Source organism: Rana temporaria, chromosome 9 (assembly GCF_905171775.1).
Source record: "Rana temporaria chromosome 9, aRanTem1.1, whole genome shotgun sequence".
In the NCBI taxonomy this organism is placed as follows: Eukaryota; Metazoa; Chordata; class Amphibia; order Anura; family Ranidae; genus Rana; species Rana temporaria.
This window is the reverse complement of record NC_053497.1, coordinates 70,498,500-70,642,678: the sequence shown is the minus strand read 5'-3', so window position 1 is coordinate 70,642,678 and position 144,179 is coordinate 70,498,500. Positions and strand designations below refer to the sequence as shown.

At 42.8% G+C, this 144,179-nt stretch overlaps 1 protein-coding gene across 1 annotated transcript; it reads right to left on the bottom strand.

Moving 5' to 3' along the window:
* Positions 1–84,339: 84,339 nt before the first annotated feature.
* On the bottom strand, positions 84,340–128,774 carry VGLL1 (vestigial like family member 1). The gene is made up of 4 exons (XM_040323755.1): positions 128,551–128,774; positions 108,804–109,037; positions 89,194–89,595; positions 84,340–84,706 (listed from the first exon to the last, which is right to left on the bottom strand). The coding sequence occupies exons 2-4, from the start codon at positions 109,015–109,017 to the stop codon at positions 84,633–84,635; spliced, it is 690 nt and encodes a 229-aa protein (XP_040179689.1). The 5' UTR covers positions 109,018–109,037; positions 128,551–128,774; the 3' UTR covers positions 84,340–84,632.
* Between the last annotated feature and the right edge of the window lie 15,405 nt (positions 128,775–144,179).

The following is a 144,179-nucleotide window of genomic DNA, read 5'->3' as shown; positions in this document are numbered from 1 at the left end:
TAAATGATATATTTCTCACACATGCCACGGTTATATGTGGAATTGCACCCCAAAATACATTCTGCTGCTTCTCCTGAGTACGGGGATACCACATGTGTGGGACTTTTTGGGAGCCTAGCCGCGTACGGGGCCCCGAAAACCAAGCACTGCCTTCAAGATTTGTGTGAGTGAAATCAAAAATTTATGTCCTTAGAAATCTTGAAGGCGGTGCTTGGTTTTCGGGGTCTCATACGCGGCTAGGCTCCCAAAAAGTCCCACACATGTGGTATCCCCGTACTCAGGAGAAGTAGCAGAATGTATTTTGGGGTGCAATTCCACATATAACCATGGCATGTGTGAGAAATATATCATTTAGTGACAATGTTTTGTACATTTTTTTATTTTAATTTTTTTTGGTCATGATTCAATCACTTGGGGCAAAAAAATTAAATATTCCATGGACTCAACATGCCTCTCAGCAAATAGCTTGGGGTGTCTACTTTCCAAAATGGGGTCATTTGGGGGTTTTTTGTGCTATTTTGGCTCTTTATGGCCTTCGAAACTGTGATAGGTAGTGAGGAGTGAAATCAAAAATTTGCGCCCTTAGAAATGCTGAAGGCGGTGCTTGGTTTTCGGGGTCCCGTACGCGGCTAGGCTCCCAAAAAGTCCCAAACATGTGGTATCCCCGTACTCAGGAGAAGCAGCAGAATGTATTTTAGGGTGCAACTCCACATATAACCATGGCATGTGTGAGCAATATATCATTTAGTGACACATTTTTCTTTTTTTTTTTTTTTTTCTCATTATTCAATCACTTTGGACAAAAAAAAAAAAAATCAATGGACTCAACATGCCTCTCAGCAGTTTCCTTGGGGTGTCTTCTTTCCAAAATGGGGTCATTTGGGTTTTTTTTGTGCTATTTTGGCATTTTATGGCCTTCGAAACTGTGATAGGTAGTGAGGAGTGAAATCAAAAATTTACACCCTTAGAAAGCCTGAAGGCGGTGATTGGTTTTTGGGGTCCCGTACGCGGCTAGGCTCCCAAAAAGTCTCACACATGTGGTATCCCCGTACTCAGGAGAAGCAGCAGAATGCATTTTGGGGTGTAATTCCACATATGCCCATGGCATGTTTGAGCAATATATCATTTAGTGACAACTTTGCGCAAAAAAAAATATATATATATATATATATTTATATTTCCCGCAACTTGGGTCAAAATCTAAAATATTCCATGGACTTAAGATGCCTCTCAGCAAATAGCTTGGGGTGTCTACTTTCCAAAATGGGGTCATTTGGGGGGGTTTTCAATTGTCCTGGCATTTTATGCACAACAATTAGAAGCTTATGTCACACATCACCCACTCTTCTAACCACTTGAAGAAAAAGCCCTTTCTGACACTGTTTGTTTACATAAAAACATATTATTTTTTTGCAAGAAAGTAAAGTTGAACCCCCAAACATTATATATTTTTTTAAAGCAAAGGCCCTACAGATTAAAATGGTAGGTGTTGCAAAAAAAATTTCCACACAGTATTTGCGCAGCGTTTTTTCAAACGCATTTTTTGGGGAAAAAATACACTTTTTTTTATTTTAAAGCACTAAAACACACTATATTGCCCAAATTATTGATGAAATAAAAATTATGATCTTAGGCCGAGTACATGGATACCAAACACGACATACTTTAAAATTGCGCACAAACGCGCAGTGGCGACAAACTACATACATTTTTAAAAGCCTTTAAAAGCCTTTACAGGTTACCACATTAGATTTACAGAGTAGGTCTACTGCTAAAATGACTGCCCTCGATCTGCCCTTCGCGGTGATACCTCACATGCATGGTGCAATTGCTGTTTACATATGACTCCAGACCGACGCTTGCGTTCGTCTTTGCGCAAGAGCAGGGGGGGACAGGGATGCTTTTTTTTATTTTTTTATTTTTTTATATATTTATTTCGCTTTTTTTATTTTATTTGTTAACTGTTCCTTCCATTTATTTATTTTTTTACCATTTTTATTGTTATCTCAGGGAATGTAAATATCCCTTATGATAGCAATAGTTAGTGACAGGTACTCTTTTTTTTTTTTAAATGGGGTCTATTAGACCCTAGATCTTTCCTCTGCCCTCAAAGCATCTGACCACACCAAGATCGGTGTGATAAAATGCTTTCCCATATTCTCAATGGCGCCGTTTATATCTGGGGGGGGGGACATTCCCTCCCACTGAATGTAAAAGCAGTCTAGAGGCTAATTAGCCGCTAGGACTGCTTTTACATGAAAGCCGACCGCTGGCTGAAAAGAATGATACCAAGATGATGCCTAAACCCGCAGGCATCATTCTGGTATAACCATTCAAAGTCCTGCAACATACCAGTACGTTGATGGTTCTTGTTGGACATGTATTGTAATCTTTTTTTTTTTCATGCAGTCTGTTGGCTGAACAAAAAAAAGATTGATCGGTGGGTATGCCCACCATTAGAATACCTCCCTTCATCCACCCACTTCTAATGATGGGCATACATGCACCATTTATATATGCCGAAGCATGGGGGCATCCTCCCGCAAAAAAGTTATGCCGCGTACGGTCGGACTTTTCTATGCCGCGTACACACGGTCGGACTTTTCTATACCGTGTACACATGGTCAGACTTTTCCACAGGAAAGCCTCCGTAGGAATGTCAACCGTATGTACGCGGCATTAGGAGCAAAATCGCTCCTCCGCCCCTAATGCCCCCATGCTCCGGCATATATGCTCTTTTTTTAACTGTAGTGGTGAAATCACCTCCTACAGCATTGGAGTCGCGGCTTTATATATCGTGGGAGCAAACGCTGTTGCTGTCACGCTAAATAAATCCGCACTGCAACTGAATGGCGTACCTGCTAAGCAAATGATGGTTAACATTAAAACAAAGTAACATTCCAGTATAACAGTAAGATCATACCATACCTGCAAAGCAAATACCTATAAAAAAACATAGTAAAAAATAAAACATTTTTTAACGCAACCTGTGCCTAAAATATATATATATGCCAAAGCATGGGGGCATCCTCCCGCAAAAAAGTTATGCCGCGTACGGTCGGACTTTTCTATGCCGCGTACACACGGTCGGACTTTTCTATGCCGTGTACACATGGTCAGACTTTTCCACGGGAAAGCCTCCGTAGGAATGTCAACCGTATGTACGCGGCATTAGGAGCAAAATCGCTCCTCCGCCCCTGCTGCCCGCATGCTTCGGCATATATGCTCTTTTTTTTAACTGTGGTGGTGAAATCACCTCCTACAGCACTGGAGTCGCGGCTTTATATATCGTGGGAGCAAACGCTGTTGCTGTCAAGATAAATAAGTCCGCGCAACAGCTGAATGGCGTACCTGAAAACAGTAAAATAAATTACATACCTGAAAAGCAAGCATGAAAAAACATAACAACAATAAAACTTTGCAGAATAGAATACAGTAAAAAAGAGCAGAACAATAGAGAGAGAATAGAGAGGGAGAGAACAATAAAACGACAACTATTTTTGGTTTTTTTATTTTATATTTTTTTGTGTGTTTTTATTTTTTACTTTTTTTTTTTTTTTTTTTAACACTTTTTTTTGTAACTGTGAACTGTAACTTCAACTTTTCGGTTCCAGGTTTGGGTCTCTCAAAATGCGATGGCATCTTGGGAGACCCTGTGTGAGTGTGCCTAGCCTGTGAAATGTTTCACCCTACACTAATAATTAACGTGTGTGTGGAAGCGTTCAAAACATTCACCAATACAAAGACCAGGATTGCCAGGACATTTGGGACAAAAATAACGGGTGTCACGCCTAAATCCGCGCTTGGTACAGACACGACATTTTCTTTGGGGGGCTCGTTGGGTAGGGGTACTCGGGAGGACATAAGAAAAATGCCTCTCATGCAGTCGGCTTACTGCATTTGGTAGGAGATGGTGAGGTACAATACCGCCTGGATACAGGAGTTCTGTGATGATATCCCTCTGGAATTGAAGGAAGGATTCATTCCGTCCTGAAGCTCTGTATACGACATGAGCATTCAGTAGAGCCAATTGAAATAAATGTAGAGACACTTTTTTGTACCAGCGTCTCGTCTTACGGGCAATATGATACGGCGCCATCAACTGGTCGTTGAGGTCCACCCCTCCCATATTAAGGTTATATTCGTGGACACAGAGGGGTTTCTCCACAACACCAGTCGCCGTACGAATTTGGACTGTCGTGTCTGCGTGAAGGGTGGTAAGAACGAAAACATTCCTATTGTCCCGCCACTTCACAGCGAGCAAATTTTTACATCTGCAGCAGGCTCTCGCCCCCGGCCTAACACGGGCATCTACAAGCCGCTGGGGGAAGCCCCGGCGATTAGGTCGCACGGTGCCACATGCTCCAATCTGTTGATCAAATAAGTGGCTAAAAAGTGGCACGCTGCTGTAAAAATTGTCCACATACAAATGGTACCCCTTTCCGAATAAGGGTGACACCAAGTCCCAAACAATCTTGCCAGCGCTCCCCATGTAATCTGGGCATCCTTCCGGCTCTACCTGACTATCTTTTCCCTCGTAAACCCTAAAGCTCCATGTGTAGCCTGTGGCCCTGTCACAGAGCTTATAGAGCTTGACCCCGTATCTGGCACGCTTGCTGGGAAGGTACTGTTTGAAAGACAAGCGGCCAGCAAATTTAATCAGGGACTCATCAACGCATACAACCTGCTGGGGATTAAACAAGGCTGCAAAACGTTCGTTGAAATGGTTTACGAGGGGCCGAATTTTGTAGAGCCGGTCAAATTCAGGGTCTCCACGTGGACGACAAAGTGCATTGTCACTGAAATGCAGGAACCGCAGGATCGCCTCGTATCGTCTCCTGGCCATGTGAGCAGAGAAAATGTACATATGGTCAATGGGATGTGTGGACCAATACATCCGCAATGACGGAAATTTGTGTATGCCCATGTTGAGGGTAAGGCCCAGAAAGGTCTTAAATTCGGAAACCTCGAGAGGTTTCCATTCTTTGGCAAGGCGAGACTGGGGGTTAGCGGCGATGTAAGTACCAGCATATAAATTGGTCTGGTCCACAATAGATCTATAGAGATCTTCCGTGAAATACAGCGAATAAAAATCAAGTGACATAAAGTTCGCTGTATCCACCTGAATACCGGGTTGGCCAGTGAATGGGGGAAGTACAGGTGCTGTAGAAGTGGTGGGGACCCAATCAGGATAGGCAAATTCTACAGGAAGGGCACTATGGGCACGACGGGCCTGTCTCTGTCTTTTTCTTGGTGGCAGCGGGACACTACTTGTGCTTGCCACATCGCCAGCTTCAACTGCACTTATGGGACTCGCCACGTCACCAAGTGTTACTGCAGTGCTGGATAAACGACCAGGGTGTACTAGGCCGCTGGTGCTTGCCAATTCACCAGAAGGAATAGCGGCGCTAGTACTGGATCTCTGCTCCATACGAGGGTCCTGCGGTTCTTGCTGCTCAACAACATCAGAATGGGATCGGGTACGCCTGGCCTTAGCAGGGACCTCAACTTCGTCGTGCGAGCTATCTGACATGGAGCCGCTGTCGTAAATGGGTTCATATTCTGAGCCAGAATCTGTCAGATGCGTGACCTCCTCCTCTTCACTATCTGACATGCACATGAACTCAAAGGCCTGCTTATCATTGTACCTTCGGTTTGCCATTTTGGACTCTAAATTTAGTGGTACAATGGTAAGGATTCACAGGTAAAAAAAGCACCTGACTATAGAAAAGCAAATGTAGAAAACGCTTCAAAAAAAACTGTAAGCGATCGCAGGGATCAGGCCTGTCTCTGCGAACGCTGCAGTTATGTGTCTTGTGTTTTGTAAGTGACAGTGATCGATCGATACTGCACTTGGGTGGGTTGGGCTGGGCAGAGGGGGAAAACGCAGGTGCTAGCGGGTATCTGGGCTGATTCCGCTAACAATGCGTTTTTGGGTACCCTAAACTGCTGGGTACGCTAGTATAGATCTGATCAGATCAGGTATCGATCCGTTCAGATCCTATACCACTAAGGGGGGTGTATGCTTAGCGAGTGGGTGTAAGCGGTACTGGCTCTAACCTAACGCTGCCTGGGGTGACGCAGACCCTGACTGGCGCTAAAATTAAATTTATATCACCCGCCGGGTGATCAGGGGGTTAAACCTATTGGGTTATATACGGCGGGTGCTCTGATGCTATAAACAGCAAACTAACCAACCAGCGTCAACCGTAACACTTATACGGTGATCACTGGTGAAAGGGTTAACTAGGGGGCAATCAGGGGGTTAAAACCTTTATTCGGTAATATATGGGGGTACCTAACGCTTTCTAAAAACCTGGTGGCGAACCTAAAATAACTAAATAACTAACTGGCTAACCACGTCACCAGTGACACTTATACAGTGATCAGTGGTGAAAGGGTTAACTCTAGGGGCAATCAGGGGTTAAAACCTTTATTTATGGGGGTACCTAACGCTATATAAACCTGGCGGCGAACCTCAAAAAAAACTAACTGCCTAGCGGCAACAGTGACACTAATACAGCGATCAGAAACCGATCGCTTAGTGACACTGGCAATAGGGGTGAAAGGGTTAACTCTAGGGGCAATCAGGGGTTAAAACCTTTATTTATGGGGGTACCTAACGCTATATAAACCTGGCGGCGAACCTCAAAAAAAACTAACTGCCTAGCGGCAACAGTGACACTAATACAGCGATCAGAAACCGATCGCTTAGTGACACTGGCAATAGGGGTGAAAGGGTTAACTCTAGGGGCAATCAGGGGTTAAAACCTTTATTTATGGGGGTACCTAACGCTATATAAACCTGGCGGCGAACCTCAAAAAAAACTAACTGCCTAGCGGCAACAGTGACACTAATGCAGCGATCAGAAACCGATCGCTTAGTGACACTGGCAATAGGGGTGAAAGGGTTAACTTTAGGGGCAATCAGGGGTTAAACCTTTATTGGGGGGGGGGGGTAGGGGGCTACCCTGGACCTAAAGGGGCCTAAACCTAACTGCCCTGACACTTTTTTCTGTCACACTGACACTAAAAGCAGTGATCAGAAAATAAATGATCACTGCAATCAGTGACACTGTGACAGGGGGTGATCTGGGGGTGCTGGGGGGGTGATCGGGGGGGGTTATGTGCCTATGTGTGCTGTGTCAGTGTGCTGTTGGTGCAACTCACAGTACTGACGTCTTCTCTCCTCTGGAATCAAACGAAAAGACCGCCAGAGGGGAGAAAACGTCACTTCCTCCCTGCCTGTGTTTACAGTTACACAGGCAGGGAGGGCTCTGCTGCATTCTCATTCGCTGAGGGAGATCGAGAGGGGACGGCTGGAAACCAATAGCCGCCCCCTCCTCCCGGACCTCCCGTACACCGTTCCCGGCCGCCGCATGTACCGGAGGGGGTCCCGATCGGACCCCCGAACCGAGGTAAGGCGGGGACGTACCTATACGCCCATGTGCCTGTACGTGCCATATTGTGGACGTATATGTACATGCGGTGGTCGGGAACTGGTTAATGTCCAGCTCTGGGGCTACACCCACAGAGCAAGGGATAACGGCTTGTTTCTGTCTGGGGGAAGGGAAGAACTTTTACTTACCTTATCCTCCACTTTTCTGGCAAAGGGCAGTTATTTGAGCTCCAACAGTGGACTGTCCCTCGACATTCTCACATACAATGCAGGGCTATGGGTCTTGCATTAGACAACCTTAAACCACCATAGTGTGGGGGAGATGAGACTGCTGGGACTGGTCTAGCAATCCGATTGTGTGTACAGAAGTCCTTTGGAAAAAAATCCAAAGTACAAACACGCATGCTCAGAAGCAATGCTAACCATAACACGACATTAGCAGAAGTTGCCGAAAGGGTGGCGCTAAATAGTTGAAAAACCACGTAGTTTTGTGTTTATTGGCCAACAATTCTTTGCCGTTTGTATGCAACACAAGTTCACGGCCAACGCCCTTCGGACAAAAGTCCTAAGCTTTGGCCGCAGAAAATCCGATCGTGTGTACCAGGCTTAAGACGGTCATGGGAGACATCTAGGGCTGTCATTGCTTACTTGCATCTGAAAGCATTTGTAATCTGTTTTTTTGTGCTGACCCACTGGCTTCAATACATTGCGGTGAACAGATGTCTCTGGTTTCTCGGGGACCGTTCTAAATTTGAGGAGGCAGTCCCTGGATGAGAAGTGTCCACAGTTTTGTTCCCATTTGGAAAAAGTAGTACCCAGCCCAGGGTCTGCTTGTTAGCCTACTTAGCTGTGAAGTTACCAGTATATACCCTTATAATACAGGATGTTTCTATGGGTACCGAGTCGCTGCCTGTAACTGCTACCTGGAGAAAAATAGAGGAGGGAGGGTGGGTGCACACAAATGGACAGTTGTGTCCAGTATAAAGTAATGGCGCGTACACACGACCATTTTTAATGGTCTAGAAAAAACAACGTTTTTTTCTAAATCGTTCACCATTTGACTCAGCTATTGTTTGGGCCAGGCATAACTGGGCATAATCGTTCTTCTCAAGACCTCCTGCTCTCTAGCTCTCTCATCACCTCTTCCCATGCTCGTCTACAGGACTTTTCCAGAGCCTCTCCAAGCCTATGGAACTCCTTACCCCAAACTATCCGTCTATCTCCTTCTCTTTCAGCTTTTCGAGGATCCCTGAAAACCCTCCTCTTCAGAGAAGCCTATCCTACCCACATCTAACAACTGTATTTTAACTTTGCCCACCTGATCACCCCCCACATCTACTACCCTCTGTTCCACTTCACCCTCCCTTCTAGATTGTAAGCTCTAACGAGCAGGGCCCTCTGATCATTCCTGTATTAAATTGTACTGTAACTAAATGTCTTCCCTGATGTTGTAAAGCGCTGCGTAAACTGTTGGCGCTATATAAATCCTGTATAATAATAATAATAATAATATTGTCGTACCTGTGATACTTGTCAGCATGTGGGAAAGAAGGACGACCGATCTAAAGCTCTTCTGTACCCCCCTACTAATCATAGCTGAGCCCTGGTAGGACCATTACCCTGACCCAGTCCCTCTGGGAAGAGCTATATCTTGACGGTGGTAGATTATGCTACTCGTTACCCAGAGGCAGTTCCTCTGACAAACATCCATGCAGAGACAGTAGTGGAGGCCCTGTTTTGGATCTTTACCAGGGTGTGTTTCCCTCAGGAGACCAAGGGACACAGTTTACTGCGGACCTGACCGGGCAGTTGTGGAAACTCTGTGGAATTAAGCCTATACACAGCTCTCCCTCCCACCCCCAGACTAACAAACTATGTGAGCGGTTTAATGAAACGCTGAAGCAATTACTGCATAAGTTCGCAACTTCTCACCAGGATTGGGAGAAATTTCTGCCACACCTCCTGTTCACTTATATGGAAGTGCCGAAGGAATCTATGGGGTTCTCCCCCTTTGAGTTATTGTATGGGAGACGGGTAAAGGGGCCATTAGATCTACTTAGAGCCAATTGGGAAGGAGGTGTAGGGGCTGAGGAGACCTCGGTGGTAGGATACATACTAGCATTCAGGAACCAGCTGAAGGAACTCACGGACACCATACGGGAGAACCTTCAGACCGCACAGAAGCAATGGTATAATCGTACCGCCCGGAATCGCTCCTTGGCTGTAGGGCAGAAAGTTCTTTCCCTCAAGTCTACCAAGTCTGACAAATTACAGGCCTCTTGGCAGGGACCCTACAAGGTAGTGCAGCAAATATGTGATGCTACCTACCTTGTAGCGAAGTGCTCAGATGAAAGAGTCCAGCGGACCTTCCATGTGAACATGCTCAAAGTGTACCAGGAGAGGCCCGAGCAGATAGCTGCCATATGTGCTCCAGCCGGGGGAAGATTCTGAGAATCTTTCCTTGCCGGAGCTACCAGTAAAGACAGTGGGGTTAGACGGGCAGCTAGGGCCGGAGCAGCAGGATCAGACCAGGCTGGTCCTTAGGCGGCGTCAAGTAATGTTTTCCACTAAGCCTGGGTACACTACTATGGCAGTAAACTGAGTAAAGACCCAAAGACAGCCACCTATCCTGCAGGTGACTTACTGTGTACCCGTGTCAGTGAGAGAGGGTATGAGGCAGGAGATAAAGGATATGCTCAATTTAGGAGTCATCGAGCCCTCCAAAAGTTTGTGGGCATCCCCAGTAGTGTTAGTGCCAAGGAAGGATGGTACTACCTGCTTCTGTGCAGATTACCACCAACTAAATGACTGCACAATGACTGACGCATACCCCATGCCCCGGGTCGATGAACTGTTAGACCGCAACACCCGAGGTAATTTCCAAACTACCCTTGACCTATGCAAAGGGTACTGGCAGATTCCTATGGATCCATAATCTGTTCCGAATGCTCCAGCGATGTTCCAGAGGATAATAGATCAACTCCTTGACGGCCTTAAGGATTATGCCTGTGCATACCTGGATGAGATTGCTATCTACAGAAATACCTAGGAGGAACATCTACTCCACCTGGGTACTGTGTTAGACCACATCAGGGCTGCAGGACTGACATTAAAGCCATAGAAATGTAGCATAGGGATGTCTGAGGTTCAGTACCTCGGGCATCGGGTGGGCTGTGGGCAAAAGCGTTCTGAACCAGCTAGAGTAGAGCCGTTGCCAACTGGCCCAACCCCCAATGAAAACCCAGGTCTCGGCATTCCTAGGCACTGCAGGGCACTATAAGAGGTTTGTTCCCGACTATAGTATGATAGCTAAACCCCTGACTGACTTGACCAGAAAGAATCTTCCCTGCCAGGTCCTGTGGTCCCCAGAGTGTAAAAATGCTTTTCTGCCCCAGTTTTGGCTGCTTTTGACCCAAATAAACATTTTTGTGTACATACAGATGCTTCTACCTAGGGGTCAGGAGCAGTGCTAAGCCAAGTGGGAGCCAACAGGAGGTGGGGTATGCAGCCATAGAAAAATAATGTTTGAGCGCTTGTGTGGGCCTTGAAAAAACTTCAGCCGTATCTCTATAGACGATCCTTCACAGTGCTCACTGACCACAACCCTTTGATCTGATTAAAACGAGTATCCGGGGACAACAGATGCTTATTGAGGTGAAGTCTTGCCCTGCAGCCCTACAACTTTACTGTGCAGAACAGGCCGGGCCGACAAAACGGCAACGCAGATGGACTTTCACGGCAAACTGAACTTTGATTGTACTATAGCTCCCGGACATCACCAAGCTGACCCGTATTGGATCTAGCCGGGTCTGCCGGACTATGGAACAGAGGGGGAATTTTCACAAACTTTGAGCTGCAGGATAACCATTGCCTGGAGAACTCTGTGTTTTAATGTGTTATTAAGTTATCCAGACAGAACTGTCAACTAATTGCTTTTCGCTTCTTATGCATAAGTTAGACTTATGGGGGAACCGGACTGTCTGGGGTTTTCATTGTTATGATAATAAGATTAGCTCTACTGTCTAAAGCAGTGATCTCCAAACTGCGGCCCTTTGCTTGCTTTTATCCGGCCCTTGGGGCAGTTTTTTATTTACCAACACCAATGAAGGGGCACCGTTTCTCCCAATGACGCCAACAATGGGGACCAATAATACCAATGATGGGGGACCATTCCTTCCAATGACACCAACAATGAGGCCCAATGCACTATTCCTCCCAATGACACCAATGATGGGGCACAGCCCCCCCCCAATGACCTCAACAATGGGGCACTATTGCTCTCACTGACTCCAAAAATGGGGCATTGTTTACTCCAACTGATGCTGGGACAATTTCTACTTATGATGGCCACAGTCCAGCCTCCCTAAAGTCTGAAGGACTGTAAACTGGCCCTTTTGTTTAGAAAGTTTGGAGACCCCTGGTCTAAAGTGACCATTGAGATAATGGGAGTAGCCTTTATCTGATGGTCTTCTGTATAAATGCAGTGTGTGTTTCTCAAATAAAGCAGTTCTTATTCTAGTTCACTCCAAGACTGGTGTTGTCTGGTCCTTGGGGTTTCTATAGCCAGATCCATTGGTCTCGTGCTCGAGGACTTGTGAAGAAGCTTCTTTGATGAAATACTTAACAGGGTATCCAGATTCCGTACACTGTAATCAACCAAATCCATTCTCTCCTGTCTCCTCAAGCCGGCCAATCACTAGTAGATTTTAGGAATGACCGTTTGTACGAACATTCTGAGTATGTGACCTGACAAATGTTGTTCAAAAAGTACTTAAATTTTTTATTTTTTTTAACATTAGATTTTGGAATAAATGAACTTTCCTGAATGGAAACTACATTAACTGTCAACACGTTCGCTCGAGAATTTTTTTTTATCCTGCTCCTTCAATACTTCTTGTCACTGCATCTGAAAACAAACTTCAGATTTGACCCTACCAATGATTATAAAATTGAACGTTCGTAAAACAAAATTTTTCTAAATTCTACTAGTGTATGGCCAGCTTTATGCCGCGTACACAAGGTCGTTTTTTGGCATGAAAAAAAATGACATTTTTTAAAAACGTCATTTAAAGTCATCGTGTGTGGGCTTCACATTGTTTTTCGGCTTCTGAAAAAAAATTCGAACATTTTTAAAATGTCGTTTTTCGGGTTGTAAAAAATTATCGTGTGTGGGCTAAAACGACAATTTAAACCCGCGCATTCCCAGAAGCGAGTTATGAGACGGGAGCGCTCGTTCTGGTAAAACTACCATTCATAATGGAGTAAGCACATTCATCACGCTGTAACAGACAAAAAAGCGTGAATCGTCTTTTACTAAGGAATCAGCTAAAAGCAGCCCAAAGGAGAATAGAACTTCCCATTCAGAGTGCCGTCGTATGTGTTGTACGTCACCGCGCTTTGTTCATCATTTTTCAAAAACAATGGTGTGTGGGCAACATCGTTTTTAATGATGAAGTTGGAAAAACTTCTTTTTGTGGACATGCTGAAAAATTTCATTTTTTTTCATGACGAAAAACAACCGTGTGTATACGGGGCATTAGTTATGGGACCAACATCTCAACACTTGCCATTCATACAGTCCCTGATAAAAGGAGTAAGCAGCATTCACTCGGATGCCTTGGTTGACCAGATTTGACTGAACATCAGTTCTTAAGCCTCGTACACACGCTCGGTTTACTCGGCAAGAACCAGCAAGAAAACTGCTGGCAGAGCTTTCTTGCCGAGTTTACTGTGCGTATGTACGAGGCTTTCAGGTTTCTGGTCAAGAAAACTGCCTAAAATCTCGACGAGAAAAATAGGGAACCTGCCGAGAAACCCGAGAGTGTGTATACTTACCTGTCGCCGTGGAAACCCATGCATGCTCAAAATGACTTTGACGCATGCGCAGTAGCTTCCTAGGCATAGGTAGGGTGCAGAAAAATTGCGGTGACGGCATCCCAGTGACCATTCTCACAGTAATTGGCTGCTGGTGAGATTCAGAGCTTATCCTTAAGGATGTTCATTTGAGGTTACTTCTGGAGATAACTAAAAAAGTATTGCTGATTGTTCTGAAGTTTCTAAGTGCTACCCAAATGTTTCACAGCACTACTGGAAAATTTGTCTGTGTACAGGTGGACAAAAGTAAAATTATTTAGTATCCTGAGCATGGGCATCCGCTGAAATTTTTTCAGAGGGTGGCGCTTCGGCAGCGGCGATACATAGTCGCATTTTACCCTTTCTTCGACCGCTAGCGGGGGTTAAAAGCGCCCCCCACGTTAACATGTGAAAACACCCCACTGTGTCCCCTGCATCTTTCAATATCTCTTTGTCACTACTGTGTACCCCCTCTCCACAACTGCACCTCTGGACCCCTTTACATTACACAGCACCCCACAGCTCTGGCCCCCTTTACATTACACAGTACCCTGCATCACTGGACCCCTTTACATTACACAGCACCCTGCATCACTGGACCCCTTTACATTACACAGCACCCTGCATCACTAGACCCCTTTACATTACACAGCACCCTGCATCACTGGACCCCTTTACATTACACAACACCCTGCATCACTGGACCCCTTTACATTACACAGCACCTTGCATCACTGGACCCCTTTACATTACACAGCACCCTGCATCACTGGACCCCTTACATTACACAGCACCCTGCATCACTGGACCCCTTCACATTACACAGCACCTCTTTCCCTTGACTGAAACACTACACTATATTGACAGTATATGTATTTCAGGTCTAAAAGAGGAACCTTTCAAAATGAGGGACAAATGGATTTGATTCCAGAAGAGGGACAGGCACTCTTAATAAGGGACAACTAGAGGGGAGGGGAGCGCTGCAGTCATCGCTTAAATCGTCCCCAGGGCCAGTTCGGCCCTGCTCCTGGCTCTCCCTGGCAATTTCAGGGGGGGGCAAACGACCCCCCTTGCCCTATGGAGTGGACACCCATGATCCTGAGGAGAACAAACACTGCATACCAACATTAAAACCTTATCCTAGCTGTGAATCTTGGTAGAAGAAAATGAGTGTTGGGGAAGTGTTTTGCTGCTTCAGGTACTTGATAGTTTGCAGTCAGAAGAGAAAAAAACAAAAAAAGAAAAATGACTGCTGCAAACCCTTAAGAGTTATTACTACGTTTTATTAAATATCAGAAAATAGAGCATAAAAGGCATTAAAAACACACAGGTAACCAATAATGGTATAGTACCCTAGAAGTGACCTGAGAATACACTCACAAAAGCGAGACGGCAAAAATCAGTGACAAATTGAAAACTGGAGCTTGATCATCCAATAAGGAGATCTAAGTCCATAACTCACCCATTCACCCTCCACACAACACAAAGAGACCCCCCACCCCAAGCACATATAAAACCCCCACTGCTATCAATAATCCTAAAGATTTCCACACCATGCGGTGGTTCCCAAATTTTGGGTAAACATTGGCATTTGCTAATGTTAGACAACAAACTGAAACAAATATTGGGTCCTCGTCCCAATATGATAGCAAAATGTGCACCTACTATAGGTGATACACTAGTTCACAGTGAATACACTCGAGGAAGCATAAAGGGCCAAACAACACTATCTTTTGCTAAACACATTGGAGGGATGCACCCATGTGGACATTGCTCAATATGTAAATACGTTATGAAAACTAACTCTTTTAAAAATTCTTCAGGCAAAAATATATATAAAGTTAAACCCTTTGTCAATTGCTCTACAACTTTTGTGGTCTACCAAATAATTTGCCCTTGTGGCAAGATCTATGTAGGAAAAACTATCAGGGAATTTAGGAAGAGAATAGGCCAACACATATCAAGCATAATAGGCAAAGATGATACATCACCGGTAGCAATGCATTTTATGGACCACCATGAATCAGTGGCCACTGGAATGCAATGCATGGTGATCTACAAACTGGAACTATCAAATAGAAGGGGAGATTGGGACAAAATCCTACAACAAAAGGAAGCTAAATGGATATTTCTTTTGGATTGTATGATGCCTAAGGGGTTAAACAGCGACTCATCTTTGCAATGTTTTTTGTAATTCATGCATAACTGATAGAGACACGTCTTTTACTACACTTTGAACACAGATCCTGAAGGTGAGGTGCTGTCTGTGACCATTGCGATCAAATGCTCTATGTACTTGGGGACAGACCATGCGATATGGACAAGCATGGAACATAGAAAAGCCGGAAAGCCGGATGTAAAATGTGATTATTCGATCGGTATTATATGGACGCTTGAGTGTATGTATTATGCGCACACATGTAGTGAGTATGTTGAATGTCTCATGTTTGTGCGACCACGATCCACTTTTTCAATAAATACTATATGTGAAGAGTATATTGCATGCATATGCATTGTGTAGAATTGATAGTGATACGCCCTATACTTTTGTAGGGAATATTGATCTACTATGGGATATGATATGTATAGCTATAGAAACTGACCGGGTGTTCCAGTCGCACTGGGTATGTATATACCCCTCACCTCTCTATCCGTGCTCCATCCATATCCCTTTTCTGGTTCCATAGAGATTCCAAGCAGTGTATTGCCTGGTGGTTAAATGCACTTGCCAGAGAATATGGAAAAGAATTTCCTCTGCGATTTGGACATATTTGTGAAATAGGAATCGGATGGTATGTGGATGGATCTTTTTGGATACGATATGTTTCAAATTTTTAAAAAATATTATTTGGACATGTACTATATGGATGCATGGATGCAGTGTGTATGAATGCGTTTTTCCTATTGGGAATAGATTGTATGTGACAGCGCACACCAACATAGGTTTTTTGGCTATGGGTTTCTTTTTAATTGTATATCTAAAATTGATATGTAGAGCACCAGGTAAACCTAATGGTTAAATGAGATAATGGGTTGATTACACCTGATTGACATCTAGGTTAATTATGGATAGCTCTGAATTCCCTTTTTATAGGAGGTAAAGATCAATAGCCCCCCAGTTCTGACGAAGTTCCTAGTTCTAAAGGAACGAAACATGTAAACTCTTGGGGTACAGGGACCCCCCGATGCACATTTTGAACCTCAGTGCTTTTTTTTCTTTTGGAGCTCGGGTGAATGGGTGAGTTATGGACTTAGATCTCCTTATTGGATGATCAAGCTCCAGTTTTCAATTTGTCACTGATTTTTGCCGTCTCGCTTTTGTGAGTGTATTCTCAGGTCACTTCTAGGGTACTATACCATTATTGGTTACCTGTGTGTTTTTAATGCCTTTTATGCTCTATTTTCTGATATTTAATAAAACGTAGTAATAACTCTTAAGGGTGTGCAGCAGTAATTTTTCTTTTTTTCTTTTTTTCTCTCTTGGTACATTATATTTTTGATTGCACCCCCCGACAATATCGGTGAGTACTACATATTTGATAAATAGGTGGGATTCCCATATCCTTCTCTCCTTTGTTTATAGTTTGCAGTCAGAGACAGAACGAGGAACATATTCACATTGCATACCATACCAGATCAGATTATGCAGTTTCAGTGTCTTATAGAAATTGGTATCGATGTAGAATATGGAGAAAATATGTTGCCAGTAGAGTTGAGCGGACACCTGGATGTTCGGGTTCGACGGGTTCGGCCGAACTTCGGAAAAAAGTCCAGGGTTCGGGACCCGAACTTGACCCCGAACCCGAACCCCATTGAAGTCAATGGGGATCCGAACTTTTCAGTACTAAAATGTCTCTAAAACACTAATTGAAAGGACTAGAGGGCTGCAAATGGCAACAAAATGTTGGTAAGAGCATGGCAAGTACTCTGCAAATAAATGTGGATAGGGAAATAACTTAAAATAACATAAAACAAAATAAAAATAAAAAAAATATAAAGGAAAAACTGCAAACACTGCAAAATATATTTTTTGGCCCTAAATGGGTGTTATTTGAATAGAACAATAGAAGAACACTAGCTAAAGTGTTTATCTCACACGTACAGATATGGAGGAAAAACTGCAAACACTGGAGGAAACACTGCAAAATATTTTTTTTTGCCCTAAATGGGTGTTTGTTGAATAGCACAATAGAAGAAAAGTATCTAAAGGGTGTATCTCACAGTATCATATGCAGTGCTGGTGTAATTTGATTTCTGAAGCAGGACTGACTGACATCTCTGAAAATGTTGCATTCTTACATAATCTCCCAATAAAAGCTTCTAGGTGTGCTGCACTCAGGGAGAAACATTAGGCATACCAGGGAATGCTAAAACATTATGGCCGCAATTCAGATACATTGTCGTATCTTTGAGCGGGCGTAACGCATCTCCTATGCGCTACGCCGACGTAACATTGAGAGGCAAGTACTGTATTCAGAAAGCACTTGCTCCCAAAGTTACATTGGCGTATCGTAAATGGACCGGCGTAAGCCCACGTAATTCAAAGTAGCAAGACAGTGGGCGTGTTGTATTGTAATGAAGCGTGACCCCATGTAAATGCATGTCCGATCGAACGGCGCATGCGCGCGCATGCTCAGAATCACGTCACAAATACTCCCTAAGATACGTCGGCTCAATGCTTTGTCGACGTGAACGTAACCTACGCCCAGCCCCATTCACGTACGACTTACGCAAACAACGTAAAATACGACGCTGTTCCGATGTTTCCGACATCCATACCTTAACATGACTTACCCCTGCTTTATGAGGGGTAAACTTACGCCGGACATACGCCTTACGTAAACGGCGTAGCTAAATCCGACGGGCTCAAGTACGTTTGTGAATCGGCGTATCTAGGTCATTTGCATATTCGACACGTAAATCTACGGAAGCGCCCCTAGCGGCCAGCGTAAATATGCACCCAAGATACGACGGCTTAAGAGACTTACGTCGGTCGTATCTTGGCCAAATTCAGGCGTAACTGCCTTTCTAAATAAGCGCATAGATACGACGGCGCTCATTTGGTCCTTTCTGAATCCCGGCCAATGTTTGGGAATCTGCAATGTAATGATGTAAAACAAGAGAAAACTAACAAGTTGACCAGAGTCTTTGCTGTGTGCTTTGTTTATTAAAAACGATCACAAGGGAAATGAAAAATCTTCCCTTGCAATGGTACTGTCCCTGCACTGCAAGCGATAAATGCTTGTTTAGGTGTAAAATACTGGAAAAAGCAGTTAATTACCTAACCCCCTGGTACTCTGGTAGCTGGGGCTCTCCTTTACTCCACTATGTTCCAGTGCAGTGGCATCATTATGGGGGTTCGGACCGCGCCCTGTGACACCCTCCATAGCGGTGAAACCATGGGTGTAGCATCAGAGGTCATGATGGTGACCCCACCCTTTCTCCAGGGGGCCCAAGCGACTTCCCTTTCACTTGGGTATTATCTACTCATCAAGGGTTGCCAACCTTCGGCAAGCATACCAGACATCAACAAAGCTGGCTGTGGTTATGGCTGGCTACAGAGGAGTGTACCGCCTACCTCACTGCGCTGGAGTGTTGAGAACAGCTGGATCTAGCTGCACCCCCCTCTCCCCATGGATGCTGTGCCCAGGTTGGTAAGCTTCTCCTCTATCCCCAGACTGCACTTAGCCTCACTCAGCTGCTCCTACCACTGCACACAGCTGAGATTGGATTCTTGTACAGACAATATGTGTGTAGCTGGCTGTTGCAGTTCTGACCTTTAAAACCCTTAAATCGGAAAGGCAGCAGAGCTGCAACAGCCAGCTACACACTGCACAGATCAATGCTGTGTCTGTAAAATATTCCAACCTCAGCTGTGTGCAGTGTGGGGAACAAGCAGCTCTGCTGAGAACCCTACCAGCAATGACCCCATCCTTTGCCCTACTGACCCCTGTCCCATGCCCTGCTGCCCCATCATATACCCTGCTGACCCCTTCTTCTGCCCTGCTGACTTCTTCCGATGCCTCACTGACCACTGTCCTATGCCCCCCTGACCCCATCCTATGACCTGCTGATGCCACCCTATGCACCACTGACCCCTGTTCTCTTCCCTCCTGACCTCATCCTATGCCCCACTGATCCCCTTGTACTCTTCCCTACTGAGTGAGTGAGTGTGAGTGAGAGACTTGTAAAGCGCAACACATGCGAACTGAATCGCCTCTGGGCGCTGTATCCATTTCATGGGTAAGGAACCCCTTGACCTCAGAAGAGATGGGTTTTAATCTTTCTCCTGAAGGCCAAGTAGTCCGACTCCAGTCGGATGGTGGTTGGTAGTGCATTCCACAGGCGGGGTCCTTGGACTGCAAATCTTCGATCTCCTTTGGACTTGTATCTGGCTTTGGGTATCTGGAGGAGGTTTTGATTGGTGGATCGCAGAATGCGATTGGGGTTATGGGCTTTTATTTTTTCGCATAGATATTGGGGGGCGTTGCCTTGAATACACTTATGTATTAGACAGAGTGCCTTGAAAGTGATTCTGTCTTTTACTGGCAACCAATGAAGGCATCTCAGTGAAGGTGAGATTGATTCCCATGGTTTTTTCCCAGTCACTAGTCGAGCGGCCGTATTTTGAACGACTTGCAGACGAGTGATTTGGTATTTGGAGAGTCCTAGATAGAGGGCATTTGCGTAGTCGAGTCTGGAATTGATGATTGTTCCCACCACGACTGCAATGTCCTCTTTCGGGATAAAGGGGGTGAGTCTGCGTAGTAGGCGCAGCAGATGGTGGGATCCGCTGACTACTGACCCTATTTGTGCATTCATTGTCATGTAGGTATCGAAAATGACTCTGAGAGTTTTGACTTTGGTGCTAGGGGTGATAGTTTTACCCAGAATGGGTGGGGAGTCCATGTTGACGCAGGGTGATTTTTCCGGTTAGTGTGAAACAGGAGAAGTTCTGTTTTCGACCCGTTGAGTTTAAGATAACTGTTTGTCATCCAGTTATCTATTAGAGTCAGGCCTCGTACACACGGCCGAGGAACTCGACGTGCCAAACACGTCGAGTTCCTCGGCGAGTATAGCCCTGAAGCCGCCGAGGAGCTCGGCGGGCCGAGTTCTCCCATAGAACAACGAGAAAATAGAGAACATGTTCTCTATTTTCTCGACGAGTTCCTCGGCGGCTCCATCGGGCCGAAAGTGTACACACGACAGAGTTTCTCGGCAGAATCAGGCTCTGACCGAGTTTCTCGCCGAATTCTGCCGAGAAACTCTGTCGTGTGTACGAGGCCTCAGGCATTTCTCTAGTCCAAGAGAATGATCCTTTTTGTTGCAGATGCGGAAATACAGTTGTGTGTCGTCTGCATAGGAGTGGTAAAGTAACTTCTGGTTACTGATGATTTCAAAGAGGGGGCGGAGATAGATATTAAACAATACGGACGATAAGGGAGATCCCTGAGGGACTCCTCATGACACCCCAGTTTCACTATTTGTGATCGGTTTTCCAAGAAGGAGGAGAACCAGGGTAAAACACCTTCAGCGACTCCGGCTACTTCAGCTAGCCTAGCCATAGGATGCATTAAGGTGAAAAAACACAGACCTTTACAACCACTTTAATGTTCTGCCTGCTGGCTACAAATGGTAAATTAAGGCTGTTCTCTAGCCTTTCCTACCAAACCTTTTAAGCCAAGACATAGTAGCAGGGTCACTTTAATCATTTTTATTGAATGGGGTCCCAGAGTGTTCTATGACATTTAAATCTTCTGCTTTATTATGTAAGTTTGCAGCTCAGTACTTAGAATGATATTTTTTTTGGATAAAAAAATATAATATGCAGCTATAACATTAACCAAGAAAGTGTCTTAGTATTATTATTATAATTAGGCATGTGCTTTCCTTAGTAGATCTAATGTGCCCCCTTGCTGTTCTTCTATTCAGTTTGTCCCTTGGTTGTACATTAGGCTGACATGCTTGCTTTATGAAAACAGTGTAATGGAAGTTTGGGCTTTCAGCTAATGGATACCTTTACATATGCTGAAATACCTCTTTATCCTATTATACATGCTATACATAAGCAGATCATTTTACCCACAGGCAATTTTCGAAAATTTTTGAAAACCTAGAAATACAACTCTATAATAAATCAACTGAACTGGCATTTTTATTAATACATTTTTTTTTACTACTAATGGCGGCGATTAGCGATTTTTTTTGTGACTGCGACATTATGGCGGAAACATCGGACAATTTTGACACTGCATTGATTATTGTGAAAATGACAATTGCAGTTTAGGAGTTAACCACTAGGGGCGCTGTTGGGGTTAAGTGTGACCTCATGTGTGTTTCTAACTGTAGGGGGGCGGGGCTGGACTTGTGATGTCACTGATCGTCTTTCCCTATATCAGGGAACAGACGATCACTGACACTGCCACTGTGAAGAACGGGGAAGGTGTGTTTACACACACCTCTCCCCATTTTTCAGCTCCTGTGACCGATCGTGGGACGCGCGCCCGACCCACGGCTGGGCACTTAAAGAGGACGTACAGGTACATGGTTGTGCCCAGCCATGCCATTCTGCCGACATATATCAGCGTTAGGCGGTCCTTAAGTGGTTAAGGGCGCACGGGCGCCGATCCCTCTGTCACACCACCCCCCCATATCACTAATAGAAAGAATCATGCATTGCATGAATCTATCCATGGCCGTTGCTGCCACCCCCTATTCAGCCTGTTCGGATGCCTGGCACCTGAATTGCAGCAGCGGGGGTGTTTTTTTGAAGCACCTGATTAGGGCCATAGGCTCTAATAGGCTTTAAAAGAGGGTACACGGAACCCAGATCATTGCACTCGGAAGCCCACCCAGGTGTGTTAGAAAAGCAAATGAATATTTGCTTTTCTAACACTGAACAGCTTCTCTGCCAATCAGGAAGTGCAAGTCTAATACCTGTCACCTGATTGGCTGAAGGCGTCAGCGGAAAGGAAGCATGGAGGACAATAGACCCCCACGAGGTAGACTCAGAGGAGAATATAGGGGGATCAGACCACCACAGCCCAACAGACCACCCCAGCAATAGGGGGAATGTAGGGAACCCTTCAGACACTACCAGGACCAGCAGGGGGGAGAATGGAGACACTGGGGAGAAGGCTACACAACCAATCAGAACCCCAGGAATGTCCAAAAAGAACAATAACCATATGCCAGAAACCAATGAGGAGAAGATGCAGAAGGGGACAGAAAAAATGTAAAAAGAGTCATAGGGGAAGGCATTTTTTAATAAAAGCAATTTGGAGCTAACCAAGGAAGAACCACAAGTCCTAGACCTAGGTTAAAAATACGCCCCATATAAGATGATAGACAACTTTGAAACATATTTTGATTTGCATAAATTTGCCCGCAAGGTCAATATTAAAAAATATTTTGCCATTGAGAAAAAGAGCAACCGGAAAGACAATCCAGATGATGAATCAGAAGGTTATCAGCTGAGTGGCTTAAAAAACAAGTCTACATTTAATCTCAAACCCAAGGGGCATCACTATGTGGAAGTAGTTAAAAGTATGGTTGAAAATGACATTAAACACATGCAAGGTAATAAACCAAATAAAAATAAAAATATAGAAAATGGCATGCATTCACTGGAGAAAAAAAGGACATTGTCATATGGAGTGGTTATCATGAATAAAGGCTTTATCGATGCTTGTTTTATGCCTGTACATGCTGGATATTTTTGATGTCTGTATTATGTCTACATACTTCTGTTTATATGTATGTACATTTTATTTGTTTATTGTATATGTGTATACATTGGCCCTGCTACTTTCAAGTTTTACTGTTGCTCATTGATGTATAACATTTGTAATAAATCTTTATATATTTACTTTCACTTGTGCTGTGTACATTGGCTATTATGCCGGGTAACTCACAATCATTGTTGTTGCCACTTCTTTACATAACACTTTGAAAATAATAAATTGATTTTGTCTCATTGTTGGTTGTGAACATTGGCTAAACCTCTCTCACCTCCTTCAAAGTCCCAGGGCTGCCCTCTTTTGTCTTTTTGTCACTGTACTAATAACACTGTCTGGGAAGGGGTTAAACATCTAGGCCAATCAAAGGGTTAAGAGTCGGTTCACACTAGGGCGACACGACTTCCAGCGCGACTTTCAGAGGCGACTCCGACACGACTTGAGCATGAACCACAGGGGCGATCTGGGGCGATTTACAACACGACTTGAAGTCATCTCCAGGACAGGAGACTTTCCAGTGGCCAATCAAACAACAATCAGCTCTAGGGGAGGGAGGGGGAGGGAGAGGTTTGCCTGAAAAATGTATGTTATCTTCCTGGAAAGTCGCTTCAGTTAAGACAGTGATCACACTTGGATCAGACTTGGAGGCGACTTCCATTGAAATCAATGGGTACAAATCGCCTACAAGTCGGATTGAAGTAGTACAGGAACTTCTTTTGAAGTTGGAGCAACTTGAGTCGTGTGTATTAACACCGCTCCCATTCACTTGCATTGTTTTTCTCGACAGCGCAACTTGGGACGACTTGAGGCGACTTCAAGTCGGATCCCAAGTCGCCCCAGTGTGAACCGGCTCTAACTGTGTGTCCATCCAGTGTTTTTTTGACATGTGTGTGCTGTTTTTACTAGGGGAAGAGATAGATTTTATTCCCTGCTTTGCAGGGACACAAAATCCATCCCTTCCCCTCTGTCAGAATGAAGATCTGCCTTGTTTACATTGGAAAATTTCTGTTCTGTGTGCTTTATCGAGGATCGGCAGGTGCCGGCAGATATCCAGTGCCTGGCACCTGCAGATCAACCTCTGCTGTGAAAAAATACAGGAGAAGTGGCCCGCCTGCGGCGCATGTGCACCCCGTCTAGTGCAAAATCACATATACAGTATATATTGAGAGCCACCCTGTGGCAGTATATCTGCTATAAGGCAGTCCAGAACTGGTTAAGTAATTGCATTTTCCATTTTGTCTAGCATGTTGTAATTATTGTTACGCCGTAAAGCAATTGCATTTCCCAAAAGCATTCCTATAAAACTGTCTGCTTAATCAAGATTTAATTGATCTATAGCAGTTCAGTGTCTCCACATCAATACATAATCATTGGTAAAAGTAAAAATAGGATATTTTTTGTATTGTTCATTACTGAATACAACTAAATGTATTGTCATAGCAGGTGATGTTAGTGCCTTTTGTATCTAGTGGTTGTAAATCGAAATCAGCTGCTTATTGATTATTCTTCAATACATTTCTCTTCACACTGAAGCTATTTAAATTGGTGGTGAAGAATGCTAAATCAGCAGGTCTTGCATATTTTTCTTAACACTAGACATTCCACAACCTGGACATCTGAATAAGTTTTATACAGTCATGTGAAAAAGTATGTACACCACAAGGCCTTTGTTGACTTTTTCAAAATTGTGCCTACAGTGACTGAGATATGCTTGAAAAAGAACATAAGAAAAACTTACGTTTTCGTTCAATTATTCTATTGTTGAACTGTGGAAAAAGTACACCTTTATGCCGCGTACACACGATCGGTCCATCCGATGAGAACGGTCTGATGGACCGTTTTCATCGGTTAACCGATGAAGCTGACTGAAGGTCAGTCGTACCTACACATCATCGGTTAAAAAAACAATCGTGTCAGAACGCGGTGACGTAAAACACAACGACGTGCTGAAAAAGTTCAATGCTTCCAAGCATGCGTCGACTTGATTCTGAGCATGCATGGATTTTTTGCGATGGTCATGCCTACTAACGATCGTTTTTTCCTATCGGTTAGGTATCCATCGGTAAAATTTAAAACAAGATTGCTTTTTTTAACCTATGGATAAATAACCGATGGGGCCCACACATGATCGGTTTGGTCCGATGAAAGCGGTCCATCAGACCGTTCTCATCGGTTTGACCGATCGTGTGTACGCGGCATTACAGTCAGAAGCTTGTGCCCTTCTGGCAGAAATTACTTCTTGCAGCCTTTTTTAGCATAACTGTTCACCAGGCTTTGGCAAGATGCTCAGGCCCTGAAGCAAAAAATCAACTCCAAACCATATAATTTCCAACCCCAAGCTAGAAGCTACACAGTTGGCAAGACATTCTTCTCCAAAATACCATCTTCTGTTTGCTCCAAACATGTCTACTTTTGCTGTGCCCGAACAGCTCTCTCTTCAGATTCAACAGTCCACTTTGCTCTGGAAGACCTGGTCTTTGCCTATATTTTCAATGGTAAACTGTAGTCTTACTCCAGTGTAGCGCTCACCCCCGAAGGAGCCGCTGGATAATTTGGGGATTGGCGTATTAGGTTACCAAGTTCTCTTGTCTAGGGGTACAACTTGTGAGTGTGGATAGGGAGCAAATGTTCAGACAACAGTGTGAGTTTCCAATGCTTTCTTCCAAGGCCAACATAGCCAACATCAACATGGCACACAATAGGAAAAGGGTTGATGAGCAGAGAGAAAAACTGCAGTATCAGGCCTTGGATATCAAGAACATGGAGAGCAAGCCTGCTCTCAGCATAGACAGTTCAAACGTCGCCACTCCCGCCTGAGTAGGTAAAGTGCCCCTGGACAGGTGATTAACTTGAGCCTGGCAGCCAGAAGGTCACTTGCAAATAAAGTCACTGGGAGGAAAACAGGGCACCTGCACAGGCCTGGTATATATTCAAATATGGTTAAATGGTAGAACTAGCGAATCCTCCAAGTAAGTCCAATTCAGGGTCACCAATAGACAGCTGAAATGTACCTGTCATGTGGCGTGGTGACCGGACCCCCGATGGCACATCCAGACCTCGCAGACAACCTCTGTATCTAGGTTCTCCCAAGCAGACCCCCCATCGTACAGCTCCCAGCTTAGGATCTGGGACCCAGCGAGCCGCTGGGGTCCCTCTCAGCATCAAGATGAGATTTTGCTTGGTGTGTAGCTTCGGCCAGACAGGCCTCGATGGCGGGGCCCATGGATGCGCGCACCCTGAAGGTAGATGCCGCACCTGGGACTCGGGCCCCGCATAGAACAGAACTACTCATGGCGGTCGCCACAGATATATCCCCCGCCAGCATGCCCGAAGAGGGAAAACCCCTCTGATTGGATGCTGAGGAAAGATAGGTCCGTCAGAACCCCTCTAGCGCCAACTGTCGCCCAGGGGTGATAACACACCCCTGGCACGCAGACTGACCCATGAGGCAGTACTAAACTGGCAACAGCATAAACTAAACAATTTGTGAGTGGGAGCAACCTAAATCTCCCACTCCCTACTAACTGTAGCGTAATGCCCCACTAACTAAAAGGGGGGGGGGGCGCTACACCAGTATTTTTTTTTTTTGGTGGCAAAGGTTTTTCCTGACACACCTCCCATGCAGGTTACAATGGTACAATCGCCTCCTGTTTGAAGATACCTGAACCTTGAAACCAACTGTTGCAAGAGTTACCTGCAGATCATGCAAAAGAAGTTGGGGTTGTTGGAGACTTTATTTAGCATCACATGGTTAGCTCGTGGGCTAAATTTGCTAGGCCAGTTAGTCCTGGGCAAACTTGAGGTTATTTGAGATATAAGCCATTTGGAGGTTATTTTACTTTTAATAATTTGGAAACATTTACAGCTCACAAACATTTACAGCTTTGTTTCCAAGGAACTTGAAGCGCTCTTTTGATCGTGGCATGATGACATCACAGACATGAACAGAGATAGCAAAAAGAACACCAGACCCTAGATATCCAAGGTTTTCATAACAAAGGTTCCACCTTCATTCTCGGTAAGGCCTCGTACACACGACCGAACATGTCCGCTGAAACTGGTCCGCGGACCAGTTTCCGCGGACATGTCCGACCGTATGTAGGGCCTAGCGGACAGTTTTCCGGCCGAGTGGACAGGTTTCCAGCGGGCAAAAGTTTCTTAGCATACTAAGAAACTTGTCCGCTGGAAAGCTGTCCGTCGGACATGTCCGATGGTTAGTATGACTCATCGGACATGTCCGCTGGTCATGACGTATAACCAGCGGCTCGAAATCCCGCGCATGCGTAGAATCAATTTGTGGAAGCATTGAACTTCCGTGTCAGAGAACGTCGGTGTCTTCTACGTCACCGCGTTCTCTGTCCGCGGGGATTTTTTTCTGACGGATGTTGGCTCAAACTTGTCTTGCATACACACGGTCACACAAATATTGTCAGAAATTCCGAACGCCAAAAACGCGGTGACTTACAACCCTACGACGAGCCGAGAAAAATGAGGTTCAATGATTCCGAGCATGCGCCGAAATTGATTCCGAGCATGCGTAGAATTTTTGTGCGTTGAATTGTGTACACATGGTTCGGGATTTCCAACCACAACTTTTGTTGATGGCAAATTTGAGAACCAGCTTTCAATTTTTTGTTTTCGGAAATTCCGACCGTGTGTACGCGGCATTACTTTTGTTGCTGATGCTGATATGTTTGAAATGAAAGAAAATCTGTCTTCCTTGTAAAACAAATTTCTGAAATAGAAAACAATCATTACATCTTGCTTGGCAAATAGCTTTAAAATGAATGGCTTGTAAAAAAGCGGATGCAAAATCTATAGGCAATTTGATTCTTGCTGTCATTAGCCTATATATATATATATATGCAGATCTCTAAGCAGAACAGGAATTGATTTCATATAGCCAGGGCAGGGTTATACAGCTTGGATTAATTTTCCTTTTTATCTATACATTCAAAAATTCTCAGAATTCAGATTTTAATATATTCCTTGTTAATGCTATTTCCTGAAGCTGGAGACCTGAACGTTTGCTGATAATGAGAGAGTCAGAACATATGTGTAATTAAATGTGGACAACGCCGACCACCAGGGGAAACTAATATTTTTTTTCTTTGTAGTCATTTGCACAAGTAATGAAAAATTGTGCTTTAAATGCAATCCGATATCTTTAAAAGACTACTTTGTACCAGCTTCCATTTTGACTACAAAGAACATCACTTCTTTCTATGTGTCTTTTCATACATGTTTAGCTAACTGTATTAAGTGTTTTTTTTTTTTTTTACTTTGGAGCTGATTCATCAAATCTGGACAAAAATAATTATCACAAAAAATTGAGTTGTACTAATTACGCTAAGGAAACAGGCAGGCAGAAATGAATGATTTTGGACATTTTCTAAAGGTGTTTCCCCCCTGTAATAAATGAACATAGACACTTGGGAGGTATCGGTATGCGTTTTATAGGATAGTCGTTTGAAAAAAACAGGTACAAATACGTTACGCTGCGGCGGCGTAACGTATCCCATTTACGTTACACCACCGCAGGTTTACAGCGTAAGTGCCTGATTCACAAAGCTCTTACCTATAAACTTGTGGCGGTGTAACGTAAATCCGCTTGGCGCAAGCCCGCCTAATTCAAATGGGGCGGGCACCATATAAATTAGGCGCGTTCCCGCGCCGAACGTACTGCGCATGCTCCGTCCATCAAATTACCCGACGTGCATTGCGCTAAATGACGTCGCAAGGATGTCATTGGTTTCGACGTTTACGTAAATGGCGTCCAGCGCCATTCACTGACAACTTACGCAAACAACTTGAATTTTCAAATTTCGACGCGGGAACGACGGCCATACTTAACATGGGTTACACCACCTAGAGGGCAGCCTTAGTTTTACGCGGCGTATCTCGACGGAAACAACGGAAATTTAGAGCGACGGGTAAAGCGTACGTTCGTGAATCGCCGTAACTAGTCATTTGCATATTCTACGCCGACCGCAATGGAATCGCCACCTAGCGGCCGGCCTAGAATTGCATCCTAAGATCCGACGGTGTAAGTCAATTACACCTGTCGGATCTTAGGGCTATCTATGCGTAACTGATTCTATGAATCAGCCGCATAGTTACGACGGGCGGATCACAGAGATACGACGGCGTATCAGGATATACGCCGTCGTATCTCTTTTGTGAATCTGGCCCAATGTTCTGAGGATGACAGAGTTTTTACCCTTATTAAAGTTTTTTGGTTAGCTTTCATATTAAATAATATTTATTTCACTTAACATTTTGTAAATAAAATAATACACTAAGCTCATGTATAACATTGAAAGATATTACCAAGAAATTCGGTAATTTGGTCATTCGAACTAGAAGATTGATATGGCCACACATCTTTGTTCATTTTATTTAGTGCCATTAGAAGATCATTTGCTCAAAGAATATATAATGTGCAAAGAACTGATGGTCTCTTTTATTCCAGGATAAGTGCCTTGTCACAATGCATTTTTCAGGTGCATTAGAAAACACGGTTGTGGTCCGTAGATTCCCTGCATATGATGGATGGTTACTGAACTCCTCTGACTATTATATAGAACAGCTTTGCTTTGTCCACGGCCCCATAAACTAAGTTTGATAATGGTTTTCATGTGACTGCACTGTGCTTTCAGCCTATTCATTTATAGCAAGCCAGGAACAGGAGCAATGGAAGGTCATCTTAAAGCAATTGCATGCCAAATTAATCTGAAATAACCATGGAAGTGAAAGAAGATAACAGCCCCATAATTATACTTCTTGTATGCCTAGATTACATGCCTTTGTTGTGCTCATTAATGATAGATTATGCATAGGTAACCTCAGTGCACTTATGTAAAATGAGGCTGGAATAAACAAATATTGTTACTTGCACAGCTGCTGTACCCCAAATAGCAAGGATAACTTGCCACAAATTTGTGACAATGTTTAATTGTTATTCTGTAAACTTGCTGCACATTTTTTATTGGCAAATTGTACACTTGCAGACAGGGTTGGACTGGCCATCGGGACTACCGGGAGTTTCCCGTTGGGCCGATGGCTCAGTGGGCCAGTTGTCACTCAGGGGCGTCGGGAGGGGGTGGCTAAAGCCCCGAATGGGTCCCCAAAAAGCCCGGAGTCCGCCCTGAGTGTAAACATTCAGTGATGATTGGTGGGCAAGCGGGGGCGTGCGGCCGCAGTGAGAGTGGAGCTGTCAAAACGAAGCACTGATGTCGGGGATGGGCGGGGCCAATATGCAGGGGCACCCCCATCCCCGACATCAGTGCTTAGATTTGACAGCTCCACTCTCACTGCAGCAGCAAGCCCGATACCAATGTGCGGGGCCCCTTCGTCCAGTACATTTGCAAACACTGCCTGTATACACTCTGACAGTCAGAATGTATACAGGCAGTGTTTGCTATGTACTGGACGAAAAGGGCCCACACATCGGTATCGGGTCGTGCGGCTGCAGAGTCTGACTGCTGGCTGTGGAGGAAGGTGGTGACCGCACTAATTGCAACTACTGCACGTGCACGGTTCCGGTGCAGGCTGCAGAGTATTGCTGCTGGAGGGGGTGCATGGTGGGTGGAGTGCATGTGCAGGGTGACAACAGTGAACCTGTTGAACATCCTGCCTGTGTGTCCTCTCAGACCTCTTCTCTCCCGTGTAACTCCTCCTTCCCCCCCACAGCCGCTTTTATCCATACAATACAATAGAAGACAGACTGTCCGAGCAGAAGGCGGAGCTGTCCAACTTTTCAAGTTAAAAAGCCTGTGATTTGTTGCTAGGGGCAGTCCTAGCAACCAATCGTCTGTCTGTTACATGGAAAGTTGAACAGCTCCCGCCTTGTGCTTGGACGCGTCGCATCCTCTTCTCCCTGCTGTGTAAGGTAAGGGAGGGGGCACTGACATAAAGGGAACTGTGTTTGTTGCAAAGAAAGAAGATGGCTGTAAAGGATACCAGAAAGGAGGGGACTGTGAAAGGAAGTGGGTGTCAGTGTATGTGTAAGGAGGGGGTGTCAGTGTATGTGTAAGGAGGGGGGGTCAGTGTATGTGTAAGGAGGGAGGGTCAGTGTATGTGTAAGGAGGGAGGGTCAGTGTATGTGTAAGCAGGGGGGGGCAGTGTATGTGTAAGGAGGGGGGTCAGTATATATGTAAGGAGGGAGGGTCAGTGTATGTGTAAGGAGGGAGGGTCAGTGTATGTGGAAGGAGGGAGGGTCAGTGTATGTGTAAGGAGGGAGGGTCAGTGTATGTGTAAGGAGGGGGGTCCGTGTATGTGTAAGGAAGGGGGGTCAGTGTATGTGTAAGGAAGGGGGGTCAGTGTATGTGTAAGGAGGGGGGGTCAGTGTATGTGTAAGGAGGGGGGGTCAGTGTATGTGTAAGGAGGGAGGGTCAGTGTATGTGTAAGGAGGGAGGGTCAGTGTATGTGTAAGGAGGGGGGTCAGTGTATGTGTAAGGAGGGAGGGTCAGTGTATGTGTAAGGAGGGGGGGTCAGTGTATGTGTAAGGAGGGAGGGTGAGTGTATGTGTAAGGAGGGAGGGTCAGTGTATGTGTAAGGAGGGAGGGTCAGTGTATGTGTAAGGAGGGGGGGTCAGTGTATGTGTAAGGAGGGAGGGTCAGTGTATGTGTCAGGAGGGGGGGATAGTGTTTGTGTCAGGAGGGGGGTCAGTGTATGTGTCTGTGATTTTTTTTAATATGCAGCAAGGCAGGGGGGGGGGTAAATGCACTGCCGCTGGTCATAGTAACTGATATATTAATGTACTGCCACTGGTCATAGTAACTGATGTATTAGACCCCTTTCACACTGAGCCGCCCATAGCGTCGGCGGTAAAACGCTGCTATTTTTACCGCCGACAATTGCGTATAGTTTACTTTTTTTGTGTGTGTGTTTGCAAAAATTAAGTGGGCCGGTCTGGATGAAGTCCAGGGCCAAATTTTTGTCCCAGTCCACCCCTGCTTGCAGAGCACTCGAAGCACAAGTTTTAGTGGACACTTTTCCAATATGTAGCAAATTTACATGGCAAATCTCAAGCAAGAGCAAAGTTGCAGTGGTGAGTCTGCAGCAAGAGCTCTGCAAGTCTACAGCATGAAAATTCAATCACAGTGACTCCCTGTGGTGGGATGACCATTTCACAACATAACGGAACCAAAACTTGCAGCGGACTAGCAGAATGTTTGCAAAGTTGATCTGGAATCATGCAATGTGGACTTGCTGCAATTGTGCAACAAACTTGTGAAGCCTGGCACGTCTAGCAATAGCTTAGCAAGTAATTTTCAAACTTGCAGCACAATTGCTTGCTATCTGGGACATAAATCGGCTTATTGAGTAGGACAAACTGCAGTTCAAAATGCGTTTGAACACACATAAAAAAATGAGTGGAAAACAAATTCAAAAGATTCATGCATATTGAAACAGGTGAGTGGGAACCAGTCCTTAGTGCCACTGATTATAAGTCCTTGTTCACACTTTGATGCTCAATTGCAGGTTTGATGGTTGCTGTTTGCTAAAGTGAATGCAAAAGCATGATCTAAACATTGTCATTGGGACAGATTCCTTAAACCTAAAGTAGAAAATAGCACACAATGGGCATTGTTGCCAAAATGAACCAGTAAGCAGGTGCTTCCAAGAGGATTCTGAAGGGTTAATGTTTTTTCGTTCTGTGTTCATGCCCTCAAGTTAATTGGGTCAACCAGGTTTAAACTGTTACAATGTCTTACCTGTCCTAGGCGTCCACTATGTCGGCTCTCCAAGGGCGATCCTGGCAGCTCCCGGCGCCTTGCGGCTTCACTGCCCATTTCCTACTGCGCATGCGCGAGTCTCGTGGTGCTTTGTGAATGGGCGGCTGCTTTCTGGGATACACACAGTTCCCAGAAGGCAGCGCGCCCCATTCCCCAGAAGACAACTCAAGAAGGATGAGGAAGAAGACCTGCCGCGGTATGGGAAGAGGCAGATTAGGAAGATCCGCATAGCAACCACCATTTCTGGTAAGTAATACTTTTATTTATTTTTTTATTTTTATTTATTTTTTTGCAGGTATTTGGTGTATTTTTTTTTTTTTTTTTAGGGTGGACCTCCGCTTTAACCACTTCAGCCCCGGACCATATTGCTGGTCAATGACGGGCCCCTTTTTGCGATTCGGCGCTGCTTTGCTTTAACTGACAATCGCGCGGTCGTGCGACGTGGCTCCCAAACAAAATTGGCGTCTTTTTTTTCTCACAAATAGAGCTTTCTTTTGGTGGTATTTGATCACCTCTGCGGTTTTTATTTTTTGCGCTATAAACAAAATAGAGCGACAATTTTTAAAAAAAATTATATTTTTTACTTTTTGCTGTAAGAAATATCCCCAAAAGTATATATAAAAAAAAATTCCTCAGTTTAGCCTGATATGTATTCTTCTACATATTTTTTGTAAAAAAAAATCCATTACACTTTTAATTTTTCCACACAATGGGTGTTGGTTTCTAATCCATGAATATATGTGGGAGGAGCCCAGGGAGTGTCTGGTGTTACTTACACCTCTACTGGGAGTCTTGGATTTTCTCCTCACACCTGCACATCATGTCAGGTAAGTTTCCCTGTGATTTCCTCTTTATCACTAAAAACGCACACCTTTTTGTTTTTCCTCACCCTTTTCCCCTTTGGGTAATTGCATGATTTTTATGCAATTGTTACCCTTTTTATTTTATTTTCTATTTATGTGATATATGATTCCCTTCACTTTTGTATCCACTAGGCTTTTCACTTTGTCAGGCAATAATGGGTGTTGTTTCATAGTTCATGAATATGTATATACCGCTACTATTCATACATATTGATCCAATATCATTTACTCTACTGACATATTTGAATTTTTTCACCTTTGGAGGGTGCTCCTGGGGTGTGTCGGTGCGCTTGCTTCTTCCTTGGGTTCATTCCCTCAGCTCCCGGGATAGACTTGCTTTGCAGATCCTGACTTGCAACACTGCTTATTTAGAACGATTTATATGTAAGTATTCCAGGGAGATATACATATTTTTTCCACTTGCCCCTACACTCTCTCTCACCATCTGGGCAACACATTAGATACTATTAGGTACTGTTTTTCATTTTTTTCATATATGCTATGCATTTGCTCCTGATGAGCGGCAACTGGCCACGAAACGCGTCAAGCCTGTAAATGTCATCATGTTCTCAACACATAGCTTGACCTCCACTGTGATTCAGCTGTATCTTCTAACCCATGTTTATCTTTTACCCAATAAGCATTTGGCTTTTTATACTAGTTACTTTCATGGGATACTATGCGATTTCAGCTCTGTGCATGTATACATATATGAATTCTACTTTTTTTGTATGTCATCGTCTTGTAAATAGATAAAAATACTCATGTTCAACCATGTATCACATGGTATGAGGTATGCTTTGTTTTTATGTCAATTAAACAATTCACATAATTTCTCCTATCACGTGTCTTGTGCCTCACTCAAAGTCCCAAAAAACCCTTTCTTATCTCTGATTTAGGGTTGGAGGTGCATGTAATCATGTACTTCATTTAAAGTCCCATTACCCTCTTGCTTTCTGTTTAGGTAAAGTCACTTTATGAGGCACACGAGAGCTTTGTGTAGGGAACTGTGTAGAAGATGTCTTTGTTCACTTAATCTGCCTGGTCTGGAGTCTCTCAAGTGGTGCATGCATGGTGCATCTAAAGAGCAGGGCTTATAAAAGGGGACTGAAGTTAGAGAAGATACAGTACAGAGTCTAAATGCAGAATGCTGTCCAGAAGACGCTATGTTGCCGTTGCTAAGGACTATCGGATTTCTGTCACTTGCCATGCAGACAACCGGCCAGGAAATGAGTGACATGACTAAGGTGACAGTTACTCTGGTAGTAACAGTTTTACTAGCAGCCAGTTCCCCACATGTTGGGAATGACCCAACAGCACAGAGTACCTAGGGACCCAGCCTGGAGTCACGGGAGAGAGAGAGAGAGATGTAGAGGGGCCCGGGAAAGAGAAAACAAGCACATAATGTGGAAGAAGTGCCTTTTATGTATCCAGTAGCAACAGTGGGACTAGTCACTAGGAGCGAAGTGATGGAATTGTTTAGTTGGGTGGAGACTGTTACAGGCTCTGAGGTACCAGCTCAGAAATGCTGCACACCTAGGGAAGTGGTGTTCTCTATTAGGAGTGTGTCAACAGTGCCCAGTGCTAACAGTGAAAAGAAAATCCGCCCGAAATTACAGGGAGTTAACGGTGCAAAAGGTTACTCACTTCTGCAGTCAGGAGACCTGCTTTAATATTGATTTTCACATGACCACAGCTTCCTGCCCAGTTTAGAGCAAGTGCAGTTCTGCATTGTTCCCACTAGGGCACCTTAAGCCCCGCCCTCAAACAAAACAGGTTTCATGATTCTTTTTATGGAAATCTGATTTGTTGCTATGACCAAATGTGCCAGATTCACAACCGGGCGCAACGTAACTTTTCTGATTTAAGTTACACCGCCGCAAATTACACAAGTTAGTGCCCGATCCACAAAGCACTTACCTGGAAATTTGCGGCGGTGTATGCTAAATCAGTCCGGCGCAAGGCGGGCCAATTCAAATGGGGCGAGTCCCATTTAAATTAGGCTAGCTCCCGATGCCGGACGTACTGCGCATGCTCCCGATGCTATTTTCCCGACGTGCTTTGCGCGAAGTTACATTGCGCCGAGTTTTGTGAATCGCGACGGGTAAAAAAGAGATGCGGCGGAAAATTTTTTTTTTTTTAAAAAAAGTTGACAGGGACGCGGGAAAGATGGGTACACTTTTACATGGTGTACTAACTTTACACTTTGTAAAAGGTACCCTATCTTTGCGACAGCAAACTAACACTTACGGCGTCTTAACGAAGGGAAAAAGCTTTGTGGATCTCCGTAAGTGCTAATTTGCATACCCGACGCTGGATTACGACGAGAAATGCCCCCAGCGGCAGCCGCGGTACTGCATCCTAAGATCCGACAGTGTAAGTCCATTACACCTGTCGGATCTTAGGACTAGCTATGCGTAACTGATTCTATGAATCAGCCGTATAGTTAGAAACAGAGATACGACGGCGTATCAGTAGATACGCCGTCGTATCTCTTTTGTGAATCTGGCCCTTTGCTCCAGTTTTAAGTCATCAGCTTAATTGATTAAAATATAACATAACCTAAAATGTCATGATTTCTAATTTATTCTGTTTTCAAACTATAGATGGAAAATGCAGTAGAGACATTTTTCCATAAACTCTGGGTGTCTTAATTTGACCTCTATTTGAATAAAATTATTAGAATCCAAAGTAATTTTGTTTTTGAACATTGATTGTGTACAAGAGCCTACCTGGGTGCTATACAATACCCATTTCATTCGGATTTGTAGAAATAAGAGGTCTGTTTGTGCAGACTCTGGTAGTTGTATATGCTCTGAATATGGTATGGCAAGAACGCAGTAAAGCCCTGTACACACTGTCGGACCTTTGTCCGACCAAAATTCAGACGGAATTCCATCAGAGTAAAAGAGAACAAGTTCTCAACTAAACCCCCCCCCCCCCCCCGACGTAATTCCTCGAAATTTCCGAAGGAAATAATCTGATGGGGCATACACACAGTCGGAATTTCCGATGGCAAAAGTCCCTCTGACTTTTTCCATCGGAAATTTCGATCGTGTGTACAGGGCATAACACTCAGCAGCTGGTTTGGATGACCCACAGCAGGTCACCCAAGCCAGCTGCTGAACGTTACTGAGCTCTTATAAATAACATACCGAAGTGAGTGTATAAACCACTGGCCATAGAGACCTCCTTTGTCCATAAACCCTGATGAAGTGGCCCCTGAAACACATTGGCTCTTGTTCCCAAATAATGATCAGACTAAAACCTAACTTTGGGCTTTAAATTTCAGTGTGGCTCTTTGTTTGCGATTCAAATATTGTCTCTACATCCCAAGGTTAGTGTGGTAGTTCATCAGTGCTTAGAAGCTGTCCATATATCACTTAGATGCCCCACAGGGGCACAATAAGCGCAACTTGGATAAATTAAATTTTGAGTACTAAATTGTCACCAACAATCTACGATCTACTACTCTTAATTTCACTTCTGTCACACTTCCACGTCACTAAGTTAATCAAATGCTTCACAGACACCTCATTTAGCAACATATATCATCCAGCTAGGGTAGAGAAGGTGAGAACATAAGTCAACTTCTTAGACAATTTGGAAGAAAATATCTCATTAAGTAATTTGTCTGTCAAGTTTGGTATGAAAAAAAAATGATTCTCATACGAAGCACGATTATATATATTTCTGACTGTTTTAATTTGCTGCATCATTAGGTATCATATGTGTTATATGTATGAAGGAACTGGTTTGTTTTTGTGAAAGATAGCACTAATTTTCTCCTGCCTCTAACCTCTGCAGCCCTTGAATGAACATCATCATTTTTTTCGTCCAGTATCATATGCTATATATCTTGTTAGATAACCATTTTCATGCAGGTCTATCCGTGTGCTTAGGTTTATATAGTGTATTCTTTTTTTTCCAACAATAACACCTGTCTTTTGTGAAATTTAATTTGAGTTACTTATGCGCTGCTATGCAGATAGTGATATATCCTGCAAATAAGAAGAACTGCTGCAACCACTATCAATAGTAAACTCAAACCACTTAAAATGAAATTCTATAAGAACAAATGGTGCTCTGTTCAAAAAAGCGATAAACCCTTACCACTTGCAAAAGACTAGTGGATACATACTGTGCAATATATACAATCTAAATCTCATACAGTAAAACCTTGGATTGCGAGCATAATTCCTTCCAGAAACATGCTTGTAATCCAAAGCACTTGTATATCAAAGCAAATTTCTCAATAAGAAACAATTGAAACTCAAATGATTTGTTCCACAACCATTTATTCATAGGTCCTTCAGTTTATAGTCCATATAAAAAGATCATAGCTATGTGATAAGTTGTGTAACCATAAAATGTCCATCCACAAATGGAAGCCTCCACAAGGGGATTAGAGGCTAAATCCAGCAGGAGCTACAGAGAGAAGAGAGGCGCCTCTAAGTTGCTAAATGTTGTACCTTCATTAAATGTAACCATATTGCTACACTTAGTGGCGCCTGTCTTCTCTTTTATACTCAGTTGTGACATGACGCTACTTGTATATCAAGACATCGCTTGTATATCAAGTCACAATTTATTAAAAAATGTTGCTTGTCTTGCAAAACGCTCTCAAACCAAGTTACTCTCAAACCAAGGTTTTACTGTACTGTATATGGTTTCTTAGAATAATGTTTATAATGACGCAATACATATAGAATAGAAAAACGTTTTTTTAACTTTCAACTGAGAAATTTCAATTAAAGTAAAGTCCACTTCAATGACAACATTCAAAAGATAAAGGGGCAGATCCACAAAAGAATTACGCCGCGTCGTATCTTTGTTTTGTATCTACAAAACAAGATACGACTGCATCTGGGATCGATCCGACAGGCGTACGTCTTAGTACGCCGTCGGATCTTAGGTGCATTTTTTCGGCGGCCGCTAGGTGGCGTTTCCGTCGAATTCCGCGTTGAGTATGCAAATTAGCTAGTTACGACAATCCACAAACGTACGTCCGGCCGGCGCATTTTTTTACGCCGTTTGCGTTCGGCTTTTTCCGGCATATAGTTACCCCTGCTATTATGAGGTGTACTCAATGTTAAGTATGGCCGTCGTTTCCGCGTAAATTTGGGATTTTCTACGTCGTTTGCGTAAGTTGTTCGTGAATAGGGATTTGCGTAAAATGACGCCACCGTCGTAAACATTGGCTTGTTCCGGTTTAATTTCGAGCATGCGCACTGGGAAACCCCCACGCCATTAAAAAAAAACGTTGTTTATGTCAAGTCACGACGTATTTACATAAAACACGCCCTCATCACATCCATTTGAATTGCGCGCCCTTACGCGCCAAAGATACACTACGCCGCCGTAACTTACGGCGCAAATTCTTTGAGGATTCCAAATAAAAAAAAGTAAGTTACGGCGGCGTAGTGTATCTTAGATACGCTACACCCGACGCAAATATGCGCCGATGTACGTGAATCTGCCCCAAAAATGTGAAACGTGGTGTTCATTCATAGGACAACTGTGTATCAAAAACGCCATCACCAAACACCTCTGGGTACAATACCTGCTCACCTTGCTTCATGACCCATTACAGTCATCCTGTGTCTTTAAGATGCTATGCTGTGGGTCTGGTGTACTTTCAGTCTAGATTGACTCCTCTTGTAATATGTTTAATACACTGGATAAGCTTGCTTAAACTGAGTGCTGCTGAAGCTATCAGTTTCCACCTGAAACTGATAGCTGTAGCAGCACTCGTTTTAACATGGATGTAAACCCCCTCCTATACCCAGTGAAGTGAACAGCCTCAGATGCTACACAGAAATGAAACAAATCTCCCTACATAAGTTTTACTCGTATATCTTCTGTCTTCAGCTTTCTATACCCTTTAGAAACTGCAGATCGTGTTAGAAAATGTTCTTCCTGTTTCAGCAGTGGGAGGGGAGTCTGGGTATACACTGTGTGTGAGCTGATTGGAGGAAAGGAACACACCCCCCTCCACATAGGCAGAGGAAGGAAGGAACTTGCAAAGCTGTGCTGTGAATAGACCAGCTCTCTGCTTATCTGTCTCCCTTCCCGACTCCAAAAAAATTCAATATTTTTTACTTTTTGCTATAATAAATATCCCCCAAAAAATAAAAAAATATAAAAAAAAACACTTTTTTTCCTCAGTTTAGGCTGATATGTATTCTTCTACATATTCTTCATAAAAAAATTGCAATAAGTGTTTATTGATCGGTTTGCGCAAAAGTTATAGCGTCTACAAAATAGGGGATAGATGGCATTTTTATTAATAATTATTTTTTTACTAGTAATGGTGGTGATCAGCGATTTTAATTGTAACTGCGACATTATGGCGGACACATCGGACACTTTTGACACATTTTTGGGACCATTGTCATTTTTACAGCTATAAAAATGCACTGATTACTGTGAAAATGAAACTGGCAGTGAAAGGGGTTAACCACTAGGTGGCGCTGTAGAGGTTAAGTGTGCCCTATGAAGTGCTTCTTACTGTAGGGGGGATAGGCTCTGTGTAACAAGACAGTGATCACCACTTCCGATTACAGGAAACTGTGATTACTGTCATTGTCACTAGGCAGAGCGGGGAGATGCTCGTTTACATCAGCATCTCCCCGTTCTTCCTTACCGTGAGACGACCGCGGTCGGGTTCACAGAGCACGCGGTGGGCGCGCATCCACAATGCCGCTTCCTTAAAGGGGACGTACAGGTATGTTCTTTTGCCCAGGAGTGCCATACTGTCGACGTATAAGTGCGTGCGGCAGTCGGCAAGCAGTTAATAGTCCCTGTGTTAGGTAAGACTGACATGGGTATTTTTGTTTTCAGTCTTGTCCAAATGCATTTGCAATTATGTGTATCGATTTTCTAAGAACTGGATACTCTGCCCAATTCTTTTTTATATAATGCTTTCTGTCGTCTGTGGATTAATTTATGTGCATAGCTGAAGGTTGAAGGCTTTACTTCTTTTTCTGACATGGTTTAGTAACAGCTGCACTGCTATTTGGGGAAAGTACTTAATAAAACGTAACATCTGTATTTTATGCGAGTTTATCTATTGATCATGATAGTATTAAAACAGTCATGATGTCCTCTCGTTCTTGGAACTGATTAAATACATTTATTTGATTTGCCACGGGTAAAAAGGGAGATAAGTGTAAGTTTAATTACATCAAGTGGAACTCTCTGACCCCATCAGTTTCAAGCTTCGTTCTGACTTCCTCACCATTGGCCCTCAGGCTTTTTTGGATTAGCAGTCCTAAGGTTTGAAATAACTTTACTGGGTCACAGCAAGTGCCAAATGTATCCCTTAGTAAGCAGTAACACCATAAGAGCCTGGGCTGACACTAAGGAGCTTACCTTCAGCTGTAATGGCTAACCTATTCTGTTTGGTTTTGCTTAATGCCCCGTACACACAATGGACTTTTTTCATCTGATTTTCCGATCATGTGTAGCCCCATCTGAGTTTTTTTATCAGAAATTCCGATGAATTCCATCGGAGTTTAGATATAGAACATGTTCTATATTTTTTCCGATGGAATTCCGTCAGAATTCCGATGTGATTTGGCCGGGCAAAAGCCCGATCGTGTGTACGCGGCATAAGAGTGTAAGCCGAAAATGTTTTGCTTACAAATTTAAATTCTTTGTACAGAAAGTTGATTCTACCATGGGACATCTAAGTCGTTCACATTGTTTACAAGCAACGTTTCATCTGTCTCTGCCCTTCTGTGGCTGTTAATGTATTACTGTAAAACTCCATATTGCCAATGCTGATAAAAGCAATTGGTAAAGCTGGTAAACTCAGTTTCATTACACTGTAAGTGCAGGGTGTCTTGGTGACCCCCCCTCAGAGGGCATAGCCATAACACCTATACCATAATACCTATACATGACACTATGGCCCGGATTCACGTAGCTCTTACGCCGACGTATGTGTAGATACGCCGCGTAAGTGCACAGATGTGCCGTCGTATCTATGCGCCGGATTCTTAATACAATATACGCCTGAATTTTGGCTTCATCCGTCCGACGTAAGTTTCCTATGCCGTCCGAGCCTTGGCGCATATTTACGCTGGCCGCAAGGGGCGCTTCCATTGATTTAAGCGTTGAATATGCAAATGCCCGAGATACGCCCCGTCGCAGTAGTATACGCCGTTTACGTAAGGCGTACGTCCGGCGTAAAGTTATTCCACCTATAGGAGGCGCATCCCATGCAAAGGTATGGACGACGGAACAGCCGTCGGATTTTACGTCGTTTACGTAAGTCGTACGTGAATGGGGCTGGGCGTAGGTTACGTTCACGTCGTAAGCATTGAGCCGTCATATCTTAGGGAGTAAATTCTACGTGATTCTGAGCATGCGCGCGCATGCGCCGTTTGTTCGGCCCATCATTTGCATGGGGTCAAGTTTCATTTAAATGGATCACGCCCACTTCCTTCCTACTTTGAATTAGGCGGGCTTACGCTGGAAAATGTACGTTACACCGGCACAACGCTGGGAGCGAGTGCTTTGTGAATACTGTTCTTGCCTCTCAATGTTACGTCGGCGTAGCGCATATGAGATGCGCTACGCCCGCACAAATATACGCTGCTCTACGTGAATCCGGGCCAATATGTTCAGATTGACGATATCTAGTAGCAGGAAATGACTGCGGGGGCAGAGCCAGAGAGAAAGTATTGCAACATGTGCAACACCTTTACAACTGCAGATCAATCAGAGACTAATATGGCAGCTTCCTTGGCTTCCTTAACTTTACATGAAATTACTCCCTAAACCCTAACTTCTTTTTAAGGTAGAACTAAATGCATATAGTAAGGGAGGGTTATAACCCCTATCAATTTTTTCTTTTTTTTTGCCATCTGTTCCATTGGAGAGATTTTTCTTCACTTCCTCCCCATAGCCAAAACACTAAATGAGGAGATCCCTCCAAAGTGAGGAAAAAGGACCCAAAACACAGAATGCAAATCCCTTGCCACAGATGTAATTTTCGTTTTTTGCATGGGCAGTGAGTGTAGTTAGTAAAGCAGCTTCTCTTTTGTGCTGAGTAGTACAGTAAAGCCAAATAAACTTTTCTGTGGATTTTCATCTGAAGGGAGATCAGTTGGCCAGACTTTTGAACCCAAAAATGGTTTTCCGATGGAGTTTAAAAACAAAAAATTTTCTGAGAACGAACGGAAAACGATCGTTTTTATGCTTGTTGTTAAAAAAAGTCTGACCAAGTGTATGGTGCTTAACAATCGTTAATATGGATGAGCCGCGTGTTGAAAGTGCCGCGAATCCCACGATATATTTATGAAAGTACAAAATGACAAAAATCCTTTTTCTGTTCGTATCTTCAGTGGCATGCCCACATGACATCCACAACAAATTGTCATAGATGTCACACAAACACACGACCGAAAACACGAACAGAAAAAGGAATCCAAAACACAGAATGCAAATCATCGACGAAAATTCACGAAAATTATTGTCTAACAAGTAACGAACATGAATTAAACAGAATAACGAACCATCCCGCATGTACGAAAATAAAACGATAACGAAAATACGAAACGATCGGAATACGAAAAAATCTCGTCGTACAAAAAAACGAACGGGAACGAACAGGAAAACGGGCGTCTTACGAAAAACGAACGGAAACGAACCTACGGAACGATACGAAACAGAACAAAAAAAACAAAAAAAAATTCTGTGCACATGTCTACTTATTTCTACCTTATTTCAGAGCGCCTCCCAGTTCTCACATGACTGCTCACTGCTCTTATCTCCCAGTCTGACAACTACAGTGGGAGGGGCTGAGAACTCCCACTGATTTCAGCCAGGGGGAGGGGAGGACAGGTGAGTGCCGAGAGGCGCTCTGAAATAAGGTAGAAATTGGCATATTTTTTATGAAGCACATACAGTGGGGCATATAATGTTATCTAACTATAACAGAGGGGATTTATGTTTATAACAGTTATTATAGCAGCAGGAAGGGAATGGGCAGGGAGCAGAGCGGCACGGACATGAGCTGACAGGCAGGGAGGGGCAAAGGAGAGACAGCTGATGAAGAAGGCACGTAAACTGACCATGGTTTCAGGGGCTCAGCAGCCATGATAAATGTGGCAAGTTTACAGGGGGAGGGCAGAACCAGGTAGGATCAGCCAGGTATTTTAGATTATACAAGGAGCCAAGGAGCTTTAAGCTTTTTTTTTTGAGAGTTAGAAACACTTGAACTTGGAATTTTAATGCTATACTTACTCTATGACATCCTGCTCTGAAATAGCACAGAGCTGAGATCTCCACACTAGTTAGCTAGTGATTCAGCATTCGAGGGATGTCAGATGTTTGCAACCCTCAGGGACTAGGATCCACCATATTTGTTGTAAACTATTTGAATGTGAATAGAATAATTAAGGAGGAAGAGGGAAATGGTTCTGGTAGGTTCAGCTGGTTTCACTTATCATGGGATAGAATAGTGATTAGGATAAGTTTCCTAACCGGTTCTGTTAATCCCTGAAAACATTAAGTCCATAGATTTATTATTGGAAACTCCTGGACTGGGCAGCTGCCACCTTACACATATTTACAGTGCCATGAAAAAGTATTCATACCCATTGAAATTTTCCACATTTTGTTGTGTTATTGGGATTTTTTTATAGACCAACACAAAGTGGCACATAAATGTGAAGTGGAAGGAAAATGATAAATGGTTTTCATTTATTTTTACAAATAAATATCTGAAAAGTGTGGTGTGCGTTTGTATTCAGCCCCCTTTACTCTGATACCCCTAACTAAAATCTAGTGGAACCAACTGCTGTCAGAAGTCATCTAATTAGTAAATAGAGTCCATCTGTGCGTAACTTAATCTCAGTATAAATGCAGCTGTTCTGTGAAGCCCTCATAGGTTTGTTAGAGAACCTTAGTGAACAAACAGCATATTAAAGGCCAAGGAACACGCCAAACAGGTCAGGGACAAAGTTGTGGAGAAGTTTAAAGCAAGGTTAGGTTATAAAAAAATATCCCAAACTTTGAATATCTCATGGAGTACTGTTCAATCCATCATCCGAAAATGGAAAGAGCATGGGACAACTGCAAACCTACCGAGACATGGCCATCCACCTAAACTGACAGGCCAGGCAAGGACAGCATTAATCAGAGAAGCACCCATGGTAACTCTGGAGGAGCTGCAGAGATCCACAGTTCACATGGGAGAACCTGTCCACAGGACAACTATTAGTCGTGCACTCCACAAATCTGGACTTTATGGAAGAGTGGCAAGAAGAAAGCTATTGTTACATTTTGAAATACTGATATCCTCTGCTATGTGCCTGCTTGAATTTTTTTTTTTTTTTTTTGTTATTTTATTTATTATTATTTTTTTTTTTGTAATGTTGTGTATCGTATAGCAACTTTGCTTTTAAGTTCTACATTTACCCCGGTGTGTTAGCCGGTATGTTACCTAAGCCAGCATTAGGTCAATTTCGCAGGCCACTTGAGTTGAGGACATTCTATTGCCGGCCTTCTGGATTCGCTTTTGGATCCCTAGGAGTTGGATTGATCTCAGGTCTACGGACTATCTTTTCTGATATATGATAGCTTGTAGTGTGTCCACCACTGCTTTTTTCTTTTGTATTCTTTTTTGTTTGTTAATGTACTTTTTCAAAAAAAACTCTTTGTACAAGAAAGCTATTGTTGAAAGAAAGCCATAAGAAGTCCCATTTGCAGTTTGTGAGAAGCCATGTGGGGGACACAGCAAACATGTGGAAGAAGGTGCTCTGGTCAGATGAGACCAAAATTTAACTTTTTGGCCTAAAAGCAAAACGCTATGTGTGGTCGAACACTGCACATCACCCTGAACACACCATCCCCACTTTAAAACATGGTGGTAGCAGCATCATGTTGTGGGGATGCTTTTCTTCAGCAGGGACAGAGAAGCTGGTCAGAGTTGATGGGAAGATGGATAGAGCCAAATACAGGACAACCTGTTAGAGTCTGCAAAAGACTTGAGACTGGGGTGAAGGTTCACCATCCAGCAGGACAACGACCCTAAACATATGGCCAGAGCTACAATGGAATGGTTTAGACCAAAGCATATTCATGTGTTAGAATGGCTCAGTCAAAGTCCAGACCTAAATACAATTGAGAATCTGTGGCAAGACTTGAAAATTGCTGTTCACCGACACTCTCCATCCAATCTGAAAGAGCTTGAGCTATTTTGCAAAGAAGAATGGGCAAAAAAATTCACTCTAGATGTGCAAAGCTGGTAGAGACATCCCCAAAAAGACTTGCAGCTGTAATTGCATCGAAAGGGGGTTCTACAAAGTATTGTGTGGGGTTGAATACAAATGCACGCCACACTTTTCACATATTTATGTGTAAAAAAAAAAAAAAATTGAAAACCATTTATCATTTTCCTTCCACTTCACAATTAGGTAGCACTTTGTGTTGGTCTAAAAAATCCCAATAAAATACATTTATATTTTTACAAAATGTGGAAAATTGCAAGGGGTATGAATACTTTTTCAAGGCACTGTACATCCTGAAAATCTTTGGACTTGGCACCCAGGATGTGTTGGTAATATATTTTTACTTACTGCATTACAAGACTGAACTCTCCCACCAAACAAAGCTTCATCTCCTAAAACTGCCCGACTTTTCTGCCTAAAACCATTATATGAGAATACTGTGAAATTCATTATTCAGCTTCATAACACATAAACTATTGGATTATTTCAATTGGATTTAAAAAACGTGCCATGTGCTTAGTTTTTTAAGTTATCTTTATTTGTTGTTGTTACCCGAGAGAATAAGCTTTTACACGTGCATCTTCTTATGTATTCATGAATAATTATCTTAATGGTTCAGCTAACCTTCTTGGTATCCTAAACCACTTTCATAATGAAAAGTTTGATATATATTTTTAAGAATCCGACTAATTTAGATGTTTTCTAATTAATTTATTGCCTAACACAATAATGGTAATTACATTTTATTAAGACCTGTCTCCAGTATGGAAGAAAAGGTTACTTAGCCCATTTATAGTAAGAGAAGATATAGGTGCAGTTCATGTATGCAGTAAACATGATATTTGAAGCTTTTCACAGCATTGGATTATCTGCAGTGCATGTAAAGCACACGTTTGGGGAATTAATTGGAGTAAAATCTATTTCCTGGATTAGAGCTTTTTGAATAATTACTCATTGTTTGTTCCTTTCAGCACATAAATAACAGTGGAGAATGATTCACAGTCATCTCCACATATGTAGCTCCAGTACAGGGGCGTTAAACTCTTGTGGGCCATGTAAGCAGTATAATTGCTTTCAAAGGGCACGTTGTATCTGGGGGGAGCTACGTACAGAGTGCAGTGTTCAGGAGCGCACTACATACAGAGTGCAAAGTTCAGGGGTGCATTATGTACAGAGTGCAGGGTTCAGGAGTGCGCTATGTACAGAGTGCAAATTTCAGGAATGCATTATGCACAGAGTGCAGGGTTTAGGGGTTTGCTATGTACAGAGTTCTGGGTTCAGGAGTGCTTCCTCGCATCTCACTCTCTCCTACCTGGCCTGGCCCTAGTACCTCCCTGTTCAGACAGCTCAGCCTCTGCCTTCAAAACTGAGTGTGAGGGCCACATGACAAGGCCTGGTGGGCCATTTTCGACCTATGGGCCTTGTGTTTGACATATGTGTTTTAGTAGGATACAAGCGTACATGTTGTCATAGCAGGCCAATAGAAATGTCTAGTTGTATCCAGGATGGGAGGTATGTATGTCCTAGATTCTGGCAATTCGCTAAATATTTTTCTTTTGTTTTAATTAAAGGGGTTGTAAACCCTATTTTTTGGATCTAGTTTTTTATTTCCATATACTGAGGAATTTTGAATAGGTTATATGTAGAGATGCACATGTTGATATATGCACAATTGTTTTATGTGCACAACACAATTGTTCCATAGCACGACTTCCTGAACAATAGTTTCTATAGTGCGGAACACATGACTGCAGGTAACACAAATTCATTAGGTCCAGCCATCTCGCCCCTTGCACTTCCGTAAATATCCCAGCAAAGTGTCTTTACATCAAGCGACTCTCCAAACGTAACCATTGAAGGCCTCTTCCAATCTAGGTTTGAGACATGCTAATGAAGGTCATGGGTAACTAAAGTCTTTTTGCCTTTTTCCTCCTGAGTTCCTCACACGTGTATCCTCCACTCCAGCCTCCTGGCAATACAGCTTTGCAGAGGGCTCTCTTTCTCTCACTCTCTACAAAGGACAAAGACCTACATGAGGTTGGTCAGGGGTGTCTTGTTCCGATATCTGAACTGCCAAGCCCCACCCACAGTAGATAAGACAAAGTATACAAACTCCACCCAACAACATCATCAGGGGAGTGGTCTCACTAAAAGGGCACTATCCCCTACACTATACCCTGCGCCTGCCAACAAATTGAATGTGTTGTTTATGGAGAGTAATTGCTTGCCAGGCTGGTTTAAAGTGTTTTGTACTCATCCAGGGAATCCCAAACACCTTGCTGCCTAGATAATCCCTTACACATAGAGCTTCCCTGTATAAGCAGGTGTTGGTAAGGCCACCATGGAAGAGTTGCTGCGACAGCTGATTTTGACAAAGAACAATCAACAGCAGGCAAATTAACAATTCCAACAAGTTTTACAGTAACTATAGATATATATATAAATCTGATATTCATCAGAAAGAGGCACATAGGCAGTTGCAACCAAACAGCAAGACCATGAAGGGCTGCCACAGGGAATTTGTAGATGAAAGAAAGCCAAAAGCTTGATCTTCCACAATTAATACAATTATTAATCCAGGTGTGGTACAAAATAGTACAGGGCTTACGCGTTTCGGTGTGTAGCCTTAATCATAGCCATAAAACTCTCAGAAGAACAACATGTTTATACACATACAGATACAGATAAAAACCCTGCCACTACCAACACAGGCTGTGGTAACTGAATCAGACAATTAAGCCCTGTACACACGATCGGTCCATCCGATGAAAACAGTCTGATGGACCGTTTTCATCGGTTAACCGATGAAGCTGACTGATGGACCGTCGCGCCTACACACCATCGGTTAAAAAAACGATCGTGTCAGAACGCGGTGACGTAAAACACAACGACATGCTGAAAAAAATGAAGTTCAATGCTTCCAAGCATGCGTCGACTTGATTCTGAGCATGCGTGGAATTTTAACCGATGGTCGTGCCTACTAACGATAATTTTTTTCTATCGGTTAGGAATCCATCGGTTAAATTTAAAACAAGTTGTCTTTTTTTTAACCGATGGATAAATAACCGATGGCGCCCACACACGATCGGTTTGGACCGATGAAAACGGTCCATCAGACCGTTCTCATCGGTTTAACCGATCGTGTGTACGCGGCTATAGGTTCAGCCCAACAAAGCAGCCTGACTGGTGGGGGGAGGAAAGAAAAGACAAAAAAGAGGGGAAAAAAAGCAAAAAAAAAAAAGTAAAAACTGTATTTGTACAATATATGAAGAAAAAATCTAAACTGGCAAATATTATGCAGCAAAACACTGCAGGCAAAAAGATAAAAGTGAGGTTTTACAATTTTTTTTAATTTTTCAAAGGAATTTCGACAAAAAACATAAATACAATCAATGCACTACAAGGGTTATGTGGGTTCATGTCAGCAGGAGGCAGCTCTTCTGCCTGGAAGAGTTTAATGTACGATAACGCAGGTTCATAACATATTTATGACAATGGCAAGCCGAAAGCAAAACCATTGCAAAACAACTGGCAAAAATCAGAGATAAGAAACAAACAAACGAAAAAATATATAATAATAATAATAATCAATAATAATAACACCCAAAAAATTATATCTTTAGCTAACCTCTATATGGGCTGGTGTTTCTGTTCTTCCTTCTGAGCAAACTATCAAGTGCCTAGTGGTGCCTAGTGGTGCCTAAACCTTACCAAATGTTGTTATTAGAGTTGTTATGCCTCATACACAGGACCCTCTTTTTTTCCCCGCAGTTTTCTCGTCGGCAAAACTGCGATGGAGCATACACACAACTGGTTTTCCCAGCCAAAAGGTGTCATGCCAGTTTTCCCGACGGGAAAACCGGTCGTGTGTACGAGGCATACAGTTCCCCACACACGGCTAATGTCTACAGGCTTGGAAATATCAGTTTGTAAATGGATAGAAAATTGGCTAAAAGACAGAATTCAGAGAGTAGTGGTTAATGACTCTTATTTTGAATGGTCTAAGGTTATCAGTGGTGTACCCCAAGGTTCAGTGTTCGGACCCTTATTTTTTAATATCTTTAAAAATTAAATTGGGTCTGGGATCAAAAGTAAAATTTCTGTCTTTGCAGATGACACCAAGCTATCCAGTGGAATAACGTCCTTACACCATATTGCCCCCCTTTCTTTATTGAACTGTGATTACTTTAATCCTGTATGTCGGTTTTTATTAATTGACTTGCACCATCTGAGCCCCTATTTTTTCTTTCCTTTTATGTTTTGTGAATGAAAGCTTTTTGAGTCTCTCCAGTTGGTCCCTATCACCCTTGAAAGGGGTCTTACTTACCAGAACTGAGATGTCTTGTGGATTCCTATCGATGTCCTAGCCACTCATATGGTTGGAATATTAACTATTAAAAACAACAGTAATGTAACCACCATATCTAAATGCTGCTGAAATATATTCTATTTGAGTGCTTGAGTTTAGCTTTAACTTCTCACTAGATGCTGTGGTGAAATGGCTCCTTCAGGGAAAGGGGGGAATAGGATTTTTGGGACTTTAACATGAAACACACCACCGGAATATAATGAATCAATTAATAAATTAAAATAACATTTATTGGATACAATAGAACATACCAAGCAGTGAAAATTCATCACAATAGATACTTTACAAATAATAATAAGCATGATTGGTAAATCACATAATAAACTACATAATAAGACATAATGGTACCTAAGGTATAACATAACATTCATCACGGTTTCCAAATTGATGTATATAATACAAAGTTGAGAACAGTTGTCTAAAAACATGATTAACATGATAATGGTTGGCAAAGTATCAATTAATTGATTTATGTTTTTCAGGGATAAAAATCACATGGTATTATATAGTTGCTGTGACATTGCATCAGTAAAAGGCTCGACACGTTTCGTGGATGTACTTCCACTCATCAGGAGCAAGTATAGCCTGGGTATATCTGTAAATATAAAAACTATATATATATAATATAGTATATATAATTACTGATGCTATGTCACAGCATTTTCATCATACCATGTAATTTTTATCCCTGAGAATCACGAATCAATTAATGAAATATTTCAGTGTGCACATGTCTAATATATATAGACTTTGGTTCACAACTGTTTCAATTTGATTGGACAAATGCCATCCTGTCGTTGTTGCTGTGTAAGCACTTTTAATTCCAAGTAATCTCCAACCCTTACCTTTTATCCATCCAGAACTTTCCTGGGGACAATGGAAACCTTGTTTCTTTTTTAAGTTTTCATGTCTTACAATGCAGGGCCACCAGCCCCTATTGCACAGCTACATATCACACAGAGTAGGATAGGTGTAAAGACAGCAGCCTTAAATTGCAATCTATGTGTGATGATAAATAGCACTGTATATTATATGTTGGTTTCTGGACTTTAGGATTGTCTTGTAAAATCCTAGAATGTGCAGACACACTGCAATGTCTTACATTTACACAAAAATGGCATGCAAACAAATTCAAATGAAAAAACATAAAAAGTCAAACATCAAGAATACAAAGGAAAATCGACCTGCTTTAATTATTGTTAAATGCATATAATGTGTTCTGTCAGTATTTTTATGTTGTAGCTTCTCAGAACATAAAAGTCATCTGTCTTTATCACTGTGGAACAATTGAAAATTATGGATAGTGACACACATACAAACACAAATGCCTATGGGCACAAATGTTAAAGAGAGGCATTCTAATTATACCATTGTCTTTTGTTGTAATGATGCAGTTTTCATTCTAATGGTGCAGATGTGCTTTTGTATCATTAGATATACAATATAAAAGAAAGCTTGGTAATTATTTTTTATTGCACATACACCAGTGTTTGGACAGTCCTGAGCGCACAAGGGCAACATTGTGGTAAGCCAGAGATACACTGTTACCAAAAGTATTGGGACACCTGCCTTTACACTCACATGGTCTTTAATGGCATCCCAGTCTTAGTCTGTAGGGTTTAATATTGAGTTGGCCCACCCTTTGCAGCTATAATAGCTTTAACTCTTCTTGGAACGCTTTCCACAAGGTTTAGGAGTGTGTCTATGGGAATGTTTGACCATTCTTTAAAAAGGACATTTGTGAGGTCAGGCACTGATGTGGACGAGAAGGTCTGGCTTACAAGTCTCTGCTCAAATTAATCCCAAAGGTGTTCTATCGGGTTGATGGCAGACCAGTCAAGTTCCACCACCCCAAACTCATCCATGTCTTTATGGACCTTGATTTGTGCACTGGTCCAAATCATTTGGTGGAGGGGGGATTATGGTGTGTGGTTGTTTTTCAGGAGTTGGGCTTAGCCCCTTAGTTCCAGTGAAGGGAACTTTTAAGGTGTCGGCATACCAAGATATTTTGGACAATTTCATGCTCCCAACTTTGTGGGAACAGTTTGGGGACGGCCCCTTCCTGTTCCAACATGACTGTGCACCAGTGCACAAAGCAAGGTCCATAAAGACATTGATGAGTGAGTTTGGGTTGAAGAAACTTGACTTGAGTCCTGAACTTAAACCCATAGAATACCTTTGGGATGAATTAGAGCAGAGACTGCGATCAAGACCTTCACGTCCACATCAGTGCCTGACCTCACAAATGGGCTTCTGGAAGAATGGTCAAACGTTCCCATAGACACGCCCCTAAACCTTGTGGACAGCCTTCCCAGAAGAGTTGAAGCTGTTATAGCTGCAAAGGGTTGGCCAACTCAATATTGATCAATATCTTTTAATGATAATATATACAGTATTCCCTTATATTAGATTCCCTTCAATGGCTCGTTTAGAAGTCATTTTTAGGATGCAGTCCAAGCCCTGCCTATATTTTGTTCTACTCAGGCTGTTTTGTAAAACATTTTACTAGGACAGGTTCATTTAAGTAGAGTATGCATGTTACATAGCCAAGAGCACATAAAATGGCTGATTCTTATAAAGACTATGGGGTTAATTTACTAAAGGCAAATCCACTCTGCACTACAAGTGCACTTCAAGTGCAGTCGCTGTAAATCTGAAGGGAAGATCTGAAATGAGGGGAAGCACTGCTGATTTTATCATCCAATCATGTACAAGCTAAAATGCTGTTTTTTATTTTCCTTGCAAGTCCCCCTCAGATCTACACCGACTGCACTGAACTTGTAGTGCAAAGTGGATGTGCCTTTAGTAAATAAACCTCATAGCACAATAAACACATCACATAGACCTAAAACACAAAATATATATATATATATATATATATATATATATATATATATATATATATATATATATATATATATATATATATATATATATATATATATATATATATATATAATCCCAGCCATAGAACAGCTTATACAGAAAGAGATGTTTATATATATATATTTTTACAGGTATCAGAGATGTTTATAATTTATTTTACTAATTTACCTACTGCGCTAGCTGGGACATACTCTATCAGTGGCGTCTGGTGGCTTTTTCTTTTGGGGGGGGCTGCACTACCACAACCCCCGGGAGGCCGGCGGCGAGGCACTACCACCCATCAAGCCTAGGCGGTCCAGCACTTACCTGATCTAGGTGGCGGGCTGCGGTGTCCTCTAGCCCGGTCTACCCACCGTGCAATCGATGGTGTGTGGGCAACGGCTCCAGTGTCCGCTCCTCCAGCAGCTTCTTCCGCTGTGTTTCTCCTCTCTCGTCCGCGTTAGCACTAGGCATCCAATAGGAATGCCTGACGCTTTGGCTAATCGGGAAACAGATCACTTCTGGTCAACCCTGAAGGAAGACAGCTTCCTCACAAACAGAAGAGAATATTAACAGAAGAATGTGATGTGGCAGGCCATGTGTTATGACAGGACTTCATCCTACTAAGGTTTTTCAATATTTCAGTAGGTGTAGGGACAAAAAAATCTATTGATTAGTATTGAAAGTGCACTTAACCTTTATTATAACAGGTTACCAGGCCACATGCCCTCAACATGGGGACAAGGGCCTCATCCCCACAACCCTTGCCCGGTGATTGTGGGGGTCTGCAGGCGGGGGCTTATTGGAATCTGGAAGCCCCCTTTAACAAAGGGGACCTCCAGATCCCGACCACCCTTATGTGAATTATTAACGGGGTACATTGAAAAAAAAGTGAGAGAAAAGGAAAAAAAACACACACACAAAGTTGGGACAAGTCCTTTAATAAAAAAAGAAATAAAAATTTCAGCGCCGTAATCCTTCTACGAGTCCGACCCACCACTACGAACAATACCGCCTCCACGGTGTTCGCGTGTTCGAACTAATTTTTTGCCTGTTCTGCTGCGAACCGAACCGGGGGGTGTTCGGCTTATCCCTATTCAAGATATCCACTCTCACTTATTATAAAGTACCGATATAAAAACAGCTCAGATGTCTGTCTAATTTTTTTGGTATATTTATATATCTTTTTTATTTATTTTTTACTCCATTGTTAGTTTCTTGCATCTAGTGTGCTTATTGACAGGAAATAAAACTCCAGTTGGAGAACTGCTGGTATTTAATGTTAAAGCAGGACTACACTGCATCTGAGCACTACAAACCAAAAACACTATTTAATTATTTTTTGACATTCAAAGCAAACTCATTCATCCATCCATGTTTCAATACTTTATTTTGCTGAGAATCACTTTGAAAAACACCCCCCAGCATTTCTGACCATGGCCATATTGGGTAAGGACAGATGATTAATGTAGCATTTACTTCTGGGAATCCATCTGCCCAGGCATACAGGCAGAATGCCAGGGTGTGGTTAGCTAAGAAAGCCCTTCCTTGTCTTCCAGAAGACTCCTGGGATGTATGACATAATTTGCCTAAGCCAGGAAGTAATTGAAGAAATGTAAAAAAAAATTAAAACAAGTAAATATAATATGATAAATATGATATAATTTCCTATTTATTTACGGATGCTAGCACCATAAAGCCCTGTACACACGATCGGTTTGTCTGATGAAAACGGACCGATGGACCGTTGTCATCAGACGAACCGATTGAGTGTGGGCCCCATCGTTTTTTTTTTCCATCAGTGAAAAAAAATAGAACCTGTTTTAAATTTTTGCTATGGTTAAAAAAACGATAGAAAAAATGATCGTCTGTGGGGAAGTTCATCTGTCAAAAATCCACGCATGCTCAGAATCAAGTCGACGCATGCTCGGAAGCATTGAACTTCATTTTTCTCAGCACGTTGTAGTGTTTTACGTCACCACGTTGGACCCGATCGGATTTTTAACCGATGGTGTGTAGGCAAGACTGATGAAAGTCAGCTTCATCGGATATCCGATGAAAAAATCCATCGGATTAGATTCCATCAGATATTCGATCGTGTGTACAGGGCATAAGGATTACAAATAGTCAACATTAATTGAGAGAGTGTTCTGCTTTTAATACATTTGGCCAGCACCCTAACCCTCCTGCTTCTCACTGCCAGCACCCAACACTCCTCATCAATGCCAGCATCACAACCTTCCTCCACACCACCAGCACTGCACTGCAACCCTCCTCCTCAATGTCAGTACCACAACCCTTCTCCTCAATTCTAGCACTCCAACACACCTCCTTTTAATCCTCCTCTACCTACTGCTTCTCCATGGCATTCCAAATGCTGGTTGGGAGCCAGTAATTGTTTTCTGTGCAAAATAACCGTGGTCTTCTAAATAAAAAAAAAGTGCCATTGAGGAGGAAAGGGAGAAAAAGGGCACATAAATAGTCCTTAAAGAAATGGCTGCTACGTGCCCTTGAAGAGGCTAAGGAAAAAGGCACATTAGCAGCATAGGGGGTCAGTGATCTACCACCCTACTCTCCATCTATGGACACACCGGGGGGACAGTGATCAGGACTTATGCTTTAAGTCTCTCCCACTTTTTTGCCATAGAACACCCATTGTACTCTATGCCCACCGAAATTAGCCCCGCCTCCCACTCTGCCCTTACTCCACCTCTATTCTCAGAAATTTAGATTTTCAAACATTCCCAGGTATGCATATTCAAAATATGGGAAGCAAGAATACCGTGTTGTTGACACTGTTTATAAAAACTTTACTGTTTCATAGCAACACATACAGCCTTAAAGGCATCTCCCAAGCATGTAATTGAGAGGATTGGTGTGTTTCCCATGCTGCCCTTGAAGTTGCATTAAAAGGTCCCTCTCACAGTTGTACAGTAATTTTTAAAACATTTTTTTACATGGTACATGTTCCCCATTGCAGTTGGTTTCAAAAAGTGTCAGTTAGGTATCCAATCTGTCCACTGCAATATCGCAGACCTGTTATAAGTTGCTGATCGCTACCATTACTAGTAAAACATCAAAAATAAATAAATAAAAATATCCCATAGTTTGTAGGCGCTATAACTTTTGCGCAAACCAATGCGCAGGATTACGGTATTAACCCCTATAATGCCATTAAGAAAAACGGCACGCTCAGTGCGCCTGCGCCGTTGTCTATGGTGCGCATGCACGAATTTCAGGAGTTGGACATTCTGCGATTGATGTTCTAGCCAATGGAATCATAATGTAAAAAAAAAAAGGTGTTAACTTCCTGTGTATTTCCTGTTTTTTTTGTGGTGGAATTCGAACATATGTGAACCATCAATGCGATTCCAGAACGATTTACATTGATGTCTATGGAGACTAAATTTGCAACGCTGTAAATTCGCACAAGACCCTTTTTTTATCGCATTGCATTCGTAGAGGAATCACAACGCATGTATGTGAACGACTGTCATTAAAAACAATGACTTTATGGATGACATGCGAATTTAGAATGTTTTTGACGCATCACGTTCGTTATGAACTCGCACCAGTGTGAACCAAGCCTTACTGGATGTGTTTTAAAGCGAAAAAGAAAGAAATATTGTTATTTTGTTTTGTTTTTTTCAAAATTGTCAGTCATTCTTTGTTTATAACAGAAAAAAAATGCAGAGATGATTAAATATTACCAAAAGAAACCTTTATTTGCGGGGGGGGGGGAACAAGGACATACATTTTATTTGGGTAGAATGACGCACAAGCACGTAATTGTCAGTTAAATAAAGCAGTGCCATATCACAACAAATGGTCTGGTCAGGAAGGGTGGTAAACCTTTTGGAGGTGAAGTGGTTAATTTAATATGAAGAAGATAAAAGATAAATAACCTCTATAAATCTCCTCCAGCAATATTATTCAGAAACAGTGGTGGGCTGCACCATTTTCTATACATTGAATTTCATTATACACAGTATAGGTTAATATACCATGAAACTCTAATTGAAGTGTCACAAGAGATTGCTTATAGAATGTGCTATCATTAAACTACAAAATAAATACAATGACTGCTGCCCTGCCTGCCACACATCCTTACAAAGTTACATGAATTCATTAGCCGCTAGCAAGAGTATTCGGTTTAATGTTTTATAAATGTATCACAGTTTACTGCCTATAGAAATATACCACAGCTTCCAAAAACAGCACATCAAATGGATAAATCTCAGCCTTGTTGACATGATGGCTCCTAGCACCTCTGTAATGGACTTGCTCTTAAGTTATGACCATTTTCAAGGTTATTTGTCATCATATGTCACAGAGCGGATGTGCAGTTTTAATCTGTGACTATGAACACAGTATACTAAAAAGTATGGAAGTGTATTGGCTACATGTAACCCTTTTGTTTTTTTGCTAAGAACTGTTATTTCATTTTTGCCTCAAGCACTCATAGCAGGTATGGTGCTTTTGTTGAGAATAACTTTTAAGATGCAATTGTAAAAGTCTAAATATTAAAGGAGAAGTGTACTTTCATTAAAAACTAGACTTGTGCACAACCGAAAAATTTGTTTAGTTTAGTTTAGTTTCTTTTCCGTCCTGTTGATTCGTAATCATTCTTAATTTTGCTAAACAGGATTTTTCGTGTTTGGAATAATTAGTATTTTGGCAAGCGTAATTTTTCGCTGAATCGGAATGATTCGTAGTAATGTAAGCCTTATTTTTAGTTGATTTATAATTCATACTTTTGGTAGAGTTCATTGTTTTGTGTTGATTTGTAACTTTTTTTTTGGTTTAGTTTCGTTTCTTTTCCGTCCTGTTGATTTGTAATCATTGGTAATTTTGCTAAACGGGATTTTTCGTGTTTGGAATAATTTGTATTTTCGCAAGCGTCATTTTTTGTTGAATCGGAATGATTCGTATTAATGTAAGCCTTATTTTTAGTTCATTTATAATTTGTACTTTCGGTAGAGTACATTGTTTTTCGTTGATTCGTAACTTTTTTTTTGGTTCGTTGATTCGTAATTTTCTGTGTCTCGCTCACAGTGGTCCTGCCTAATGTGCTTCGAATGGATTTGTACTTTTCTAAATACATTGCAGTTATTTGTAACGATTCCAAATCTCATATTTTACTTTTGTTTTTGACATGTGGCTATAGCCTCCACCCCTGAGCAAAGAGCAGAGAGGAGACCAGAGCAGAGAGTGTTATTGTTGGATGTGTGGTTGGCATCACAACAAGTTGACTTGCTGTTGAATTAGGCCGCATTAACGCAACAACTAATTATGCCGAAGGCTTTCGGGCATTTGCTATTTGCTATATCATTTATTTTGGATTCGGTTTTATTTGTAATTGCTTTGTTCGTATGAAAATTCGTAGGAAATTCATAGGAAATTGTTTCGTAGGAAATTCGAATGCTTCCGAACCTCCGAAAGTTGCTAAATTAGTCCGAATTTCAATTTGTTACGAAACGAATTGCCTTAATTTAATTTATTCCTATTAAAAACCCACAATCCCAGCCTATGTAATGCTAGAACTCTTTAGGTCCTTTTCATACCAGGTGTGTTGAGACTGCGGCTATTCCAGTGCAGTTTTATCGTGAGACAAAGCAAAATGTCGTGTCTCCTATGTGGGAAGTCAAATCACCATAGTGTGATATTGTGTGGGCAGTGTTGCTGAAAAAAGTACATGCCGTACTTTTTTCCAGTGGAGTGAAGGGCAATCCACCACCTTGCACCGCATGGTGGCCAATAGAACTTAAAAGGATAGTTCACCTTTACAAAAAAACTGCCTATGCAGGTAAGAGGTGTTTGTATATTAAAATAAACTGTGCAGCTCTGACTAAAGATAAATAATACTCTTTCTATAGGTGTGGGCCATTTTACATACCTTATGAAGCCTGACTGGAATACTCCCAGGACGTTGCTACATGAAGCCTAGTCATCACTGCTCACCTCCACCATCACAGGAGTGAGCTCTTTCTCTAATTCAAACCCCCTCACATTCTTTCTGTCCCCTAATGTAGTAGCTCTAAGCTCAGTATTTAAATGCTCACTCCTGTGATGGTGGAGGCAGAGGCGGCTCTAGGCGTTGTGAGGCCTTAGGCAAAACCTAGACATGAGGCCCCACTCATGCCCATAATGGTAAAAAAAATTCAAGAGATAAAAGCTGAGGACAGTAATGGGGCTCTGTGAGGCGGGCTAAGGACAGTAATAGGGCACTGTGAGGGGAGCCAAGAACAGAAATGGGGAGCTGGAGGGAGCTGAGGACAGTAATGGGGCGCTGTGAGGAGGGCTGGGGACAGTAATGTGGTGCTATGGGGGGAGCTGAGGACAGTAATGGGGTCACTGAGGACATTATTGGGGGGGGCTGAGGACATTATTGATGGGGACTGAGGACTGTAATAGGGGCCTGAGGACAGTAATGGGGTCTTTGAGGATATTAATGGGGGGCTGTGGACATTATTGGGGCCTGATTATAGTAATGGGGGCCAGGGGACAGTAATTGGGTCACTAAGGATATTAATTGGGGGGACTGAGAACAGTAATTGGATCGCTGAGGACATTATTGGGTGGCCTGATGACATTATTGGGGGGGACTAAGGACAGTAACGGGGACTGAGGACAGTAATTGAGTCACTGAAGACAATAATGTCGGGAGAGCCTAGCTGATGCGCTAGCCTGCTCAGTGCCCCCTATTGGGGGGTGGGGGTGGTGACCATGTTTTTACGCACCGGATGACACCAACCCTAATGACACCACTGGAGTTTTGGCAGCTTGTAGACAGGTGTTTACAAAGAGGTTAATGGGTTTTTTTCTTTTTCTTTATTCATCTTTTTTCCTGTCAGTGCTTGTGCTTTCTAGTTAATTGGGCCAGTCAGGTGAAAAATGTTACAATGTCTTGATGTTGCACTGGGGGGGGGGGATATTTTCCAAAACTGAAACGTGTGAAATCTGGTGCAGCTCTGCTTCCAGGTTTTATTGCCAGAGCTTAATTGGGCAAGCTGAAGTTAGAAGCTGACTGGCTACCATGCACAGCTGCATCCGATACTGAGTGTCCCAGTTTTAGTAAATCTCCCCCACTGTGTCTATAGGTTGACCTGTGAGCTGGAGGTAACTAAGCTGGAAAGGTTCATGTTTTTCCTGACATTTTTTGCAAGGTTGCCGCCCCTACAGATCATACCATAAAAAGGGCTCACTTTATACCCTAAAGGACATCTCGGGAATATTGCCAAGATGTAGCCTGTTATGCCGTGTACACACAATCAGAAATTCCGCTAAGAAAACTGTGGATTTTTTTCCAACAGAATGTTGGCTCAAACTTGTGTTGCATACACACGAACACACAAAATTCCGACCGTCAAGAATGCTGTGATGTACAACACTACGACGAGCTGAGAAAAAGTTCAATGCTTCTGAGCATGCGTTGACTTGATTCCGAGCATGCATGTTTTTGTTGTGCGTCGGAATTGCGTACAGATGATCGGAATTTCCGACAAGAACTTTTCCCATCGGAAAAATTGAGAACCAGCGCGGAAATTCCGACAGTAAAAGTCAGATGAAGCCTACACACGGTTGTAATTTCACATCAAACTTTTCTTGTCGGAAATTCCGACCATGTGTACATGGCATAACTTTTCTAGAGTGATCCTAGCCTTTGAGAAGGAGTGATCGGAGTCTATTCCGGTTTCCCAGTGGGGGTCTTAAACCTGGAGACCCTCAGGGACTTAAAAATACAAGTGATGTACTTTTGCCTTTGTGGATTACTGCCAAATCGTGGAATCCATGGGACTTGTGTTGCCTCTTGAGGATTTATTGCCTAAATTGACTTTTGCCTTGAAGGGATTGCTTTATGGACTTTGTTAGTTGTCTAAGGTAAGTCACTTTATGGAGCACTGGAGAGCTTTGTATTAGAATCTTTTGAGAACTGTTACTGATTGTTGCTTACTACCTCCTATATTTGTTCACTTGCTTTGCCTGGTCTCTTAAAGGGGTGTATGCACAGTGTATCAAGAGAACAGGGTTTTCAACAAAAGGGATTGAGTTAGAGAAGATACAACACATGGGTCTAACGTACAGAATGCTATCCAGATGAAGCTAATGTGTCGTCAAGGACTACAGGATCTGTATCACATGTAAAGCAGCCAATTAGCCAGGAGACATGGCAAAGATGGCGGTTACTCTGGTAATGGAGGGGGTAAGTGCTTGGCACCTCCACTAGTGGCTGTTCCCAACTCTTTGGGACTGGACCCACGTAGCATAGAGTGCCTAGGGTTCCAGCCTGAATTCACAGGAGAGTGAGGCCTCGTACACACGACAGAGATTCTCGGCAGAATTCGCCGAGAAACTCGGTCAAAACCCGGATTCTGCCGAGAATCTCTGTCGTCTGTACAGTTTTGGCTCGATGGAGCCGCCGAGGAACTCGACGAGAAAATAGAGAACATGTTCTCTATTTTCTCGTTGTCCTCGTTCTTCTATGGGAGAAGACGGCCCGCCGAGCTCCTCGGCGGCTTCATCCCAAAACTCGACGAGGAACTCGACGTGCCAAGCACGTCGAGTTCCTCTGTCGTGTGTACGGGGCCTGAGAGTTGTAGAGCATCCCCAGAAGATGAGAACAAGCATGGAGAATAGAGGAAAATCATTTCCTGTATCCAGTTGTAACACTGGATTATTCACTGGGAAAGAGGTGGCATGTATTGCTGGATTGGTGGAGACCGGAACAGGCTCTGCAGTACCAGTCCCTAGATGCACAAATCCGGAGTGTTCAAATGTCATCAGTGTAAAGAAGTCAGCCACAGTTTACAAGGAATTAACTGTGCAAGTTGCTGCTCACTTCTAAGGCTGGAGTTGCACCTTAATGTTGATTTCATATGACTGCAAACTACTGCCCAGTGTTTAGGCATTAGCAAGCACATTTTCTTACTGTCCCCAAAGTGGCACTTTAAGCCCCACCCACAAGCTCATAGAAGACATTTACTTACCTCCCAACATTTTGAGATGGAAATGAGGGACACCTACTAACAAACATATGTAGGCATAGGACACACTCCCTCACCACACCCCCTTAAAGGAGAATTAACCAAAAAAAAGGTTAATTAAATCCACAAGTGCTTTTTTCCCCCCACTACTCTTCCTTTATATTGGCTTTTAAAATGTACAAAATCAGCAATTTAGAAACTGGATGAAAGGTTTACCACTGGAAAACACCTTTTGAAAGATAAAAAGTGCATTTTATATACAACTCTATAGATCAGACTAAAATGAGGAATAAATGAGGAGAATGAGGGACAGAGGGACATTGCTCCAAATCAGGGACAGTCCTTTGAAATCAGGGACAGTTGGGAGCTGGCATGTCAGGAAAACCGGTCGTGTGTACAGGGTAATAGGCTTAGACTGAAAGAGGAAGCAGTAAAGCACAACCATTGTATGAAACAGCAAAGTAAAAGGCACTACCTGTGTTTATGGAAATAGGGTTGTCCTTATGTACATACAGTATGATTCTAATTTGAACACTTGAACACAGGGCCGATCCTAGGCAGGGTGCACAGGGTGCATTGCACCCAGGCGCCTGCAGAGGTGGGGGCGCCGAAGTGGCAGAGTTCTCCCCTCCCTCCTTCTCTCCTTGTTTGTGTACCATGTCTGCAGTCTCTAACCGTCTCCTGTATCATGTCTGCAGTCTCTGACCATCTCCTGTATCATGTCTGCAGTCTTTGACCGTCTCCTGTATCATGTCTGCAGTTTCTGACCGTCTCCTGTATCATGTCTGCAGTCTCTGACCATCTCCTGTATCATGTCTGTAGTATGTCTGAGGGCTCTTTCTAACATACTCTCTAAGGCCCCATACACACGGGAGGATTTATCCGCGGATACGGTCCAGCGGACCGTTTCCGCGGATAAATCCTCTCGAGGATTTCAGCAGATTTTAATGCGATGGAGTGTACTCACCATAGCATTGAAATCCGCGCCGAAATCCTCTGGCGATGACGTGTCGCGCCGCCGCCGCGATTATGACGCGGCGACGTGCGCGACGCTGTCATATAAGGAATTCCACGCATGCGTCGAATCATTACGACGCATGCGGGGGATCCCTTCGGACGGATGGATCCGGTGAGTCTATACAGACCAGCGGATCCATCCGTTGGGATGGATTCCAGCAGATGGATTTGTTTGGCATGTCAGCAAATATTCGATCTGCTGGAATCCATCCCAGGGGAGAAATATCCGCGGAAACAGATCCGCTGGAGTGTACACACCATAGGATCTATCCGCTGAAACCCATTTGCTGGGATTTTTCAGCGGATGGATTCTATCGTGTGAACGGGGCCTAACAGAAGCCCTCTCTGCTTCTCTTCCTGTATTTTGTTTATTGTTAAGAGATCATGTAAGGATCACAGGTTAATAAAGTCTTCCTGGGGGGAGCATCTCTGTGGTTGAGTCGTTGCCATAGAAACATTTGTAAAGGGGAGGAGTTAGTAAAACGACAACGCTCATGTGGGGGCGCCAGAAATATTTCTGCACCCAGGCGCCTGTGACCCTAGGATCGGCCCTGCTTGAACACACTGGTAACATTCTTTATGCCACGCTGATCTCTTTTACATGTATAAAACTTTCTTATAAGATATCAATTACAAGAGATCAAATAATATGATCCAGTCAGGTGAAGCCAAACAATAGTATGTAGTACACTGCAATTATATATTTATACCACATTATATAAAGGAATGCATGCTGCTGTCGTTTAACAGCTTTTTGCAGTTCTATTGTGTTTCATTCCAGGTCAACCCTTACCCAATAACTGCACAATAATTAAGGCTTAGCAGTCCTTGAATCATAAGTGATGATTATAAGAATGTGTGCAGCATTTAGTGAATTAATTCATGCGCTTTTTCAGGCCTATTTAGAGAGTTACATTTAACTGAAATAGGTAAACAATATATATTGGAGAGTATTGAAAATTGCCTCGCCCCATGTCATCCAGTTTATTACATTTTCCGAGAAAAAGAAAAACATACAAGAATGCGCGCACACAGATGAGTGTTATTCATAAATAGGCAGTTTATTGGCTGTATTGCAGAATTTCTGATATAATAGATAAAACACATAGGGGTAGATCCACATACAAATACATCCGCGCAGCGTATGTGAGATACGCTACGCCGCTGTAACTTACTTTTTGCTGGTTCGAATCCCCAAAGAATTCGCGCCGTAAGTTACGGCGGCGTAGTGCATCTCAAGCGGCGTAATGGCGCGGAAGGGGGCGTGTTTCATTTAAATGAAGCGCGTCCCCGTGCCGAATGAACTGCGCATGCGCCGTCCCTAAATTTCCTGCCGTGCATTGCGCGAAATGACGTTGCAAGGACGTCATTTTTTAAAATTAGACGTGACTTACGTCCATCCCGAATTCACGGACGACTTACGCAAAAAAAAGAAAATTCAAATTTCGATGCGGGAACGACGGCCATACTTAACATGGCAAATCTAACTATACGCCGCAAAAAAGCAGCTTTAACTATACGCCGCAAAAAGCCGACTAGAGACGACGTAAGAGAATGCGACGGCCGCGCGTACGTTCGTGGATCGTCGGAAATAGCTAATTTGCATCCCCGATGCGGAAAACTACGTGAACGCCACCCAGCGGACGCCAAAGTATTGCATCTTAGATCCGAAGGCGTACGAAGACGTACACCTGTCAGGTCTAACCAAGAAGCCGTCGTATCTTGTTTTGAGGATTCAAAACAACAATACGACGCGGGAAATTTGAAAGTACGCCGGCGTATCAGTAGATACACCGGCGTACTCGCTCTGTGGATCTACCCCAAAGGAACCGAATACCTGTTTTGACCACTTCACTACCAAGGCCATTTTTCTCTTTTTGCACACATTAAAATAGACCTTTTAGGCCTGTAGATGAGTTAACACTATACACTTTCTGGAAACCAGGGGGGTGGAGAATAAAATGATGGCAGTTATAATTTTTATGTCAAACAATATTAGCGCACATGGCAAGGAAACACAAATTTTCAGTATGAAAGATGTGTTTGTGAAGAGTAAATAGATACCCAGCATGTCAAGCCATAAAATTGCACACGCCAATGAAATAGCGAAAAACATTGGTACCCAAAATTTTCCATAGACGTTGTTTTAAAAACCTGTACAGGTTTTCAGTTTGCCGTTAAGCATGAATGATGGCCCTAGAATTATTGCACTCACTCTGTCATTCGTGATAATGTGTAATATATGTAGCAAATGTATGTTTTTTTTACAGTGCACATGCCAAATGCAGTTATATTTTTTTGTGTGTATGTTTAGATAGGAGACTTAAAAAATGTTTCTTGTGTTTTTTTGCCCCCTATGCTAAGTGATAGCATACTGTAATGATAGATTCTTTCTACTGAGACATCAGGGGTCGTTTTTTGACCTCTTTCACACTGGGGTAGTGGGGCGCTAGCGCTTTATGGCCGCTGGCGGGCACTTTTGACCCCCGCTAGCAGCCGACTAAAGGGTTAAAAGCACAGCTACCGAAGAGCTTTGCAGGCGCTTCGGCAGCGGTGCCCATTGATTTCAATGGCTGGGGCGGTGGAGGAGCGGTGTATACAGTGGTCCCGCACCGCCTGAAAGATGCTGCTTGCGGGACCTTTTCTAACGTCCTGCAAGCGCACCGCTCCAGTGTGAAAGCACTTAGGTTTTCCCACTGGGGCTGCAGGGAAGGCATTTTTGAGTGTGTGAGAGTGCATAGCATGGTGGGCTAATCTTCCATACGCCTCTGTGAACTGGAATTTTGGAGTACCCCGAATCTCGTGAAATGATATTCTATCACAGTCAAGGAAGATCATCAGTGCTTTTAGGGTCTCACTGGAAGGATCACAACTAGAATATGTGCAATTTGTTTAGTTTCTAATTCGTTTTTTAATGAAAATTTGGAAATTCGTTAATTCCGAATTTTCGTATTAACAAATTTTTTTATTACGGAATTTTCGGACTTCCGAAAATTTGCAATTTCCGAATATCCACATTTTTGGATTTCCGAAAATTCTAATTTTCGTATTTCTGAAATTTTCGTATTTCCGAATTTTTAAATTTCCGAATTTTCGGACTTCTGAATTTACGAATTTTAAATGTCCGAATTTTCGTATTTCCGAATTTTTAATTTCCGAATTTTCGTATTTCCTAATTTTTTCATTTCCGAATTTTCGTATATCCGAATTTCGTAAATTCGGATTTTCGTTTTTTTATTTTGAAATTCCGAATTTTAGAAATTTCGAATTTTTCATTTTTTATTTTCGATTTTCGATCTTTTTATTTTTCGAATGTTCGAATTTTCGAATATTCGAATTTTCGAATATTCGAATTTTCGAATTTTCAAATTTCGAATATTCGAATTTTCAAATTTTTCATTTTCGAATTTCGAATTTTCGAATTTCGAATTTTCGAATATTCGAATTTTCGAATTTTTCAATTTCGAATTTTCGAATTTTCAAATTTCGAATTTTCAAATTTCGAATTTTCGAATTTCGAAATGTTCAGTTTTCGCTTTCTCGAATTTTTTATTTTTCGAATTTACAAATTTTCGAAATTTTAACTTTCGAATTTCGAAATGTTCAATTTTCGATTTTTCTAATTTTTTATTTTCAAATTTCGAATTTTCGAAATGTCAAATTTTCGAATTTAAAAAAAACGAAATTTCGAAATTGTAACATTCAAAAATCTAAAGTTCGAAAATCTAAAATTCGAAAATGGGAAATTTCCGAATTTTTAGAATTTCCGATTTTTTTTTCATTTTCGTTTTTTTTCGGAAATTTCGTTTTTTCCGTTTTTTACGTTTTTTGCTTTTTCGGAAATCCGAAAATTCCGAATTTTCGAATTTCAGAATTTCAAATTTTCGAATTTACGAATTTACGAAAAAATAAAAAAACGAATGAAACAAAAACGAAAATTTTTTTTTTTTAATTTCCCGAATTTCCGAAAAAAGAAAAAAAAAGAAAATAACAAACGAAAAAAAAACGATTTTTTTGGCAGTGCACATGTCTAAAACATCACCATTGCCTAGCTGGCGGAAGCCATGGGTCAGTTAACGTGATATTAACCTCTTGACCACTGGGCACTTAAACCCCCTTCCTGACCAGACCAATTTTCAGCTTTCGGTGCTCTCACAATTTGAATGACAATTACTCCGTCATACAACATTGTACCCATTTGAAATTTTTGTCCTTTTTTTCACACAAATAGAGCTTTCTTTTGGTGGTATTAGATCACCTCTGGGTTTTTTATTTTTTGCGCTATAAAAGAAAAACGACCGAAAATTCTGTAAAAAAATAAAAAAAAAACTTGTTTCTGTCATATTCGCAGGTTATTTCTCACACACAGCATATGCATACCACGAATAACACCCCAAAACACATTCTGCTATTCCTCCCGAGTATGGCGATACCCCATGTGTGCAACTTTTACACGGCGTGGCCACATACAGAGGCCCAACATGCAGGGAGCGCCAACAGGCGTTCTGGAACACCCAGGCCAATTCTGACATTTCTCTCCTACATGGAAAAATCACAATTTATTTGCTAGAAAATTACATAGAACCCCAAAACATTATATATGCGGAGTATTGGGGTATTGCGGAGTATTGGGGTATTGCGGAGTATTGGGGTATTGCGGAGTATTGGGGTATTGCGGAGTATTGGGGTATTGCGGAGTATTGGGGTATTGCGGAGTATTGGGGTATTGCGGAGTATTTGGGTATTGCAGAGTATTGGGGTATTGGGGGTATTGCGGAGTATTTGGGTATTGCAGAGTATTGCAGAGTATTGGGGTATTGCAGAGTATTGGGGTATTGCAGAGTATTTGGGTATTGCAGAGTATCGCGCAGGGTATTGCAGAGTATCGCGCAGGGTATTGCAGAGTATCGGGGTATTGCAGAGTATCGGGGTATTGCAGAGTATCGGGGTATTGCAGAGTATCGGGGTATTGCAGAGTATCGGGGGGTATGGCAGAGTATCGGGGGGTATGGCAGAGTATCGGGGGGTATGGCAGAGTATGGGGGGGTATGGCAGAGTATGGGGGGGTATGGCAGAGTATGGGGGGGTATGGCAGAGTATGGGGGGGTATGGCAGAGTATGGGGGGGTATGGCAGAGTATGGCAGAGTATGGGGGGGTATGGCAGAGTATGGGGGGGTATGGCAGAGTATGGGGGGGTATGGCAGAGTATGGGGGGGTATGGCAGAGTATGGGGGGGTATGGCAGAGTATGTATGGGGGGGTATGGCAGAGTAAGTATGGGGGGTATGGCAGAGTAAGTATGGGGGGTATGGCAGAGTAAGTATGGGGGGTATGGCAGAGTAAGTATGGGGGGTATGGCAGAGTAAGTATGGGGGGTATGGCAGAGTAAGTATGGGGGGTATGGCAGAGTATTGCTGAGCTGGGAGGGATGGCTGGATCTGTGACTGCAGTTGTCACAGATCCAGCCACAGCACTGCTGACACCCCGCGCTCCCCCCCCTCCTCTCCTCTCGCACTGTACCGAACGGTACAGAGAGGAGAGGGAGGAACCGGCGTCATCAAATGACGCCGGTTTGTTTACAAGTGATCGCTCCGTCATTTGACGGAGCGATCACGTGGTAAACAGCCGCGATTCGCGGCAATTTACCGTGATCCGTGATGCGCCGGGTCTTCTAGACCCGGCGAGCACGGACACTTCCGCGAGCGCGCCCCAGGGGACGCGCAAACGCGGAAGTGCACGAGGACGTCCCAGGGACGTCCTGTCACAGTAACTCGACCGCGCTGTAGCAGTATTTTTGCTATGGCGCGGTCGGCAAGTGGTTAAAGGTCAGTCTTTAAAAAATAATAATAAGCATGTTATACTTACCTGTTCCATGCAATAGTTTTTCACAGAGCAGCCCCTGCCAGTGCTCCTGGCTCCTCCCCCATTGACCAGTGCCCCCAATAGCAAGCTGCTTGCTATGGGGACACTGATGGAGTCATAGAGTCATGGCTCAGCCCCGCCCGCTGCTCTCTCCTCACTGGCTCACTGGTTTGTGTCTCAGCCTGAGGTGAGAGAGAACTGGGCCAGCTGAGGCTCCCATGCACATCGCTGGATCAAGAGGGGGTTCAGGTAAGTATCCAGGGGCTGTGGGGGAAGCAGCACACAAAGGATTTTTTTTACCTTCATGCACAGAATGCTTGAATGTAAAAAAAACTTCAGCCTTTACTACCCCTTTAAGAATATATTTTACATATTTTTTTCCTACAGATGCAATTCTTTTTAATGGAATGAATGTGTATGGGAGTAGGGGCCCTAGTGTAATGACAGGACCTTTTTTTCAGTGCAAATTTTACTTTACCTTCAGTTGTGTTATTGAGACATGAAAATAAATCTAAACACTCCAAAAGACATGCTGATAGGTTAATTGGATCTTGTTTAAATTGGCCCTAGTACGTGTATGTATGTGACTTAAGGACCTTAGATTGTAAGCTCCTTGATGGCAGGGACTGATGTGAATGTATAATATATATGTAAAGCGCTGAGTAAATTGATGGTGCTATATAAGTTCCTGTAATAAGTAAATAAATGGCATGTGTTGTTAGAAACCTGTGTACCCGCCTGGAGCACACCAACACTTTTTCAGACAGTTACAGGGTGGTTTGTGTGTTGCCTTAGGATGCACTCGTCACACCGCTGTGTTGTACAGGTAGCCACAGAAACTACAGCTGCCATGAACAATGGTTGTGTGTACAGGGAAAATGGTTACTAGAGCTTCTCACTCCTATACAGCCACACCATCCAGGTGCCTAGAAGCAACAACTGAAATAGTAAGAGTTTGTAGAAATTAGATGGGATTGTGCCAAATTATGTCACTTCAGTGTGTACTGAAGTTGTCCAGTCCTATATTACAGGTACAAGGATGACAATGTTTTTTGCCATTTTAATGCTGGAATATTAGTATTATCATTCCACCAAAGGAAGTTACATTAAAGCTGTATTTTTGGCACCTATATTAAAGCAGAAAAAGTGACCACACATACAAAGGACAAAGCATGTGGATGTATGTGGACATGTGGATGTATGTGGACATGTGGATGTATGTGGACATGTGGATGTACTCTGCACATGAATATATTTTTTCATTTTGCCTACAGCGACATTTTAAGTCCTGTCATTTTTGTTTTTATATTTGAACGGGTGTTCAGTTCTTTCTGAAGAATACTGTGCACATATATCAATACCAACATCTCAAGATGGCAATTCCTGTCCAGGTCCTGAGTTTTGCACCTAGATCTTAGGGCCAGATTCACAAAAGAGATACGACGGCGTATCTCCTGATACGCCGTCGTATCTCTGAGATACGATTGTCGTATCTATGCTGCTGATTCATAGAATCAGGTTACGCATAGATAGCCCTAAGATCCGACAGGTGTAATTGACTTACACCGTCGGATCTTAGGCTGCAATTCTAGGCCGGCCGCTAGGTGGCGATTCCTTTGCGGTCGGCGTAGAATATGCAAATGACTAGTTACGCCGATTCACGAACGTCCGCTTTGCCCGTCGATCTAAATTTACGTAGTTTCCGTAGAGATGAGTCGCGTAAAACTAAGTATGCCCTCTAGGTGGTCTAACCAATGTTAAGTATGGCCGTCGTTCCCGCGTCGAATTTTAAAATTTCACGTCGTTTGCGTAAGTCGTCCTTGAATGGCGCTGGACACCATTTACGTTAATGTCGAAACCAATGACGTCCTTGCGACGTCATTTAGCGCAATGCACGTCGGGTAATTTTACGGACGGAGCATGCGCAGGACGTTCAGTGCGGGAACACGCCTAATTTAAATGGTGCCCGCCCCATTTGAATTAGGCGGGCTTGCGCCGAGCGGATTTACGTTACACCGCCGCAAGTTTACAGGTAAGTGCTTTGTGAATCAGGCACTTACGCTGTAAACCTGCGGCAGTGTAACGTAAATGGGATACGTTACGCCGCCGCAGCGTAGCGTATTTCTATGTGAATCTGGCCCCATATGCGTGTAAAGGCAGGTGTACCCAATACTTTTGACAATATAGTGTATGTTGAATGAAGCTCATATATGCTTTGGAATATGGATCACTTGTCAAACCAGAAAAGTCTAAATACTGGGATTATGAATTACTTCCAAAGTAAGTTTCGTATGACAATTGCTATATATATTTAACCTGCTGCAAATAGTTAAATGACACTTGTCTCACTGTTGTTATTTTTCTAATCAAGCTCTATTGCAAGTCCGAAATCCTCCCCCACAGGCTGTAGGCTATAGAGGACTGATGATATCTGTGTGTGAGCAGTGGTTTCTCTACAGGGATCCGACATGCCCTCAGGGCTAGAAGCTCTCCAATCATCAAAGCTTGCATGTCCTGCTGATTGATAGGAAAAGGTAAGACTCAGCTCCAATCCCCTACTTTTTCAGCCCATGGCATTAGTTGGTGCACGTAGAGTGGAAGTCTTGCTCTATTTTCTCAACAAATTAAGAAACACTCAAGCACTGTGTTGGAAAAACTCTTTGTGGGATAACAATGGCTTTCAGCAATCATAAGCACTCATCACCTCATCTTTATACAGCATGCTTGCTGTGAGTGATGCTTTACTTGATTTTTGGCATTGATACATACTACATTTACCCAAATATGTTGATTTGGCTAGACATGGAAATTTACTTGCAGTTTATTAAATATTTACTGCTATGTGAAGTGTGCATCAGCCATAAATTCTTGTAAATAGTACATACTGTACATCAAAATAGCCTTCAAGTTTCAAGTAGAACTCCCTACTAATCAAAGAAATAACGGCTTAAAGGGGAGTTCCACCCACAATTTCACTTTTTAAATATAAATACCCCTGTAATACACAAGCTTAATGTATTCTAGTAAAGTTAGTCTGTAAACTAAGGTCCGTTTTGTTAGGTTGTTACAGCATTTAAATAGTTTATAATCTAGAAATAGACCGTGGCCATCTTAAGTGTGGGCATCATGAAGCCAGACTGTATGACTTCCTGGATTTCAGCTTTGCATATCTCGCACATGCTCAGTGCACAAGCAGTGTAATAGGTTTCAGTCAGGTTTGCAAGGACTACTGGGAAACATGATGCCTATCCCAGAAACCCTTGCAAATAGCCCAGGCAAATAAGGAGGAGGAAGTAATGAAGGACTACAAAATAAAGGTATTTACAAGCAACAAATTAAATAAAAATTGTCCATTCTAAACACTATGAGATTAGAGCATGCAGCACAGACAAACATAAAAAAATGGGTGGAACTCCACTTTAAGTCTCAATGTAATATAATTAAAAGAAATAAAAATGATTAGAGACTGACAAGCGCTTACTGATGTACAAAAACCCTTTGTGGAGATATTTATACTCCCACTTCCAGTCTTAAAGCTTGCCTTTAGCATTTCTCTCTATCAAAGGAGCTGTAGTGCAAAGTTGCTCAACTTTAAGGCCGCGTACACACGGTCGGTCAAAAACGATGAAAACGGACTGAAGGACCTTTTCATCGGTCCAAACCGATCGTGTGTGGGCCCCATTGGTCAGTTATCCTTCGGTCAAAAAATGTAGAACTTTCTTTTAAATTGAACCGATGGACATCTAACCGATCGGTCAAAACCGATGGTTAATATTCAAAAGCGAAGGTTAGAAATCCACGCATGCTCAGAATCAAGTCAACGCATGCTTGGAAGCATTGAACTTTTTTTCAGCACGTCGTTGTGTTTTACGTCACCGCATTCTGACACAATGGACCGTTCTCATCGGATGGACCGACCGTGTGTACACAGCCTAATAATTCACAGTTCTCATCATCCGCTGACACCCGCGATCTCATAGGGACCAATGTATGTCCCTCTTTTTTTTTATTTTTTATTTATAACAGGGCCAGGGCCCAGGTGGCCAACACAGTCTGAAGAATGCATATAACAAGGCAATATTCCAGTTACAGTACATAATGAATGAGGTTATATCAAATAGGACAACATTTCCAGCAAATAAGCGCTTTATAATGGGCTACTTTAATATAGCATAACAGTGGGGTGTCTCATATGCCGTTCAATGGTTGTCTAACCGCTATTTCTGTAAGGGGTATGAGATGAAGAGTAAAAAGATAGAAATAAAAATAAGACCTCCCACTCAAGGGAGGGTACGTATGTGTCTATGTCAGGCAGAGTGCCGGGCCCCTGCACCCAGACTCTTCCTTTTTTTTATCGTAGTTAGAGTGAAGGAATTAGGAAGAGGGGAAGGAGAAGAAAGAAGGAAGAAAAAATGGTCCTTGGTCAAGGAGTAAAAGAGGAGAGAAAGATAGATAGAGGGGGGGAGATAAAAAAAAAACACAGATAGGTTGGGGAGTGCATATTCACACATCAGTAATTGGCTCCCTCAACGCTTGACCTTCAGCCGAGTATATAAATATGTTCCACAGCTGCCAAGTGTTCTTAAATGTTTCCTGTCTATTTTGTGCCGTGAGGATGAGATCTTTCTATGTGTTTTATGTCCTCCACTTTCGCGAGCCATAAGGATATTGTTGGTGGGCGCGTGGCTTTCCAGAGAAGTGGTATGCAGGCCTTAGCTGCGTCTAAAAGATGTCTTATTACGGACTTTTTGTAAACTCTCTTCGGGATGGTAGATGCATGTAGGAGAAAGAATGCAGGATCATCTGGGATGGGACGTTCCGTGAATTTCTGAACAACCTCGCGTACTACTCGCCAAAAGTGTCTCAGGTCAGGGCAGGATCAGAAAATGTGTACCAGTGTACCCCTGTCCGCCCGGCATCGCCAGCAAGTATCCGACGTCGCCGTGAAAAACCTGTGGAGCAGCGCAGGTGTTCTGTACCACCTCGACAGGAGCTTGCAATTGGTCTCCTGCGTTTTGGCACAGATGGAGGACTTGTGCGTGAATCTCAGGATTCGCTGTTTCCTGGCCTCATTGAAATGGCAATTTAGGTCAATCTCCCACTGAACTAGTCCTGGGGGCTGGAAGTCTGCCCGTGGTGAATTTAAGAGGCTGTGGGCTAGGGAGAGTGTATGTATGTCCCTTTTTCATCCGTACACGGGTGGATAAAAAAGTGGACATACGGTCCGCCCATGTGAAAGGGGTCTAAAAACCCAAAATGGTTCCATGCAGTGCCTATTTGAATTTCCTAAATGAGCTGCTGCCTCCACTGGGACAATTACCAAGATAGTGTCTTAGATTGATGAATGGGAAGGAGTGGGTATGGCTTTGCTCTACTGGGTGTAATATAAATACAGGTGTGTAGATCTCTTTAAATAGTACGTGTGTATAAAATCACATAAATGCTAAAAGTGCTCTATAGCTCATAAACTGACAGCCAAACATTCATACGTGCAAACAGAAAATATATAAATGTGTAGAAAATATATAAAATGTATGCTAACAATTGATATTATTATAAGAAATACATTTGATCAACTCATAACAGGTGCAAAAGTGCTTTGGTGTTCAGTATATCTAAAAGATAAATACAAAATAAAAATTTAAATTAAATCAGTAGTTGATTTGAAGTGACAGGTGCTCCTTAAACCACAGAAAATGTCAAGTTCATAACTTGTGCAAATATGCTTATATATGCTTGGATATGTGTCCACAATGTATAATCAATCCATATATAGTTGAAAATAAAGTGATAGATGCTCTCTAAAACAGCTGCACGTATTCAAAAAATCATCATGCTTGTGCTGGTGCTTCAATTCATGCTCCCCCTTCCTACCGCACTCATCAGAGGGCTATCCCCTCAAAGGGGGTATGTTGCATTTATAGCACACACTGGCTGTATAGCAGGCACCAGATCCACGCTTTTAATATTTCTTCTTCTCTGGAAAAAAGGGACACAACTCTATCACTCCCTCCCGGAAGGGACAGAGCTGATCAGACCAGAAGTGATAGAGAGGAGGTTTGAGATTTCCAGTCGGGCTAAGTTACTGTTGCAGGTGGATGAGACGAGGTCTGGGTTGTCTATCTCAGGAGAATAATGTTAATTACTGGCCCAGGTAGCCATAGTTTGAGCAACCACCAATGCCCCGTACACACGATTGAAAATCGTACCAAAAATGCCGCTTTCGAAGCGATCAGATCGTTGCTACAGAGTTTTCAAGAGCTGATCATGACAGTTCATCTGATATTATTGTTTTTTTTTAATCTCTTTATTAACTTTTTCCATATCCAAATATACATTTCACAACTTACATTTGTCTACTCTCTCAGGAGCTTCCATAAAATTACATTAATAATGATTTCATCACAACCACAAAAACACTTATGCCCTGTACACACGATCGGTTCATCCGATGAAAACGGTCTGATGGATTTTTTCATCAGATATCCGATGAAGCTGACTTTTATCAGTCTTGCCTACACACAATCAGTTAAAAAAACGATTGTGTCAGAACGCGTGACGTAAAACACAACGACATGCTGAAAAAAATGAAGTTCAATGCTTCCAAGCATGCGTCGACTTGATTCTGAGCATGCGTGTATTTTTAACCGATGGACGTGCCCACAGACGATCGTTTTTTTCTATTGTTTTTTTAACCATCAGATAATTTTAAAACAAGTTCCTAGTTTTTTTACCGATGGATAAAAAACCGATGGGGCCCACACACGATCGGTTCGTCTGATGAAAACGGTCCATCAGACCGTTTTCATCAGATGAACCGATCGTGTGTACGCGGCTTCACTCTTGGCTACTGTGGTTACGTTAATAGAGGCGGGTTATTTATGAAAGGCAAATCCACTTTTGCACTACAAGTGCAAAGTGCACTTGAAATTGCACTGAAAGTGCACTTTGAAGTACAGTCGCTGTAGATCCGAGGGGGACATGCAAGGAAAATAAAAAAAAAACAGCATTTTAGCTTGCACATGATTGGATAATAAAATCAGCAGAGCTTCTCTTCATTTCAGATCTACCCCTCAGATTTAGACCCCATTCACACCTAAGCGACAAAACGCCCGACGCTAGAGGGGAGAATTCCCATTGCCGTCTATGGAGATGGTTCACATCTCATAGACGCGCAACGCCTGTCGCCTGAAAAAAAGTCCCGGACCCTTTTTTTCACGCGACAGGTGCGTTTTCCCATAGACAGCAATGGGAATACTTTAGGAAAAAAAAAAATTGAAACATTTGTAATCGCGGCAAATCTGCCGCTACACGCGAACGCGGCTGTCGCTTAGGTGTGAATGCAGCCTTACAGCGACTGCAATTTTAAGTGCACTTTGCACTTGTATTTTACACTTGTAGTGCAAAGTGGATTTGCCTTTCGTAAATAACCCCCTATGTGTATAGTACTACAGTATGTATTGTAGGATAAGGATGTAGTGTATACTACAGAGTCCTCAAGACATGTAAGCCATGAAGCGGTATGTAACCAGGTTGCTGATTCCATCCAGGATCCAGACTTTGCCCATCATGGCAGACATACCTGTTCAGGGTCTGGGTGCCATCAAAATGGACCACAGCCCTGGACCTGTAAAGCACCCAGTGGCTAACTACACTTGTGCCAAGGTGACAACTTAACACAGGATCCAGTGCCCAGAGAAAACATTACAGACCAGTCTCGAGACTGTGGGGTCTGGGTACAGATGCTCGAGGGTCACCAATCCATAAATTGCCATGATGTTCTTGATAGAAGTGTCAGTCAAAGGAGGAAAATAAATCTGGTGAAAAATCAATAAGAAATTCTTCTCCCTCTCCTATGGACACTAGCAAAAACCGAAGCCTCACAGAGTGGGCAAGGTTATATGGGGACACTAGGGGGAGGGTTGCGGGGGCAAACCAAGCAAAGTTTTTACCAGTGTCCAATGACTTGAAGATAGCAGCACCCAACCCATAGTCTACGAATCAATTCCTGTGTCCTACGATAAAGATATATTGTGTTTTTTTATAGAAATTTGACACACTTTCAGGACAGAAACAAACTGCACAGCATTGTTTACACAAGCTGTTATCCAACTGTACTATTTCTCAAATCATATATACTGCTTTAATGATACTTTGGAATTTAAGGCTTTGTGTGCTAGTTATTCAATCCCTTGTGACTAAACATTCCAGGGATCTAAATCCTCAAGATGCAATTACCTTTTTTCCACTGGGCAATAATGCAATCTGTGGTCAGCCATTGCCTAGCAGCCAATCAGCACAAACCATGTCACCTGAAATTAGGTTATAACTTGGGTAGGTGACCTACAGTCATATTTGCAGCTCTCTGTGTCATTTTGAATCAGAAATCCCCTGCAGGATATAAACAAACACCATTATCTATTTATATAAAGAAGTGTTGCTCAGTTTGTTAAGTGCTAAAGTTACTAGTGAGAGAGCCACTTACAGTAAAGGTCTGATGACCACTACAGCCATTTTCTTGCGACTAACATCATACCCAATAAAGACATATAAATCTTACTAACGATATACTTACAACAGATATATAAATCGTATGGTATTCGTATTTGCTTAGTATAGCAATCATGGGCCAATTATACATCTTAAACAAAAGAGACCTTACTAATCCTATACTTATGTAATTCTGAATGACGCACATTAAAAAATCATGTTTGGCTCCGGTATGCATTTTTCATAAACAACCCTTGAGGGCATGATCACCTTATATAAGATGGTCATGAAAGCTGTAGATTACGTGACTCTTCCATCATTCATTTTATCATATGCTACATTGTGTTAATAAAGAGAAAGGTGATGGATTGCTATAATAGCAGATACAGGACATAAACCATCACTGAAAAATCCAGTCTAAAGATGCATGCATGTATTTTACGTTTTGCTGAGGAAGTGATAAAGAAAAATTCCAGCAAGTCACATCTGAATTAAAGCAAACCTGTCACTAAACATCAGCTACCTCTGCCATGCTTTGGTATCCAGCTGCACACTAGCATTGGGACAGTCACATCAATTGCAGTGTAGTGTATCAGTTTGTAACAGCCTAACCTACATATAGCCCCAAAAACAGCTTCCATCAGATTATTTTCCTACAGGAAGGAATGGTGCTTTTGTGGTAGCACAGCTAGGCTGTCCTTAGCCTGATAATCAGCGACCCAAGGATAAGGATGGCAGGCCTCAACATTTAAAAACTGTAATTATTCTGACTCCGATTGTTGTGAAGCGATTTATCCCTTGTGAGACCTGTATAAGCAGATATAATCACTGAGGACAATCCTTATCAGATAGCTTGAACTCACCAATACCGATTCTATTCACAGAAGTTGCTTTAATCCAAACATCAGAATAAATCAGATGACAGGTTACAGCAGATGAACAGGTTGTAGTATTGTGCGGTCAAAAGATGATACTGCCTGTAGCTTACAATGCAGAATACATGTGCCCATGTTACATATGGCCTGTAGCTTTCTCCATTATTCAGGAAGTACAAACTCAGCAAGAAGGGTGGAGCATTACACAGAAAGGAAGTGTGTCATAGATCAGACAAAGAAATAACTAATAGGTGCATTACCACAAAAGGTCACTAGATGGCTGCATGTAAACTAAACAAACCGTACATAGAAAATGGTTGAGAAACAATGGACCAGATTCTCAAAAGAGATACGACGGCGTATTTCCAGATATGCCGTCGTATCTCTGAGTTGCGCCTGATTCTTAGAATCAGTTACGCATAGATTTCCCTTAGATCCGACATGCGTAAGTCTCTTACGCCGTCGGATCATAACTGCATATTTACGCTGGGCGCTAGGGGCGTGTACGCTGATTTACGTGTCAAAATATGTAAATCAGCTAGATGCGCGAATTCACGAACGTACGCCCGGCCGACGCAGTACAGTTACGCCGTTTACGTTAGGCTTTTCCCGGCATAAAGTAACCCCTGCTATATGGTGGCGTAAGTGCGGCGTACCAATGTTAAGTATGGCTGTATGGCTGTCGTTCCCATGACGAAATTTGAAAATTTTACGTTGTTTGCGCAACTCGTCCGTGAATGGGGCTGGACGTAATTTACGTTCGCGTCAAAACCAATACGTCCTTGCGGCGTATTAGGAGCAATGCACACTGGGAGATTTCCACGGACGGCGCATGCGCCGTTCGTGAAAAAAACGGCAATCAGGTCGGGTCACAGAACATTAACATAAAGCACGCCCCCCTGTCCCACATTTGAATTGGGCGGGCTTACACCGGCCGATTTACACTACGCCGCCGCAACTTGCGGAGAAAGTGCTCTGAGAATACAGCACTTGCCCATCTAAGTTGCGGAGGCGTAACGTAAATCGGATATGTTACGCCCGCGCAAAGATACGCGGATGTACGAGAATCTAGCCCAATATGTATATATAACAAATCTATGCCCATTGGACGGCACATTAATAATTGCTTTTCATATGTTATTTCACTCCATCACTGTGAATTGATTATTAATCTCAGCAAGTGGACAGTAGGGGGAAGGGGGAACAGGGGATGTTAAGAGGAGTCAGAAGACTCACTATAGTTTAATAAGCAGGAAGCCATCTCTCGTTTGTCTTATTTGGATGTTTGTACAGGTAAAAGTATCTGTAAATACAAACCTGCTTGCTTTCTCCAGTAATGTATTCTAGATAGGATATAATAAATTAATTGCATGACACGCTGAGTAGAGTTGGTACAAAAGGACATAATTTAGGACTGCCTAGGGCTCTCTGTTATTCCAATACATCCCAGTAGCACAGCACAAGTAAATAGTTGATCTAATTATTTTTTTAAATCTGGCTATATCCTGTAAAGGTTTTGCCACTTAATTACTTCATACAATTACAAAATCTATTTATTTTTCCTAACTAAAAATTTCCTAATGCTCTTCAATTAATAGTAATATCTTCCGGCAAAAAAAAAAGAGAAATGCAAAGCCTCAGGATTGTGATAGTCAATGTAGATTCATTTCACAATGACATGCATCATGCAGCATACTAGAAGATTGCTAAATGATGAATTAGTAGCACATACTTATTGGTAACATAAATGCATACTGTGCGGAATCTGCAAAATGACTATGAGAAATGATTTGGTAAATATGACTACAAAGGTCATATAATAGCATTTTAACTTTCACTAATGGATAGGTGATAAGACAGCCATCAAGCTTATTTCAGTTCAGACTAATGGAAAGGATGTTAAAATAAGTAAGCTGAACAACGTGGACACGTCTGGTGGCTTCCTATAAATGAGGAAATGTGGGACAGTTTCTTAGATACACTTCAGGGAATATAGAGCAAAGCTAAGGTCCATTCATCAACCGATTTGCTTTAGAAACCAAGTTACACAGCCATCTGTGCAAGTTTTTCCTTTGTTATTTCAGCAGTTAAACCTGTTATGAAATGAGAGCTTCACTATGCAGCAGATCACCAATAAGAAAAAGTAATGGTAATACTTACCACCACACAATGTATGGTAGGCAATTCACCTATACTCATCTGCTATGCTGTATTGTAGGCACCTCACCTAAACTCATCGCCCCCTTCTGTATAGTAGGCATTCTGCATATGCTCCCTGCCCCCCACTGTACATTTGGGACCCCACTTATATTCACCACCTATGATCTAATAGGCATCCCACCTATGCTTAACCCACTGGTGTATATTAAGCACCCATCTTATATTCATCCATATGCGCTCTATAATGTATACATACTTTTCAACTCTATATTAGGTACCCCACAATTACTCACTCCCATGCCTGTACTTACCACACCCAAACAATGTACAGTGGGCACTCCTTTTGAAGGCACCCCACCTATACTCTCTACCCTGCTGTATAGTAGGCATCCCAGTAGGCATGTACTCATACCCATGCTTTAAGTAGCCACCCTGTATGAAAGGCTCTATGCCTATTAGTCACCCCTCTCGCTCTATAGTAGGGAACACAGCCTATATATATTCCAACCCCCCCCCCCCCTCCTGACCACTATATAGTAGGCATCTCATCTATACAGTCCCTCTCCAACCCCCAATATATAGTAGGTGCCTCACCTATACTCACCTCTCCTGCTTTATAGTGAGAACCCTACCTATACTCACTACCCTTTCCATGTATACCAGGGAACCCACCCTACCTGTACTTACCCAACCTGCTGTAAAACAAGCACCCTACTTCTGCTCAACCACCCTACTGTATAGTAGGTCCACTCAACTACACTCACTGCCTCCTTGCTGTATAATAGATACCACATCTATTTACCTCCCCCCTCTGTAGAGTAGCCATCCCGCCTATACGCACTGTGATCCTCCCTGCTTAAAAGTTAGCACCTCTCCTGGAACCCACTATCATCACTGTAATGTAGGCGCCCTGACTATACTAACCCTCATGTTGTATAGTAGCTCACCCACCCGTTTGCTTTATAGTAGAAAATACATTACAGTGGCTTTTTTGGTTTGGTTTCCAAAAAAGGCTTTTGGGAGTCATGTGACCAACAAAGGTCCTCTGACCTAAATAACAGCCTCTCCCCAGGATTTGTCACTCTTTAGTGAGGGAAGAGGCTTTATAAGAAGAGCTTGTTGTTTCTTTTAGGGAAAGTATGGTGGAGTGACAGTGGATGCTAGAGCATCCGCAATAGGTTAACTTCTTAAAGGCACAGGCATATTGTCTGTCTGCACCTGACCATGGGCAGAGGGGCAGTGTATGCTACGTCTATGTAAACTGCTATAGTTTATTTGCCAGTTGCTATCTGCCACTTTGTAAGATTGCTGCATGGTCATCAATGTGTCTATAAGCTATACTATTCATATTGGCTTTGAAGTACTCAAAACTTTGGAGGCTTGCAAATTATTCAAAATGTCAGACAACAACCAATAAAACTAGACCTGAAAATTAGACCTGGAACTAGCATCTGCCCTGTGACTGCCAGGAAAGCAGGCTCCAATAAAATAGAATCTCATCTATCACCGGTAAAGGGAATTTGTACTTTTTAAAGGATTAAAGGTAAATGTTAATAAAAAAAATGCACAAAATATACACAGTTTGAAAATCAAAATATTTTACGATTCTGATTTGAAAATCCTTCTTTATTTTGTATTTTAGTCTTATGACCAATGACCATTTTCTTATTATAGAAATATATTATAGGAAAAAAATCCTATCTGTAAAATTATATTTGAAAATAAAGATTACCAATATAATACAAAAAGAGCTAAAAGAAGAAAAAAAAACATTACACAAAAATAACAAACAGTTAAAAAAACTTCATTCATCTTAAAGGTCTATTTATAAAGGATTCATTGTGCGATTCGCACAGCAAATGTCTGCAGGACATTCCTCCATTTTACAACATTCGCTATCATTTTCAAAGGGCATTCACCCTGTTCATCTACCATTTTCAAAGGGGATTCACCCATCAGCAGCCACATTCAAAGCAAAAAAGAGAGAACAAAGATTTGCCTTTTGTATTTAAAATCAAACAAGATTCAACTGCATTATGCATAGGGCATCTCCTCCTTTTGAAATTACCTGCCATAAAATACAGATACAGATACAGATGAATACATAGCATGCATTTGCTGAATGAATTGCATAAAAAGTACTTTAAAACTAGTCTCCTAGGTTCTTCAAAATATAGAATGTTTTAGGTCACACACCCTTTTATTTGTAAGGGATAGCAGTTTTCAAGTCACCAACCAATTTAAAATTGCTTGTTATTAAACACTTGAATTATTAACTTCTGTTTAAAGCTGCCAACTTGTCTTCTATTTTTCAATAAAATCTGCAGAATATTTTCTTCTCACCTGGACAGATAATCAAGGAAAGATATGCTGTATGTATAGGGTACGGGTAACTGCTCAGATACAAGAATCACTGATGCATCTCTCATCTCCTGGCCATTGACCCACAGGGGCAAGCTATGGCTAGTAGGTAGACCTGTTTTCCAGGTGCTGTACTTGACAATAAATTTTGCCTGAAGCTTTTCAGAAAGCAGTCAGTGACCCACCACTGGTTAAAGCTAGCCTGGCATGAATGGTGCCAAAGGGCGGGCGTATAGCCAGGGGTCATCACCAATGGTAACTAGAGCTGAGCTTAAAACCAGAGCAGAGTGTAATGCCCTGTACACACAATCAGGCTTTAGCCCGACCAAACTCACATCGGAATTCCAAAGGAATTCCATTGGAGGAAAAGAGAACATGTTGCCTATGTAAACTCAGATGGAATTCCTCGGAATATCCGATGTAAAAACTCAGATGGGCATACACACGGTCGGAATTTCCGATGGAAAAAATCAGTCTTTTTCCATCGGAAATTCCGATTGTGTGTACGAGGCATAAGAATTTGGTTAGTAATCAAAGTCAAGGCAGGGGGAGGTCAAGACTGCTTAGAACAAATTGGTCAACAACAAAGGTGAATCCTAGAAAGAGCAAAGAATCACACCGCAAATTAGCAAACTCTGTGACAAGCATCTTAAGAGTGGAAAAATTTACTCTTAAAAAAGAAACCTGTGGACATGCTCAACCAAAGCCCTCCAAGTGGGAAGCACAATTTAGGGCATTAGGCAATGTTTGTGTGTATGTATAGATGCAGAAGTAGAATATTGGGAGCCCTCATCGGAGGAAGCCAAAAGTAGTGAGAGCCAGCAAGGGAATTAGAATGCACACCAAAGGAAACACTGAGGAAAAATTGTCATAAAGATGAGTCAGTAAGAACTGACCCACAGCAAAATACTCAATGCCCGACCAGTCCCCCAAATGGCTGACTGCATGGTCATAGGAATGCTTTGCAGATAAGTTCCCGGGGTAATTGGTAATTTATGAGACTTCCGCTATCAAATTTTCAGAATGTTCAGGGCTCCTTCTCACGTTGACTTGTCTTAATTCGCATTAATAATGTGATACCTACTGTTTATAGAGATGGGATCGTAGAATCAGTAAAACTTGCTTTCAGGTTTTTTTAAAGGATCACCTTGGTTCTCACATATCAAAGTATTCTCCTTGAGAACTGCAGCTATTGAGGCCCCGTACACACGACCAGTTTCCTCGGCAGAATTCAGCTTCCGACCGAGTTTCTGGCTGAATTCTGCCGAGGAAACTGGTCGTGTGTACACTTTCGGCCGAGGAAGCCGACGAGGAGCTCGGCGAGGAAATAGAGAACATGTTCTCTATTTCCTCGTTGTTCTATGGGAGCTCTCGTCCCACCGAGCTCCTCGGCGGCTTCAGGGCTGAACTGGCCGAGGAACTCGATGTGTTTGGCACGTCGAGTTCCTCGGCCGTGTGTACGAGGCTTCAGTCTATACTCCCAACATACATTTAATTAACATATCAAATTTTTTTTTCTCTTGAATGATGCCTATCCACAGATTTCAGATGATTAGCTTGCCCCCCAAGTGGCTAAATAATAACAAATGACAACTCTTGTGTGACTTCAAAAAGAAAAAACTTAGTAAAGTGTCTCTCAAATAAAGAAATACCATTATTTCATCCTTAAAGAAGATATCTACAAAACAATCATCGTTTTCATGTGGAGGTCAACTCATTAAAATGTCCTTTGATGTACAATAGCAATGTACAGCGGATGCTACAGAAATGTCCAGAAAGTCACTTCTTAGCGCTTTACAAAGATGAAATAAGTACTTAATAAAAATATAAATCCTTCCTTCTCTCTTGTGCGTGGAAAAACTCCTTTCTTCTTTCCTGGGCATGAAGACCTAAAGTGAAGAAAAATATAATATTACAGACACTAATTTGCAATATAAGATTGTACTTTTATTGTTATGACAGATCAGCAAACTGCAGTAAGAATGTTATTATCTTTAATCTGATTCTGAAAGTGAAAAAACAGTAAACTCCAGGTAAAACACTAGATTCAGCCATAATTATGTAAAGCACAGAGAAGAGTTTAGGTAGCAGAAAAGCTAAGTATTTCCTCTCTTTTTTTTCAGGTACACTTGTTTTCTGAAACTTTTATAGGGCGCACGAGCGCTGCCCCCCCTATCCTCCCCACCCCCCTATATGCAATGTATAGACTCATGCATAGCAAGAGGCTAAAATAACAGGAAACCTAATTTCTGCCAGTTTGCTAGCATTCGTAAGGCCGGGTTCACACCGCCGCCGCAAGCGATGCACAGCAGGGGTCCGGTGCGTGCTGGTTCACCGGTTCAGGTCTGATTTCAGCCCGAATTTTGGGCTGAAATCGAACCTAAAACGCACCAAAAAAGACACACGGTTTTCCGGCACACCGGACCTGCTGCAGAGATATGTAAACTGGCTCCATAGGGAGCCAGTCACATTCTCCTGCTATGCAAATTGAATGTGGGGAAATGCACATTCAGTTCGCATAGGTGTGAACCCGGCCTAAAGTGTCAGTAATCTATAGGCATGAAAATTGGAGAGAATACAATAAGATAAGTGGGGTTGTTGCCTATAGCAGCCAAATAACATTCTTGTTATTTCCATATAATGAACGGTAGAACCAGATTGCTCGCTTCAGTTTTTCTTATTTTATTTTCTATGATATAGTCCCTTTGTGGTATTATATTCAATGCCACCCTAAATGGTAATTTTAGTAAGTTGTGTGAATTATTTAAACTCTGTTATTTAGTGTATCAAGCGATAATTTTCATTCAAAGCATTCAGTTCATACATATAAATACTGCATTAGTGCTAAATCATGATTTTGAAATAGTATTAAATGGTTTGTGTATTGAAAGCCTAATGAATCACAAGTTTTCCTTGCACTGCTTCCATATTCTTCTCCCCCTCAGCAGGCACCTTATAGATCCACACAATTATTGACAGACCAAAGGCTAGCGGTGTTTTATGGGACAAAAATGTCAGCGATATTTTTGACTTAATTGACTTTTATATAAAAAAAAACACAAAAATCAATCACAACATCAAATAAAGCATGCAGTTCAGTGCTCTGTGCTATAAAAGCTTCAGAGATATACCAAACAATTTTCATTTGTAAAATTAGCACATAAAGCATGGTAATGAAAATATTATATGCATTACTCTCTATTGATTTGGCCCTTATAGTAAGTACTGTAATTTCAACAAAGCTTTCAACAAAGGCAAATGTCAGTTCACAGAAAACTGATATTTTACTTTTGGGCAGATGGCTCTTTTAATATGATTCTAAGATAAAGAACACAGGGAACATTGCCTAACATAAGGAAAGCTGAAGTAGTAGACATTAATGCTTGGAACAGACTTCCGGCAGACATAGTGAGTCAGTCAACAGAAACTGAATTTAAAGTAGAGCTATGGCCTTCCATTAAATTAAAGCTTAGAACTCAAACAAATAATATGGATCCTGATCCTTTAAAGTATGAATACCAGCACAGTGCTTGTGCTGTGTAATTTGGCATTTTCTATCATCTAAAATACCTGACTGATCCTGCCTGGTGCTGCCCCTCCTTTTGTAAACTGACTACGTTTATCAGGGCTGCTGAGCCCTGACACTGTGATAAGTTTGCGTGCTTCCGTCATCTGCTGTATCTCCTCTTTCCCTTCCTGCTGCTGAAATAACTTTGTGTACTTTATAGAGTCCCCTTTGTTCAAAGATGTTATGTGCCCCAGTGTATGTTCTATATAAAAAATATGTTGCTGTATACCTTATTTCACGTGACTGCCCACCAGTCTACTCCTTTCCCCCCTTCTGCCCGGTAGACGTCAGCAAGGGATTCTCAGCCCCTCTGGCTGTACTTTTCAGAGGAGAGAGGAGAGCGGCGGGTAGTCACGTGAGCGTGAGGAGTAGGGAATCTCTGACAAGTGTACTACATTGTGACAAACTAATGCTGGCCATACATTATACAATTTTCTTGTACAACTTTCCTTTTGATTTACCACAACCATAAATCTACTTTCAATTTGTATACAATCAGGCCTATGTACTACATAATTTGATACAAAAAACTCATGCTGGAGTGAAATAAAATGTCAAAGGTGAGTAATATACTGCAGCTGCTGCACAAAAAGTGCTAAAATTTCAAATATAGTAATCAGATGAGGAGCAGCGCTGGCAGTACAGTACTAAACAACCTACATGGTGCAAAATGTATATAAGTGGCAACATATGTAGAGAAATATAACAAAACAAATAACAATGTAACAATATGTGACGCGCTACAAAACTTAGTTATTAAAGCGGAGTTTGACCCTAAAAATGAACTTTCTATTAACAGCTTGCCTTTAATTTGACTCACTTTTATCTGGCTTTCGTAATCTGCCTAGTTTCTGGTCCTAGGTGGTTCAACTTCCTGTCCTAAGACCCCATTTCCTCCTGGGAAATGATGACACTCTTTTCCCAGGAGTCTCTGGGCATTACTGTGCCTAAAAATTGCCCAGCGTGCACCTCTCCCTGAAAACCAGGAAGAAAAAGGAACTGGGCTTCACATGCCCACACATATGATGGATACGGCCACAACATGAGCTGGAGGATATAAGGCAAGTGTTTGCAATGATGAATGTATGCCCAGAACCCCGCTTTAATAACTACTTTTTGTAGCACGTCACATATTGTTACATTGTTTTTTGTTTTGTTATATTTCTCTACATATGTTGCCACTTATATATACTGTATGTTGTACTAGGTTGCCTTGTACTACATAGTTGAAGGTAAATCTAAAGGAAATTAAACAATAAATTATATAAAGTAAAGTATAAAGCTTAATAGCTAGATTCAGAGAGTTACGGCGGCGTATTAGTAGATACGCCGTCGTAACTCTGAATCTACGCCGTCGTAAATTTAAGCGTATTCTGGAAACCAGATACGCTTAAATTAGGCTAAGATACGAGCGGCGTAAGTCTCCTACGCCGTCGTATCTTAGGGTGCATATTTATGCTGCCCGCTAGGTGGCTCTTCCGTTGATTTCGGCGTAGAATATGCAAATGAGCTAGATACGCCGATTCAGAAACGTACGTGCGCCCGGCGCATTTTTTTACGTCGTTTACGTAAGGCTTTTTCCGGCGTAAAGTTAGTCGAACAAAAAGCTGGCCTAGCCAATGTTAAGTATGGACGTCGTTCCCGCGTCGAATTTTGAAATGTTTACGTCGTTTGCGTAAGTCGTCCGTAAATGGGGCTGGACGTAATTTACATTCACGTCGAAACCAATACGTCCTTGCGGCGTACTTTGGAGCAATGCACACTGGGATATGTCCACGGACGGCGCATGCGCCGTTCGTTAAAAACGTCAATCACGTCAGGTCACGAATCTTTTACATAAAACACGCCCCCATGTTCCTTATATAAATTAGGCGCGCTTAGGCCAGCCCATTTACGCTACGCCGCCATAACTTAGGAGGCAAGTGCTTTGTGAATACAGCACTTGCCTCTCTGACTTACGGCGGCGTAGTGTAAAGACGATACGCTACGCCGGGTCAAAATTAAGCCGCCCTACCTGAATCCAGCTATAAGTATTCAGAAATATCAAGTCTGTATAATAACAGAGGCATGTTTTGTGAAGACCCTTGATGCCCACTTCAAAAAGATAATTAATAAAAAAAAGTTCTGATAATGTATTTATGCGGTCAAGGAGCCCCAGTGGGTATTAAAAAATGTGCAGCTTTATTAAATGTTCATTTGTTTATTTTTTCATATCTGTAGACCTTTTGTCCCCCCCCCCCCCCCACCCCCAGAAGCTAAAAAAAAAAAATCCTTTGTTGCTAGGATGTGAAAACTGTTGGCTTTCATGCCTGCAATGCTGAGTGAGCATCTAATGGTTTTAATGTCTTGGCAATAAGATGGGATCTGGGGATTGCTAACTGGGAAATTTTGGCCAGACTTCCTAGGGGGCCCAAATGGCCTACAGGTATGGCAATATAATGAATAATTGTTTTACAAAGCTGCAGTTTCTTAATACTTACTGAAGCCCTTTGAGTGTATGGGCTATTTTCTGGAAAAGATGAACTTTGTCTTGAAGAAGAAAAAAATTAGCTTTGGTCAGAATGACGAAACGGTCTGGTTTTTAAACTGATTAGCTCATCACTTCTTCTGCTCTCTTGTCTCCGTCGCCTCTCCTTTTGTAATGGCCACAATAAAGTGCAGCATCTAACTTTCACTCGAGACCATGAAACTCAACCCCATATATTTCACCCTCAAAGTCATTGAAAGTTGTAAGATGTCACACTAGCACCACAACTGATATACCCACTTTACAGACAGACACATTAACACTAAAAGACAGAAATGTACCTGCTTGTGTGTGAGTTCTTTGATTCACATTTTCAGATATAGAAGGCCCAGTAGCTGCGGACGTGAGGAGATCAGGTTTCGATGCTGACTCCTGCAGCTGACCCGAATATCTCTCAGGCTGCAGGAGATTAAGAAATGAGCCACATTTTCCATCAGGTCCTGGAACCATATGAAATTCTGGCACTGAATGGTGGTGATACACAGAATTAACATGGGCAGGGGGTCCAAAATGGTGGAAATGCCAGAGATCTGCCGGCTGCTGGTGCTGCTGGTAGGCTGCTGTGGATGGGTAGTGTTCAGACGGTGAGCCCAGTGGTGATAATACAGGAGATGTCATCTGAACAGGTGGGTTGGATTGATAGGGCTTTGTCCAGGTGTAATCTTCCACCAACACATTACCGCCTGCAATGTCAAGAACAGAAGCTGAAAATTGGTGGAAATAACAACATTTCAGAAAGGTAATACAGTACTATAATGTATTTCAAGCCACAGTGCTGCAGTGATGTTAGCATCTTTTGTAACCAACTTTGTTGTGCCCTATTTTATCATAATATATATAATTTGATTTCTTTTTCATAAAAAAAAAATGCACACTCCTAATTTTTAACAGGCATAAAGGCTTTAAGAGAACACCTAGTCTATTTTGCTGCAGTTTTAATATCTATTTGATCGGCCTTTCCAAAAATTTAATTTTAGTCAGTACACAATTTGCTGTTTGAATGTGCCAATTCGCCCAGGTGCAACAGATCTTTACTTTATGGTATGTTTATTTCCTAGGATGGTCAGCGCCATCTAGTGAAACTAATGCAATATTTTTCTTGATTAAGGTATTTCATGAAAAATACTGCATAATCGCCACTAGATGGTGCTGACAATTCTAGGAAAAAAACTTATAGTCATATTATGATGAAGATTTGGTGTGCCTATGTGAATTGGTGACACATTTGCAAAGCAAATGTTTATACATAGACCCCTTAGTTTAACTTTCACATTTTACATGATTGCTGTATTATATTTTGATTACTATATCATGCATACTGATTTGCACGGTACATTGGTTTTTGCTGTTGGGAGCATGGTGCTGGCTTTTTACACAGGAAGCAAGTAGAAATCCCTATATGTTGTACTTAAAGTGGAAATTCACCTAAAAGGGGAAGTTCCGCTCCTCCTCCTTCCCCCCCATTCCATCACAATGTTTTTGACAGGTACCCATTCCCCCTTTTGACCCCCCCCCCCCCTTTCCCCCACAGCGTTCTGGGACAGAAAACTGTGGGACCATTCATAAAGCACCGTATGGAAGTTGCAAGCCGACTGTGAAGCAACAAGGTTTAACTGCTGGTTTCCCTTAGTTAAGATTCCAGCGCGTGGCCCCCGAAGCCAAATAAAAAATCGGCTCGGGTAAAGACAGCCCTGGATCCTGGTGCAGGTAAGTGTCCTTATATTCAAAGTCAGCAGTTACAGTATTTGTAGCTGCTGCCTTATAATTTTTTTGGGGGGGAAACTGGAGCGCTCTTTTTTAACCCTGCTAACCTAACTCTTCATAGAATGCCTTACCTACCCCAACACTTAACCATAACCCTAACATGTAGACTAACCCTTAAATTCAGTCCTGAAGCTAAACCTCTCTAAATCCTTGGCAACTACAAGTGAAGGCTGAATATCAGAATGATCCATAGATCCAGAGATTTAGGCAGCTGAGTTTGCATGTAAATATTGATTATTTTCCTGGAAAAGTCATACTTGGAGATGCTCCCTTCAGTCTCTCTGACAATCTCTTTTAGTCCTTACAGTATATGTGCTGCATGACCTCGCTAACCAAACTGGTATAATCCTTACCTTAATTGTAACCATTGACTTTACATTAAACTAATCTAACCTTCTACAGTTGTATGCAAAAGTTTAGGAACCCCTGACAATTTCCATGATTGTCATTTATAAATATTTGGGTGTTTGGATCAGCAATTTCATTTTAATCCATCAAGTAACTGAAGGACACAGTAATATTTCAGTAGTGAAATGAGGTTTATTGGATAAACAGAAAATGCGCAATATGCATCAAAACTAAATTAGACATGTGCATACATTTGGGCACCCCAACAGAAAAATCACATCAATATTTAGTAGAGCCTCATTTAGCAGAAATAACAGCCTCTAGACCAGTGGTTCTCAACCTGGGGGTCGGGACCCCCTCGGGGGTCGAATGATGATTTGCCAGGGGTCACCGAATCCTGGGCTGTTCCTGAAGCCTGCGGCCTTTCAATGTCGCCCAGCTGGGCTGTTCATGAAGCACGCGGCCACCCACTCAGCCTCTTCGTAGCCACCCATTCAGATCACGGTATGGCTGGGGGGCTGGTTGGAGCGCAAATTACTAGTCTTGCCTAGGGTGCTGACAACCCACGCTATGAAAATAATTTTACTGTTAGGGGTCCCCACAACTTGGGAAATTTTATCAAGGGGTCATGGCACTAGAAGGTTGAGAACCACTGCTCTAGACGCTTCCTATAGACTGTAATGAGTGTCTGGATTCTGGATGAATGTATTTTGGACCATTCCTCCTTACAAAACATCTCCAGTTCAGTTAGGCTTGATGGTTGCCAAGCATGGACAGCCCGCTTCAAATCAATGATATTCAGGTCTGGGGACTGGGATGGCCATTCCAGAACATTGCACTTGTTCCTCTGCATAAATGCCAGAGTCGATTTTGAGCAGTGTTTTGGGTCGTTGTCTTGTTGAAATATGTAGCCCCAGCGTAACTTCAGCTTTGAGACTGATTCCTCAACATTATTCTCAAGAATCTGCTGATATTGAGTGGAAACCATGCGACCCTCAACTTTAACCAGATTCCCAGTACAGACACTGGCCACACAGCCACACAGCATGATGGAACCTCCACCAAATTTTACTGTGGGTAGCAAGTGTTTTTCTTGAAATGATGTGTTCTTTTGCCGCCATGCATAATGCCCCTTGTTATGACCAAATAACTCAATCTTTGTTATATCAGTCCACAGCACCTAATTCCAAAATTAAGCTGGCTTGTCCAAATGTGCGTTTGCATACCTCAAGCGACTCCGTTTGTGGCGTGTGTGCAGAAAAGGCTTCTTTCGCATTACTCTCCCATACAGCTTCTCCCTGTGGAAAGTGCGCCGAATAGTTGAAGGATGCACAGTGACACCATCTGCAGCAAGTTGATGTTGTAGGTCTTTGGAGGTGGTCCGTGGGCTGTTTTTGACCGTTCTCACCATCCTTCGCCTTTGCCTCTCCAATATTTTATGTGCCCGCCACTTCTGGCCTTAACAAGAACTGTGCCTGTGGTATTACATCACCTCACTATGTTCCTCACGGTGGACACTGACAGCTCATATCTCTGCCATAACTTTGTGTAGCCTTCCCCAAAACAGTAATGTAGAACAATCTTTGTTTTCAGGTCATTTGATAGTTGTTTTGAGGCCCCCATGTTGCCACTCTTTAGAGGAGAGTCAAAGAGAACAACAACTTGCAATTGGCTACCTTAAATACCTTTTGTCATTAGTGGATGCCCCTGTCTATGAAGTTCAAGGCTTAATGAGCTCACCAAACCAATTGTGTGTTTCAATTAATCAGTGCTAAGTAGTTACAGGTATTCAAATCAACAAAATGACAAGGGTGCCCAAATTTATGCACTTGTCTAATTTTGTTTTGATGCATATTGTGCATTTTCTGTTAATCCAATAAACCTAATTTCACTACTGAAATATTACTGTGTCCTTCAGTTATTTGATAGATCAAAATGAAATTGCTGATCCAAACACCCAAATATTTATAAATGACAATCATGGAAATTATCAGGGGTTCCTAAACTTTTGCATACAACTGTAACTGAACCTTAACATTAAACAATCCCACCCTGCAGTATATAGGTCACCTGTAGATAGGCATTTCCATTTGAATACTGCTCAAATGCATATGCTCAAATGGAAAAGCAGCATTTGGCAAGAAAAGGCTGGGTTTGCCCTGTTTTGCCTGCAGTTCAAATACACCTCTAAAGGACATTCTGCACCCAAAGAAACACAACACAAAGCAGATCAAACGCAACCTGTGAGCTGTAATTACACTGCTCTATTGAAGTCAATAGGAATTTGCTGACCTGCATTTGATGTGTGTTTCAAATGAAGATCAAGCAAAGGAAAACAACAACCTTCTACTTGAGCCTTTTTCTGCACTGGGAGTAGTACCAACATATCCTCATAGTCCTATGCCAAAATACTAGTTCACACTACTGCTAAAAGTAATTGATCCACATATTCTCCATCCAGTGCATTGGCTGTCAACTTATGAGCTAAAGAGTGCCTCAAGTGTGTTCAATATATGTAATGCTTGAGAGGACTGTCAGAAACTGCAGACCTAATAGAGGAAATGAGGGTCATGCCTCATACACATGACCAGTTTTCCCGTCGGGAAAACTGCCATGACAGCCTTTGGCCAGGAAAACTTACTGTGTGTATGCTCCATGGCAGTTTTCCCGACAGGAAAACCACGGGGAATACCGGTAGGAAAAATGAGAACATGTTGTTGTCTTTTTTCCTGCCGGGATTCCCGGCAGTCTTTTTCCCGGCAGTTTTCCTATGGGAAACACTGAGGTGGAACATACACAGGGCCGGGTTTCTCGACCAAAGCTGTCATGGCAGTTTTCCTGACAGGAAAACCGACCGTGTGTAGGGGGAAAAAGCTGCCAAGCAGGTTCTAGGTTTTCCCCTTGGTTTTCCTGGCTGACTTTTTACCGCCTGGAAAACCGATCGTGTGTACAAGGCATCAGAGAGTGTGGGTACCTTTTTCGCCAGGGATATGCTACAGAAGACAATACTAAACTGAGAACATGTTACATGAAGCTAGTAGAAATCAATGCTATTACCCTAATCAATGTTCCCAATACAGCCTGCTGAGGTCCGAGGGCTGCAAATCATATAGCAAATGGCCACAAGTTGTGCACCAGGGATCTAGTGGCTATCTCTGTATGTACTTGGAAATGCAGAGCCAATCATATTAACAATTCAGTTACATAGAGTGTGTTGTTTGCAGTACAGTAAGTCAGGGGTAACAAATGGGAGCTGTTCTTGCTTGGTTGTTTTTAAGGGTGCAAGTTCTGTGATTTCTGGAACAATTATGCAGCCAGTAATGCTGGAACTTCTGAAGCACATTTGCCTTTTCTTTTTAGAAACAAAAGAAGAAGCCAATTCTCATGGGTTCTGATGTTTTTACTTCCCCCAGAACAAGTATAAAGATAAGAAACACTGACACTCATTCAAAGCATGCTTTAATCCAATCTGTGACTTAAAAGTGCTTGAGGGAAGACAATATAGTTACAATACAATTCAATACAGGAGGGACCAGAGGGCCCTTCTCTTTAGGCCGTGTACACACGATCAGTCCATCCGATGAGAACGGTCCGAAGGACCGTTTTCATTGGTTAACCGATGAAGCTGACTGATGGTCTGATGTGCCTACACACCATCGGTTAAAAAACCGATCGTGTCAGAACGCGGTGGCGTAAAACACACAACGTGCTGAAAAAACGAAGTTCAATGCCTCCAAGCATGCGTCGACTTGATTCTGAGCATGCGCGGCTTTTTGACCGATGCTTTTGCATACTAACGATCGTTTTTGATCTATCGGTTAGGCGTCCATCGGTTAAATTTTAAAGCAAGTTCTCTTTTTTTGACCGAAGGATAACTGACCAAAGGGGCCCACACACGATCTGTTTGGACCGATGAAACGGACCGTTTTCATCGGTTGTGACTGATCGTGTCTACGCGGCCCTTAGAGCTTACAATCTAGAAGGGAGAGTCAAGTGGAACAAAGGGTAGCAGCTGTGGGGGATGATCAGATGGACAAATGAAAATACAGTTGTTAGGTGTGGGTAGAATAGGCTTCTCTGAAGAGGAGGGTTTTCAGGGATCCTCTAAAAGCTAAGAGAGTAGGAGATGGACAGATTGGGGGTAAGGACAAGGACGTATTTAGCTATCATGTTGCCCTATAAACACCCAAAAGAGGATGCCAACGTACAAGCTCCATCATCTCATTATCTTAGGAACAAGTGCTTGAATGTGCCATTGTGATCTGCTTTATATACTATAACTATATAGACCATGAAACAAGAGGCAGTAGAGGTGTTTCATTGTTTCTATGTACAGTTCTCTATATTTAGCCTTAAATTTCAAAATCATGGGAAACTCAACCAAACGTGTTAATTTTTGGGATTGGTGTTGCCCACTCTAAGCTTGCTGCCCTAGGCTCTGATACATGAGTACCATTATGTTAAATACAACCCTGATCATAGATGTTATTGTCTGAAGGTTTCAGTAAAAAAACTCCAAATTCAGGAGTATCAGGACAAACTAATGGCTCTCAGGGTCATTACTGAATCCCATTTAATTAGTATGCCTCTTAAGAAGAAAAGAGTCTGATAAATGCTAATTGACAGGTTAATGTGTCATTACATTTGGTTCTATGGCTAACAAGCCTCACTAATGGATAGTGAGACCTGCTAACTGCGACAAGTTCACACTGTAGGGAGGCCCTTATGCACATCAATACCAACACTTACAAATGCTTGAAATTTTCTGTGATTTATAGTTAAATTTGACTGAAAATTGATTTGTCACTGATCAGTACAGAATTACCAAGCTAATGAGGATATGAGCAGTAGCTAATAGCATAGGATCATTTTATAAACCAAATACATTTGTTCCAAAGACTCATATCAGATGACAGTTTATTATTTTTTACGTAAATGTTTGAATCAAATTGATTGGATGACTATAAAAAAAAAAAGAGGGCTTGTTAACAAAAATACTTTGTATTTTTTTTTTTCAGGGATCTGGTATAAATCTCTAAGTTGCATGCTAGCTTTACAGAAGTCATATTACTGTCAATGAAGTTGTATGTATTTAGCATCACTGTTATTGGGGGGAGTATTCAGGATAGGAGTTATGCCGCGTACACACGCTCGGAATTTCCGACAACTAATGTTCCATGGGAACTTTTAGTCAGAAATTCAGACCGTGTGTACAGAGGCGTATCTAGTGAAAATAGCACCTATGGCAAACGCTGAAACTGCGCCCCTTTGGAAACATTTGAAACCCATCTTTCAGATAACCTTAACAAAAAAAAATCAGCTAACAAAACTAGTGATATTTATCATCCCTTGTGATACCTTGGGTAGTGACATATCCTCTTTATGGAGAAATCTGCGGTTTATTAGACCCCTGATACCTCCTCTGCCCTCCAAGGCCAGGAAAATGCAGAACCAATACTGGAAGTGATGAAATCTTCATCACTTAAGGCCTCAGTTTTCACAGAGGAGAGGAAGAAACTGATGTTCCTCCTTCTTCTTTGTGCGCTGCCAACCCGACCAGATGGAATGGTAGAGCTTGGGAGAACAGGTGAGGGCTGTGGCTGAATGCAGCAGGGATAGCGCTGCCATTGTCCATTAGCAAAGATGCTGAAAAGGAGATCCTGCCTATGCTCGGAAGGAGGGAAGAAGAGACCCTCAGACCCTGGTAAGTGCCTTGCTGCCCAGCCACTCAACAGCGCCCCCTTCATATGGCGCCCATGGCACTTGCCATGGCTGCCATACCCTAGATACGCCACTGCGTGTGTAGGCCTCATCGGTCCATTTGAGCTGGTTCTCAAATTTTCCAACAACAAAATCCGTTCTCGTAAATTCTGATCGTGTGTGGACAAGTCTAGTCTGGTAAAACTAGCGTTCGTAATGAAGATAGCACATTCATCACGCCGTAATGTACTGAAAAGCATGAGGCTGAAAAGCGTGAATCTTTTCTGTGTACTGTTTCACACTATTCACCTGTATACCTGATTAACGTATTGCACTATGGTTGCAGCGATGTTCGCTATGATTATACGCCTGTGTAACTATTAAGTGTTATGTTTATAAAAAACAATAAAAAAGTTAACCTTTAAAAAAAAAAAAAAGCGCGAATCGTCTCTCACCAAACTTCTACTAACATACCTGGTATTGAACTTCCCTTTTCTAGTGCCGTCATACGTCACCGCGTTCTTGACGTTCGGAATTTCCGACAACATTTGTGTGACCGTGTGTATGTAAGAGAAGCTTGAGCCAACATCCGCCAGAAATGTATCCACGGTTTTGTTGTTGGAATGTCCGATCGTCTGTACGCGGCATTAGAATGACAAGCTGTTAGCAGGGGTATTTTACCTGACATACGTAAAAATCAATTATAAAGAGATATGATTTGTCTGCGTGGAGTTAATAATTGTATGCTTGTTTTATGTCAATCCCCTGATAAAAAGCGGGTCAGGTCTCCTTCCAGTGAAATTCAGGCAGGTGATTCCTTCTACTTCCACTAGGTGTCACACTATAGAAACCTATAGGATCCTAAAAGGCCAAGTCTTTTTTCATTCTACTTTTTGAAGTAGGGGGTGAATTTCCCAAAACCTACCACTCCTTCATTTGGATATGTAAGATCTTTAGTTCCTGAACTCTCAAATAACTCCTAAGCTGTCGTACACTTTACTAGTGCACAGACCCTGATCACGTGGCCACTGATTTCTACACAATTTCTATTGAAGATGTTGCTTTCCCCCTTACATTCTTTTATAACCATATCTACCAAACCAATACCAGACCAATGCTTATTTTCTCTCTGAGATAGAGGCCTATACTAAAGTCATATATAAAAAATACTATGCTTTCAAGAACCTCAACAGAGGCCTACATTGATAAATGGACATAATAATCTTGACCTTCTTATAGCAGATGTTCAGATTATTGGCTAATCTTTTAGTGATATAACCTATTTAGCCATTGCACTTTACTTCTATTGCATGCTCCCATTCCAGATCCAATACCCCGGCACCCACTAAACATGAACACATTTGTATACTGACAGCCAAAAAAAATGCAAAATGGTTATCGCCTACTTCTTTCGCTTGTCACATTTTAACCCAAGTGGTACATAAGCTAATGATACTTGACTTTGCTTCGTAAAATGTCTCTCATGACAGTGCTCATCTCCCAATGCCAATTTTGACAATATTTTGCCAATTAACCTTGAAAATTTCTCAAATGTAGTATCAAGATTCACCCTCTTAGACTTCACAGATTTCATGCAGGATTCTGCAAACTCCACAAGGACCTGGGCAGATTCACTCTTCTTATACCCATCACAAAAGCAGCAAGGGACTGAACATCCACAACACACATCTGGGGTATGTATATGGAAGATACCAAAGATAGGTTGTTGAAATTACAGTTAATACTGTATATCTGCCCACCATGCCAAAAAGAGAGATTTCAGTCCATGGCCAGTGTGGATACTTATGGCTGATGGTCAGCAAGTCTCGTACGCCCACACTTGAAGTACCACCACTGCGCCTTAGGCCTCGTACACACGGACAGACTGTCTGCTGAAAACAGTCTGCCGGACCGTTTTCAGCGGACATGTCCGCCCGGAGATTTCTGTCTGATGGTTGTACACACCATCAGACAGAAATCCGCGCATACATGATAAGCGGTGACGTGGCCGCGCCATCGCCGCGACGATGATGCGGCGACGTGCGTGGCCCTGGAAGTTCAATGCTTCCACGCATGCGTCGGTGTCCGGTGAGTCTGTACAGACGACCAAACATGTCTGACGGACAGGCTTCCAGCGGACATGCTAAGAAATTTTTGTCCGCTGGAAAACGGTCGGCTGGACAAATGTCCGCTGGAAACCTGTCCGATAGGCCGTACACACGACCGAACATGTCCGCTGAAACTGGTCCGCGGACCAGTTTCAGCGGACATGTTCGGTCGTGTGTACAGGGCCTTAAGGAAAAACAACTGACTAACCTGCTGCCACTTTAATGATGTGGAAATGTGATTGTATTTTTTACCTATATCTAAACGCAATAGTGAAAAAATAAGTGGTGCTAAATTGCACCTATAAAGATGATGACAATGTGATAATTCAAATTATCAGTGTAACAATATCACCCTGTGACAAGTGAAATAAACTACATTCAATAAAAAGTTCATAAGCATAATGAAATTCATCCAAAAAGAGGGTTGATCCAGTGTAAAATTTTCTGATCTTCCACCACACCACTCAGTGCCAGTGATTCCGCTTCCTTTGGATGACACACTCACCAGATATTTATGCCTTACACTCTTGTGCTTGGCAAAATCGCTTTAAACCACACAGACAGGGTTAGCTGATCTCCGTTATCCAGCCGCAAACATGTAAATTGGGTCTCTCCACATGTAAATAAAAAATGCTCCAAATACAGTAGTGTAATATTGTAAAACCAGTTTAATAAAATGCTATGTGAAAGCAACGGGAGCGGAATCACTGGCACTGAGTGGTGGAAGATCAGAAAAGTTTACACTGGATCAACCTTCTTTTCGGATGAATTTCATTATGCTTATGAACTTTTTTTTTAATGCAGTTTATTTCACTTGTCACAGGGTGATATTGTTACACTTATAATTTGAATTATCACATTGTCATTGTCTTTGTAGCGATACTTTAACCACTTAATCCCCGGACCATATTGCTGCCCAAAGACCAGAGCACTTTTTGCGATTCGGGACTGCGTCGCTTTAACTGACAATTGCGCAGTCGTGCGACGTGGCTCCCAAACAAAATTGGCGTCCTTTTTTTCCCACAAAGCGAGCTTTCTTTTGGTGGTGATTGATCACCTCTGCGGTTTTTATTTTTTGCGCTATAAACAAAAATAGAGCGACAATTTTGAAAAAAAATAATATTTTTTTACTTTTTGCTATAATAAATATCCCCCAAAAATATATAAAAAAAAACATTTTTTTTCCTCAGTTTAGGCCGATACGTATTCTTCTACATATTTTTCGTAAAAAAATTTGCAATAAGCGTTTACTGATTGATTTTCGCAAACGTTATAGCGTTTACAAAATAGGGGGTATTTTTATGGCATTTTTATTAATATTTTTTTTTTACTAGTAATGGCGGCGATCAGCGATTTTTTTTCGGTACTGCGACATTATGGCTGGGTGTGTTCTTACTGTGGGGGGGATGGCCTCACTAGGGGAAACACTGATCTTCTGTTCATACATTGCATGAACAGAAGATCAGCTTTTCTCTCCCTGACAGGATCGGAAGCTGTGTGTTTACACACACAGCTCCCGGTCCCCGCTCTGTAACGAGCAATCGCGGGTGCCTGGCGGCGATCGCGGCGCGCACGCGCCCCTAGTGGCCGCAAAGAGAGCGAGAGCCGACCTGCCGCCGTATAATGACAGTGCGCGGTCAGCAACTAGTTAAAGTGTACCGGTATGAAGTTGTGTTTCTTTTCTTTTCTTTTTAGGCTTTTCTTTGCACTCGGTTGGAGGTCCATACAGTGCAATTTAGCGCCCCTTATTCTTTCACTATTGAATTCAGATAGAGGTAAAAAAATACAATCACAGTATGGATACTTGAATAGCCCTTGCAACCATGGGGGCAGAAATGACAATAACTACAGTTTTCTATGTTGACTTTGCATGTCAGATATTTGTGCGCTTCAAATTCCATACACAACAGAAAAAATGAAAATCAAGGTTTCTAGTAAAACTGGAAATCTCTTTGTATAAATACAATAGGCCCTCACTCCCAGCCTTCCAAACATGCAGAGGTGTGGCTTGAAGATTTCACATACAGTATCCATCTTGAAATTGTTCATTGCCAGTTATTGAGCTGAGGGCTTGGCATGGCATGGCATGTTTCTCTACAGAGACTAGCAAATCAAACAGTAAATATGCACCAGCACTTCAGTTGTAACTACATAAGATATTTTTGTTTAATTAGAAATCCCATTGTAGGCAGGCAAATTGCAAGTAGCAGGTAATTATGTTTAAAAATTCAGTGCAGAAGCTGTGTTGAAATCCTTAAAAAATCTATAGGAATGTAAAGACCTGACATAAAATGTAAATTATTATCCTTTATTAACAGTTTTATTAACAGTTTTCAAGATCTGAAACTCCTGCTTAGTTATAATTTATATGCATAGGAAATTTTGCATACGTGGTATTTCACAGATTTTGAGTCTAAATTAATCCCCCACAGATGTCCCAATTGATAGTAAAGTCTCATGACAAAAGCCTATAAGAAGCAAAACTCAATGTCGGCCATCTGGAGCTGTGGTTTGTAATTAAGAAATAATTACCAGTATACTAGTATCATACACTCTGCATAAAAATATAAGCCGCTGTGCTATGATACCACTATGATAAAAAAAAATATTGTGTTCGGATAAGTGTATGTACATGTCACAGTATTCAGGACATGAGTTTTCTTCATATGCCTATAAGTTTATTTTTCTCTGCATTTACAGGACAGATCAATCACTAATCATTTTCTAACTGCTTAGTGTACTAACACAAAACTAAACATGTTAAACAATATTATGTTTTACTCCCTTTTGCTGGCTTATTTTTAACATATATTCCTTCTAATACCACCAGCCCATCTATTGGATTGAACCTTACTAGAATCTTCAGCATCCAGCATTTTTGGTTGTGTCAATGTCTGTGATCTCTGTTACAAATTCCTGCTGTATAGATCAGTTGTTCTAGGGAAGTTTTTCTATAAAACATCTTTTGTACTTAAAACCTTCTTTCAAAAAATCTATTGAAAGAAAATACAAAATTATATATATACTGTATGGGCCAGATTCAGAAAGAATTACGTTGCGCAGCGGCGGCATAACATATCCCATTTACGTTACACCGTCGCAGGTTTCCAGCGTAAGTGCCTGATTCACAAAGCACTTACCTGTAAACTTGCGGCGGTGTAACGTAAATCCGCTCGGCGCAAGCCCGCCTAATTCAAATGGGGCGGGCACCATTTAAATTAGGCGCGTTCCCGCGCCGAGCGTACTGCGCATTCAGAAATGAACAAAGCACATCCCTCTATAGTGCGTACTAGCCTGAATCCAAAGCTCATAGTGTGGCTCCTCTCTGATCCCTCTGCACGAGTCAGTGAAAAAAATCCAAGCAGGAACAACAGCCCCGTAGGAGAAAGCCTGCCCCTCCTCCATCAAAAAGAAGGTGTCTCATAGCCTCAGGTTTGTATGCTTTTCTATTGCAGTGCGTAGAGGGGGATGTGTATGTTGCAGGTACTTCTCCAGACTGATCTAATCTATTGGGGACAGCTGTCTGCTGCAGCAGCGTGGGCTTTTTCACCCCCCCCCCTTCTCTCTTCACACACAGACACTCAGAACTGCTTGTTTGGAAACTCCCTATTGGAGGTTGTCTGTAAACTCCCTATTGGAAGAGCCTGAGCCAATCATGAGACAGTAGCAAGGGACTGTGGGGGAGGAGATAAAAAGCCAGAGGAACTAGGCCAGAGCCTCTTTTTGCCTGCACCCTATGAGGAGAGCATCTGCACTCTATGTGTGTATGGAATCGTGGCCTACCAAGGGGCACACAGCCTGCAACTCCAGCCCAGAGGAACAGATTGTTCATGCAGCTCCAGCCCAGAAGAACAGACTGTCCATGCAGCTCCAGCCCAGAGGAACAGACTGTCAATGCAGCTCCAGCCCAGAGGAACAGACTGCCCATGCTAAAGAAGGACACCCTGCAACAGCTCAAGGACTGAATGCCACTGCGACACACCTGCATCTAAGATCGATCGATCGCTCAGGGGAGGTTTGCTGACTGTGTACAGGATTTGGTGAGGGGGAACCTTTAATGCTTTTCATAGAATACCACATCCAAATATTGTCCACAGAGCTCCTACATTGCCGGTGAAGATAATAAAACGCAAAGCTTTGCCTCCAGGATATTACTGCGGTTGCTTTAAAAGGAGACACACCATGGGTATTGATATCATATCACTGGGTGTGTACTGGAGGTATCCTAGGCCAGCCTGGGGTTCCCCTTTAGCCACAGCATCCCACACACACCAAAAGTTATTGGGGAGTCTATTTAATCTGTACATATTGTTACCTATTGCTTTTGTTGTTTGCATAGTGTTCCTGACGGTTTTCTTTAAGCTGTTTCTACCAAGTCCTGGGTACTTACACAGGTCCTGGCTGACTAATGTTAACCTGAATTTTACATTTCTTCAAGTAAACTACAGGAGGAACTGTGTTGTTTATTCCTGCTGAGTTATTTCATTAATCACATTGCTACTAGGTGTGCCAGAGGGGCTGGGGCAGTTCATTGGGGTTGAAAGGCAGAGTAATGGACTGAACAAACAAAAGCAGCTCCTGGGGGGTTTGCTACATGTATATTCCCTCTACTCAGCTATCAGATATCAGAGAACTCTGTGCTCTAGCTTTGTAGTGGGTGTGATGTCACATCTCTGCCCTCTGCCTGCTAAAATCCTTTGATTTGTGTTGTTTTAGAAGGTTCTACAGAACAAATGGCTGCAGATAAACAGCAGGAGGAAGTAGAAGGATTTGTTTCATCTCTGTATATCACCCGAGGCTTTACTTCACTAGGTAATATGTTACGCGTACACACGATCATTTTTTCGGCATGAAGAAAACGTAGTTTTTCAAAAAAGTCATTTAAAATGATTGTGTGTGGGCTACACATCATTTTTCAGGTTCTGAAAAACGGAAAAAAAAAAATTTGAACATCCTGCATTTTTAAACATCGTTTTAAACTATGTCGTTTTTCGGGTTGTAAAAAATGATCGTGTGTGGGCTAAAACGACGTAAAAAACCAGCGCATGCTCAGAAGCAAGTTATGAGATGGAGCACTCGTTCTGGTAAAACTACCGTTCATAATGGAGTAAGCACATTCATCACGCTGTAACAGACAGAATGGCACGAATCGTCTTTTACTAACACGGAATCAGCTAAAGCAGCCCAAAGGCGAATGGAACTTCCCCTTTATAGTGCCGTTGTACGTGTTGTACGTCACCGCTAGGGATGAGCCGAACACCCCCCGGTTCGGTTCGCACCAGAACCTTCGAACGGACCGAATGTTCGTGCGAACATTTAGAACCCCATTAACGTCTATGGGACTCGAACGTTCGAATTCAAAAGTGCTCATTTTAAAGCCTAATATGCAAGTTATTGTCGTAAAACGTCTTTGAGAACCCGGGTCTTGCCCCAGGGAACATGTATCAATGGAAAAAAAGTTTTAAAAACGGTTGTTTTTTCAGGAGCAGTGATTTTAATGATGCTTAAATAAAAAAAACAAAATGAAAAATTCCTTTAGATATCGTATCTGCTGGGTGTCTATAGTATGCCTTTGAAAACGTCTTTGAGAACCCGGGTCCTGCCCGAGGGAACAATGGAAAAAAGTTTTAAAACGGTCATTGGTATCCACTTCAGGACTCCTGAAAAACTACAGTTTTTAAAACTTTTTTTCCATTGATACATGTTCCCTCGGGCAAGACCCGGGTTCTCAAAGACGTTTTCACAGGCATACTATAGACACCCAGCAGGTACAATATTTAAAGGAATTTTTAATTTTATGTATTTTTTTTAATTTAAGCATCATTAAATTTACTGCTCTTGAATCTTTAGGTGCAAACTACAGAGCACAAGTGCAGTAAACACCAAGTAGTTTAGGTACAAACTGTAGAGCACAAGTGCAGTGCACACCGAGTAGGTTTAGGTGTAAACTATAGAGCACAAGTGCAGTAAACACCAAGTAGGTTTAGGTGAGAACTACAGAGCACACGTGCAGTACACACCTAGTAACTTTAGGTGCAAACTACATAGCACAAGTGAAGTACACACCAAGTAGCTTTAGGTGCAAAAAAAGAGCACAGGGGCAATAGGCGGCCTTTTATAGTGTGGGGCGTGTACTAAAGCCCTGAGCCATAATTGGCCAAAGCCAGGGCTCTCTGTACTGACGGCGCTGTGATTGGCCAAGTATGCAGGTCATAGTGCATGCTTGGCCAATCATCAGCGCGCAATGCCGCAGTGAATTATGGGCCATGGCGTGTCACTCGAATTTGGCGCAAAAGACCCGTTTTGTTCGTATTTCGACGAACGATCGAACATACGATCACTGGAAAACGCTACTAATACTGAGTTAGATTCCCCCATATCACAAATGGGGGCTGAGGACTCTGTTGTGAAAAGTTAGAAACTGAGAACTCTTCTTTGAACTCTTCCAAAGGATGGGGGTGGGGGGGGGGGGGTGAGAACTCTTATGTGAAAGGAGGGTAGCTGCTGATGTAATGGGTGACCCCATTTTAGACTGGATGCATTGAGATTTTGCAAAGGGTGCTGTGGCTGAAAAAAAATAATGGGAATCATTGTCTGGAGAAAGTTTGGGCACATGACAAAGTAAGTACTGAAAGTATTAAAATTAGAAACAAAATGTTCCACATTCAACAATACAGTGTGCATATACACAGTACATACTTATTTGTCCTACTCTATACGTGTAGTACATGTATAGTAACACAGTGGAAGAGGTACTTTGGCCGTTATATGGATACACAATATTCACAGATACAAATTTTAGATAGCAGCAAGTGGGGCACCCATCTTTACCTTGGTAATTGTTTTTAAAGCTGAATTTCAGGAATTTAGCTCCATTATAAAAAGAAATGAAGACACGCTATGAGTTAAGTTCAGCGAGGTGATTAACACCTCCTGGGCTTAGCGCTGTTATTTATAGCTTTATAGTACTCCTGGAAAACAGCAATTGCTGTAGTTACAGGAGCCCAACATTGATCCTTCTGAACTATGCATCTTGAACAGAAGAGTTGTTGCAGCTGCTATCCCTTCCCCCTCCCTCTTGCCTATTCACAGAAGCCTTTGTTTTATGTGAACACATTCACAAAATACAAAGGCTTCTCTGAATGGGCAGCAGAGGAGAGGGATGGGGATAGTTGCTCTGTGTGCCTTTCTCCTCTCTCACAGCACAGAGTGTCTCAAGTGTAGTTCCAGCAGAGCAATAAACCTGTCAGATATAAATATTAGAGACAAACCCAGGAGATGTCATGAAGCTCGTTGGACTCAACTCATAGTGTGCTTTCACATTTTACAAAGTGGGAAGTGGCTGAATTCTTGGAATTCGGCTTTAAAGCTTTGTATGAATAATTTTTATTTTTATGTACATTATTTTGGATTGCTGTGTGAGGTATGCTGAAGTCCACAATCGAGACCCTTTTATGGGGATAAATAATTTCGTTTGTATGGGGTACTCTGCACCAGGCAAGGAGATTGATTTGCTTTGTGATAGTTTGAGAAATGTTACGTGCCGCTTTTTTATTCCCAAACCGATTTGGGCAATCCAATCTGCACATGTGTGGAAACTCATATTTTTGCTGAAAATATAACTACAACAGTAAGTCCAGTACAGGTATGGGTACTGTTACATAGTTATATATCATACGAGTAGCTCTTTTGCAATAATAATAGTGTGTTATGTACTTTGAATTTATTCATCCTTTAACTAAGTATCCAGGAAGACCCTCATAAGAACTATGGGCCTGATTCTCAAAAGAGATACGCAGACTTAACTGCTGTTCAGTCTGTGCCTAACTTTGGAAACGATTCTCAAAAGGCTTTTTCCAAAGTTAGGCAGAAAATCTGACATGTGTAAGACACTTACACGGTCAGATTTTAGGATGCAGTACCGCATCCGCCACTGGGGGCATTTCTCATTGAAATGCAGCTTTGCGTATGCAAATGAGGACTTAAGCAGATTTTCAAAGCATTTCAGCACTGTTTCAGCACACGTCCCATCATGCTCCGGTAGGTACCCACGTGGTGGGTGCACGTGGGTAGGCACCCACCACGTGGGTACCTGCCGGAGCATGATGGGACGGTGATGCCTATATAAATGGGATGCAAGGCGCGCTTCCATCATTACAGCGACAACAGGCGACGAGTCAACATCGGAAGAGAGAAGAACAGAAGACCCTGACGTCACAGAAGACCGCGCCGGCTGCCTGTTACTAATTGAGCTAACACACAAACATAGCAGGCAGCCAGCGCTGAAGAAGAAGGCACCGGACATCTGCAGAAGAACCGGGGTTCGCCGAGTCAACAGCGGAAGAGGGGAGAAGATGGAAGAAGCCCCCCGGAGTCCGGAGAAGCCCCCCCCGGAGAGCGGAGAAGACCCCCGGAGAGTGGAAGAAGAAGCCCCCCCTGGTAATTGAGCTAATAACGAAGACAGGGGGGGCATCCGGAGCAGAATAATAAATTATTTTAAAAAGCCTTGTGTTGTGTGTTTACTAACTTTTACTTTTTGCCTCCAGGTGAATGGATAGGGGTACGATGTACCCCATATCCATTCACTTAGGGTGGGGGGCCGGTATCTGGGGGCCCCCTTATTAAAGGGGACTCCCAGATTCCGATAAGCCCCCGCCCGCAGACCCCGACAACCAATGGCAAGGGTTGTCGGGAAGAGGTCCTGTCCTCATCGACATGGGGACAGGGTGCTCTGGGGTGGGGGGGCCCGCAGTGCGCCCCCCTGCCCCAGAGCACCCAACCCCCCCATGTTGAGGGCATGCGGCCTGGCACGGCTCAGGAGGGGGGGGACGCTCGCTCGTCCCCACTCCCATTCCTGACCGGCCGGGTAGCGTGCTTTGGATACGGGTCTGGTATGGATTGTAGGGGGACCCCCTACATCAATTTTTCGGCGTGGGGGGGTCTCCTTACAACCCATACCAGACCTAAGGGCCTGGTATGCTCCTGGGGGGGGAACCCATGCCGTTTTTTTCTTTGAAAATTGGCATGGAGTTCTCCCTCAGGAATGCATGCTGAGCGACGCTGTCATTTTTGTTTATAATTATTTGTTTTCCCGGTGCGTCTTTTTTTTTCACCCGTCGCAACTTTAGTGTCCCGTCGAAATTCTCAAAGCCGCCCGGCGTTAATTACGTTCGCGCGCTGCACGTCGGGAAAATTACGTCACACGCATGCGCAGTACGGCCGGCGCGGGAGCGCGCCTCATTTAAATTTAAAACGCCCCCAGGAGAGGAGGACCGCCTTACGACGGCGGCACTTAAGTTACACGGCGTGTAATTTCTACGTAAGTGCTTTGACGATCAGGCACTTAGGTAGAAATTTTAAGTCAGTGTAACTTAACTGCTGAAATTTAAGTTACGCAGCTTTTTTGAGAATTTGGCCCTATAAGTACTATTACTTTTCTTGTATGGTGCTTCTAGTTATTTTACATGAGAATGATAGTACTGAGGTTGTGGGTTTGTGTCCCACCAAAGATGCTATATGTGCAGAGAATTAATTTCTCCTTATATTTGTATACTCACACTTCACTAATGCCCCGTACACACGATCGGACCTTTGTCCGACCAAATTCACATCAGAATTCTGGCGGAATTCCGACAGAATTCAATTGGAGGAAAAGAGAACATGTTCTCTATGTAAACTCAGATGGAATTCTTCGGAATTTCCTATGGAATTACTCCGATGGTGCATACACACGGTCGGAATTTCCGATGTAAAAAGTCTGTCTGACTTTTTTCCATCGGAAATTCAGATTGTGTGTATAAGAGGTACAGGTAGGTTGCCACGTAACAACACTGTTCTTATTGCGTGTACACTAGGAAAAGTATACTGTAGGAAGAATGGTCTGAAACATACTCTCTAAAGTGCTGTTTAATATGATGGTACTATAAAACCACATAAATAAAATAAATAAATAAGAGTTCTTCAAAGCTTACTGTTTTTTGGAAGAAATTCATCACTTCTATTTTTTGTACTTAAGTCTTGAGGGTCTTTTGTATTCCTTAATGCTCTGGAGAAGTGCTCGTCAACCACACTGTTAATGTCCCCCTGGTAATATGTGAAAACTACACAACGTGAGCCTATTTCTGTGGTCTTCACTGGCTGCTCTTTACTCCTATATTCCACAGGGCTCTTCCTCAGTTCTTCCATGTCTTAACAACAGTCAGTGTCTGTTAAAAAAAAAAAAACATTAAATTAATTAATTCTACTATACAAAGCAGTAAACACTCTATTCATAATTCATAATATAAGTGTTAATTCACAGCAGATACAGTACTTGCCCTGCAAGGCCACAATATAGACAAGTAAAAAAAGACAGGTATTGACCGGTTGTGTAGATTCTATCACCTAAGTTGGCAGCAGAGCATTATGCCTCATACACACGACCAGTTTTCCCGTCGGGAAAACTGCCATGACAGCTTTTGGCCGGGGAAACTGGCCTTGTGTATGCTCCATGGCAGTTTTCCCGACAGGAAAACCGCCGGAAATCCTGGTTGGAAAAAATTTAACATGTTCTCTTTTTCCTGCCGCGATTCCCGGCGGTCTTTTTCCCGGCGGTCTTTTTTCCTATGGGAAACACTGCAGTGGAGCATACACATGGCCGGGATTCCCAGCCAAAGCTCTCGCCGCAGTTTTTCCAAAGGGAAAACCTCTGGTGTGTACAGGGGGAAAGTTACTGAGCAGGTTCTCTGTTTTCCCCCCCGGGATTCCCGGCGGGAAAACTGCTATGACAGCTTTTGGCCGGGAAAACTGGCCTTGTGTATGCCCCATGGCAGTTTTCCCGACAGGAAAACCGCCGGGAATCCTGGTAGGAAAAAATTTAACATGTTCTCTTTTTCCTGCTGCGATTCCCGGCGGTCTTTTTCCCTATGGGAAACACTGCAGTGGAGCATACACATGGCCGGGATTCCCAGCCAAAGCTCTCGCCGCAGTTTTCCCAAAGGGAAAACCTCTGGTGTGTACAGGGGGAAAGTTACTGAGCAAGTTCTCTGTTTTCCCCCCCGGGATTCCCGGCGGACTTTTTACCGCCGGGAATCCCGGTCGTGTGTACAGGGCTTTAGAATGAATGGTTGGTTTGGTGCTTTCTGTGAAACGGAACCTTGTGCTGGACCCTTGTCAGTTTGATTTAAGCAACATTCTGTGATTGAGTTTTTAAGGGTAGAAGGTGTTTCTTCAATCCAAAATTACCAATGTATACAAACTGTGTTCATGTGTGCATGTGAGCACTGTGTATAACTGGCCAAAAGATGGCAAAAAGAGGGGGGGGGGTATATAAACTGTGTGACAAAGCTGTGAACCTGTGATAACATCTATTGAGCTTCACAAGTAATTTGGTAAATTAACTGAATAAGAAAAATTATATATCATTCAACTGAGAAACTTCTAGGGAAATACCATTTTGGCAACACAGTGTAGGGCACACTTTTTCTATTCGTGGATACTGAAAAGTTTGTGCGCTATCCCAAAGTCCCAAAGAGGCATCAGAAAATGAAAAGAAAATCTATAGAAAATTAGGGGATTTCTCATCTTGGACAGCCGTTACTGGTAAGTGAGTGACTGAGGCAGACCTCCTGATTTGTATTCTTCTGCTAAACACAGAACTTCTATACAGATAATTTCAAGAATGACTGTATACAGCAGGGGTGCCCAACCTTTTGTAAAGCGAGGGCCACCTAAGCAACATGGTAACCGGTCGCGGGCCACAATGAGCAAAGCGGGTGAATGGCAGCCCACTATACTCTATAGAGCCCACTCTGTTTTTTTTTTCTTTTTTTGCGGCTCTAATTGGAGGTAGGCGTTTGTAAATGGACACAAGTCCATTTACATCTGCTACTCCTTACAGGGGAATGGAAGGTCCAATTGGGTTGGACTGACCGTGTCAAATGGGCCTATGGCTCAGTGCAGGTAACCCACAGGTGCACTGCTCTGCACCTGCGGATCAGTTTGAAAGCAGCTCAGTAACCACTGCATAACAGATATGCCCATATATACACTGTGAATTTAGTAATAAACTTAACTTTAATAACAGTATTCTATTCTTTCCCAGTGCAGGAGGTCGCGGGCCACATCAGAGGGCTCCGCGGGCCACATGTGGCCCCCGGGCCACTGGTTGGCCACCCCTGGTATACATCTTCTTGCTACAAAGCCAAGATAAATATAATCTAGAAAAATATTGATTATCTCACTGCTCATTGCTATAGTGGCACTAGTGGCTTTTGCATTGATTCAATCTGTTTTAGAAGATTGTTCTTCTTGCGTGAAAAATTTGCCTTGAGACTTGGTATTATACAAGTTAAAGTTCAACTCAAAGTAAAAAAAAAAAATGACTTAAATCATTGGCCCAGCATGAATAAAAATGAAAAAAATTAGCTCTGACAATACTTGTTTTCACTCAAGCTCTGTCCCCCAAATACTCATCGCTCCTCCTTCTTGATTTTCGCCATCATTCAGCTCACTTTCTGTGAGCCCAGGCCATTGTAGACACACTCCATGGGGATGAGTGATCATGCTGGCCCAGGCTCACAGTACTCCTGGACAGCACAGTGCTCACAAGTCATCTAGTGAGCTCTGTGATAAGAACTACCCACCACCACCAAAGGAAGAGAAGAGGAAGGGCCCATGATGTAAGACGACCAGCTAGAAGACTGCGAGATAAAAGGTAAATCATATGGGATATTTTTTAATGTGGTTGTGGGTCAAGGTGAGAGGAAAGTGGAGGGAAAAGTAGAGTTTGGCTTTCAGCTATTCCATGTATACCTTAGATCACACTTCTATGTGTATCTGCTGAGCCCCAGAACAATAACCCTAACAACCTGCTCTCAATTGTCCAAGTAATTGTTCGATATGGATCATCCTGACACGTTTCCCTTTAACCACAGTTTGTATATAAATCCCCAGTTATAGGTCCCCTTTAAAATGCCAGGAAATGTCAGATGCTGATTTATTCACAGTGTATTTCTAGAGGATAAATCTAAACTTTATCCTTGACTTTTGTGCAAACACCACACCACAGTCATAGCTGTGATTGATTTCATCCTGGAAATGTGAAAGAGTAGCACAGCAATCCATATAAAATCCTATATAAAGGAGCTGTGGTGTCCTTCATAACATAAAGGAATTCATCTCACATATGAAGAAAGCCTCGCTCTTGTAAATACTGCAAAGCAATTTAAGCAATCCGCCCATTCAAAATTACAAACATAAAATGTTCTGTGACCCACATGTAGCTCAGTATTGTGGTAGCTTTTTCCAGGGCTATGATCCAATGCTATGTGCAGATTGAAATCACAAAGGTCTGAAAATTGTATGTTTTCTTTTCTGGTAAGTATAAATGGTTATATGTGGGAAACTGGCACTGTAAAAGTGACCAAACACTATATAATCTGATTGTACAATTTCCTTTAGATCAACTTTTAGCATAACAGCCTGCCTGATTTGAGACAATGGAATGAATTGTTTATGTGTGCTCACATTAAAGCGGGGGTTCACCCTATAAAACATTTCTAACACTACATCCAGCCCAGTTCTGCAAATAAAATGACACTGACCTTTTTTTTTTTTTCGCCGTAGATAGCGTTTATCGCGGCTTCCGGGTAGGGAATCCCGCGGGAGTGGGCGTTCCTATCGACATGCCAATTAATTGACATGCTAAACGACGGCGCATACAGCGCGTCACGAATTCCCGAATGAAGCTCGGGTCGGCTCGGCTCTATTCGGCGCCGGTGCGCAGCTAGCGACTGAGAGGAGAGAAAACACTTTCATATCAGCAGTTCCCCCTGCTCTCATGTTGCGGCTGGAGAGAGGAGAGGAAACACTTTCATTTTCAGCAGCCCCCCGGTTCTCAATTTGTGGCAGGAGGAGTCAGATGTGAAATGACAGCACCCACTGCCCATCCCCTACGGTTCTCAATTTGTGGCAGGAGGAGTCAGAGGTGAGATGACAGCACCCACCGCCCACCCCCCATGGTTCTCAATTTGCGGCAGGAGGAGTCAGAGGTGAGATGAAATGACAGCACCCACCGCTCACCCCCTACGGTTCTCAATTTGTGGCAGGAGGAGTCAGAGGTGAGATGACAGCACCCACCGCCCACCCCCCATGGTTCTCAATTTGCGTCAGGAGGAGTCAGAGGTGAGATGACAGCACCCACCGCCCATCCCCCATGGTTCTCAATTTGCAGTAGGAGGAGGAAGAGGTGAGATGACAGCACCCCCCCCCCCCCCGGCTCTCAATTTGTGGCAGGGAAAGAGGTTTTCTGCTCCAGAGGGCCCATACCTGAAGCTGTGTAGGGGCCCCACAATTTCTGATGGCTGCCCTGTGCAGATTGCAATCATAAAGCTCTGCAAACTGTATTTTTTCTTTTCTGGTAAGTATAAATGGTTATATGCAGGAAACTGGCACTGTACAGATGACCAAACATTATACAAGGGGTCTTGGATAAGCATATATATGCAGTTTTCCCGACGGGAAAAATGGTCGTGTGTATGAGGCATAATGCTCTGCTGCCAACTTAGGTGATAGAATCTACACAACCGGTCAATACCTGTCTTTTTGTAGCATAACGGCTAGCCTGATTTCAATCTGCACATAGCATTTGATCATAGCCCTTGAAAAAGCTACCACAATACTAAGCTCTTTGTACAGTAGGTCGCAGAACATGTCAAGGCTTTCTTCATGTGTGAGATGAATTCCTTTATGTTATGAATTATATATTTTACATGTGATTTTATTGTGTATCTATTCATGATAAGAGTTGTAATGACTTGAAAAAGGAATTCTTGTTTTATTTGGTGTATACGTGTATATATATATATATATATATATATATATATATATATATATATATACTGCTGTGATGTGTTCAAACATTACTAGGAGTTGTACCAAAGAAAACAGGAACTCCTTTTTACAAGTGATTACAACTCGTATAATGAATAGATACAAAATAAAAGCACATATTTTCAATCACATAAAAAGTAAAATAAATAATCGGTGTCAATCTTAATAAATGTCCCTTAAATCTTGCTTCATCACCATTCGTGTCCAAAACTACACCTATTCATTCCAACTCACCACCTATGGAAAAAAGCTCACGTTCTCATATGACCCCTATTTCTAGAAAGGTCAAAGATTGTTTGCAATCACAGTAATGCGACTTAAGATGTCAGGATCTTCACCTTAAATGGCAAGAAGGTGCCACTTTATTCCATCTACCGTAGAAATCATTTGAAGCAGTATGTTTAAAGAAGAAAAAGACAACTCATGGTGAAAAAACACAATACAAACCTTAATAAAAAGGAAAAAATCCATAAACTTACATTAAAAGAGCACAATGCAGCTCCATCACAACACTGCTAGCAGGGCACAGTCTTGGCCAAAAACACAGATGGCGTGAGCAAAATGTGATGGCGCCACCAAGGAAGCACCCGACCTGTCCGTATAGCGTTTTTGTTCACTGAGTTGTCTTTTTTTTTTTGAGAAGATTGCAACAAATGATTTCTAGATAGAATAAAGTGGAAGATAAGTTCCTGCTTTTCATTTAAGGTGAAGATTGTGACATCCTTGTAACCTCAAGTGATTTTTGACCTTTCTAGAAATAGGGGGTCATATCATAATGTGAGCTGCTTTCCATATGTGGTGGGTTAAAATGCACAGACCTGTTCTCAGAAATGAGTGGTAGTGAAGCAAAAAAGGACCTTTATTAAGATTGACTCTGAGTATACTATATGCTACTTGTTATATACAGGCGGACCACCAGACCCAATTTATAACAGCTCCTAAAACATGAGCCTTGGTGGCCACTACAGGTCTAATCTCCACCTTCTTTGTACAATACATATATATATACATGTGTATGCTTGGCCTAGCCCCCTTCCTTCATATAGCCTACCCCCCCTAGAACAGATGACCAGTTAGCCACAGCTGTAAATATTGCCTTATCCAACCAAAAAGAAAGGGGTCAGACATACGTATTTTCCGGTATCTGGCCAACTTTACAAGCCTGAAAGGCTTGGTCACCATATTGCTTTACGTCCTTATCTTCCTATTTTTTATATACCATATTATTTTTTTTGTTCTCATATAATACATACTGAGGGGCAGATCTGCAAAGATATTACGCCGGCGTATCTATTGATACGCCGCGTAATTTCAAATTTTGCACGTCGTATCTTTGTTTTGTATCCTCAAAACAAGATACAACGGCATCTCGGCTAGATCCGACAGACGTACGTCTTAGTACGCCGTCGGATCGTAGATGCATCTTTCCGCGGGCCGCTAGGTGGCGTTTCGAACTCCGCGTCGAGTATGCAAATTAGCTAGTTACGGCGATCCACGAACGTACGTCCGGCCGGCGCATTATGTTTACGTCGTTTGCGTTCGGCTTTTTCCGGCGTATAGTTAAAGCTGCTATATGGTGGCGTACTCAATGTTAAGTATGGCCGTCGTTCCCGCGTACAATTTTGAATTTTTTACGTCGTTTGCGTAAGTCATTCGCAAATAGGGATTTACGTAGAATGGCGTCACCGTCGTGAGCATTGGCTTGTTTCGGGTTAATTTCGAGCATTGGCACTGGGATACCCCCACGGCCGGTGCATGCGCAGTTAAAAAAAAAACGTTGTTCACGACGTATTAACATAAAACACGCCCCCATTACATCCATTTGAATTCCACGCCCTTACGCCAAAGATACACTACGCCGCCGTAACTTACGGCGCAAATTCTTTCAGGATTCAAAAAAAAAATTGCGGCGGCGTAGTGTATCTTAGATATGCTGCGCCTGGCGCAAAGGTACGTGGATCTGCCCCTGAATGTATAATCAAGACTAAGAGAAGATAGCAGTGCCCGTGATTAACAGGAGCGCTAACAGCTCAATGCTGGAAGCCAGGTAAGTCTGCCATAACGTGCTAATATGCTAATTCTTCTTTAATGTGCACCACATCCTGCGCTCTGCTCCACCCCTTGCTCCACCCATTGCTGAATAAGTACATCCATGTCTGCTTTGTGTGGTATATTACCAAAGACAGAGGATATTTTTAATAGAATAATTGTCTAATTCAATTGCCAGTCATATGAACAGACCTGACATAATTGATCCCGTTTTCCATATATTTCTTGGACAGATGCCCCCGCTGTCTCCCCAAGTTACAATTTTTGTTTCTAAACTAACTTGTCAACAAGCTACAAAGTACTTTTTGACAAAGATTTAAATTTAACATGATATTAAGCCCTCACTGTAAACATTTTAGCAAATAGTTTACGGTTGGGTGTTTATTTGTATTGTATTTAATGTGTTAAAGTGGATGTAAACCCAAAAATGTTTTATTTATTTTTTTGATGTCACAATGTAGAGAATAAGATTTCCTATCATCTGTTAATAAAGAAAAATTATTCAGCGCTGGAATGTAAATATAAACTAAAAAATGCGAGCCAGCACTAAGGTAAATTCAAATAAAACACCTCACATTGACATAAAATAATAATAGTGCAGCGCAAAACAAACAATTTTAAACTATACATACAGAAAGTTAAAACATATGATATATGATATATATCGTTTGAGAGTGCTTATACAGTGAGTGTATTCGTTTTTTATTCTTAAATAAATGTATTTTGGCTGCAGAGAGCACTAGATTTCCTCTCCTTTGTTTTTTATGCCCTGATTGCCATGTCCTGATCCTGAGTCTGACTGATATCGTGGTTCTACTGCTGCATTGCTTGCTGTCCTCTGAGAACAGGTGGTTCTCTGATTATGCTTTGTGACCTATTGCAGGTCGAAGTTGTAAGGTGAGAGGCCATTCCTGCTATTTGGTGGAGGTTCCTTCTGGATATCACCCTTTGGATTTTTGCACTATTATATTCCGATTTGGATCATCTTTTTGCACTTGAGCACTTTATATGGACTCTATTATATAATTTTTAATTATATATCATATGTTTTAACTTTCTGTATGTATAGTTTAAAATTGTTTGTTTTGCGCTGCACTATTATTATTTTATATTTAATTCCTATCATCTGTGCCCAGTCTTGCCACACATAGTTAATTCAGCTCTGAGCAATCCACTTTTATTGTTCAGTGAAAATTAACAGACTTCCAGATAAAAACCTGTCTAAATAAAAAGTCCTTTCCGTCCCCTTGCTTTGAGTGACAGGGTTTTTACATATCTCGTGCACTAGCTTGGACACATGCACATTCCTGGATGTTTATCATAATATGGGGGGTGATCCACAGTTCATTGTGAGAGGTAATGTATGTCACTCAAAGCAAGGGGACGGAAAGGACTTTTTATTTAGACAGGTTTTTATCTGGAAGTCTGTTAATTTTCACCAAACAATAAAAGAGGATTGCTCAGAGCTGGATTAACTCTGTGTGGCAAGACTGGGCACAGATGATAGGAAATCTTATTCTCTATGTTGTGACATCAAAAAAAAAAAAAAACTGGGTTTACATCCACTTTAAGCTAAAAAAAATGCTGACGTTTTAATACTACTGAACTCTGGGGAAGTCATACAATGTTTACATGCATTTGTCATGTGTATTCTTCCTTGACTATTGGTGTGCTTTGTGCATTTCTTTCCAGATGTGTGTAGTAATCCAGTGTGAAACTCTACTTGCAAGAGCTTCCTGTAACAAAGACCTGCCACTGCTGCTCTTTTTCCATGTTCAGGATGACTGGTCTTGTCTCCACCCCCTCCTATCGTTTTCTGCTGGCAGCCTGTAGTGGGTGGGGCCTGTTAGGTCCCTCCTACAGCACTGCTCTCTAGACAGACTATATACACCACAGTGATGACAAGGTAAAAGCTGAGTTTGCAAAGCACTTGGTGCACAAAGAGTGTATTTATATTCTTTGTAGCTATTGAGGAATATATTTAAATTAATGTTTTTGTGCAAGGAGTACAGCTTTAAGGATAATCTATAAATCAGCTAATTCAACTCTTGTTTTTAGTAAACACTAAACTTGTTTTCCTCCCCCTTGGCACTGTCCACACTGACCATTCAGAACCTGTTCCCCTACAGGGCATTTACAGTCTACCACCAATCCACTTGTGCACATATGCCAAGAGCAAATACATAAAGACAGCAAAAGAAAACGCACCAATAGAGACTGTGTTATTAAACTGACCCTGTCACATAAGGAAACTTCCAATAAAACTATAACCTTATGAAAGAAGACTTACAGTATCTCTCCTGCTACCTGCATTACCTTTCCACTAAAGAGAAATTACTGGCAGAAGTTTCTTCTAAAACCCACATTCTTAGGCGATTCCTCCGTTGTTGCGCCCCCTGTGTCCTGTTATGTGCTGAGCGCAGTGGGAGACACAGGAGATCAACACTCCTTAAGAGCCCTTTCACACCAAAAACGCCTATAGCGGAGCGTTAAAATAGCGGTAAAACACCGCGTTTTACAGCGATTATACCGCATTTTTACAGCGTTTTCAATTCATTCCAATGGAGAGGGGCGTTTTTGAGCGTTTTAATATCGCTATTTTTACTGCGAAAATGCGACAAAAACGCCGCAAAAATGCACCAGTGTGAAAGGGCTCTAAGACCTCTTTCACATTGAGGCGTGGAGCCGCGGTGACGGTATACCGTCGTATTTACCGCGATATTCGGGCGCTAGCGGTGAGGTTTTAACCCCCGCTAGCGGCCGAAAAAGGGTTAATACCGCGCTTTCCCATTGAACACACCGCTCCTATACCGCAGTAAAGATGCGGCTAGCAGGACTTTTGGAGCGCTCCTTCGGGCTTTCACATTGAACACTACAGGGCAGGTTTTTTCATGCGGTATAGCAGCGCTATTTTTAGCGGTGTACCGCATGAAAAACGCCTCAATGTGAAAGGGGCCTAAGTGTGGGTTTCAGAAGAAGCTTCATCTTGGGATATTTCTCCCACAATGTTGGTAAGTATTCCACCCTGGGCGGATCCTATATCTGGCACCTTTAATTGATCCCTCTTACCTCCTCATTTGTCCATAATTGTGGTCTGATCTATATAGTTGTATATAAAATACACTTTTTTTCTATCAAAAATTGTTTCTCAGTGCTAAACCTTTCATCCAATTTCTAAATTGCTGCATTTGTAATTTACAAAAGCCAATATAAAGGAATAGTAATGGTAAAAAAGGACTGTGGGTTTAACCAGTCATTTTTTATGTACAATTCTCCTTTAGGAGGGCATGGCATGGGGTGTGTAGTATGACTACATACTTTTGCTAATAGGTGTCCATCATTACCATCTCAGAATGTTGGGAGGTATGCAATACACACGCCTCTTGTATTAAAAATATTTGCTTATGCCAGAGGTAAGAGATATAAAAAATAAAAATAAAGTTTTTTTTATATACTGTGTGAATAGGAACATACACAATAGTGGACATACACAATAGTGGACATACACTTTAAGCTGATACTAATAATTAAAGTGGATGTAAACCCTCACATATACCCAATGACGTGAACAGCCTCAGATGATACACAGGGATGAAAGAAATTTCACTACATAAGTTTTACATGTATATCTGCTATCTTCAGCTTTATATATTCTTTAGAAAGTGTATGTCCTATTAGAAATGTTCTCTTCCTGTTAAGCACTGGGAGTGGATTCTTGGCATACAGTGGGGATTGAAAAGTTTGGGCACCCCAGGTAAAAATTTGTATTAATGTGCATAACAAAGCCAAGGAAAGATGGAAAAATCTCCAAAAGGCATCAAATTACAGATTAGACATTCTTATAATATGTAAAAAAAAATAGATTTTATTTCCATCATTTACACTTTTAAAATTACACGGGAAAAAAAATGGCGTCTGCAAAAGTTTGGGCACCCTGCAGAGTTAATATCTTGTACTGCCCCCTTTGGCAAGTATCACAGCTTGTAAACGCTTTTTGTAGCCAGCCAAGAGTCTTTCAATTCTTGTTTGAAGTATCTTTGCCCATTCTTTCTTACAAAAGTCTTCCAGTTCTTTGAGATTTCTGGGCTGTCTGTCACGCACTGCTCTTTTAAGGTCTATCCATAGATTTTCAATTATGTTGAGGTCAGGAGATTGTGAAGGCCATGGCAAAACCTTCAGTTTACGCCTCTTGATGTAATCCCCCTTGGATTTTGAGGTGTGTTTAGGATCATTATCCATTTGTAGAAGCCATCCTCTCTTTAACTTCAGCTTTTTCACAGATGGCATTAAGTTACCATCCAAAATTTGCTGAAATTTTATTGAATCCATTTTTCCTTCTACTCGTGAAATGTTCCCTGTGCCACTGGCTGCAATACAACCCCAAAGCATGATTGATCCACCCCCATGCTTAACAGTTGGACAGAGGTTCTTTTCATTAAATTATGTGCCCTTTCTTCTCCAAGCGTACCTTTGCTTATTCCGGCCAAAAAGTTCTATTTTAACCTCATCGGTCCACAGAACTTGTTTCCAAAATGTATCAGGCTTGTCTATATTTTCATTTGCAAAGTTCAAACGCTGATTTTTGTGGTGAGGACGTAGAAGAGGTTTTCTTCTGATGACTCTTCCATGAAGACCATATTTGTACAAGTATCTCTTTATAGTGGAATAGTGTACCACAACTCCTCTGAATTGCTTTTCTCACAATCCTGCGAGCTGTTCTGTCTGATATTTGTCTTGGTCTTCCAGATCTTGCTTTAACTTCCACTGTTCCTTATGACTGCCATTTCCTAAGTACATTCCGAACGGAGGATATTGACATCTGAAAACGCTTTGCTATCTTCTTATAGCCTTCTCTAGCTTTGTGAGCGTCAACTATTTTCAGTTTCAGTTTTCTATACAACTGCTTAGAAGAACCCATGGTGCTGATTGTTGGGGCAAGGTCAGATGAGTCTGGGCATTTAAAACCTTTGAGATTGACATCACCTGGTCTTCCCAGACGATGATTGAGAACAATCCATGACACTGGCAGGTCTCAGCTTTGCAAATGGGGGAAGTGCATGCTATAAATTCTGCAGGGTGCCCAAACTTTTGCAGACAGCATTTTTTTGTTTTCTGTAATTGTGAAAGTGTAAATGATGGAAATAAAATCTATCTTTTTTTTACATATTATAAGAATGTCTAATCTGTAATTTGATGCCTTTTGGAGATTTTTCCATCTTTCCTTGGCTTCGTTATGCACATTAATACAAATATTTACCTGGGGTGCCCAAACTTTCGATCCCCACTGTACACTGTGTGACAGCTGATTGGAGGAAAGGCACACACCATCACTCCACAAAGGCACAGGAAAGAAGGAATGTGCAGAGCTGTGCTGTGAATAGACCAGCTCTCTGCTAATCTATTTATAGCACCTATCCCGACACAAAGTCCAGGCTGGTTTGATCTTGGTTGTTGGAGAACTTGTCAGAAGTTATCATGCTGATAACAGAAAAACCAAGCAGCAAAAAGACACAGGACTTAGGGCTTTGGAGAGAGATAAGAAAACACTACAGATATATGTGCCTAGGTCAAATTTCATGAATCTAGTTTACATCTACTTTAAGCTGATACTAGCACAAATAAGTTTATTGTGTCCAAATTTTAATTCAATGTGCATGGGTATACGGAGGACAAACATTTAGTGGTGACATGCAATGTTCCCAATTATTAAAGTTCAAAAACTTGTATTTTAATGATGGAGATGAGCAAGGATGTTGTTTTTATATGTTGTTCCATAGCCATCACAATGATAGCTTGCAAGGCTCAATGGGACTTGGTCTACAAACAACCAGAATACATAAAAGGAACTGACATCTGTGTCAAATCACTATAAAACAATAGGATACAGAGCTATCACTGGTGGTGCAATTAAGATGCAGCTCTGCTCAGGGTCAGAGCTACACCGAGCATTGATTTTTATAATGTAAGATCTGATTTCTTTGTTCTATGAGAAGGTAAAAGGTGAATCACTCTGCATGTCAACGCACTCCGACAGATGGATCTAAAATCTCCAAACACAACATTTGTTTAATTAGATACTGAAATGGATTTAAACAAAAAGTTTGGCTGCCTTCAAAGATGTCTCAAAGGAAAAGTATATACAAACATTCAATGCTATAGAGAGGATATGTCAATAAAAAAAAGTTTCCATAAAAACATAAATATGCTGGACGGTAATGGCATTCAGTTTAAAGAGTCATGTAATATATATATATATATATATATATATATACAGCAGAAAACGACAAAGCGGCTGTTCATTAAAATAACGCCAAAACTTTCTGATTTTTAACTGTCAGCTCCTTTTGGAGACATTTTATTTATTATTATTTTATTACTTTTACGTTTATATACTAAAACTGGAAAGCGCAAAATCAGGCTCACTTCTGCACAGAAACCAATGAGCTTCCAAGTTTTATTACCAGCCCTAATTGAACAAGCTGGGGTTAGAAGCTCATTGGTTTCTATGCAGAAGAGAGCCTGATTTTGTGCTTTCCAGCGATAGTAAATAATCCCCATTGTGTACTTAAAGCGGAGGTTCACCGCTAAGGCTGGCTTCACACTGAAGCGTCAGCCACGGTGACGGTATAGCCACGCTATTTGTAGCGCGGCTATACCATCGTGTTTACCGCTATATTCGGCCGCTAGCGGTGAGGTTTTAACCCCCGCTAGCGGCCGAAAAAGGGTTAATACCGCCCGCGTTGCGGCGGTATTACCACGGTATTACAGCGGTATTACCGCGCTTTCCCATTGATTTCAATGGGAAGGCGCGGTATAGGAGCGGTGAACACACCTCTCCTATACCGCGGTAAAGATGCGGCTAGCAGGACTTTTGGAGCGTTCCTGCTAGCGCATCGCTTCAATGTGAAAGCCTTCGTTGTGTCTAGGGGAATCGGCTAGTTTTTTTAAATCGAACCTGTACTTACCTTTTTAGAGAGCGATCTTCTCCGCCACTTCCGGGTATGGGCTGCGGGACTGGGCGTTCCTTCTTGATTGACAGTCTTCCGACAGGCTTCCCACAGTCGCATCCATCGCGTCACGATTTTCCCAAAGTAGCCGAACGTCAGTGCGCAGGCGCAGTATAGAGCCGCACCAACGTTCGGCTTCTTTCGGCTACTCGTGACGCGATGGATGCGACCGTCGGAAGCCTGTCGGAAGACTGTCAATCAAGAAGGAACGCCCAGTCCCGAAGACCCATACCCGGAAGTGGCGGAGAAGATCGCCCTCTACAACGGTAAGTACTGCTCGGGTTTTAAAACAACTAGCCGATTCCCCTAGACACAACGAGCATCAATCTAAGGGAATCGAAGTTAAAAAAAACATTTATGGGAGAACTCCCGCTTTAAAAGTGGGGTATGCCTGTATACAGATATTTTTTTTTTTTATACAGGGTAGGCAGGATAGGTAGGAGAAGGGGGCCATGAAACATTTTTAGTTATAGTTGGGCTATTCTTCCTCTTCAAAGTGAGGAGAAATTCCCTTAGGTCTTGCTCACACAGACAGCCGGGACATGGTAAATACAGGCGGTTAAGCTGCAGTTATACTGCCCCAACTGCCCTCCTAAAGTCCACAATACAGATGAAAGGGAGCTGTTAATCATATGCTATGGCCACAGCAAATTTACCACGGCATGTTAAGTTGACAGGCAGCATCTCCTATTAAACTTGGTCATTCAAGTCAATGGGCCTGCACCACAACCACGAGCCAAGCTTTTGTGGTTTATTATTCCCATAGTAAATAGGCACCTGGCAAAAAAACAAAAACAGGCTTTCGGGAGGCAACAGGAATGCCTCCTAAATACCTGACAGCAGCTGCTTAGACGTACTTTGAAAAGTGATCCACTGTGTAGATAAGAAGAATAAAGCCTCGTACGCACATATTGCTTTCCCGGCTGACTTTTTACCGACGGGAAACCCGAGGGGAAAACCGAGAACCTGCTTGGTAACTTTTCCCGACAGGAAAACTGCCATGAGAGCTTTGGTCAGGATTCCCGGCCGTGTGTATGTTCCATCGCAGTGTTTCCCATAGAAAAGCTGCCGGGTTAAAAACCGCCGGGAATCCTGGCGGGAAAAAAGAGAGCTGGTTCTCTTTTTTTCCCCGGCAGTTTTCCTGTTGGGAAAACTACGATGGAGCATACACACGGCTGGTTTTCCGGGCCAAAAGCTCTCATGGCATTTTTCCCGACGGGAAAACCGGTCGTGTGTACGAGGCTTAAGGCTAATGAGAACCTAGCCTAATGCCACGTACACACGACCGTTTTTCATGACATTAAAAAAAACAACGTTTTTCTCGACATGATTCCTCTCAAACCTGCCTTGCATACACACGATCGTGAAAAAAAATGCTCAAGCAAACCGCGGTGACGTACAACACGTACGACTGCACTATAAAGGGGAAGTTCCATTCGAATGGCACCACCCTTTGGGCTGCTTATGCTAATTTCCCCGTCTCATAACTTGCTTCTGAGCATGCACGTTTTTTCCCCCTTGTTAAAGCCGTACAAACGACCGTTTTTCACGACGATAAAAAATATAGCAGGTTCTAGATTTTTAACGGACATTTTTCTCATCGAGAAAAATGCCCTGGAGCACACACACGATAGTTTTTCACGACCATTTTAAAAAATTGCATCATGAAAAATAGTCGTGTGTACGTAGGCTGTAGTCACCACAATCGATGGCCCCATGAAAAAATGTCCCCCTCACCTTCTGATTCAGTGACAACTCTCACATTTTGGATTTTGCGTCACTTTTTCTCCCAGTGAATCCCCCCAGTGGGGACACAGACAGCAGAAAAAAATGGCAACTCTATTGAAACCTGCATAACAAGCATTGGCTTTGTTTACTGTATACCTTAATGGCCTAGTCACACTTTTGCAGAGAGCTTGTACTGTTCACACCTGTGTGATTTTACATGTGACAATGTATGACAAGAGAGTTACCATTAATCTTACATTGTGCGTTACATTGTGTGTTAATGTTCTTTCAATTGAGGCAATCCCTTCATTATGAAAGAGCTGACAATGGAACAATATTTAGAAAGGGGCACATGATCCTTTTTCAGCAATGCAGCTCTCTGCATTACAGTGATATTCCCAATGAAAGGCACTGCGCATAGAGCAGGTCTACCTGTCTGAGAATGAATGTGCGTAGATCCTAGTTATGCTTCAACTTCCATGCTGTTCAGTATTCCCCGCTACAATTGCTGCCACTCTTTCACAGAATTCCGCTTTCTAATATTTCTTTTTATTCTAGATGTGATGATTCTTGAATAAAATTCTCCTATTTTAAAATATATCAGCTTCCTTTATTATTAGCCTCAGGTGTTTCGTCAGATATGGCGACCCGTCAGAAAGTGTCACGGAAGTGATGTTTGGTTGTCGCCATCTTGCTAGACCCCGTACTCGTCTATAGTAAGGATACACTGAGGCCCCGTACACACGACCGAGTTTCTCGGCAGAATTCAGCCAGAAACTCGATCGGAGCTGAATTCTGCCGAGAAACCCGGCCGTGTGTACACTTTCGGCCGAGGAAGCCGACGAGTTCCTCGTCAAGCCAAATAGAGAACATGTTCTCTATTTCCTCGTTGTTCAATGAGGAAAGTTGGCTCGCCGAGATCCTCCGCGGCTTCACACAGAACTCGACGAGCAAAACAATGAGTTTTGCCCGTCGAGTTCCTCGGACGTGTGTACGGGGCCTGAGAAGGGGGTAAGTGGACATCTTGTTACACCCACCGAAGTTTTGTATTTTACATGTTTTTTCACAGTAAACTGAGGTTATATAATGAAATACAGTATTTACAACTCCGTCTTACTGTTTAGATGTTGAATTTTAAAAGCAAAGGCAAGCGTGCTGATCTTACAGGTTTGTCAATCTGACAGAACACTGCTGCTTTTAAAATTCAACATTTAAACAGTAAGATGGAGTTGTAAGTACTCTATTTCACTATTAAACCCAGTTTACTGTTAAAAAAAATGTGTAGGATGCAAAATTCCCATGGGTGTAACAATAATGTCCGCTTACCCCCTTCTCCATGTATCCTTACTATGGGCAAGTGTGGGGTGTAGTAAGATGGCGGCGACGAAATGTCACTTCACTTACACTTTCTGGCGGGTCACCTAATCTGATGAAACACAGGCAACAAGTAATATCAAAGACTTGCTTATGCAATTCAGTTAATTTAGATTTATTCTATGTTTTAAATCATGAATGCTCAACTTGTGGCCCTCCAGCTGTTAAGGAACTACAAGTCCCATGAGGCATTTCAAGGCTGACAGTTATAAGCATGACTCCCAAAAGCAGAGGCATAATGGGACTTGTAGTCATTAGATTGGACAGGCTGAGCAGCCACCACTACTCACATACACCTGTCATCCCAGCCACAGGAAACCTCTGAGGCTGAGTTCACATATGCGAATAGAATGCGGGTTTCGCCGAAGTAAATTCGCATGAAATGCGAGTGTGATCAGCTCTCAATGGAGCCGGTTTACACAGGTTCGGGGCGGCCGCGGTTCAGATTGCAGAAGGGTCCTGTGCATGATTGAGTCCAGTTCAGGTGCGAATTCTGGCAAAAATTCGGACCTGAATCACACCTGAACCGGACCCCAGGCATGAACCCGTGGCCGCACATGTGAATCCGGCCTAAATCTTCCCGTGGAATTCGGTGTATGCCTGTGTGAAGGAGACCTTCGAGTTACCAAAACTATCAGGACAAACCGAAACAATCAATTTAATTTCATCCAAAGGAGACAGTTTCGTTGGAATCAGATGAATCGGATGAATTTCGAACTGTCTATGGGCAGGCTGGTTGTACTGAAGTCGATCGATGGATTGCCCATAGACGGATCAAAATCGATGGCTGGCTTTACTGAGCTGACAATGTAAAATCCACCATGGGTTATTACGCTTTAACCAGGGCCGGATTCCAGACAAGGCCAACAAGGCCAGGCCTTGGGGCGGCAGTGGGTGCAGGGGCGGCACTGCGGCTCAGAGGAGAGGACACTTTTATTTTTATTTCGGGAGTTCCCCCCTGTCATGTCACGGATGGTGAGAGGAGAGAAAACAGATGGAAGAGGAGGTGAGATGGCTCTCAATGTAATTTTCGGGAAAAGGAACCCCCCCCCCCCTGGTTCTTAATGCCAGTTTTGGCGGCAGCACCTCCCAAGGACCCGGCCTTGGGGCGGCAAAGGGAGTAAATCCGGGCCTGGCTTTAACAACGTTTTTGTTCCTTACAAATGTTTCAGAATATGAAGGTAAGAATATACATTTCAGAAAGGTAATGTCCCATCCACACCACTGTCATAGAAATGTGGTGCTTATTGGCTCCCGGGGCAACACTGCAGTACACACGGCGTGCTGCGTAGTGAAGCAATGACTCTGCATACTGCTGGGCCACAACGACGCAGACTGATGATGTTTCCACAAGGTGGGGGGATTATAGTTATGACCCCGGAGAGTAAATTGTAAAACAAATGTGCTTATTGTCATTTTGGTAACCACTTAGCGGGTGTTCATTAGCTACCTGAATTATACATCATCTACAACCAGGAAAAGCACAGTTGCTGCGTAAATTCTATTTGGCTTTAGAATACATATTTAGGCATTGGCTATAAAATTTTAAAGCGCACTATCATTTGCCATATCTGAGGCCTCGTACACACGCCCTTTTTTTTTTCCTCGACAGAATCCACCAAGAAACTTGGTGGCAGAGCTTTTTTTCTGAGGAAAACTGTCGTGTGTATGTTTTATATCGAGAAAACTGTCGAGGAACTTGACGAGAAAAAAAGAGAACAAGTTCTCTTTTTCCTCGACGGGAGTCTCAATTTCCTCGTCGTGTTTCTCGCTGGGCTGGTTTTCGACGAGAAACACGATCGTGTGTATTCTAAGAAACCTGCGTCTGCTCAGAATAAAGTATGAGACGGGAGCGCACCTTCGGTAAAAGTAGCGTTTGTAATGGAGATAGCACATTTGTCAACAGTCTGTAACAGACTGAAAAGTGCAAATCGGCTCTTACCAAACTTTTACTTAACACGCAGTAACATGAGATTAGCAAAAGCAGCCCCCAAGTATTGTGCCAGTGGAATCAAACTTCCCCTGCCGTTGTATGTGTTGTACGTCACCGCGTTTGAGAACGACGAGATTTTGTCTTGACCATGTGTACGCAAAGAAAGCTTGTCAAGTTTCTCCACAAGCCTGACAAGGAACTCGTCGAGGAAAACGATGTTTCATTTACGACGAGTTCCTCGGTCGTGTGTACGAGGCCTAAGTGTTATGTGCCAGTCGGTAGTCTTCAGCTTGTCAAACTTCTGTTTTATACATACAGTACACCAACGTAAGAATAACAAATTTAAAAAATTAAAAAATTCCAATAACAAAGAAAATCATTGCCATTTCTAATATGTCAACCAAATCGGTTGTTAAGAAAAAAAAAAATTAAGTATCACTACTTTAATCCACCCATAGCAACCAGACAGAATACCTCCATCATTTCTCTGGCTGTGTCAAAGTAAAATAAAAAATAAAATAAAAATTATGTTTTTATGTACATATATGTGTATATATATATATATATATATATGTGTGTATATATATATATATATATATATATATATATGTATATATATAATATATATATATATATATATATATATATATATATATATATATATATATATATAATTTCTTTTAAAAAAAAAATATGTCATTGCTAAGTTTCCAGCTACCCAGACTGCTAACAAATCAATGTGTGTAATGATTTTACCTTTTTAGATCCTCAGAGACAGATTTGGCTGCAGCAGGAAAGCTCTGTGCATGATCCTGTGTGTAGCACTTGAGTTCCAGAATCAGTGCCAGGCAGGGAAGGCCGCAGGGAGCCCAGAAAGCAGCGATTGCACGATTCCTGCTTCTAGCAGAGCTGCAGCATTAATACCTGACCTGGCAGTTCCACGCTGATCTTCCACTCTGAGATCTGGTGTTAAGGCGTTTCCATCTCAGTGACAAGGAATGCATAAAATGCACCCAAACTTGAAAACCAGGAACAAGGAACATAAGTTCTTCTTGGTTTCTGCTGTTGTGAACAATGAGTAAAAAACGTCTACTGCAAAAGGCTTTGCTTGAGAACAAAACAAACACACTTTAATTAGGCAACTATACCATCGGAAGAGTGTCCAGTGTAATCAAAGGTCAGATCCTAGGGAAGACTTTAAGGTGACTTCAGGTTAACTAAATGAATGGAGAATGACAGTTCACATATCCTATCTGTAATCTTCCATTGCTGACCTTTCTTTAGAAAATGCAATTTTTTGACACTGTTCTTCCACTCATCTACAGCATGCATTTTCTGGATTCGCAATTCATAAATACTGAAGACAGCTGCAGCCAGGTAACTAGCATTTTCAGAAGCATGTCAGAAAACAGCCCTATACTTCTCTCATGACATGTCTACTTTAAAGGATCAGTAAAGAATTTTTTTTTTTTTAAATAACAAACATGTTATACTTACCTCCACTGTGCAGCTCATTTTGCACAGAGTGTCCCCGAACCTGGTCTTCTGGGGTCCCTCGGCTGTCTGTTCCCCCCCCCCACCCCCCCACAAGAACTTTTCACCTTCAAGTTCTTGCAGACGCGCTCCCGTGGCCATAGCCGCCGGCTGTATCACTCGGCCCCAGGCCCGTTGCTACAGGGCAGGCAAAACAAACAATTGCTTGGGGCCCCGAGCTGGCCTGGGGCCCCCAACTTCCCCTTCCCAGGCTGTAGCGTGGCCGAGCTCCTCTTCCTCCATCCTGGAGACCTGTAAGTCCGGCCGGGTACCGCACGTGGTACAGGAGATTCAGTTTCCTGTTCCCGAGCCGGACTGACAGGAAGTGCACACTGAATGCTCACTTCCTTTCAGTCCGGCCGGGAACACAGGAAACTGAATCTCCTGTACCGCGCGGTACCCGGCCCAGCCCGGGCACTATCTGATAGGGGACTGGGGACCCATAATGATAGAACACCAGACTGACAGGAGGAAGAGGAGCTCGGCCACGCTACAGCGGCAGCCTACAGGGAAGAAGAGGAGGTGAGAATAGAAAAATATAGGGACTAGGGGGGGGGGGAGTAAGAACATGGGTGTAAAAAATTAGTGCAGTGCTAACGTGAGCTTTGCGTGTGGGGGGGGTGCTTGGGGGCCCCCATTTTGCTTGGGGCCCCCAAATTCCTTCAAACGGCCCTGCTCGGCCCCCGCCCCCCGGTGCGCGCGTCATTGGATGTGATTGACAGCAGCGCCAGCCAATGGCTGCGATACTTTCAATCCATCCAGTGTAGCCAATGAATAGCCAGGCTGAGAACCCAGGAGGATGACGGGGGCAAGCGCTGGACTCTCGAAGGAACATTAAGGTGAAAAAACATTTACCTTTACAACCCCTTTAAGTCCAGCCAGGTATGCAAATTTGGTTATGTACCGGTGATAAGAAGGCTGGATTAACATAGTGATCACAGTCAATGGTGTAGTAATTTCCTTATATACCTTCCAAAGTTGGTACGACTAGAAATGGGAATAGCACCATACATTAAAGCCTCATACACAGACATCAGACTTTTGTACGAAGGGCGTTGGCCATGAACTTGTCTTGCATAGTAAGGGCACAAAATTGTCAGCCAACAAACACGAACGTAGTGACGTACTACGAGAATATTCAGCTCTTGAGCACCACCCTTTGGGCACCTTCTGCTAATGTTGTGTTTGGTGAGCATTGATTCCGAGCATGCGTGTTTGTACTTTGGACTTTTTTGTGATGGACTTGTCTTACAACAGACCGTTGTCCGCGGGAACATTTATAAGCCTGCCATCCAGGGGCGTTGCTAGGTGCCAAAAAGACCAGGGGCTTCAGCCCGAAGCCAAGCCGGCACCGGGGGGGGGGGGGTGCAGGCGCAGTCGGTGGAGTGGCGCAGGGTGACCTACCTGACACACATACCCTGACCTACGTGAGTGTGTGTGTCAGTACAAAAAATATGTTTTTTTTCTTTTCCTTGCATGTCCCCCTCAGATCTAAAGCAAGTGCACTTGCAGTGCACTTGTAGTGCAAAGTGGATTTGCTTTTAGTAAATCAACCCCAATAGGAGCTACTAATTTATGTGGTTAAAAAGGAGAAAAAAGATTTTTTTTCCACAGCAAGAAAAATGATACCTCAAACCCATGAAACCTTTGCTAAACATGTAGTAAGCAGATTTGATTTGGCAAAATATGCCATTGTGGTAGGCAGTGTCATCTTAAGAGCATTATAGGCCCCCGGGCAATACAGTGCACTGGGGCCCTGTCTACACAATTACGCACGAGAATTACTGACAAAAATCATAAAATTTACTGGCAGAACCACATTTACTGCCACTGCAAAAAAAGTACCTAAAATTACAGTTTTCAGTGCCCAACAATGCAAATGTCAGTATTTAAACTATAAACATATAGCTAGTGCTATTAGAAATGTGTTTAAGTTAAACAAAAGTAAAAAAAAAAAAAAATGTCTTCATTGACATGAAGGTCAGGTTACCCAGCCAGCACAGAGTTTCCTCTTACATCAGAGTCTGCAGGATTCCCCCTTACAATAAAAGGGAACTCTTATGTAAAGGGGAACGCTGCAGATCATGATCTAAGGGGGGAACTCCGATGTGGAGGGGGGCTATGGTGACCAGAGACAACCTTATATCAGAGTCCACTGCTTTCTCTTTCCCACTTACATCAGGGTCCGCAGACTGAGTTCCCCCTTGCATTGTAAGGGGGAATCCTGCAGACTCTGATGTGGGGGGTACTCTGGTGACCAGAGACCACCTTCCTTAGATTAAATACACGAAGGTAAGGGGGGGTCACTAATATAGGAGGGGGAACCTTTATATCAGTGCCCCCTTACATTTTTGCATTCACTCCCCCCTTACATCAGCAACCCCCCGCACTCGTGGAGGACCGGATCTTCTCCGTGATTTCCGCGAACTGGGCATGGGCAGTTCTAACCCGTCACTCTCCATAATTTTTTACTGGGGTTGCTGGGCAGCCGGTGGGGCCCCCCAGGCAAGCGGGGCCCCCGGGCAACTGCCCAGCGTGCCCAATGGAAAAGATGGCCCTGGTGGTAGGCACAGCACCACGATGGTTAAATGGCTGCTAGATATGCCATAGAGAGCATAACACCATAACAACTGATGGGCAGATAGGCTGAAATGTATGATGTTACCGCTGAGAAAGGACAATATTAGTAAATGACTTAAATGGGTTGATTTACTAAAGGCAAATAGACTTTGCTCTTTGCAAAGTGGAGTTACTCCAGAGCTTAGTAAATGAGGTAAAGCTTTACTAAGCAAAGAATACCCAATCCCGTGCAAGGAAAATGCCATTTCTAATGAAGGTCATGCCGTGACTGGCGGCTCCCACGCGCATGCCAATCACAGCGCCGGAGCCGCGATACCCAGAAGTAACTCCGGGACGACATGTCAGCGGCCGGTGCTATTGCGGGCACTGCAGCGGGGGCTTTCGATCCCAGGTGAGTATTACATAATGAGCTAGTATGCTATGCATACTAGCTCATTATGCATTGGTCTTGCAGGTGTTATTTATTTATTTTTTTGAAAAGTGGGCTTACAACCACTTTAACAAGCTATAAAAGACCTTCAACAAGCCTGAAGTTACCTGAATATCCCTCACACCTACCAAGTGCCACCAAAAAGAGTGCGTCTAGACAAACAGCTCAGCACATACAAGCACTTAGCAAAGGAAGCCCTATGGAGTCAGGTATCAGTATCCTCTCCTTACATACTGTAAAAGGTCACCCATTACAGCTTAGTACAGTCAATAAGCAGTTATCTGGTTAATTGCAATGCAATCAACAGACTAAAATATGTTCTGGAATTCCTCCTTGCTTACTGTTAGCTTTTTGAAATTACATAATTAATTAATTAGCATGCATGCAACACATTGAAATTGCAGGTTTGTAGTGACTGGGTGAATTAAAAATAGACTTCAATCATATGCTGAGATTCGTCATTAGCAAAACATCCTGTAAATCCTAGTATGAGGCTGGATAGTATCCAAGTCATTTACCGGTAACTATTGCCGAGATGTATCAGCCACTCGAGAGAGAGAGAGAGATTCCAGGTTACGTTATACAATGTAGCAGTCACTGAACTAACAAAGGCAATTTAGGGATTTGCACGTCGTAATGACATTTTTAAGGTGAACAACACCCTTTAAGTATGATATGCTCACCTGTCTTCATTTCAGAGGAAATTTTTTTTTTTTTTATATGTTAGCAAAGTTAGTAAATCTTGCAAAGAGTGAGAGATCCACTTAGTTGCAGACACAATGAAATCAAGGGTCATAAACTAGGGAGCAAGCTACTTCACTAAGTAGAAGCTCTGCTGGTGTTAGGAGATTATTGTTACCAATAGTCCTGTATGGATCCTTGTCTTCCAGGTTTATCCTTCACGGATAATATATACCGTATTTATCTGCGTATACAGCGCACTTTTTTCCCCTTAAAATCAGGGCAAAATCGTGGGTGCACGATATACGCCGATACCCCGCCAATCCCCGCTGTCTCCGACATTGTCCGAGCCGATCTGAGTGTACTGCACACTCGGCTAGGCTCGGCCACGCTCGGCTCCGCCTGAAGCAACGCGAGAGGAGCCGAGACAAGCCAAGAGGAGCCGAACACACAGGAAATCCGTCTCCTTTCGGCTCGCGTCAAAATCGAAAAACAAACACCGGACCCCCTAGACACTCACCTGGATGGAGGCCGCAGACGGACATGCTGGACGGAGACGGACACCTGGATGGAGGCCGCAGACGGACACGCTGGACGAGACGGACACCTGGATGGAGGCCGCAGACAGACACCTCCAAAGCCGCAGATGGACCCTGCGCAAGGAAGCCACAGACGGACACCCACAAGGCCACAGACGGACGCCGGACAAGGCCGCCGATGGACGCAGGGCATCAGAAAGCTATCCCTAATGCCACCACTATCCCTAACAGGCGGGGTACCTGTCCCTACTCTACCAACTTGCAAAATGCGCACTAAACCTGGGGACCAGAGCCTTAAATATGCTCTGCCTGACCCAAGATGGCTGCTAGAGTTGCATAGGGTGGCAGCATCCAATATGATACCATCTCCAGTGACCAAAGAAACCATAGGGGAACCCTGTTCCTCTTGAGTACCTCTCAAACAACAGTGCCCGCCAGGGCAGCCATCAGAAATTTTGGGACCCCTTACACAGCTTTAGCCCTGGCCCCCCCCCCCCAGCCTGACCACCAACATTCCCTAGGGCCTACCCACTGGCCGTACCACCTAATCTGCTCACTGACATCCCATACCAAGTCCCACTTCTCCTCTTTCCCATGTCCTCCTCCTTCAGAGTCATCTCGCCATATCATGTCCTCACTCTTACAATCCTATCTCCCTCATCCCATGTCCTCCTCCTCCTCTATCCCATGTAGTCTCCCCCTCCTTCATCCCGGGGGGGTGGGGGGTGGGTGGAAACTTTCCGCCCACTTCCTCCTCCACCAATCCCAGCAGAAGTGCATCCCAAGATGTCTAAGTGAGCTTGGCGTTGCCCCGGCAACCAGGAAGCGTGGCGGAGTGGCCGAAAGTGTCTGTCAATCATCCAGCCTTCAGGCAGCGAGTCGAAATAGCAGCGGGTCGAAATACCTTACACGAGTGTGGGCTGTACCCCCCTGATGGCAGCCTCTGAGTGCCGCTGTGGAAGTGCGCCTCCAGCAGTGGAGAAACTAGACTGCTCCTGCCTACATATGTACTGCTCAAATGTAGGAATACAATCAATGTCTGTCAACAGGAGCCCTAGTACAATTTTAGAAAAACATTATCAGTAAAAAAAACTGGATACAAATATCGTAAAAGAATGGAAATTCCATCAAATCAATGTTTTTGTATGCAACAGTTCACTGCTATATTTACCCACCATTACTAAGGTTTTACAACCCCTGAATTAATCACACGTATAGTATCGTCACTTTCAGTTAGTATTTGAGAGATGGTCTCAGTATGAGCCCAGCTAATGTGTACTGAGGATCATTGATGTGTAGTGTTCATTAATCAATGAAAACCTGGACATATGGAAGGAACATACAGTGCTGTCCACCTACATTCTACTCAAGTTTTATCTAAAAGGATCTTTTTTATTTTAATAGTTATCTCTCTATTACATCTAGAATCCAAACAGGGACTGTAAGCAATAAATAAAATAAAATAAAAAGATATAACACCCCTTGTTAATCAAAGGGTCTGTAAACTGTCTGTATTGCACAGTACCTGCCAGAGCAAGTAAAGGGGAAACGTCTACACAAATTGTCTTTGTAAGGATTTGAGAGGAACTAAAAATATTCAACTTGTCATGGAAAAATGAAATATCACTTTGAATGGGGGGTAATATTTAAATGATGTAATTGGCCTGCCTAAACATTGGGTCAAAGGTAACCTCCATCCACTGGTGACAATCCAGGTCAGCTCACAATAGGGGCTGGCTGTGAGTGGAGCCAAAACATTTATTACTGGTCAAAAAGTCAGCTTGTATCTTGGGTTTGATTTATGAATGAAGATGAAGATGTTGTTTCAGTGACAGTCCCCCTGCATTCTTCCTAGAGACCCAACTTGGAAATCTACACTCACCGGCCACTTTATTATTATTAATTATATAAATATGAAAAAACTTTCAGTGCTATCCCTGTATACAAACCACCTACTGTGTTTCCCCGAAAATAAGCCCGGGCCTTATATTAATTATGCCAACAAAAGACACAGTAGGGCTTATTTTCGGGGTAGGTCTTACTATGTAATGTGATGTCTTCTCTCCCCCTCTCCCTTCCTGCCTGTCTGGAATCCCTAGTGTGAACTGAGTTAAAATGCTAGTAAAATCCTATAATCCACTCTATTACAGTATTAAATAATGTACAATGTGTGTGTTTCTGTAATATAATTGTGCCAAATACCTTTGTTATAGAGCCGCTCTGTGCTTCTGTTACCCGCCGGAGCTCGTTTCTCCCACAATTATATTACAGAAACACACACATTGTACATTATATACTACTATAATAGAGTGGATTATAGGATTTTACAAGCATTTTTAACTAGGTCTTATTTTCAGGGTAGGTCTTATTTTTGGGGAAACAGGGTATTACTGAACTCTATACATACTATAGGAAGCAGCTAGCCCCACTATGTATCCAATCACCTGTACAAAATGCAATAAATATACAGTATCTGACAAAAGTGCGTACACCCCTCACATTTTTGTAAATATTTTATTATATATCTTTTCATGTGACAACACTGAAGAAAGTACACTTTTCTACAATGTAAAGTAGTGGGTGTACAGCTTGTATAACAGTCTAAATTTGCTGTCTCATCAAAATAACTCAACACACATCCATTAATGTCTAAACCCCTGGCAACAAAAGTGATTACGCTCCTAAGTGAAAATGTCCAAATTGGGCCCAAAGTGTCAATATTTTGTATGGCCACCATTACTTTCCAGCACCACCATAACCCTCTTGAGCATGGAGTTCACCAGGTTGCCACTGGAGTCCTCTTCCACTCCTCATGATGACATCACGGAGCTGATGAATGTTAGAGACCTTGCGCTCCTCCACCTTCTGTTTGAGGATGCCCCACAGATGCTCAATAGGGTTTAGGTCTGGAGACATTAGAGCCTTGATGGTCAGTAGTTGCTCCCTCAACTACTGACCATCAAGGCTCTGATGAAGGAGGTTCGCCTCTGAAACGCGTATGCCGGTTTGATGTCATTTGATCCATGTTGTCACCGTGTTCGTTAGGCGATACTGTGTTACCAGATCCATTGTCTGATAAGCGCTGTCCTTAACTCCTTTTGTGAGTATGACAATTGTTTTAATGTAATTAGGACACAGCAGTAGTGGTTGGAACAATCATGAACTCACGACTCGACTACGCAAACTCCCTCTACTTAGGACTACCGAAATACCAGATTTCACGTCTACAAGTCGTCCAGAACACGGCAGCCAGACTGTTAACAGGTAAAAAACCGTGGGAACCAATCTCTCCGCCGGTCTTGAGGTCCCTCCACTGGCTGCCCATACAGGACCGGGTGACTTTCATGACGCTATGCCTCACCCACAAATGTACACAAGGAAACGCTCCTCAATACTTAAGCGAGAAAATAAAACCCTACGTCACCAAGCGCATGCTCAAGTCAACCAACCAAAACCTTCTCCAAACCCCTAAATCCCGCTACAAATCTAAGGGAGAACGTAGATTTGCAGTCCAAGGACCCACGGCTCTGGAACGCTCTACCCACGACCATCCTCTTGGAAGAAAACCATTGTGCTTTTAGGAAAAAAAACGAAAGACCCACCTCTTCTGAAGGATCAGGACAACACTGGATGCAAGCGCCTTGAGGCGATTAAGTTCATATTTGTTGCGCTATACAAGTTACTCACTCACTCACTCACTTACTCAATAAAGTTCCTTTAAGTGGTAATGCACTAGGTCGTGTGCCCTCCTTTTTCTTTTCTTTTGTAGCTTTATGAATTCCTATGATTCTGAGGAGGGCTGCAAGACCATAGACTTTATACTGAAATTGGATCACGTTGCCCTATAGCAGAAAACACCAGAGTGCAGGAGAATTTTGTTTGAGCACTCATATAGCCCCAGACTATGACACTCCCACCACCATGCTTGACTGTAGGCAGGACACACTTGACTTTGTACTCCTCACTTGGTTGCCGCCACACACGCTTGACACATCTGAACCAAATAAGTTTATCTTGGTCTCATCATTCCACACAACATGGTTCAAGTAATCTATGTCCTTAGTCTGCTTGTCTTCAGCAAACTGTGGGCTTTCTTGTGCATTATCTTTAGAAGATGCTTCCTTTTGGGGACAACAACCATGCAGACCAATTTGATGCAGTGTGCGGCGCATAGTCTGAGCACTGACAGGCTGACCCCCCACCCTTTCAACCTCTGCAGCAATGTTGGCAGCACCCACACATATATTTCCCAAAGACAACCTCTGGATATGACGATGAGCACGTGCACTCAACTTCTTTGGTTGACCATTGCGAGGCCTGTTCTGAGTGGAACCTGTCCCATTAAACCACTGTATGGTCTTGGCCACAGTGCTGCAGCTCAGTTTCAGAGACTTGCCAATCTTATTGGCCATCTTTATGTAGAGCAACAATAATTTTTTTCAGATTCTCAGAGAGTTCTTTGCCATAAGGTGCCATGTTGAACTTCCAGTGACCAGTATGAGAAAATGAGAGCGATAACACCAAGTTTAACACACCTGAGACCTTGTAACACTAACGAGTCACATGAAGCAAAATGGCTAATTGGGCCCAATTGGACATTTTCACCCAGGTGTATATTCAGCGGTTTAGACATTAATGGCTGTGCGTTGAGTTATTTTGAGAGGACAGCAAATTTACACTGTTATACAAGCTATACACTGACTTTCCATTGTAGCAAAGTGTAATTTCTTAAGTGTTTTCACATGAAAAGATATAATAAAATATTTACAAAAATGTGAAGCCTTGGTTCCCTGTTCTTGGCTGACAGGAGTGGCACCCAGTGTGGTCTTCTGCTGCTGTAGCCCATTTGCTTCAAGGTTCGATGTGTTGTGCGTTCACAGACGGTATCCTGCATACCTTGGTTGTAACAAGGAGTTATTTGAGTTACTGTTACCTTTCCATCATCTCAAAGCAGTCTACCCATTCCATTCTGACCTCTGACATCAACAAGGCATTTTTGTCCACACAACTGCTGCTCACTGGATATTTTTGTCTTTTTCGGACCATTCTCTGTAAACCCTAGAGATGGTTGTGCTTGAAAATCCCAGTGGTAGCAGTTGTTGAAATACTCACACCAGCCTGTCTGGCACCAACAACCATGCCCCGTTCAAAGTCACTTAACCACTTCCCCACCGGCCTATAGTCATATGACGTCCGCAGGAGCACTCTGCCATCCTGGGCGGGTGTCATATAAGGTCCTCTGCTATTCGCCGCTTGTACTCGGGTACTCTGATAAGCTGGAGACAGGTACTTAGATGAGCTGCAGATAGGTATTTAAGTACTCTGATGGGCTGGTGACAGGTACTCTGATGGGCTGGTGGTGGGTACTCTTTTTTGGGGGGGGCAATTGGTGTGATTGGGTGTACACTGTAAGCAGTAACGAGCTGTGTGTGAGGAGGAGAACCCGGTAACAACAAAAACGGTTACCACGTTTTTTTGACATTCTGTGACCGGCTGTGATTGGACACGTGACAAGCCTCGTCCTCGATCACCACTCTGCGTGCCGTGCACAAAGACAGTGCATGTGATCGGCTGTGACACAGGCCGGTCGTGTACTAAAGAGCTGATTTTTATTGGCTCTTTACACGTATCTGCGGTGGGTTGTGTCCGAGGGATACGCCTGATCTCCGATCGCCCCTGGGGGCCCCGCAGAAGCGGCGAATAGCAGAGGACCTTATATGACGCCTGCCCAGGATGGCAGAGTGCTCCTGCGGACATCATATGACTATAGGCCGGTGGTGTAGTGGTTAGGTGACTTTGAACGGGGCATGATTGCAGTCCAAGGACCTAGACCAGGGATATGCAATTAGCGGACCTCCAGCTGTTGCAGAACTACAAGTCCCATGAGGCATAGCAAGACTGTGACAGCCACAAGCATGACACCCAGATGCAGAGGCATGATGGGCCTTGTAGGCCACCAATGCCTCCTAAAGTAAAATGCTGGGCCTGGAAGTCCACCAAAGCCTCCTATAGTAAAATGCTGGGCCCCAGCATTTTACTATAGGAGGGACTGGTGGACTACAAGGCCTAGCATTTTACTATAGGAGGCATTGGTGGACTACAAGGCCCAGCAGCTGGGCCTTGTAGGCCACCAATGCCTCCTAAAGTAAAATGCTGGACCTTGTAGTCCACCAAAGCCTCCTAAAGTAAAATGCTGGGCTTTGTAGTCCACCAAAGCCTCCTATAGTAAAATGCTGGGCCCCAGCATTTTACTATAGGAGGCACTGGTGGACTACAAGGCCCAGCAATTTACTATAGGAGGCATTGGTGGACTACAAGGCCCAGCAGCTGGGCCTTGTAGGCCACCAATGCCTCCTAAAGTAAAATGCTGGGCCTTGTAGTCCACCAAAGCCTCCTAACGTAAAATGCTGGGCCTTGTAGTCCACAAAAGCCTCCTAAAGTAAAATGCTGAGCTTTGTAGTCCACCAAAGCCTCCTATAGTAAAATGCTGGGCTCCAGCATTTTACTATAGGAGGCACTGGTGGACTACAAGGCCCACCATTTTACTATAGGAGGCATTGGTGGACTACAAGGCCCAGCAGCTGGGCCTTGTAGGCCACCAATGCCTCCTAAAGTAAAATGCTGGGCCTTGTAGTCCACCAAAGCCATCCTAAAGTAAAATGCTGGGCAGTGGGCACATAGACTTTCCGGTGACCGGCTCCGGCTGCAGAGGCAGGGTGTGCAGAGGCAGGGTGTGCGCTGGGGAAGACCTGGGACAGGCAGCCTGTCCCAGGTCTTCCCCAGCGCACACTCTGCCTCTGCTAAACCATTCTCCCCCACCCGGCATCACGTCCCAACCCAGCGACACGACACTTACTTACTTAGTAAGCGGGAGAGCGGGAGACCGGGAGTCCCTGCAGAGCGTGTCGCCATCTTGGAGCCTCCGCAGCGCCTGCCGGTGTTGTGCTAAAAAGGGCATCCCCTGCATCCTTCCAGGCGTGCCTGTGCCGGACGCTGGGAGGTACCCGCGGGGGGGGGGCTGTGCGCTCAGTGGAGGAGCCGCTCACTCGGCGCTCAATACAGCAGAGCTGCCGGTCGCCGGCGCCCCCCCTCAGCTCAGCGCCCGGGGCAGACACACCCCCTGCCCCCCCGGTTGTTACACCACTGCCTCCACAGTCACCAGATCTCAATCCAATAGAGCACCTTTAGTATGTGGTGGAACGGGAGATTCGCATCATGGATATGCAGCCAAAAAATCTGCAGCAACTGTGTGATGCTATCCTTGCTTTGAGTGACAGGTTATTTACATATCTAGCTTGGACATGTTTATCATATGTTATGTTATGTTTATCATAATATGAGGTGATCCACAGGTCATTGTATATTACAAGGATGTGTTATGTGAGGGAGGGGTGGATTTCTCACTTTTTATACTGTGGATCACCTCATATTATGATAAACATAGCTAGATATGTAAATAACCTGTCACTCAAAGCACTAAACAAACTATAGCCAAGGCCTGGAAAACCCCTAAACTCCACATAACCGAGGTAAAGCACAGAGTGACCCAAGCAATGATCCATAGTAAGACTGAAGCAATTGTCCTGGACCGAGTCCCCCAACACGACAGGATATGGTCCCCATGGGTGGAATACTTTCTCCCTCCCGATTTTGATGCCACCTTCCCTACCCCATGATCGTTGAGACGATCTCTCAATCTGACACTACGACCCTTTGGGGGCTCACCCGTCCATGCCGTTCTTCTCTTCACTTTTCCTTCTTTTTTCCTTATTTGCTCCTAGCTCTTACTTTCCTATTTCTCCTTCTCCGTCCCCATCTCTTGGGACTTCCCTACCCCCATATTAAAACATTTTGTTTATGCATACAAGGGCAGTACTGAGATGTACTGCCCCTATTTAGCCTATGGTTCTCTAACTTTGAACCTACAGAGTACGAATTGTTGTTTTGCACTACTCTTGGAATAGAGTCGTTTCCTTTGTTATTTTAGACTTATTTGTCCCTAACTGATATGTTCCCAGTAACCTCCGCTGTAATATCTTCCCCCATTATGTTTTACTTGATTTCAAGCTATCTGTGCTCAGATAATCTTCCTGTGATGTTTGTACTCGCGGTATCCAAGATGTACCATTGTATCTCCGCTATCGTTTTAAGCGGAAATGTTTGCTATTTTACTCTGTATTCTTTATTTTTCAATAAAAATATTTGAACAGAAAAATAACCTGTCACTCAAAGCAAGGAGAGAGGAATGGACTTTGTATTTAGACAGGGTTTTATCTGGAAGTCTGTTCATTTTCACTGAACAATAAAAGAGGATTGCTCAGAGCTGGATTAACTCTGTGTGGCAAGACTGGGTACAGGTGATAAGAAATCTTATACTCTACATTGTGACATAAAAAATAAATAAAAAGAAATTGGGGTTTACATCCACTTTAAGGCCGTTCTGAAGGCAAAAGGGGGTCCAACCTCGATCTAGCAAGATGTACCTAAAAAGTGGCCAGTGAATGTATGTTCAGTAGTACAGCCAAAAACTGTGTAACAGTTGCCCATGTAGCTTAGCCCATAGTACACCAATAGGCAGTGAAGGTTTTCATTTGGACAATGTTTGTGCCTCATGTCTGTACTTCGCATGTACTTCATTGTCAGGTGTCTCTGGGTAGAACCAGTTTGCTCAAGAATGCAGTTATATCATTTGTTGGTTTGCCCTCAGCGAATTGTCCTTAACAGGGGTGTACGTTTGCACGTCAACATTCACATCAAATTAAACTAAAGTAACACAACCTAAACTACATATGTGACTGAATGGACAGGGACTGAAAGATACAGTATAGCCGTTCTTGCCAGAAGCGCTGTAACATGATATGAAAATGCTTTTCTGAGAAAATTCACTGTAAAACTTGTCAAACTATGTATTAAACAGAAAATCACACCAAAGTCTATATTTAATAAGGGAAAGGGCAATGGGCGCATTTTCATGCATCTGCATCTCTTCATAGAACAGTGCGCACCTGTCAAACTAAAAAGATGGAAATTGTATTTTCAGTACACAGAGGGAAGCTCCAACCCCCACTGAGGGAAAAATACTACAGACAGCATTCAGATCCTACAACATGCAAAAATGTAAACCTTAAAAAAAAAAAAGAAGGGAAGCTGACATGTTTCTTAAAGTTGCAGGCTCTGAAAGAAGCCATTGTGATCCATGAACGAAAAATAAATGATTAAGCATACCTCCCAACTTTTTGAGATGGGAATGAGGGACACCCAGGGCTTTTTTTCAGCAGGAATGCGGGGGAACGCAGTTCCGGCACCTCCAGCTCTGAATGTATGTAATGGTGCTCGGAGGTGAGTAGGGAGTGGAACCAAGGAATGGTGCTCAGAGGTGGGTAGGGAGTGGAACCAAGGAATGGTGCTCAGAGGTGGGTAGGGAGTGGAACCAAGGAATGGTGCTTGGAGGTGGGTAGGAGGTGGAGAAAGGGATTGGTGGTCTGAGGTGGGTAGGGGGTGGCACCAGGAATGGTGCTCGAAGGTGGGTAGGGGGTAGAACCAAGAAATGGTGCTTAGCGGTGGGTAGGGGGTGAAACTAATGAATAGTGCTTGGAGGTTGGTAGGGGGTGGAACTAAGGAATAGTGCTCAGAGGTGGGTAGGGGGTGGAACCAAGGAATAGTGCTCAGAGGTGGGTAGGGAGTGGAGAAAAGGAATGGTGCTTGGAGGTGGGGAGGGGGTGGAACCAATGAATGGTGCCTGGAGGTGGGTAGGGGTTGGACACAAGATGTGACTCTGAAGGAGGGAGTTCCTGCACCTATTCTCTGAGAAAAAAAGCCCTGGGGACACCTATCAGCAAAAGTATGCAGGCAAAGGCCACACCCCTTGTGACGCCCCCGTCACTGAGATGCCAATGCGCGTGCCTGGCGGCCGCGATGTTCGCCGGGTACCTGCGGTCGACCGTTACACAGCCAAGGACGTGGATCTCTGTGTCTAAACACAGAGATCCACGTCCTGTTAGGGAGAGGAGACCGATGCTGTGTCCCTTCTACATAGGGACACAGATCGGTCACCTCCCCCAGTCAGTCCCCTCCCCCCACAGTAAGAATCACTCCCAGGGAACACATTTAACCCCTTCCTTGCCCCCTAGTGTTAACCCCTTCCCTGCCAGTCACATTTATACAGTAATCAGTGCATATTTATAGTACTGAATAAAAAATAGTGCTGCACTGTAGGGATAGGAAATAATAATATAAATCTCATAAATACAGTGCTAGATTCAAAAATGAAATAAGTGCATCTAAACAGTGTAACAGTACACGACTTCAGTGATGCATAGTAACAAATCCAAGGTGAACACAATGGTGCTAGGTGCCAGAAGATTACAAAACTATACACATGGTGATAGCAAACATATAAACAGTGAAAACAGCATAAGTGTTCATGCAGAAGCAGCAGGCTAAACGCTACTGGAACGCATGTAATAAAGTGCTGGTGCTGGTGCCAAGTGTCCAAACATATAGGGCCAGATTCAGGTACATTTGCGGCGGCTTAACGTATCGCATTTACGTTACACCGCCGCAAGTTTTACGGGCAAGTGCTTGATTCACAAAGCACTTGCCTGTAAAGTTGCGGCGGCGTA

Bases quoted from the DNA above. Each gene is read 5' to 3' on its own strand.
- VGLL1 (XM_040323755.1), bottom strand. From the start codon at position 109,017: ATGGAAGAACTGAGGAAGAGCCCTGTGGAATATAGGAGTAAAGAGCAG. The intron at 89,596-108,803 runs GTAAGCTTTGAA...TTGACATTGCAG, and splicing joins TGAATTTCTTCCAAAAAACA to GCGGTAATGTGTTGGTGGAA. The intron at 84,707-89,193 runs GTACATTTCTGT...TCTTCACTTTAG, and splicing joins AAGAACTCACACACAAGCAG to GTCTTCATGCCCAGGAAAGA.